Source organism: Rattus norvegicus, chromosome X, assembly GCF_021556685.1.
Source record: "Rattus norvegicus strain SHRSP/BbbUtx chromosome X, alternate assembly SHRSP_T2T, whole genome shotgun sequence".
Taxonomy (NCBI): Eukaryota; Metazoa; Chordata; class Mammalia; order Rodentia; family Muridae; genus Rattus; species Rattus norvegicus.
The window spans coordinates 49,942,579-50,086,757 of NC_141554.1; the positions used below are offsets into that span (position 1 = coordinate 49,942,579).

At 39.5% G+C, this 144,179-nt stretch overlaps 4 protein-coding genes across 9 annotated transcripts; 2 read left to right on the top strand and 2 right to left on the bottom strand.

Annotated features, from left to right (window-relative positions):
* Positions 1-2,062: 2,062 nt before the first annotated feature.
* Positions 2,063-86,416, bottom strand: LOC147998220 (LINE-1 retrotransposable element ORF1 protein-like). Of its 2 annotated transcripts, none has more exons than XR_015646549.1 (2): positions 86,244-86,416; positions 2,063-5,647 (listed from the first exon to the last, which is right to left on the bottom strand). XR_015646549.1 is itself a non-coding variant. In XM_087600972.1 (2 exons), the coding sequence occupies exons 1-2, from the start codon at positions 86,247-86,249 to the stop codon at positions 22,849-22,851; spliced, it is 420 nt and encodes a 139-aa protein (XP_087457098.1). In that variant the 5' UTR covers positions 86,250-86,416; the 3' UTR covers positions 19,900-22,848. The 2 variants fall into 2 exon arrangements, 1 of the variants encoding a protein (XP_087457098.1); XM_087600972.1 differs by lacking the exon at positions 2,063-5,647 and adding an exon at positions 19,900-23,262.
* On the top strand, positions 35,608-37,073 carry LOC147998221 (odorant-binding protein 1a-like). The gene is made up of 3 exons (XM_087601260.1): positions 35,608-35,658; positions 36,002-36,159; positions 37,001-37,073. Exons 1-3 carry the CDS (start codon positions 35,608-35,610, stop codon positions 37,071-37,073), a joined length of 282 nt encoding a protein of 93 aa, XP_087457386.1.
* Positions 76,655-85,932, bottom strand: Ptges3l1 (prostaglandin E synthase 3-like 1). The gene is given in 3 exon segments (NM_001014272.1): positions 76,655-77,657; positions 77,660-78,231; positions 85,904-85,932. Coding segments are annotated over 2 exon segments (447 nt in total). The 5' UTR covers positions 77,867-78,231; positions 85,904-85,932; the 3' UTR covers positions 76,655-77,417.
* Positions 86,417-86,754: 338 nt separating the features above from the next.
* Positions 86,755-94,862, top strand: Sts (steroid sulfatase). Of its 5 annotated transcripts, none has more exon segments than NM_012661.2 (10): positions 86,755-87,340; positions 87,652-87,817; positions 88,475-88,596; positions 88,963-89,085; positions 89,939-90,362; positions 90,701-90,837; positions 91,131-91,268; positions 92,251-92,410; positions 92,935-93,056; positions 94,305-94,862. In NM_012661.2, coding segments are annotated over 9 exon segments (1,734 nt in total). In that variant the 5' UTR covers positions 86,755-87,340; positions 87,652-87,668; the 3' UTR covers positions 94,664-94,862.
* The last annotated feature ends 49,317 nt before the right edge of the window (positions 94,863-144,179 follow it).

Sequence of the window (144,179 nt, forward strand, 5' to 3'; positions counted from 1 at the left end):
AGTAATTGTGCTGAATCTGTAATTGCTTTTGGTAAGATGGCCATTTTTTACTATTTTAATTCTCCTGACACATGAGCATGGGAGTTCTTTCCGTCTTCTGATATGTTTCTCAATTTCTTTCATCAGAGACTTGAAGTTCAGGTCTTTCACTTGCTTGGTTAGAGTTGCACCAAGATATTTTATATTATTTATTGCCATTTTAAAGTATTTTGTTCCTATAATTTTTCTCCTCCTATTTATCATTTCTATAAAAGATGTTTGCTTGTTTTTTTTTTTTAGTTAAATTTGCATTCAACCACCTGGCTGAAAGTGTTTATTTGATATAGGAGTTCTCTTGTAGGGATTGCTTCTGTATACTATCGTATCTTGAGCAAATAGAAGTATTTTGACTTCTTCCTTTCCAAATTGTATCTCCTTGATCTTCTTTATCTGTCTTATTACTCTAGCTATAGCTTCAAGCACTATGTTTAATAGAAAGAAGGTGGTTAGCCTCATCTTGTTCCTGATTTTATTTTATTTTTTCCAGTTTTTATTTCTTATAAATAAATAAATAAATAAATAAATAAATAAATAAATAAATAACATCCCGATCACTGTAATCCCTTCTGGTCTCCCTCTCACAGAGAACTTCTCTTCCCTTCTCCCCCCTCTCCTACTGAGGCCAGATAAGGCATCCCTGTTGGAAAATGAATACCATAGTAAGGCTACAGCTTTAGGGAGAGCCACTGCTCTAATTGCTGTGAGGTTCACATAGATATTGAGCTGTACATCTGTTACATATGTGGTGCTGTGGGCTTCATGCAGCCTGTGTGTTCTTTGGTTATTGGCTCAGTTTCTGAAGCTCCCAGAGTTCCAGGTTTGTTGATTCTATTGGTCATCCTGTGCAACTTGCATCAACTTTAGTGTCTTCAAACCCTTCCTCAAATCTTCCATAAGAGTCCCAGACCTCAGTCCAAAGTTTGGCTGTGGGTATCTGCATCTGTTTCAGTCAGATTTCATTAATAATTAATAATTCAATTAATAATTTCATTAATAATGTCATGAATTGGTGTTTGCTCATGGGATGGGTTTCAAGTTCTACCAGTTAGTATTTGGCCACTCCTTCAATCTTTGTTCCATCTTTGTCCTTGCATTACTTTTAGACAGAAAAAAATGGGGGCTAAAAGTTTTATGGGTATGTTTCTGTCTTTATCACTCCACTGGGGGGCCTACCTGACAACAGAATGTGGCCTTTTCATGATCCATGTCCCCACTCTTGTGCATCTCAGCTAAGGTCACCCACATTGACTCCTGGGAGAACCCCCATCTTAGGTATCTGGGACTGCTTAAAGATTCACTTTATCCCCACCATTCCTGGAAACTGAAGATTTCCATTCATTTTTCTGGCCTTCTCCATCACTACTGCCTTTCCCTAAACCTGCCCTCAAATTCCCCTCACTATGCCCTCTCCCACCCAACTCCCTCCCCCTGCTTCCTATGATTATTTTGTTCCCCCTATTAAGTATGACTCAACATCCTCCCTTGGGTCTTCCTTCTTTTTTTAATTTCCTTGCATATGTGGGATAAATCATGGATATTCTGTACTTTATAGCTAATATCCAACTTATCAGTGAGTACATACCATCCATGTATTTTGGAATCCATGTTACATCATTCAGTATGGTATTTTTTAGTTCCACCCATTTGCTTGAAAAATTCATGATGTCCTCATTTTAAATAACTGAATAATTCCATCGTGTACATATACCACATTTTCTCTATCCAGTTTTGGTTGAGAGACATCTGGATTGTTTCCATTTTTTCTATTATAAATAAAACTGCTATGAACATACTGAAACATGTGTCCTTGTAATATGGTAGAGCATCTTTGGGTATATGCTCAAGAGCAGTAGAGCTGGGTCTTTGGATAGAACTGTTTCCAAATACCTAAGAAGTCACCAGATTGATTTTCAGACAGTTTGAAAACCTACCAGCAATAGAAGAGTGTTGTTCTTTCTTAACATCCCTGCCAGAATGGGCAGTAACTGGAGTATTTTTTTTACCTTATAATTTATCTTTTATTCTGTATAAATGCTCTCCAATAAACACAATACCAAAAGAGGGGGTCAAATGGAACTTAGTCATTAAATTTTCTAGTAACCCTGTTTTTTAATTTTTAAGGACAAACTATAGAAGCACATGTATAGTCTTTAGGTAGTGGCTTAGTCCCTGGAAGCTCTGGTTGCTTGGCATTGTTGTACATATGGGGTCACGAGCCACTTCAAACTCTTCCAGTTCTTTCTCTGATTCCTTCAACGGGGCTCCTATTCTCAGTTCAGTGGTTTGCTGCTGGCATTCGCCTCTGTATTTTTTAAATTTAATTTAATTTTTTGACTTATTAATCCCACTCACTGCCTCCCAGTCACCACCTCTCACAATCCTTCCCTTACCCCCACCCTTCTCCTCTGAGTGGGCGAGGGAAGCCTGGGTATCCCATATACCTGGTAAAGCTAGGCATTTCCTCTCTCACTAAGAACAGACAAGGCAGTCTAGCTGTTAGAACATATCTCACATACAGGCAACAGCTTTTGTGATAGCCCCCACTCCAGTTGTTTAGGACCCACATGAAGGTCAAACTGTACATCTGCTATATATGAGCAGGGAGGCCTAGATCCAACTTGTGTTTGTTCTTTGGTTGGGGGTTCAGACTCTGAGAACCTAAAGGGTTGATTGACTATGTTGGTCTTCCTGTGGAGTTCCTATCCCCTTGAGGCCCACAGTCCTTCCTCCTGTTCTTCCATAACATTCCCCAAGCTCCATCCACTGCCTGTGGATGTCTGTACCTGTCTGAGTCAGCTTCTGGGTGGAGCCTCTCAGAGGACAACAACTCCTGTCTGCAAGCATAAGAGAGTATCATTAATAGTGATAGATGTTGGTGCTTGTGCATGGAATGGGTCTAAAATTGAGCTGGTTATTTGTTGGCTATTCTCTTAGTCACTGCTCCCTCCCCTGTGCCTGCATTATTTATAAATAGGATAAATTTTTGAATGGAAGTTTTATGGATTGGTTGTTGTCTCTATTTCTTCACTGGGGTTTCTGTCTGGCTATAGGACATAGCCTCTTCAGGTTCGATATCCCCAATGTAGTAAGTCAGTCACAAACTATCATGCATGGTATGTACTCAATGATAAGTGGATATTAGCCATAAAATACAGGTACCTTGTTATACTCCACAGACCCAAAGAAGTTAAAAACAAGAAGGAAGGCCCAAGTGTGAAAGCTCAAATCTCACTTTCGAAAGGGAAGTAAAATAGTCATAAGAGGCAGATGGAGGGAGGGAACTGTGAACGCAGGAAGATGGGAAGGGGAATGGAGGAATTTGGAATCAGGTATAGTAGAGGTTCAGGAGAGATGGCTAGATGGCCATGAAAATGAATGTAAATCTGCAACTGATTGTGTGAAGAGGTGGGGGATGTCTCCATGACAAGGCAGAGACCTGTGATAAAGGAGGCACCAAAGAATCAGTGGAGGTGACCTTCATAGTCACTTTAGTTTTTGATCATGGTCATTCATTCTGATTGATATAAGGTGGAATTACAGGGTGATACTGATTTGACTAGGACACGAATTCCATAAAAGAACAACATATTCAACGAACCTGGACCCTTTAGGCTCTCAGAGTCTGAACTACCAACCAATGAACATTTTCTTGCTGACTAAGGATGCTAAGCATATCTTTATGAGCTTCTCAGCCATTTCAGATTCTCTGTTGAGAATTATCTCTTTAGCTCTGTACATCATTTCTTAATTGGGTTATTGAATTATTTGGAGCTCACCTTACTGATTTCTTTATATATTTTGGATATTAGCCCTCTGTTGGATATAGGGTTAATGAAGACCTTTCCCCAACCTGTAGAGTGCCATTTTGTCCTATTGACAGTGTCCTTTGCCTTCCAGGAGCGTTTCAGTTACTTCAGTTCCACGAAGTCACATTTATCAATTGTTGATCTTAAAGCCTAAGCCATTAATGTTCTGTTCATAAAGTTGTCTCCTGTACCAATACTTTCAATGCTATTTTCTACTTTCTCTTCTATGAGATTTAATTTATCTGGTTTTATGCCTAAGGCCTTGACCATTTCGAACTTGTGTTTTATAAATGATAAATATTAATCTTTTTGCATTTTTCTACATGCGGATATCCAGTTAGTCTAGCACCATTTGTTGAAGGTGCTTTCTATTTTACATGGTATGGTTTTGTCCTCTTTGTCAAAAATCAACTGTCCATAGTTGTATATGTGTGTGTATTTCTAAGTCTACAATTTTCTTACATTCATCAATCTGTTTCTGTATGAGTACAATCCAGTTTTCATCACTATTGCTTTTTAATACAGCTTAAGGTCAGGCAGGCCTGATGATTCTTCCAGAGGTACTTTTACTATTCAGGTTTGTTTTGGATATCCTTAGTTTGTATTTCTATATGAAGTTGAGAATTGTTCTGTCTAAGACCCCAACCCTAGGTAAATGGTATTTACTTTGAGATGTCCCAAATGAGACATCAAGACGCAAACCAATGCAAAAGCAAGAGGCTTATTTTCCAGCACTCTCCCCTAGGTCTCTTGCCCTGTTTGCTCTTGGATGCATAAGCATGTATTTGCTGACATATCTTACACTGTTCTACTGTCTCTCTGGCTAAATTCTAAGGTCCATTACATATACCTTAGATCCCCTGACTGCTTGAATGAGCTTTCTATCCTCTCCATGAATCAATTTATTCATTTTGTTAGGCAAATCTTCAGCTTGTTTTTCCTTCTTTTGTGCACCACTGTCCTTCCTTCTCTAACTAGTAGTTAGTAGGCTAGCAAACTGAGTCCTCTCTTCTTCAGTATACTCTATGTGAGGCCAACTCTTAGTCCAGTCCCATTTCCCAGTTGGTGTTTCTTGTGGGCCCATAACTGGGATAGGCTCAAGCATAGCCATTTTTTGAGCCACTTGATCTGCCTGGTTATTACCCCAGGCCACTGAGTCTCTTCCCTTCTGATGTACTGGGCAATAAATAATACAGTTGCTGGCTTCATCAGGGCATCCAAGAGATCCAAGATTTCCTGTTTGTTTCTTATTTCTTTTTCCTCTGATGTGAGCAGTTCTCTTTCTTGGTATATAGCCCCATGGACATGGGCTGTGGCAAAGGCATACCTGCTAACCATGTAGATATTAATTTTCTTGCTGGCCCCAAGTTCCAAGGCTTTGGTGAGGGCAATTTGCTTTGCTTTCTGCACCGATATGCTGGGGAGTAGAAGTTCAGCCCAGATGACATCTGTGCCTTCTACCATGGCAGCACCCACTTGTCTCTTACCTTCATAGAGAAAACTGCTCCTCTCTGTAAACCAGGTAACCTTGGCTCCTGGGAAGGTTCAGTCAGAGAGGTCTTCTCTCCACCCATGGGCTTCTGCCAATATTTCTTAACACTTGTGCCGTGATGGCTCAAGTTTGGCATTGGGCAGTGAGGTTGCTGGATTGAGCCTAACCAGTTGAGAATATAGTTCTCATCAGCTGACCAGTGTTTCCATCTTCTGGGTCTTTCCATTCAAAGGTGAAGTATTCTTGACTTTGGAGTGCCAAGGGCAGGCAGAAGAAAGCATCTTTCAAGTCTAAAACCATAAACCACATTCTGGAAGGTGGCAAAGAACACAACAGAGTGTAAGGGTTAGGCACGGTAGGTTGGATATCAGTCACTTAACGGTTTACCTCTCATAATTAGTGATATGAGGTGAAATTAGGACTGGGTGATAATTAGTGCCTGGCTTCTTAACTGGTAGGAGGAATGTGGTCCAGGCTGAACAGTACTTATGCAATACCTCATGCTGGAGGATCCTGGAGATGTGTCACTTATTTCCTTCTTGTGCCTCCTGAGACATAGGGTGTTGTCTGAGAGACACTGAGGTAGCCTGCACCTTGAGTTCCACCACTGTGGGGGGGATGACATTTTGCTTTGCCTATCTCCACTGCTTCCACCAAGTCAAGTCCTGGTTCTGAGTAAAGGTGGTTTCAAATAATTTATATTCATCATCTAGTCTGACAGTCAGAACAGTATGGGCTCTACTTTTGGGCCAGTGAATTGCAACCCATCAAACAGAAAATATATCTGGGCCCCCATCTTGGAGAATAAGTCTTGCCCCAAGAGAGGGTAGGGAAAGTCTAGGATGACTATAAATGAATGGGGTACCCGGCCCATCCCTAGGTCCACTGTTCTTCAGGTAGTGCTTGAATATTTTTTAGTCCCAGTGGCCCCTTGGACCCAAGATTTTTTTGCTAGATACTGGCCCATCAGCTTGGAGGAGGACCAAGTGGTGGACCCTAGTATCCACCAAGAATTGGGTGGGTTTGCCTTCCACTTTCAAGGTTTCCCTAAGCTCAGGGAGGGGGTCGAAACCCCATCTTCCCTAGATGCTCTCTTCCCCCAGGGCTAACACCTTCGCCATTTGGGGCCACTTTCCCAAGACCTGGGATTTCCCGCTCCCTGGCCTCTGTTTGTTAGGGCACCCTTGGACTGAGTGGCCCTTCTCCTTGCAATATGTGCACTGGTTATTTTCAAGGGGCTTTCTGTCTGTTTGTTTAGAGTCTCTCTTCTCTGCTTTCCCTAACTACTATAGCCAAGATTCTCTGTAAATGCCTTTCCTGTCACTTTTCTTTTATCATCTCCCTTTCATCTTCTTCCTTTCTCTTTCTCTGCATCTTCTCCTCTGTCTTCCTGTTGTGGAAGACTTTCTCAGAAACCTTCTCTAAATCCTTTAACAACTTATCCTGTAGTCCCTCCAGCCTCTGATGCTTTTCCCTGATATCTCTGCTAGCCTGGTCTATAAAAGGCATAGTCACAGTAGCTTTGTGCTCCTTGCTGCTGGAATCATAGGGTGTACATTGGCAGAATGCCTCTATGAGCCACTCTAGAAAGACTGAGTGTGACTTGCCTAGTCCCTGCTTACATACCTTGGTCAAATTGGTGGGCCATTGTCATTGTGAGGCCGACTTGAGACCTGCTAACAGAGCCTGAGAATAGTCCTTCAAGTGCCCCATACCTTCTGCTCTATTAAAGTCCCAGACAGGTCTAGTCAGGGGAAATTTGCTGTCAATGAGAGCCTGGTCAATTGATGGTGCCCCCAGTCTGAGCGGACATTCTTTTTTATTGGATATTTTTTATTTACAAATGTTATTTTATTTCAAATGTTATTCCCGAGGGAGAGCTAAACCTTCAGAGAGGCAGACACTCCTGGGAAACAAGAAGAGACTGCATTCTGCACACACATCTCAGACGCCAGAGGAAAACACCAAACGCCATCTGGAACCCTGGTGCACTGAAGCTCCCGGAAATGGCGGCACAGATCTTCCTGGTTGCTGCCGCCGCAGAGAGCTTGTAGGCAGCACCCCGCGAGCGAACTTGAGCCTCGGGACCACAGGTAAGACCAACTTTTCTGCTGCAAGACACCTGCCTGGTGAACTCGGGACACACAGAGGCAGAATTCCTCTAGGACCGGGCACCTCCTTTGTTTACCGGTAGTCCCACACCCGAGGATCCCGGCCCACAGCAGCTCTCTGCTCCCAGACCCCGTGGGAGAGAGACCCGACCGCCTGGTCAGGTGGGCACTCCTGAGGCTGCAGAGCGGAAGAGACCACCAACACTCTCCACCCCTGCCCACATCCCTGGCCCAAGAGGAAACTGTATAAGGCCTCTGGGTTCCCGTGGGGGAGGGCCCAGGAGCCGCAGGACCTCTGCCTCTGAGACACCGCCAGAACCTGAAGGAAACAGACCGGATAAACAGTTCTCTGCACCCAAATCCCGTGGGAGGGAGAGCTAAACCTTCAGAGAGGCAGACACGCCTGTGAAACCAGAAGAGACTGCACTCTGCACACACATCTCAGACGCCAGAGGAAAACACCAAATGCCATCTGGAACCCTGGTGCACTGAAGCTCCCGGAAACGGCGGCGCAGATCTTCCTGGTTGCTGCCGCCGCAGAGAGCTCAAGAGCAGCAGCCCGCGAGAGAACTTGAGCCTTGGGACCACAGGTAAGACCAACTTTTCTGCTGCAAGTGACCTGCCTGGTGAACTCAAGACACAGGCCCACAGGAACAGCTGAAGACATGTAGAGAGGAAAAACTACACGCCCGAAAGCAGAACACTCTGTCCCCATAACTGGCTGAAAGAAAACAGGAAAACAGGTCTACAGCACTCCTGACACACAGGCTTATAGGGCAGTCTAGCCATGGTCAGAAATAGCAGAACAAAGTAACACTAGAGATAATCTGATGGCGAGAGGCAAGCGCAGGAACCCAAGCAACAGAAACCAAGACTACATGGCACCATCGGAGCCCAATTCTCCCATCAAAACAAATATGGAATATCCAAACACACCAGAAAAACAAGATCTAGTTTCAAATTCATATTTGATCATGATACTGGAGGACTTCAAGAAAGACGTGAAGAACTCCTTTAGAGAACAAGTAGAAGCCTACAGAGAGGAATCGCAAAAATGCATGAAAGAATTCCAGGAAAACATAAATGAACAAGGAGAAGCCCATAGAGAGGAGACACAAAAATCCCTGAAAGAATTCCAGGAAAACACAATCAAACAGTTGAAGGAATTAAAAATGGAAATAGAAGCAATCAAGAAAGAACACATGGAAACCACCCTGGATATAGAAAACCAAAAGAAGAGACAAGGAGCTGTAGATACAAGCTTCACCAACAGAATACAAGAGATGCAAGAGAGAATCTCAGGAGCAGAAGATTCCATAGAAATCATTGACTCAACTGTCAAAGACAATGTAAAGCGGAAAAAGCTACTGGTCCAAAACATACAGGAATCCAGGACTCTGTGAAAAGATCCAACCTAAGGATAATAGGTATAGAAGAGAGTGAAGACTCCCAGCTCAAAGGACCAGTAAATATCTTCAACAAAATCATAGAAGAAAACTTCCCTAACCTAAGAAAAGAGATACCCATAAGCATACAAGAAGCCTACAGAACTCCAAATAGATTGGACCAGAAAAGAAACTCCTCCCGTCACATAATAGTCAAAACACCAAACGTACAAAATAAAGAAAGAATATTAAAAAGCAGTAAGGGAAAAAGGTCAAGTAACATATAAATGCAGACCTATCAGAATCACACCAGACTCTTCACCAGAAACTATGAAAGCCAGAAGATCCTGGACAGATGTCATACAGACCCTAAGAGAACACAAATGCCAGCCCAGCTTACTGTATCCTGCAAAACTCTCAATTAACATAGATGGAGAAACCAAGATATTCCATGACAAAACCAAATTTATACAATATCTCTCTACAAATCCAGTACTACAAAGGATAATAAATGGTAAAGCCTAACATAAGGAGGCAAGCTATACCCTAGAAGAAGCAAGAAACTAATCGTCTTGGCAACAAAACAAAGAGAAGAAAAGCACACAAACATAACCTCACATCCAAATATGAATATAACAGGAAGCAATAATCACTATTCCTTAATATCTCTCAACATCAATGGTCTCAACTCCCCAATGAAAAGACAGAGATTAACAAACTGGATATGCAACGAGGACCCTGCATTCTGCTGCCTACAGGAAACACACCTCAGAGTCAAAGACAGACACTACCTCAGAGTGAAAGGCTGGAAAACAACTTTTCAAGCAAATGGTCGGAAGAAGCAAGCTGGAGTAGCCATTCTAATATCAAATAAAATCAATTTTCAACTAAAACTCATCAAAAGAGATAAGGAAGGACACTTCATATTCATCAAAAAAAAATCCACCAAGATGAACTCTCAATCCTAAATATCTATGCCCCAAATACAAGGACACCTACATACATAGAAGAAACCTTACTAAAGCTGAAAACACACATTGCACCTCACACAATAATAGTAGGAGATTTCAACACCCCACTCTCATCAATGGACAGATCATGGAAACAGAAATTAAACAGAAACAGAGATAGACTAAGAGAAGTCATGAGCCAAATGGATTAACAGATATTTATAGAACATTCTATCCTAAAGCAAAAGGATATAGCTTCTTCTCAGCTCCTCCTGGTACTTTCTCCAAAATTGACTATATAATTGGTCAAAAAACAGGCCTCAACAGGTACAGAAAGATAGAAATAATGCCATGCGTGCTATCAGACCACCACGGCCTAAAGCTGGTCTTCAATAACAATAAGGGAAGAATGCCCAAATATATGTGGAAATTGAACAATGCTCTACTCAATGATAACCTGGTCAAAAAAGAAATAAGGAAAGAAATTAAAGACTTTTTAGGATTTAATGAAAATAAAGGTACAACATACCCAAACTTATGGGACACAATGAAAGCTGTGCTAAGAGGAAATCATAGCGCTGAGTGCTTGCAGGAAGAAACAGGAAAGAGCATATGTCAGCAGCTTGACAGCCCACCTCAAAGCTCTATAACAAAAAGAAGCAAATACACACAGGAGGAGTAGAAGGCAGGAAATAATCAAACTCAGAGCTGAAATCATCCAAGTAGAAACAAAAAGGACCATACAAAGAATCAACAGAACCAAAAGTTGGTTCTTTGAGTAAATCAACAAGATAGATAAACCCTTAGCCAGACTAACGAGAGGACACAGAGAGTGTGTCCAAATTAACAAAATCAGAAATGAAAAGGGAGACATAAGTACAGATTCAGAGGAAATTCAAAAAAATCATCAGATCTTACTATAAAAGCCTATATTCAACAAAACTTGAAAATCTGCAGGAAATGGATAATTTCCTAGACAGATACCAGGTACCGAAGTTAAATCAGGAACAGATAAACCAGTTAAACAACCCCATAACTCCTAAGGAAATAGAAGCAGTCATTAAAGTTCTCCCAACCAAAAAGAGCCCAGGTCCAGACGGGTTTAGTGCAGAATTCTATCAGACCTTTATAGAAAACCTCATACCAATATTATCCAAACTATTCCACAAAATTGAAACAGATGGATCACTACCGAATTCCTTCTATGATGCCACAATTACTCTTATACCTAAACCACACAAAGACCCAACAAAGAAAGAGAACTTCAGACCAATTTCTCTTATGAATATCGACGCAAAAATACTCAATAAAATTCTGGCAAACCGAATCCAAGGGCACATCAAACAATCATCCACCATGATCAAGTAGGCTTCATCCCAGGCATGCAGGGATGGTTTAATATACGGAAAACCATCAATGTGATCCATTATATAAACAAACTGAAAGAACAGAACCACATGATCATTTCATTAGATGCTGAGAAAGCATTTGACAAAATTCAACACCCCTTCATGATAAAAGTCCTGGAAAGAATAGGAATTCAAGGCCCATACCTAAACATAGTAAAAGCCATATACAGCAAACCAGTTGCTAACATTAAACTAAATGGAGAGAAACTCGAAGCAATCCCACTAAAATCAGGGACTAGACAAGGCTGCCCACTCTCTCCCTACTTATTCAATATAGTTCTTGAAGTTCTAGCCAGAGCAATCAGACAACAAAAGGAGGTCAAGGGGATACAGATCGGAAAAGAAGAAGTCAAAATATCACTATTTGCAGATGATATGATAGTATATTTAAGTGATCCCAAGAGTTCCACCAGAGAACTACTAAAGCTGATAAACAACTTCAGCAAAGTGGCTGGGTATAAAATTCACTCAAATAAATCAGTAGCCTTCCTCTACACAAAAGAGAAACAAGCCGAGAAAGAAATTAGGGAAACAACACCCTTCATAATAGATCCAAATAATATAAAGTACCTCGGTGTGACTTTAACCAAGCAAGTAAAATATTTGTACAATAAGAACTTCAAGACTCTGAAGAAAGAAATTGAAGCAGATCTCAGAAGATGGAAAGATCTCCCATGCTCATGAATTGGCAGGATTAATATAGTAAAAATGGCCATTTTACCAAAAGCGGTCTACAGATTCAATGCAATCCCCATCAAAATACCAATCCAATTCTTCAAAGAGCTAGACAGAACAATTTACAAATTCATCTGGAATAACAAAAAACCCAGGATAGCTAAAACTATCCTCAACAATAAAAGGACTTCAGGGGGAATCACTATCCCTGAACTCAAGCAGTATTACAGAGCAATAGTGATAAAAACTGCATGGTATTGGTACAGAGACAGACAGATAGACCAATGGAACAGAACTGAAGACTCAGAAATGAACCCACACACCTATGGTCACTTGATTTTTGACAAAGGAGCCAAAACCATCAAATGGAAAAAAGATAGCATTTTCAGCAAATGGTGCTGGTTGAACTGGAGGTCAATATGTAGAAGAATGCAGATCGAGCCATGCTTATCACCCTGTACAAAGCTTAAGTCCAAGTGGATCAAGGACCTCCACATCAAACCAGACACACTCAAACTAATAGAAGAAAAACTAGGGAAACATCTGGAACACATGGGCACTGGAAAAAATTTCCTGAACAAAACACCAATGGCTTATGCTCTAAGATCAAGAATCGACAAATGGGATCTCATAAAACTGCAAAGCTTCTGTAAGGCAAAGGACACTGTGGTTAGGACAAAATGGCAACCAACAGATTGGGAAAAGATCTTTACCAATCCTACAACAGATAGAGGCCTTATATCCAAAATATGCAAAGAACTCAAGACGTTAGACCGCAGGGAGACAAATAACCCTATTAAAAATGGGGTTCAGAGCTAAACAAACAATTCACAGCTGAGGAATGCCGAATAGCTGAGAAACACCTAAAGAAATGTTCAACATCTTTAGTCATAAGGGAAATGCAAATCAAAACAACCCTGAGATTTCACCTCACCCCAGTGAGAATGGCTAAGATCAAAAACTCAGGTGACAGTAAATGCTGGTGGGGATGCGGAGAAAGAGGACCACTCCTCCATTGTTGGTGGGATTGCAGACTAGTACAACCATTCTGGAAATCAGTATGGAGATTCCTCAGAAAATTGGACATTGAACTGCCTGAGGATCCAGCTATACCTCTCTTGGGCATATACCCAAAAGATGCCCCAACATATAAAAAAGACACGTGTTCCACTATGTTCATCGCAGCCTTATTTATAATAGCCAGAAGCTGGAAAGAACCCAGACGCCCTTCAACAGAGGAATGGATACAGATAATGTGGTACATCTACACAATGGAATATTACTCAGTTATCAAAAACAACGACTTTATGAAATTCATAGGCAAATGTTTGCATCTGGCGGTGTCTCAGACGCAGCAGACCTGCTGCTCCTGGGCCCTCCTCTACGGGAACCCAGAGGCCGTATACATTTTCCTCTTGGGCCAGGGATGTGGGCAGGGGTGGGCAGTGTTGGTGGTCTCTTTTGATCTGCAGCCTCAGGAGTGCCCACCTGACCCAGCGGTGAGGTCTCTCTCCCTCGGGGTTTGGAGCAGAGAGCTGCTGCGGGCAGGGCTCTGCTGGTTTGGGACTCCCTGTCCTGTATTTCTTTAAGGGAGTTATTTATGCCCTTATCAAAGCCCTCTATCATCATCATGATATGTGATCCTAAATCCAAATATTGCTTTTCTGGTGTGATGGGATATCCAGGACATGCTGTAGTGGGTAAACTGGGCTCTGATGATGCCAAGAAGTCTTTGTTTTTGTTTCTTAGGTTCCTATGCTTACATCTCACAGTCAGGTTGTCTCTAGTGTTAGCTTGTTTTCCTCTCCCAGACTGTGGCTTGACCTTTGTTTAGGCCTCTGTGGCAGCACTCCTGTAGACCTGTTTCCTTTCAGCCAGATCTGGGACCAGAGAGCTGCTCCTGGGTTTGTGTGACCTGAAGCCTCAACCAGTGTTGCTTGGCACAGAATAATTTAACTCTGCTCTTAGGTGTGTAGATGCTTCTCGCAACTGGCTTTCAGCTCTTGGCACAGGCAGAAGCCTGGAGGGCCCTATGGCACATTGGGTACTAGGTGGATTCCTCTTGGGTCAGGAATGTGGGCAGAAGTTAATTGTCTCCTCTGAGGTCTCAGTATTGCTCCATATATGCATCTTCACTATTGAGTTATTATGACATACGTAGGTGCAAAGTTCATTTTTATGTGTGAATTAAGTCATCTTAACAAGTTATTTCAGAGATTTTTGTGTTTCTTCTTTAAGGGTTTCTACTTCTTTGACAAAGGAGCTAAAACCATACAATGGAAAAAAGTATTTTCAACAAATGGAGCTAGTTCAATTGGAGGTCAGCATGTAGAAGAATGCAAATCAATCCATTCTTATTCCCCTGTACAAAGCTTAATTCCAAGTGTATCGAGGACCTCCACATCAAAGCAGATACACTCAAACTAATAGGAGAAAAGTAAGGATGAGTCTCAAACACATGGTCCCCTGGGAAAATTTCGTGTACAAAATATGAATGGCTGATGCACTAAAATCAAGAATCAACAAATGCAACCTCATAAAACTGCAAAGCATCTGTAAGGCAAAGGATACTGTCATTATGACAAAATGGCTATGAACAGATTGGGAAAAGATCTTAACCAATCCCAGATCCAATACAGGACTAATATCCAAAATATACAAAGAAGTCAATAAGTTAGACTCCAGAGAGCCAAATAACCATATAAAAATGGGGTACAGAGAGAAACAAAGGATTTTCAGCTGAGGATTATCGAATGACCAAAAAGCACCTGAACAAATGTTCAACATCCTTAGTCATTAGGGAAATGCAAATCAAAATAACCCTGAGATTCCACCTCATACCAGTGAGAATGGCTAAGATCAAAAACTCAGGTGACAGTAGATGCTGGCAAGGATGTGGAGAAAGAGGACCACTCCTCCTTTGCTGGTGGGATTGCAAACCCGTACAACCACTCTGGAAATCAGTCTAGAGTTTCCTCAGAAAATTGGACATTCCACTACCTGAGGACCTCACTATACTTTTCCTGGACATATACCCTAAAGCTGCCCCAACATAAAACAAAGAGATGTGTTCCACTATGCTCATAGCAGCCTTTTTTATTATAGCCAGAAGCTGGAAAGAACCCAGATGCCCTTCAACAGAGGAATGGATACAGAAAATGTAGTACATCTACACAATGGAGTACTACTCAATAATAAAAAACAATGACCTCATGAAATTCATAGGCAAATGGACTGAACTAGAAAATATCATCCTGAGTGAGGTAACCCAATCACAGAAAAACACACATAGTATGCACTTACTGATAAGTGAATATTAGCCCAAAAGCTTGAATTACCCAAGATGCAATCCACATACCACATGAAGGTCAAGAAGAAGTATGACCAAAATGTGGATGCTTTACTTCTTCTTAAAAGTGGGAAGAAAAGTATCCATAGGAGGGGATATGGAGACAAATTTTGGGGCAGAGACTGAAGGAATGGCCATTCAGAGTCTGCTCCACATGTGTACACAGCCTGTATATATACAGCCACCAAAATTAGATAAGACTGATGAAGCTAAGGAGTACATGCTGACAGGAACTGGATATAGATCTCTCCTGAGAGACAGAACCAGAACATGTCAAACACAGAAGCGAATGTTAGCAGCAAACCACTGAACTGAGAATGGGACCTCCTTTGGGAGAATTAGAGAAAGGATTGAAAGAGCTGAATGGGCTTGCAACCCCATAAGAATAACAATGCTGAACAACCAGAGCTTCTAGGGAGTTACCACTATGCAAAGACTATACATGGACTGACCCAGGACTCCAACTGCATATGTGGCAGAGGAAAGCCTTGTTGGGTACCAGTGGAAGAGGAAGCACTTGGTCCTGCCAAAGGTGGACCCCCAGTGCAGGGAAATATCAGGGGAGTGTTAAGGGGTGTTGGATGGGCAGGACACCCTTATCAGGGAGGGGGAGGGGAATGGGTGCTTATGGACAGGAAACCAGGAAGCAGAATACCATTTCAAATGTAAATAAAGAACTATATCCAATTTAACAAAATAAAACAAAACAAAACATTCTTAGCATATACTATAAATTGTAATTCTAGGTTATTTGTTGCATGTTTTCATGTTTTTTTAAATTTTATTTAATCCCTTTTTTCCTTTTTTAAATTTTTTCTTCCATTTTTATTAAATTGGTTATTTCTTATTTAAATTTCAAATGCTATTCCTTTTCCTGGTTTCCAGTCCATCAGCTCCCTAGCTCCTCCCCCTCCCCTTCTATATGGGTGTTCCCCTTCCCATCTACTCCCCATTACAGCCCCCCAACAATTCATACACCGGGGTTCAGCCTTGGCAGGACCCCTCATGGTCCACTCTATGACTGTTCCATATCCCATTCCTACTCCCCACCATCTCCATGAGGATGTCCCCTGCCTCCAACCTCCCAAACCACCAGACCTACCCACTTCCTGGGGGCCCCAGGCTCTTGAGGCACATCTTCTCTGAGTGTATCCAGCAGTCCTCTGCTGTATATGGGTCTGGGCCTCATACCAGCTGGTGTATGCTCCCTGGTTGGTGACCCAGTGTCTGAGAGATCTGAGAAATGCAGGTTATTTGAGACTGCTGGTCCTCCTACAGGGTCACAATCCTCTTCAGCTTCTACCAGCTTTTCTCTAATTCAACCACAGGGGTCACCAGCATCTGTCCAATGGTGGGGTGTAAATATCTGCATCAGAATCTTTCAGGTACTTGTTGGGTCTTTTGGAGGGCAGTCATGATAGACCCCTTTTTGTGAGCATATCATAGCCTTAGTCACAGTGTGAGGCCTTGGGGGCCTCCCTTGAGCTGGATTCTAATTTGGGCCTGTTGTTGGTTCTCCTTTTCCTCAAGCTCTTCTTTACTTTTGTCCCTAAAGTTCTTTAAGACAGGAACAATTATGGGTCAGAGTTTTTTTTTTTATTGTGGAATGGCAACCCCATTTCTTTCTGTTTTTCTGCTGGAGGTGGGCTCTACAGGTTACCTCTCACCATTGTAGGGCCTTTCTTCCAAGGTCCCTCCTTTTGATTCCTGAGCGTATCCCATTTTTCTGGTCTCTGCTATGTTCTGGTGGCTTCTCCAACCTCCTATCTCCTGAGGTTTCCTATTTCCATTCTTTCTCTTCACCCTTAGGGCTTCAGTCCTATTCCCCTAACCCAATACCAATCATGTTCCCCCATTCTTCTCCCTGTCCCCTTTCCCAGACAGGTACCTCTCTCCCTCCCCCTTTGTGATTACTTTCTTTTCCCTCCCAAGTGTGATTGAGGCATCCTCATTTGCATTCTGTGGATTGTATCCTGTACTTGAACAAAGTTCAGTTCCAAGTGGATCAAGGACCTCAACATAAAATCAGATATACTGAATTTAATACAAGAGAAAGTGGGGAAGAGACTTGAACTCATTGGCACAGGGGAAAATTTCCTAAACAGAACTCCAGTGGCTCATGCTCTAAGATCAAGAATTGATAAATGGGACCTCATGAAACTAGAAAATTCTGTAAGGCAAAGGTCATAGTCAATATGACAAATTAGTAACTTACAGATTGGGAAAAAATTCTTCACTAACCCCACATCTCAAAGAAGGTAATACCCCAAATATATAAATAACTCAAGAAGTTAACCACCAAGAAACCAAACAACCCAATCCAATATGGGGTATAGAATTAAACAGAGAATTCACGACAGAGGAATCTCACATGGCTGAGAAGAAATGTTCAAAGTCCTTAGTGTTTAGGGAAATGCAAATCAAAATAACCCTGAGATTCCACCTTATAACTATCAGAATGGTTAAGATCAATACTCCAGGTGACAGCACATGTTGGCAAGGATGTGGAGAAAGAGAAATACCCCTCCATTTCTGGTAGGATGGAAAACGGGTACAACCACTCTGGAAACCAATTTGGAGATTCTTCAGAAAATTAGAAATAGATCTACATGAACATCCAGCTATACCATTTTTGGTCATACACCCAAAACATACCTCACCATGCCACAGGGGCACATGTTCCCATATGTTCATAGTGGCCTTGTTTGTGATAGCCAGAAGCTGGAAACAATCCAGATGTTGCACAACAGAAGAATGGATACAGAAAATGTGGTTCATTTACATAATGGAATACTACTCAGCTATTAAAAACAAGGACATCATGAGTTTTTGAGGCAAACTAGAAAATATCATCCTGAGTGAGGTATCTCAGACCCAAAAATACATGCATGGTATGAACTTACTAGTAAGTGGATATTTGCCAAAAAAATTACAGAATACCCAGCATATGTTTTAAAATAAGAGAATTCCTCATTTACTTTAATTTGCCGATAAAAGAAAACAAAACTACATGAAGATTAAAACTGATGAACCATTCTACTAAGATTTTTGCAATAGGCTAACATTTTAATAGAGATGTTATTATATAAATCTCATGAGTTACGTTTTTATATATATGAAGAAAGGTATGGATTTGGAAGTGACAACCTGATCTTTTAAACACTAAGCATAAATATTTCTACAAAACTTTCCAGAGGAATCATTATAAAATAAATATTGTGTTTATTTTTCTTGAAGTATTGTTTAACATTTTTATAATGAAGATTATACCTTATATTTAATATTGTCTATAGTATTTTCAAATATTAAGAATCTAAACATTATTAAAAGTGAAATTACATACAGAAAGATTGTGTTTCTTTTAGTAGATTTAAAATAAGTTCCTCATAATAATTATACTATATTCATGTGGTTAACTTTTCAAATCTTAGACCATGGTAAACCAGTTTAGGAAGAAGTGAAGTTCTTATGCACAAAAATACTTGCTAGCAAACCTGGAAAAGTAACCATACAGCCTCATTCCTCCAAAGGAAGTAATGTGTAATCTGTCATCAGCTGAGAAGGCTTAGTGTGGCATGGTGATCTTTGTTATATCAATGAGGCAGAGCATATACTAGAGCCATTTCCAGATCCTTATTGGAAGCTTGTTTTTCCTCAGTCAATCTGTGGGAACTAATGTAAAGGAAGGTGTCAAATGTAAATCTATAGAACTCATCTTTATGAAAGGTGTTACATTACTTTACAATGTGTATTGATGTATTCAAGTCTGATGTTTTATTTAGATGACTTTGTGGTATAGTGCACACATAATATTGAGTTAATTAATGCAAGGAATGTTTTCATTAAAAATGTGTGGTGCTCAGGGGAAGGGGAATCCCTTGGTTCTGCCAAGGTTGAACCCCCAGGGCAGAGGAATATGAGGGGGGCAATAAGAGGGATGTATAGGGTGAATAACTGTCCAGGGGAAGGGGGAGGGGAGGGAATGGGGGCTTATGAACAGAAAACCAGGAAGGGGAATAACATTTGAAATATAAATAAAGAAATATATCTAAAAAAATTAAAAAGAAAGAAAGTGATTTACATGAAAAAAATGTGTGGTGCTTAAATATATCTATAATAATCTACTTGGGACCAGATTCCTGAAGTTTGAAACAAAACTGTTTAGTCTTGTTTAAGAACTCCCTTGCAGCTTTCTGTGGATTGTTACTCTGCTGACTGTGGCAATTTCATAGACTGCCACAAACTATGTTACATATGGATATCCTATTTCAACATTTTTATCATTTTAGCTTCACAGGAGATGATACCACATTCAATAATATATTTTCAGGTAAGTTTTGTTGACCTGATTTCAATGCCATCTCCTATATAATATAATTGATGTAGGATAAATGCTTAATCCTTTGATGGTGTAATGGAAATGGACAGATTCTACAACGTCATTAAAATGTTAAATCAGCATATTTGAGAAGCTTTAGTATAATGAAAGTACATATTTGAAAAACAAGCTGTATAGCTTCTGAATATTAGCACAGGAGGATGAAGTTTGCCCCCAAGATGTATGCCAGCTAAACACAAAATTGACGATTATTAAAAATATGTGTAGGTCCTGAGAAATAAGACAGACAACACAGAAAGTTAACTTTCCTATCACTGTTTTTATTTATTTATTTTTTCCACAAAATGCTTTATTCTAATTACTAGTTCTTATAAATAACTTTGGCAACATTAAAATAATAACTTTTATTTGGTAAAACAAGCAACCAACTTCACAGAGTAACAAAATAGTAATCTTGACAAATATTTAATTCATGTGTAAACAAAACAAAGTGACATTGCTTTAAAAATAGATAGAGCTGTCAATATAAAACAGAAAGCTTCCAGAGACTCAGCTCACTCTACTTCTTTGTGTTAGAGGCACAAAAATGGACTTAAGCTAGCTCACTTCTAAGACGAACCAAAGCTCTTGCTAACGATTTCTTCCTCAAGTTCTGCGACTAGGAAACTTGGCTAGATTGCAGAGAGGAGAAGAAAGCTGCAGGGAGAGGTAATTGCCTTCCAAGAGAAGGGTACATAGGGCTTCAGAAGCAGGGGACATTTCGAGTCACTCTAAAAATCTTGATAAGCTTAATAACCACAAGTGAGGTAGCAGCCATGCAGGCTTAGGGAAAGCACTGTGACAAGGGAACAGCCCGCAGCCTCTGCACAGGAGGGATCGGGAATTTACTGAGGAATGGCCAGGTCAGTCACAACAGTGCAGTAGCGGAGGAGTCTGTTGGACAGCGGCAGGGGACAGGAGAAGCAGGTAGGCAGGAGCCAGAGCCCTGGGCCTCCCTTAGCAGTAAACAACAGTCTGTACTCCTTCGGAGCCTGCTTTAGTGAAACAGAAAACCACAGCTATTGGGCTGAAGACAACACAGGTCTAAGAGGGTTCTCACTTTTACCAGACAGTACATAAGTCTGCAGACTCATTTCATAGATGACGGGATTTTCCTCCAGAACAAGGGGAACAAATACACCTCCTACATCTAAAGGAAAGGTACTCGGTCCCCAGCTCCGAAAAAAAGAAAAGAAAAAAAAAAAAAAAAGGAAAGGTACAGGGAAAACAGAGCGTGACATGGCAAAAAAAAAAAAAAATCACTGAAAAGGCCCATCAATATAGTAAGGAGACAGATCACAGTCGATCAATGGCCATGACCTGGAGAAAACCTCTGCTCATTTTTTCATGGAATCTAGGGAAACTTCACTAAACCGAGGAAGGAAAAATGGGACAGGGACATCTAAGGAACCTGTCCCCACTGACTCTTTTGTTGTTAAGGGACAGGGTCTTGCTGGGTACCTTGGAACTCACTGAAGAGCTCAGGCTGAGTGTGAACTGCAGATCTTCCGGTCTCCCAAGAGCTCTAATTAATTACCAGTGTGTGCTACCACACCCAGCAAGATAAGGTACCTTTAAAGAAAGGATAGGGAAACTCAGAGAGTTTTTGAGACCAGTGTCTACAGCCAGCATGCACCCAGACTCCTTAAGGGATAAGCAGCAGCAGCTGGTCACCTGGGCTGGAGGTGGAGGGACAACAGGTGGCACTGGGCCAGGCTCAAGGACAGCTCTGGAGATTTACAGAAAGAGCTAATGCTACTGAAGGTGAAGACCAATCCTCAGAGGATGCTCTACAGTTCTACGAAAAGTTGTTCCTCCATAGACTAGTGACCAGCTGAGTCACTATATCACATGGGAAAAGGCAAGTCTTCATTTAGGACATAATCTCGCACACAAAAGTGCTTCAAGTAAGACCCAAGCAATATTAGTGTGATCAACTCGGGAGTTATACACCCAACAAAGGGAAATTACACAGACATTCTAGCCACCTATGAGACAAGACACAAATAGTGACTAGGGAGTTAGTTCAGTGGCAGAGCCCTTACGTGGTACATGTAAGGCCCTGGGTTTATTCCCTAGCACCAAGGGGGAAAAAAAGCACCAGGGCACCAAAAGGCAAGCTTCACCCACTCCGTCCCACACATGGACTGAAGAACAAAGACCCCACAGAGGGTTAAGTTCTAGTCACCCTGGTCTACTGTTTGTGCTATGTCCAATATCATTGGGCAAGTTCCTATTACAGCTTGAGTACAACTAAGTTCAGCCCAGGCCATAAACTGGACAGATGCCATTTTCCCAAACCTTTTCAGTTATACCTAAGGTTCAATCAACACACTTCAAACTACAAATGCCACGACTTCTTTCCTTGGGAAAGGACAACTTGCTTTACTGCTGTGGCCGTGAGGGCATGGCCAGTTCTTCAGTCACAGCTAGCCAAGGCCGAACACAGAGTGGATAACTCTAGCTACCCTAAGCATCAAGCAAAACGAGCCCGTGGTCATGGTGGTCGGCTCCCTCCCAGTCTTCTACCCGCCGCTGCTGCTTCCCGTGGCGCTGAGAACGCACAGCTGTGCTTTTAATGTTTGCGAGGGCCTTTCACAAACATGGGCCTTCTACAGAATGGCTCGGCCTCCTCGGACACTCTTTTAGGTAAAGACATTCAGGCAGGATTCCTTCTTTGGCTTCAAGACTGAAAGGGACGTGTGGCTGTCCACTTGCCCATGCTATACCACTTAAGATGGCTCTCAAAAAAGAAGAATTGGTCTCTCTCCCTCCTACAGCAAGCGCAGACTGCGTAAGGATCTTCAGGGAGAGGTGAGGCCTTGTGAGCCCCGCAAACTCCAAAAAGAGCTCTCAAACTGAGGGTTACATGAAATACTAATAAATAGGTTTAGCCTGCCTTCCACTCACGAGGACACAGACACAGACATCTTCCTGGTGTGAAGCCAGACACTTAAGGTGAAACCCAGATGTATTTTAAGTAGCACTCGCTGCTCACTCGGAAAATGCTGTAGCTGCGGAATGGGGTGGGAGAGCACTTGCTTGTTCTTTGTGAAGCCTTGGTCCAGCGCCAGCACTAAGTGAGAACAAGAGAAACCCTCAAACACTAAACAAGCAAACCCTGTGTTATGGCAAAATTAAAGATAAACAGATCTGTTCGTCAATGCATCGTCCTGGGGGCCAGCCAGCGACTAGCCGACGTGCGGGTCTGTAGTCTTCTCTCTCTGAAGGTCTGCGTTCTGACCCGGTTAGCGTTAATGGGGCTTCTGGGAAAGTCTGCCTTCAGATCTGGGGCAAGATGGCTCCCAGTCGGTTGTGCTCACAGTGATTGACGCAACTTCCACGGACTCCGCCTCCACAGGCTTCACTGACACCTGAATCACCACCTTCGTCTCGGGAGGCAGCCCTTCCAGCTGCTTGGGCTTCCTGAACATCTGGTGGCACTGGGTCTTGTGCTCCATTTTCCCCTTAAAGGTTAGAAACTGCAGCCGGCACTTGGAGCACTGGTGACCGTTGCGTTCCCAGTGGCCCCGGCAGTGGCACATGTACGGCATCCCCGTTCTGAAGATCTTCAGACAGAAGGGACACAGCAGGTTCTTCGTGTTCACGTGGCACTTGGTAAAATGTGTCTCCATGTCAGCAAAGACCGACGACCTGTACTTGCAGATCTGGCACACGTAGGGCATGATTTGATTCAATAAAGTAATTGTTGGACAAATTTATACACATAGAAGTTTTCTCTTTAATTTTGTTTCACAATACTATCTTCGTGACAAGGCAATCACAGTTTCTCCAACTAAGAATTCACTTTTATAGATTCATTTTTTATAAATTTTCTCATATGACTTAATAATTTTAACCTATTATCAGACTATAGTTTTGGAAATAACATTGAGATTTTAGGGGCCTTACCAATTGGTATAACAATGAAGACACTTAATGGCCCATAGCTAGAATGGAAAGATAAAAATCACACAAGACAGTTCTTCATGAAGAATTCATAACATATCACCAAAGTCTATTAAGGGCTGAGGGCATATAAATATGTAAGGTGTGGATTAAGTCCAAAAGTGTATATGTTGGCCTTCACACAAGAAAATTTTGGTATAAGTAAAATTTGGGTAAAGAGAAGGAACTCAGAATGGGCAGGAATCTTTTGTCAGCTTTATACCTGATATAGAATTAATATCCTGAAAACATAAATAGGCCTAAGAACTGAAGAGAGTATTTTTTAAAAAATAGAGTAAAAGGGAGAGAAAATGTCTCAGAAACATCTGAATTAATGAGTTGGGAAGTGCAAATATAAACATGACCGAGATTAACTCTTAATCCAGAGGACAGCAAAGATAAAAATCACAATAAGAATACGTGTCGGGGGTTATTGGGGACATCCTTTTGGAAACAGGGGGAAGGATGAATGGGATATGAGGAACTGTGGTAAGGCAGACCAGGAGGGGGTAACAACTGGACTATAAAAATATAATGGTCCAATTGTGGAAAAGCCGGATAATTTAATAAAATATTGAAGGGGGTAAGAATGATATAATATGTGAGAAATCTTAGAGAGGATGACAGAAAAGGAAACACTCATTCACTCATGGTGGAATTGCAAAATTGTACAACTCTGGAAAGCAGTATAGATAATATTCTAGAAGCTGGCTATAAAGCTACCATATGAAATAAATTACCACTTTCTGTGATATCCCCAAAGGACTTAACACTCTACCCCATGTATACTTTGTCAGCCATGTTTATTGTTTACTAAAATAACTAGGATATAGCATAAATTCAAATATTCTTCAACTAAGGAATGGATAATGAAAATATGTTTCACATGCACTATGCAATACTATTTAGCTATAAGTAAAAATGGAATTATTAACTTTGCAATTAAGTGAAAGGAATATTGCAATATTATATCAAGTGAGGTAAACCAGATCAAGAAACACAAATATCGTGTTTTTATAGGCAATTCCCAGTTATAAATCCATAGATATGAACATGAACCATTGAGTGAACAAAGTTAAGAGAAAAGAGAAAAGGGTGAGGCTGAGGATAAGGAGGTTAATGCAGAATAAATGTGCTCTAAAGATGAGCACATAATTATGTGGCCAATGGTCCAATTGTGGATGAAGTGGATAATTTAATACAATAGTGAAAAGGGGCAAGAGTGATAAAACAGTCATTTCATTAATCCTCAAGGGCTCATAGTTTCTTTTTTTTTGTATTTTCAATCTACATATCTATTTTTAAATTTTCATTTTGTGTTTATATATATATGTGAAATTATATATAATATATGAGTGTATATGTTTGCATAGTGCATACACATGCATATCTTAAAAGAAATTTAATGGAAAATTTCCTCACATGGGCAGTAGACTAACAAATATGCAGTATCGGAAATGAGGAAATTCACTTGGGATAATTTATCAGGTTTTCATTGTGAATGCAAAAAGAATTTGAATTATCTTTCCTGAGCTAGGTCCCATCTCATGGGTTGTGTGTGAACTGTGGTGGTTGAAGACAATACACAGTTGTCTTTAGGACACTGGACTCAGATAATTGTAACTGGATCTTTGAATCTAAGTCTTCTTTCCTTTCACTTCACCTCCCTAGTTCCAGAATATCCTATTTATGCTTCTGTGGAAGAGAAGCAAATGGTTTAGCAAAATGAAACACCTAAGAACAACGACAAGTAGAAACGTGACAAGATAAGCAAAAAGGCATAGGAAGTGACTCACAAAATGGTGGGAAACAAGAGTTTTCTGTTAAGATGCAAGGAGTATTTAATGGGAGAGCAATCAATCCTGGAACTGGCAACCTTGGCAAGTGCCTGATGTTATTGGTCATGAACTTTAGAAAAGAACCTACTATTGAAAAATTTGCTAAGCCATGAGAGTGCATTTCAAAATTTGAATTTTATTCTTCCTACTACAGATACATATAGGTAGAACCACCAATTAAAATAAAAAAGATTCCATTGTAACAAATGGAATCTATCATGGAAAACCAAGTTTGGACACAAGTGGATGCATCAATATCAAATTCTTCATCTAGAGACAAGGGGATATTTCTGAAGAGGGAGAAGAAAGAGACTAAAATCAAAATAATCATCCATCATGATCAAGTAGACTTCATTGCAGGGATGCTGGGATGGTTCAATATATGGAAATCCATCAATGAATTCCACTATATGAACAAACTCAAAGAAAAAAATGCATGATCATTTCATTAGATGCTGAGAAAGCATTTGACAAAATTCAACACCCCTTCATGATAAAAGTCCTAGAAAGACCATGAATTCAAGGTCCATATCTAAACATAATAAAAGCAATATACAGCAAACCAGTAGCCAACATTAAACTAAATGGAGAGAAACTTGAAGCAATCCCACTAAAATCAGGAGCTAGACAAGCCTGCCCATTCTCTCTCTACTTATTCAATATAGTACTTGAAGTCCTAGCCAGAGCAATCAGACAATGAAAGGAGGTCAAAGGGATACAAACTGGAAAGGAAGAAGTCAAAAATATCACTATTTGTAGATGATATAATAGTATACTTTGCTGACTCCAAAAGTTCACCAGAGTACTACTAAGCCAGATAAACAACTTCAGCAAAGTGTCTGGGTTTAAAATTAACTCAAACATATAAGTAGCCTTCCTCTACTCAAAGAATAAACAGGCTAAGAAAGAAATTAGGGAAATGACAGCCTTCACAATAGTCCCAAATAATATAAAATACTTTGGTGTGACTATAACCAAGGAAGTGAAAGATCTGCATGCCAAGAACTTCAATTCTCTGAAGAAAGAAATTGAAGATCTCATAAAATGGAAAGAACTCCCATGCTCATGTATTGACAAGATTAATATAGTAAAACTGGCCATTTTGCCAAAAGGAATCTACAGATTCAGTGCAATCCCCATCAAAATTCCCACTCAATTCTTCATAGAGTTAGAAAAAACAATTTGCAAATTTATTTGAAATAACAAAAAACCCAGGATAGCTAAAACTATACTCAACAATAAAAAACTTATGGGGGGGGGTATCACCATCCCTGACCTCAAGCAGTATCACAGAGCAATAGTGATAAAATCTGTATGATATTGGTACAGAGATAGGCAGGTAGAGCAGTGGAAAAGAATTGAAGACCCAAAAGGAACCTGCACACCTACAGTCACTTCATCTTTGATAAAGGAGCTAAAACCATCCAATTGAAAAAAGAGAGCATTTTCATCAAATGGTACTGGCTCACCTGGAGGTCAGCATGTAGAAGATTGCAAATTGACCCATTCTTATTGCCCTGTCCAAAGCTTAAGTCCAAGTGGATCAAGGACCTCCACATGAAATGAGATGCACTCAAACTAATAGAAGAAAGTGGGGAAGAACTTTGATCACATGGGCACTAGGGGAAATTTCCTGAATAGAACAACAAGGCTTATGCTTTAAGATCAATTATTGACAAACGGGGCCTCATAAAACTGCAAAGCTTCTGTAAGGCAAAGGACACTGTCATTTGGGCTAAATGGCATCTGATAGAGGGCTAATAGCCAAAATATACAAAGAACTCAAGAAGTTAGACTCCAGAGATCCAAATAACCCTATTAAAATGGGGTACAGAGCTAAACAAAGAATTCTCAGGTGAGGAATATTGAATGACTGAGAAGTACCTAAAGAAATTCTCAACATCCTTAGTCATGAGGATAATGCAAATCAATACAACCCTGACATTCCACCTCCCACCAGTCAGAATGGCTAAGAAAAAAAATAGGTGACAAGAGATGCTGGTGAAGATGTGGAGAAAGAGAAATGCTCTTCCATTATTGGTGTGATGGCAAACTGGAACAACCATTCTGGAAATCATTCTGGAGGTTCCTCAGAAAATTGGGACATTCCACTACCTGAGGATCCAGCTATACCACTCCTAGGCATATACCCAAAATATGCTCCAACATCAACAAAGACACATGCTCCACTATGTTCATAGCAGACTTATTTATAATACTCAGAAGCTGGAAAGAACCCAGATACCCTTCAACAGAGGAATGAATACAGAAAATGTGGTATATCTACATCAGCTATCAAAAACAATGACTTCATGAAATTCATAGGCAAATGGATTGAACTAGAAAATATCATCCTGAATGAGGTAACCCAAACCTAAAGAAGTACCTAAAGAAATTCTCAACATCCTTAGTCATGAGGATAATGCAAATCAATACAACCCTGACATTCCACCTCCCACCAGTCAGAATGGCTAAGATAAAAAAAATAGGTGACAAGAGATGCTGGTGAATATGTGGAGAAAGAGAAATTACTTCACAGAAAAACACACGTGGTATGCACTCACTGACAAGTGGATGTTAGCCCAAAAGCTCGAATTACCCAAGTTACAATCCACAGATCACATGAAGCTCAAGAAGAAGGATAACCAAAATACAGATGCTTCAATCCTTCTTAAAAGGTGAACAAAAACATTCATAGGAGGGAATATGGAAGCAAAGTTTGGAACAGAGACTAAAGGAATGGCCATTCAGAGCCTGCCCCACACGTGGTCCATATATATACAGCCACCAAAAGGAGATCCGATTGATGAAGCTGGGAAGTGCATGCTGACAGGTACTGGATATAAACATCTCCTGAGAGACACAGCCAGAGAATGACAAACAGAGATGAATGCCAGTAACAAACCACTGAACTGAGAACTGAACCCCCGTTGGAAAAATTAGAGAAAGGATTTAAAGAGCTGAAGGGGCTTGTTACCCCTTATGAACAACAATGCCAACTAACCAGACCTCCCAGGAGCTTAACCACTACCCAAAGACTATACATGGACTGACACATGGCTCCAGCTGCATATGTAGCAGTAGATGTCCTTGTTGGTCACCAGTGGAAGGAGAAGCCCTTGGTCCTGCCAATGTCAGACCCCCAGGTATATGGGAATGTCAGGGGGCAGAAACAGATGGGTGGATGGGGAGGGGGAACACCCTTATAGAAAGGGAGGGGGATGGGATAGGGGGCTTATGTCCGTGAACCTGGGAACGGTAATAACATATGAAATGTAAACAAAAATTCCAATAAAGGAAAAATGATACTAAAAATCAAAAAAAAAAAAAACCCAGGAATTCTGCTGTAAAATATTCTCTCCTAGAAGTCATTGAATTAACTAGATGGAAAAAATAGCAACATCTGTAGGCAATGTTAACATGGAAGGAAATGAGCTTTGTAAAGGCAAACCCCTGTATAATGACCACAGAAAAATAATAAGTGTTAGAAAAGGAAAAGTAACCTCATTCAGGGAAGAGTGACTCTGTAATTGATTATTGAACTAATACTGTCATATCTGAAACCATATATACACAAACAATAAATGTTATTCATCTGGTAGTATTTATGTGGGGGTAGGGGGAATTGAGTGGAGGAAATGAGAAAATGAGGAAATGTTGATATTGACTCTTAAGAACATTGGGGATTTAGCTCAGTGGTAGAGCGCTTGCCTAGCAAGCACAAGGCCCTGGGTTCGGTTCCCAGCTCCGAAAAAAAGAAAAAAAAAAGAAAAAATGTATTAAAGTAGGCCCTGTTATGTACAGAACAGAATTAATATCTGACTTTTGAGTTGCAATTTTCTTTCTAATATTGCAGAGCACTGAACTTTAAATATTTTACATTCATATATTGCTTGGCTCTAATCCATTTGAATCCTTCTCAACATTAATTATGTTGTTTTACTTTCTTGAAGAATATGTAATTTTATTCCTATTATATGTTTTGAGGATTGCTTAATATATTTCCCCACATAGTTTTGAGTAATTCCCAACTGTTACTTTTCCACATGAAATGGCTCATGAAGATCATGTCTGCCAAATTTATTCTCTGAAAAGAAAAAAAAAAACAAAGACAAGGTGAAACAAAAGAAAATATGGAGATTTAATTATTTTCCATGGAGGATACTTTAATCTAAGAATGATCATGCAAAATAAAGGACAAATAGTTTTACTTGTACAAAGTTGTACTTGACTTATAAAATGGTGCTGGAGTTTTCTCCTTCTAGACAAATGTTCTTGCAAGGTTACACATCATAGTGAGAGAAAGTTCTGACCATGCAATATATACTTAGATAAAGATTTCATGGTTCAATAACCTGGGTATTTTAATCAGTTAACATTGCATTCATGGTTAATACTCTTAAAGGAATCTTCAACACAAGATAAAAATAAGTCCTTAATGCTCATCAATTTTTACAGTGTCATAAATTATAAATCAAGAGAGTGTGAAAGAAATGGAAAAAATCCCAAGAGCTTCATTGTTTTCAAAATAAACAGATATAGATTGTATTAATAGTAGAATCTTCTTAAATTTCTTATTATACAATATTATAAATCACATTATTTACTCCTTAAATTGTATCTATCTGAACCATCCTGTATACCAGATCTTTCCCTGTCATAATTCATGTTTTCTCTATAGATTGATTTATTGCGTTTACATTCAAAATTGTGAAAATTTGATGGACTAATATAACTGACTTGTGATTATATATGCAATCAAGAAAATTGGGATGAATATATTTGTTTAATATTCAATAAAGCTTTTGAGAATATAAAAATATTTAACTAAATTTGTGCATGTTCATATACTAAGCTCATATTCAGGAGACACAGAATTTCATGGAACATTAATGTTAAAGAGAAGAATAAGTAGAAGGAAGAAGGAAATACTTAAAAACATATCCTGATTTGACCTCAGTATGAATGGGTGAGGCAAATAGACTAGGATTTGACAGGAATCCAAGGACATAGGGAAGTGTTGAGGTTGGGGATTATAGAGTTACTGGTCACTCAACTGAAAATAAAGATTGTTTACTTTTGTGACTCTCATGGTTGACTCAACTTGGTACAGTTTTAACTTCAGGGTTTTTAAAAACAATTTATTTCTCATTTGCAATGTAGAGGAGTTAAATATAAATATTAATGTGCAAATAATAAAAATACTTTGTCCAATGGCAAATGTAAAGGAGATTGCTAGTGGATACTCAGAAGGAAGTTTTTTGAAGCATGAGAGAAAAATGTTATTAATCACAAACTCATTTGTCGATGTACATGAATGTCTGCAATAAAAATTTATAGTAATTTTTTCAATACTGTAGAGCTATATTCCGATGAAGCATGGATCTCTGTATGTAAGATACAAAGTTGAAGAAACTTTAGAAGAATTGATCATATAAAAAGATGAAATTTTGGATATTGGACATATCGAAAGTCCTTTAGGGAACTGAGTAATGACAGAATGCTTTACTCTAGGATACACAATGAAGTAGATAGGAGAGGTCATTTTATTAACCTTTTGATATTTAGGACTCGGAGACATACTGGTGAAGCAGTAAATATAAAAATGCATATGCTTTTACTACAGCAAGGACACTGAGAATGTCTAGGGTTAAAGAGCAGATTTTTCCCAAGGACAAAACACAGATATTTGAGGTTATTCTATGAAGAAGGATTTTGATAAACATTTCAATTAAAAAAACACTCCTAACAATATATTAATCTTTTGGGAAAAATGTATATCTGTAACCAGAAACACCTGAATCATATTCCACAATTCTCAGGGTCACATCCAGGAACATCAGATGTCAATATATTGAAGAATTATAACTTGAAAACATATAGAATAACTGATCACTTGAATCTTTAAAATCTTGGGTATAAGAGAGAAGAAAAATTTTAAAGAAACTCATCATTAAAGATCTGCATTTTTAATAAGAGAGAGATAAAGAGAGCAAGAGGGGGAGGGAGGGAGAGAGAGGGGGGAGGGAGGGAGGGAGAGGGAGAAGCAGAGACAGAGAATTTATGAAAATTTAGATATTTGAGACTTGGAGTTACACTAAATAAATATTTGATAGAAAATTCATATACTTGAAAAGATACTTAAATAATTTTTGTATAATAGCACAGGTATTCGGACTATATATAGGAATTTCAATAACATTAATAAAAATTAACACAATATAAATGAGTAATGACATAAAGACTATAGAAAACAATGAAGTGGAGCAATCATTTAGTCATTTCATGTTTTCTGAAAATATAAAATACATGAGTTTGAAATCATTAAACATGTGTTACACAGTTTCTGTGCACAATGTGTGATTATTGGCAAAATAGTTGAAGCAATTAAATCTACACAGGTGTTTGGGTACTGTGAAAACTTATAGGTCCCTTCCCCTATTCATATATATCCTGAGCATCAAGTCAAGAAATAAAGCTGCTGACTTCTTGAGAAACAAAAGTCAGTGAATCATCCATTTGGTTTGAAAAGGTCAACAAACACAGAACCATATCATGAATCTGTAATTGGATTATAATGTAGATTATCCTTTCATTTTTACTGGCAGGGAAAAGAAAACAAATACACATGAAGAAAGAATGAAAACTAGTGTTACTTTAAATGTTATTTTTAGATTTCTAGAGTTTGGAAGAGCATATGCATTCAATAAGTATGACAGATAAATAGATTGATTTTGGGAGACAGGGTCTAGAGATTTCATAAGAGAGACTATATGGGAATTAGGGCCCGGGTCTATAAACAAAAATGCACAGAATGTCTCTGAATTTCAAATTGTATTCTGTATTCCAAAACTACCTTTTCAAACAAAATTCAAAGTTGTAAGTTTGACATGTATATCTCCACTAATGTGCTTTTATATTTTAAAATTTTGTTTGTTGAGGATTTCACAAATTTAAAGTATTCTGATCATTCTTCTCTCCCACAGCTCAAATTTTAATCTCAAGGTTGTCAAAATCCCTGGGTCCAACAGGTTCCATTCACAGCATCATTTTTTAGTTCTATCTGTGATCATATGAGTTTAATCATGGTTATGTGTGTTATCTTGGCTTTGGAACTAATTCTTGGTCCCTCTTAATCTCAAAAGTAGGAAAAATAGGAAAAGCCAAAGTTATACATGCACTCTGAAAAACAGTGAGGAGAATCTCTACTGCGTAGAAATTAATGTACCGTTTGACTCAGTTGTACACCTTCTTTGATTTTGCCCAAAATACTTTACATGGTTTTTTTCAGATACTTGCTTATCCATGTTCATTGATGCTCAGTTCACCTCAGCTAGGAAGTGCAAATAATCTAAAGCTCTAAAACTGTCTAATGGCTATTGAAGAAATTGTACACAGGTATTATGGAATACTATTCAATGATAAAGAATATCATAAATATGCCATTTGCAGATAAATGGTAAGTACTATATAAGATCCTATTGAGTAAGGTAACTTAGAAGTAGAAAGACATATGTGTCATGTTCTGTACCTTGTGTTCTTCTTAGCTCTATACTTCAGATAAAAGTTTAGGTTTCACTTGAGTCCTTGCAATAGTAAGCCTTAAGCTAGATATTTCCATCAAATCCCTTCCCTCAGTGCTCAGGAAACCCAGTGTAAATAGATGTTGGGGAATACTAACCTACAAGGCCCTTTAAGTAAATATGGATGCACTTATGAACTCAAAGAAACTGAAACAATATGTAGAGGACCTGGTATGCACTAGATGGAGTTAGAGCTAAAAGGAGATGTGGAGACACGTTTCATTCCTAATCCAAAAACAATCTCCAATTATTATTCAAACAATAGCTTACATTCATGTATGGGAGTCTCAATGGAGAAACAATCTACACTTAAGTGCAGCTGCAAGATCAGTATTTGATAACAAACAGAACGTGAACTCACCATCTTTTCAGGTTCTTTGTCTCACAATGTAGTAAGGGTTTCCTTTACTGATAAATAAAAACTTACTGTTTTAAATTTTCTTTCTTGATATATTGTTGTTTTATTTTTCTCTGTATGATTTTGCATGAACATACATATTTGTATACATACACACAAACATATAATACATGTATATCTACATATATGTATATATAGACTTTCAATTTAGTGGATTTTTAAATGGAATTCCTGAGTATGTATCTCTATCTTGTGCCTTTAATTGGTCTCTTTTCTTTCTTTCTTTTGTTTGTCTTGTCTAATTTGGATGTTTAATGTGTTTTTCTTATTATATTATGGTTTATTTATTTATGTTCCTTAGAAGCCTTTTCTTCTAATAGGAGACTGATTGCAAATGGATCTAGATTATAGGGGAGATCTAGAACAAACTGGGAAAAATAGAGGGGTCAAAACCATAAAGTGTATATATTGTGTGAAAAAAATATTTTCAATAAAAGGAAAAAAATTGTTTCAGATACACTCATTAACATAGGATTTTTCTCTTTATAGAAGATCTGATGAAGGCCATTACAGAAGATTACAACAAGCCAAAGTGCAAAGTTGATGAGCCCAGTCCCACCTATAATCCAGCCTCCATATGCAATGGTCAGGCTTATTTGCACAATAAGTAATCTAATAATTATCATGTACATAGGAAGAGAGTTGAGTGTAAGTTCATGCCTCCCAATAATGTGAAAAGCTACACCCAATAAAGTGTCACTATGACAAAAGATAATCCCAATTAGATAAATAGAAACTATAACTTGTAGATTAAAAAGAACAGGTTACTACATGACTAGAATTATACCAGAACTACAGGCAATTAATGGATGCTGAGAGTGGGAAGAAGAGAAAATTGACTATCTAATTCTAGCTGATCAGTCCAGATAACATATGTACAACTGAAATTATACAGACTAAGCAGTTAGTTATTAGTGAGTGGTTGTGCATGTTACTGTGTATACACATACACATATACACATATACATATTTAAATACAATAATTAAATAAATATAATGGCAATTAGTAAAGAAGGGTAACAAAATTGAGAGAGATCAAAAGGCTACTTATGGGAGTTTATAGGAATAAAAGGTGAAGTGGAAAATGGTGTAATTACATAATAATGTCAAAATAAAAGATATAGAGGTAAAAATAGAATATAATTTAAAGAAAGTAAAATGAAGGACAGACCTTTAATGCTTTATAATGCTGTAGTTAGGTGTCATGTGTTAGCAAACAAAAATACCACAGTGCTAATTATAGGTAATCCCATGTGTTACAAGTGAAGCACTAGAGGATAAACAAGTACTATAGAGTTCTGAAATTCTTCTTGATTGCTCCTAAAAATAGATGACAAGATCTTATTGATATAGACAACACATATCTTGGTTGTGGTGTGTAAGGAAGTCAAAATGTAAGTGGGCAGAAATGGTCTTTCCTTTAGGAAATGTAAAACACAATTTTTAGATTATATAGAATCCATTTGTACAAATGTACATTTTTTGGAAAGTCATTTTTAATAGAGTTTTTACACTTGCATAGGCTTCTTTTCATCAATGATACTTGTATTTATTACCAGTGGATATTTTACCACATTTTACTATTATTTATTCAATTAATTTTCAAAGATTTCTCTCGTAGATCTGTACTCATGATAGTAGAATACTATGTCCTGGATGAAGAAAAAATCCAACATATGGAAAGGCTTAAAGTAGTAGAAGACTTATGACTGTATGCTTATAGGAGACTCTCCTTATTATTTAACATCTTAACTTCTGCAAATGCAATTACAATGGCTCATGTTGCTCAGGATGCAGTTTTAAATTCACTTAATTGCACAGTATTAGGCTAAGACTGAGAATGTTATCTTAAAACATATGTCACTTATAGGGTATATGTGTATGCACTGTGACCTTTATCTACCATTATAATACTAGACCAAAATCATTACTTCTAAATGTTAATGTAGAGGTAGTCTTTTCACCCTGACAGGAATGCTCAATTAATCAACATAGCATATCCAGACCTTACATGTAAGTTTATTAGTTGAGGAATATGAAGTCTTATACTATTCCTCAGGGCCCAACGGGAAGTACTGGACAGATGTGTGTTGTTGTGATGGTGAATCATTGGTTGAGTTCACACTCCTCCTTCAAACTAACCATATAAAAGGCTTTGTAAGTTCAGTCCTTCACAACCATTGTCCTAATCTGAGCATCTTCAGAAGAGCAAACTTAGGAATCATCATGGTAAAATTTCTGCTGCTGGCTTTGGCATTTGGACTGGCTCATGCTAAGGTAAATGCATGTCTGTGCTTACATGTGAGCTTGCCCAATGGCATATTTCTATGGATGTGATATATTCACCTGCATGAAATAACCTTTCTGTGTTTCTCTCAGGTACATGAGGAGAAAAGATGAGCAGTTTCATGTCCCTGATTCTATGTTAATCAAGTCATCATATCTCTTAGGGTTGTGCTTCATTTCAAGAAACATAGTCTCCATCTAATAAATGAAATATTATGATTGATATATGTCATTTTAAGAATTTCAGGTATTGATATCAGAGATGAGTACACCAACACAAGTAGTAATGGTATATGTTGGGTTTTATTTTTTGCCATTGGTGTTGCTTTTTCAGCTTGAAGGAAAATGGAAAACCATTGCCATCATTGGTGATGATCTGAAAAAGATAGAGAATGGTGGTCCTCTGAATCTCTATATTCGTGAAATTACTTGTGAGGAGGAATGTAAGCAAATGAAAGTCACGTTTTGTCAAGTAAGCATATTATCAAGAATGTAAACTGAGCAAACTATTTACTTTTCTCTCCCTTTATGTAGTGAAATTCACAGGGGAATGTTCTATTACTGGTCATGAAATTGAAGGCTCTATTTTTACTAGGCAATTATGTCATTCTGGGATGGGACAGCTCTGCACACAAAACAGAAAGATAAACACTGTTTCTAATTCAATGAGTGATTCCTGAGGGAAGCTTGTGGTTTGAAGGCTGATATTGAATATTATAATTTGTTGTAGATAGAGAATATGCTAAAGAATTCTTATGTAGTGTGACCATTTAAGTCAAAGTCATACATGCTATGTTATTCAATTAGTGATGTCATAAAGATTTCCCACAAACAGGTCAGAAAAATATAGTTTTGAACCCCTTTTCCTGAAGCTCTATGTTCAAACATTTTTGTCTCTGATATATGGATGACTATGTTCAATTCAGGAGTCCATTATACCTAAAAACTGAAAATGCTTAGAACTACTTCAATCTTATAGCCAAAATATGAAGATTCAGATCACAAATGAAAGCACTTACAATATAGACAAATAAACATGCTCATACATTATAACTAGAGTTGAGAAGCAAATTAGCACATTGAAACATATGTAAGGAAGAGTGTGTGCAAAATTGGCACAATGAAAATATGAATATGACTATAACAAGATGATGTTTTCAAAATAGAAATTATCAAACTGTATGATGGAATAAGTAATTAGGTCCTATCTCTGTACACTGATAACTTCATTGATCATAGTACTTCCTTAAATGCATTATAATACTTGAATATATTTAATTTGAATTCAATAGTGACAAAGAATAAATTATGGTTTCTCTCTTTGAATTTTTAGTGAAAATGAACAGTGCTCATTGACCACAGTCACTGGGTATCTGCAACAAGATGGCGAAACTTACAGTAACTAGTGTAAGTACAGGATCTGGGAACACTCTCTATGACCAAAGCAATGTAATTGTGTATATTCATCCTGATGCCACAGCATCCCAAAGATACATGGATCTAGAGCAAGGTTTGCTCCTTGGTTAGCTGTTAATCTTCCCAACCAAGTGAGATATGCTGCCAAGTCTGAATACACCATAAGTTACCAAAGGTTTGCTTGGAGAAGAACACTATTACATAAAGATATGAATAGTTCTAACAACTTATTTTCCAAGTAGTTTTCCCACAGAAAAAGTTATTTCTAGATAATTTTTTTACTTTTTTCTTTCATACAGTATCTCACTATTTATTTGCCAATTCTGCTACTCCATACTCAGGTTTCATGTCTTCCAACATCTTTGCCAACTTCATGCCTTAGGATTCCATGTACTTACATTACAAATATGATCTGTCACAATTGAATGATAAGTATTTTACTTTATACTGTTATTTCAAAAATCATTTTTTCTTATTAAAGATTATATTATTCAGATCACTATCATTTAATTACCAACTTCAATTTTGAAAAGCAGTTAGGGGCAAATCCTGTTTAAGGATGTCAGACTGATTACTTCAATTTTGTAATAATTTTAAAGATAATAACAGCATTATTCAACTAAGTTTTACACAATTTAACTTTTGATCTTTAAAAAACAGAGGGCATAGACAACTGGTGAGTTTACCTATCTTTACATGGATGTTATTAAGTAGTCTCATCATAATAGAAGAGTTCGTAAAATCTTCTTCCTTTCCTTTGACCAACTTCCATAATTTAGTATGTGTTGGTAAGTGGAAATCATATACACACATATACACACACAAACATACACACACACACACATCTGCACACAGAGGTACACAATGCACATTAAACATGCATAAGCACACACAATCACAAGCATAGGTGGATATAAAAGTGTATGGACATAAGCATTAGCACACACATAAACACACACATAGAAGTACAAGCATACACAGTCACATGTACACATATAAGTACAGGAGCACACAAAAGACTGATTTTGTACACACACACAATGTTATTTTCTGGTATTCTCTAAAACTTTCATCTTTACAGCATTTTCTTCTATAATTGTACAAGGTGAAAACCTTGTGTATGTTAAGAAATAGTACTCTGTAATTTCTTTTTTTTCCGTTTTTTCTTTATTAACTTGAGTATTTCTTATTTACATTTCGATTGTTATTCCCTTTCCCGGTTTCCGGGCCAACATCCCCCAAACACCTACCCATCGCCTTCTATATGGGTGTTCCCCTCCCCATCCTCCCCTCATTACCAACCTCCCCCCAACAATCATGTTCACTGGGGATTCAGTCTTTGCAGGACCAAGGGCTTCCCCTTCCACTGGAGCTCTTACTAGGCTATTCATTGCTACCTATGAGGTTAGAGTACAGGGTCAGTCCATGTATAGTCTTTGGGTAGTGGCTTAGTCCCTGGAAGCTCTGGTTGGTTGGCATTGTTGTTCATATGGCCTCTCGAGCCCCTTCAAGCTCTTCCAGTCCTTTCTCTGATTCCTTAAACGGGGATCCCGTTCTCAGTTCAGTGGTTTGCTGCTGGAATTCGCCTATGTATTTGCTGTATTCTGGCTGTGTCTCTCAGGAGAGATCTAAATCTTGTTCCTGTCAGCCTGCACTTCTTTGCTTCATCCATCTTATCTAATTGGGTGGCTGTATATGTAGGGGCCACATCTGGGGCTGGCTCTGAATGGGTGTTCCTTCTGCCTCTGTTCTAAACTTTGCCTCCATATTCCCTGCCAAGGATACTCTTGTTCCCCTTTTAAAGAAGGAGTGAAGCATTCACATTTTGATCATCTGTCTTCAGTTTCATCTGTTCTGTGCATCTAGAGTGATTCAAGTAATTTATCAATGAGTGAATACCATGTGAGTTTTTCGGTGATTGGGTTACCTCACTCAGGATGATATTTTCCACTTCCATCCATTTGCCTATGAATTTCATAAAGTAATTGTTTTTGATAGCTGAGTAATATTCCATTGTGTAGATGTGCCACATTTTCTGTATCCATTCCTCTGTTGAAGGGCATCTGGGATCTTTCTAGCTTCTGGCTACTATAAATAAGGCTGCGATGAACATAGTGGAGCACGTGTCTTTTTTATATGTTGGGGCATCTTTTGGGTATATGCCCAAGAGTGGTATAGCTGGGTTCTCAGGTAGTTCAATGTCCAATTTTCTGAGGAACCTCCAGACTGATTTCCAGAGTGGTTGTACCAGTCTGCAATCCCACCAACAATGGAGGAGTGTTCCTCTTTCTCTACATCCTCGTCAGCATTTGCTGTCACCTGAGTTTTTGATCTTAGCCATTCTCACTGGTGTGAGGTGAAATCTCAGGGTTGTTTTGATTTGCATTTCCCTTTTGACTAAAGATGTTGAACATTTATTTAGGTGTTTTTCAGCCATTCGGCATTCCTCAGCTGTGAATTCTTTGTTTAGCTCTGAACCCCAATTTTTAATAAGGTTGTTTGTCTCCCTGTGGTCTAACTTCTTGAGTTCTTTGTATATTTTGGATATAAGCCCTCTATCTGTTGTAGGATTGGTAGAGATCTTTTCCTAATCTGTTGGTTGCCGTTTTGTCCTAACCACAGTGTCCTTAGCCTTACAGAAGCTTTGCAGTTTTATGAGATCCCATTTGTCAATTCTTGATCTTAGAGCATAAGCCATTTGTGTTTGGTTCAGAAAATTTTCTCCCGTGCCCATGTGTTCAAGATGCTTCCCCACTTTTTCTTCTATTAGTTTGAGTGTATCTGGTTTGATGGGGAGGTCCTTGATCCACTTGGACTTAAGCTTTGTACAGGGTGATAAGCATGGATCGATCTGCATTCTTCCACATGCTGACCTCCAGTTGAACCAGCACCATTTGCTGAAAATGTTATCTTTTTTCCATTGGATGGTTTGGGCTCCTTTGTCAAAAATCAAGTGATCATAGGTATGTGTGTTCATTTCTGCATCTTCAATTCTATTCCACTGCTCTATCTGTCTGTCTCTGTACCAAGACCATGCAGGTTTTTTTTTTTTTTATCACTATTGCTCTGTAATACTGCTTGAGTTCAGGGATAGTGATTCCCCCAGAAGTCCTTTTATTGTTGAGGATAGTTTTAGCTAACCTGGGTTATTGGTTATTCCAGATGAATTTGCAAACTGTTCTCTCTAACTCTCTGAAGAATTGGATTGGTATTTTGATGGGGATTGCGTTGAATCTGTAGATTGCTTTTGGTAAAATGGTATTTTTACTATATTAATCCTGCCAATCCATGAGCATGAGAGTTCTTTCCATCTTCTGAGGTCTTCTTCAATTTCGTTCTTCAGAAGCTTGAAGTTCTTATTGTACAGATCTTTTACTTGCTTGGTTAAAGTCACACCGAGGTACTTTATATAATTTGGGACTATTATGAAGGGTGTCGTTTCCCTAATTTCTTTCTTCGCTTGATTCTCTTTTGTGTAGAGGAAGGCTACTGATTTATTTGAGTTAATTTTATACCCAGTCACTTTGCTGAAGGTGGTTATCAGGTTTAATAGTTCTCTGGTGGAACTTTTGGGATCACTTAAACATACTATGATATCATCTGAAAATAGTGACATGTTGACACCTTGTTTTCCAATCTGTATCCCTTTGATCTACTTTTGTTGTCTGATTGCTCTGGCTACAATTTCAAGAACTGTATTGAATAAGTAGGGAGAGAGTGGGCAGCCTTGTATAGCCCCTGATTTTAGTGGGATTGCTTCAAGTTTCTCTCCATTAGCTTTAATGTTAGCTACTGGTCTGCTCTATATGGTTTTTATTATGTTTAGGTATGGGACTTGAATTCCTATTCTTTCCAGAACTTTTATCATGAAGGGGTTTTGAATTTTGTCAAATGGTTTCTCAGCATCTAATGAAATGATCATGTGGTTTTGTTCTTTCAGTTTGTTTATATAGTGGATCACGTTTATGGTTTTCCGTATAGTAAACCATTCCTGCATGCCTGGGTTGAAGCCTACTTGATCATGGTGGATGATTGTTTTGATGTGCTCTTGGATTCGGTTTGCCAGAATTTTATTGAGTATTTTTGCGTTGATATTCATGAGGAAAATTGGTCTGAAGTTCTCTTTCTTTGTTGGGTCTTTGTGTGGTTTAGGTATAAGAGTAATTGTGGCTTCATAGAAGGAATTCGGTAGCACTCTTTCTGTTTCAATATTGTGGAATAGTTTGGATAGTATTGGTACAAGGTCTTCTATGAAGGTGTGATAGAATTCTGCACTGAACCCATTTGGACCTAGGCTCTTTTTAGTTGGGAGAACTTTAATGACTGCTTCTATTTCTTTAGGAATTATGGGGTTGTTTGAATGGTTTATCTATTCCTGATTTAACTTTGCTACCAGGTATCTGTCGAGGAAATTGTCCATTTCCTGCAGATTTTCAAGTTTTGTTGAATAAAGGCTTTTGTAGTAGGATCTGATGATTTTTTGAATTTCTTCTGATTCTGTAGTTATGTCTCCCTTTTTATTTCTGATTTTGTTAATTTGGACACACTTTCTGTGTTCTCTTGTTAGTCTGGCTAAGAGTTTATCTATCTTGTTGATTTTCTCAAAGAACTAACTTTTGGTTCTCTTGACTCTTTCTATGATCCTTTTTGTTTCTACTTGGCTAATTTCAGCTCTGAGTTTGATTATTTCCTACGTTCTACTCCTCCTGGGTTTATTTGCTTCTTTTTGTTCTAGAGCATTTAGGTATGCTGTGAGGCTGCTTATATATGCTCTCTCCTGTTTCTTTCTGCAGGCACTCAGAGCTATGAGCACAGATTTCATTGTGTACCATAAGTTTGGGTATGTTGTACCTTAATTTTCACTAAATTCTAAGAAGGCTTTAATTTCTTTTTTTATTTCTTCCTTGACCAGGTTATCATTGAGTAGAGCCTTATTCAACTTCCATGTATATGTGGGCGTTCTTCCCTTATTGTTATTTAAGACCATCTTTAGCCCGTGGTTGTCTGATAGGCCTGGGATTATTTCTATCTGTCTGTACCTGTTGACGCCTGTTTTATGACCAATTATACGGTCAATTTTGGAGAAAGTACCATGAGGTGGTGAAAAGAAGGTATATCCTTTTGTTTTAGGATAGAATGCTCTATAAATATCTGTGAAGTCCATTTGGTTCATGACTACTCTTAATCTGTCTATGACTCTGTTTAATTTCTGTTTCAATGATCTGTCCATTGATGAGAGTGGGGTGTTGAAATCTCCTACTATTATTATGTGAGGTGCAATGTGTTCTTTGAGCTTTAGGAAGGTTTCTTTTATGTATGTAAGTGCCCTTGTATTTGGATCATAGATATTTAGGATTGAGAGTTCACCTTGGTGGATTTTTCCTTTGATGAATATGAAGTGTCCTTCCTTATCTTTTTTGATGACTTTTAGTTGAAAATCAATTTTATTTGATATTAGAATGGCTACTACAGCTTGCTTCTTCCAACCATTTGCTTGGAAAGTTGTTTTCCAGCCTTTCACTCTGACGTAGTGTCTGTCTTTGTCTCTGAGGTGTTTTTACTGTAGGCAGCAGAATGTAGGTTCTTCATAGCGTATCCAGTTTGTTAATCTATGTCTTTTTGGGGGGGGGGGATTTGAGACCATTGATGTTGAGTGATATTAAGGAATAGTGATTATTGCTTCCTGTTATATTCATATTTGGATGAGAGATTATGTTTGTGTGCTTTTCTTCTCTTTGTTTTGTTGCCAAGATGATTAGTTTCTTGCTTTTTCTAGGGTGTAGCCTGCCTCCTTATGTTGGGCTTTACCATTTATTATCCTGTGTAGTGCTGGATTTGTAGAGAGATATTGTATAAATTTGGCTTTGTCATGTAATATATTGGTTTCTCCATCTATGTTAATTGAGAGTTTTGCAGGATACAGTAACCTGGGCTGGCATTTGTGTTTTCTTAGGGTCTGTATGACATCTGTCCAGGATCTTCTGGCTTTCATAGTTTCTGGCGGGAAGTCTGGTGTGATTCTGATAGGTCTGCCTTTATATGTTACTTGACCTTTTTCCCTTACTGCTTTTAATATTCTTTCTTTATTTTGTGCGTTTGGTGTTTTTACTATTATGTGATGGGAGGAGTTTCTTTTCTGGTCCAATCTATTTGGAGTTCTGTAGGCTTCTTGTATGCTTATGGGTATCTCTTTCTTTAGGTTAGGGAAGTTTTCTTCTATGATTTTGTTGAAGATATTTACTGGTCCTTGGAGCTGGTAGTCTTCACTCTCTTCTATACCTATTATCCTTAGATTTGATCTTCTCATTGAGTCCTGGATATCCTGTATGTTTTGGACCAGTAGCCTTTTCCATTTTACATCATCTTTGACAGTTGCGTCAATGATTTGTATGGAATCTTCTGCTCCTGAGATTCTCTCTTCCATCTCTTGTATTCTGTTGGTGATGCTTGGATCTACGGCACCTTGTCTCTTCCTTTGGTTTTCTATATCCAGGGTTGTTTCCCTTTGTGCTTTCTTTATTGCTTCTATTTCCATTTTTAATTCCTTCACCTGTTTGATTGTGTTTTCCTGGAAGTCTTTCAGGGTTTTTTGTGATTCTTCTCTATAGGCTTCTACTTGTTTATGTATGTTTTCCTCCGTTTCTCTAAGGAAGTTCTTCATGTCTTTCTTGAAGTCCTCCAGCATCATGATCAAATGTGATTTTAAATGTAGATCTTGCTTTTCTGGCGTGTTTGGATATTCAGTGTTTGCTTTGGTGGGAGAATTGGGCTCCGATGATGCCATGTAGTCTTGGTTTCTGTTGCTTGGGTTCCTGCACTTGCCTCTCTCCATCAGGTTGTCTCTTGTTTTACCTTGTTCTGCTATTTCTGACAGTGGCTAGAGTGTCCTATAGGCCTGTGTGTCAGGAGTGCTGTAGACCTGTTTTCCTGTTTTCTTTCAGCCAATTATGGGAACAGAGTGTTCTGTTTTCAGGCGTGTAGTCTTTCCTGTCTACTGTTCTTGAGCTGTTCCTGTGGGCCTGTGTCCTGAGTCTACCAGGTAGGTCACTTGGAGCAGAAAAGTTGGTCTTACCTGTGGTGGAGCAGCTCAAGTTGCTTGTGGGGGGGCTGCTTTTGAGCTCTCTGTGAGGGCAGCAACCAGGAGGGCCTCCACTGCCTTTTCCCTGGGCCCCTGTGCACCAGGGTCCCAGATGGCATTAGGTGTTTTCCTCTGGAGTCAGAAATGTGGGCAGAGTGTAGTCTCTTCTCCCTTCCCATTCGTGTCTGCCCCTCTGAAGTTTTAGCTCTCCCTCCCATGGGATTTAGGTGCAGAGAACTGTTGACCGGATCCCTTCAGGTCTGGGCGGTTTCTGAAGCGCAGTGGATCCTGCTGCTCGAGTGCCCCTATCTTACTTTTTCCAGAGGCCCTATACAGTTTCCTCTTGGGCCAGGGATGCAGGCAGGGGTGGGCAGTATTTGTGTTCTCTCCAGCTCTGCAGTCTCCGGGGTGCCCACCTGTCCAGGCGGTGAGTTCTCTCTCCCAAGGGGTTTGGGAGCAGTAAGCTGTGGGCTGGGATCAGTGAGGTTGGGGCTCCAGTTAAAAAGTGGAAGTGTCAGGTCCCAGAGGAATTTTGCCTCTGTGTGTCCTGAGTCCAACAGGCAGGTCGCTTGGAGCAGAAAAGTTTGTCTTATCTGTGGTCCTGAGGCTCAAGTTACTTGTGGGAGTCTGCTTTTGAGCTCTCCATGAGAAAAATCTACTTTTAATAAAACTATATCCTCTTAAAATTTGCATGAAAACACGCATGAATATGTACATGAAAGTTTTACCCAATTTCAAGTTCATTACTTTTTGCTGCTGTGCTTGTGAATTGCTCTGTTCTTTTCATGTCTATCCTGCCTTAGATCTGTACATTTCAAAAAATTGTTAGTTTCATGCTGTATTTTAACTGTTCAATATTTATTTTCAGGTACACTTTACAGTAAGAAAATTTTTATGACATTCTTGTGGTTAAAGATTTTCTCTGCAAATATCTTTGAAAACACGAATTGCCCTGAAACAGTATATCTAAGTTTCTCCCTCAGAATATTATATCTCATGTGTACCTAAGATGACATGTTCCATTGTCCATTTTAGCTATTGACTAAATATGAAAGCTATATTATTACACACACACACACACACACACACACACACACATACACAAATTCTGCATATATCAAATCTGTCTTTCTCCTTATGTTTAGCTTTTGTACATGCGACTTAAATAAAATAACCAATTTCTATTTTCTTTCATTTTTCCATTTGTTATATGCCAGTGTAATGTTGTGTATTATACCTTTTTTGTTACACCCTTATAGTAGAAGGGGGAGGGGAAGGGGCTTATGGATGGGAAACTGGGAAAGGGAATAACACTTGAAATGTAAATAAAAAATCCAATAAAATTGGAAAAAATATCAGTAATTTTGTTTTTATTTATCAAAATAGATTTTGTTCCCTGATTTTACATACAATTGAATTCTTCAACAGAGTTCTACTGATGATGATGTCAAATTTTCCTTTGCATTAGATAGGACAGTTTTGAATTACTTTCATGTTCTATTGATTTGTCTACGTTTTTTTTTTTCAATTTTTATAGAGAATCCATTCATGGGCATTATTATACATTTTCTTGGATATAATTATTGACAAGATGCATTCAAATTTTTATCCCTCTTTAAATCTATATTACCATACAACTCTCAAATACCTAATTATTTAGCAAAGTCCCAGTAATATAATCAGTATCAACAGCAACAGTTGTTTTATTTCTCACATTGGCACAATGATATCAATTAAATCCTTATGTATAGCTACTGTGTATAAGATTCAATAATTGAGCTACCTTTTTGATAAAATACAATACTTACACCTAGTTTATTTTAAATGTTCACCAGGAAAAGTTACTGAGTACATAATTGTCTATTTTCTCACTGAGATGATCATATAACATTCTTTATACCTATTGAATGACAGATGTAGTCTGAAGTAGAATTAATACAATGTATAATAAACTAGTTATATTATGGTTAAAGAAATCTGATGGAAAAGACTCCATAGTTGATATTTATGATGACATCACTCAAACGATTCTAACCAAATGTTCTGTTTTTGTTTTTGTTGGAAAAAAATGAAGAATTCTTCTATATACCACTTGTTAAAAGTCTCATGGAATATCACAACACAGTATGAAACTGTGATCATTTTTTGGAGATCACCGTAAACCCATGGAGATGGTGCATATGTGTCAAGACAATCTAGCAACCTTACCCAAGTTATTTTGATATATTGAGATACATATGCTTATATTTTTTCCTATAGTACTTAAATTTCTACATACATGAAGACTTTTATCAAAAAATAAAAACACAGCAATGCATACCTCTATGTAAAATCACACTTATATGATTTGAGCCATTGCTATTCATGATGGTCCCTCATGAGTATAGTTGAAAGGAAATAATATGATTGTATTTGATCATAATGAATTGAAATAGAAAATGCAATTTCAAGTACAAAAGTGATTATTTCCTGCAAATTGTTTCAGCATAAATTCTATTACTTATTTTAAGTCATCTTATTTTTGTCATACCCTTTTCTTATGACTCAAGAGTTGATAATGCAAAAAAATTTTTAAAAAGTTGATAATGCCTTTGTTTGTATCAGTTCTCATATTACAATGCTATTTTGATAAATATATTTTGTTAAGACAACAATTCCATGTCCTCCAGAATTAAGAGTAAATGTAATTTAAAAGCAAAATTTGATTTACACAAATTATATATCTAGAAAATACATTACATAGTTAATTTGTGCCTATGCTCTGCAGGATTATTCTCTGAATTCCATTAATGTAATTTTATAATTATTTTTAGGTTTTCAGTTATGCATAAATCCCACAATAATTTTGCTGGATGCTGGTTGTTATGTTTTCTAGGCTAAGACGCTGTGGTGATTTAATCACATTATATTTTTCGCCCTGATCCTCATAAGGCACTTGCTATTCCCTGAAGTATAGTGAGTCCCAAACACCAATGAATGTATAGTTTTAACATCCCTCTCTGGCAGCCTTATTTATAGTAGCAAGAAGCTGGAAAGAACCCAGATGATCTTCAACAGAGGAATGGATTCAGAAAATGTGGCACAACTACACAATGGAGTACTACTCAGCTATCAAAAACGACTTCAGGAAATTCATAGGGAAATGGATTGCATTAGAAAATACTATCCAGGAAGCTGGTTGCTGCCACCGCAGAGAGCTCTTAGGCAGCACCCCACGAGCAAACTTGAGCCTCGGGACCACAGGTAAGACCAACTTTTCTGCTGCAAGAGACCTGCCTGGTGAACTCAGGACACACAGAGGCAAAATTCCTCTAGGACCGGGCACTTCCTATGTTTACTGGGAGTCCAAAAACCCTCGGATCCCGGCCCGAAGCACCTCTCTGCTCCCAAACCCCGTGGGAGAGAGACCTCACCACATGGTCAGGTGGGCACTACTGAGGCTGCAGAGCAGAAGAGACCACCAGCACTGCCCACCCCTGCCCACATCCCTGGCCCAAGAGGAAACTGTATAAGGCCTCTGGGTTCCAGTAGAGGATGGCCCAAGAGCAGCAGGACCTCTGCGTCTGAGACACCGCCAGAACCTGAAGGGATCTACCAGATAAACAGTTCTCTGCACCCAAATCCCCTGGGAGGGAGAGCTAAACCTTCAGAGAGGCAGACACGCCTGGGAAACCAGAAGAGACTGCACTCTGCACACATCTCTGTCGCCAGAGGAAAACACCAAATGCTATCTGGAACCCTGGTGCACGGAAGCTCCCTGAAAGTGCAGCGCAGATCTTCCTGGTTACTGCTGCCTCGGAGAGCTCTTAGGCAACACCCCACAAGCAAACTTGAGCCTCAGGACCACAGGTAAGACCAACTTTTCTGCTGCAAGTGACCTGCCTGGTGAACTCAAGACACAGGCCCACAGGAACAGCTGAAGACCTGTAGATAGGAAAAACTACACGCCCGAAAGCAGAACACTCTGTCCCCATAATTGGCTGAAAGAAAACAGGAAAAGAGGTCTACAGCACTCCTGACACACAGGCATATAGGACAGTCTAGCCACTGTCAGAAATAGCAGAACAAAGTAACACTAGAGATAATCTGATGGCAAGAGGCAAGCGCAGGAACCAAGCAACAGAAACCAAGACTACATGGCATCATCGGAGCCCAATTCTCCCACCAAACCAAACACTGAATATCCAAACGCACCAGAAAAGCAAGACCTAGATTTAAAATCATATTTGATCATGATGCTGGAGGACTTCAAGAAAGACGTGAAGAACTCCCTTAGAGAAACACAGGAAAACATTAATAAACAAGTAGAAGCCTACAGAGAGGAATCACAAAAATCCCTGTAAGAATTCCAGGAAAACAAAAGTAAACAAATAAAAGCCCATAGAGAGGAGTCACAAAAATCCCTGAAAGAATTCTAGGAAACATAAATAAACAAGTAGAAGCCCAAAGAGAGGAGTCACAAAAATCCCTGAAAGAATTCCAGGAAAACACAATCAAACAGTTGAAGGAATTAAAAATGGAAATAGAAGCAATCAAGAAAGAACACATGGAAACAACCCTGGATATAGAAAAACAAAAGAAGATACAAGGAGCTGTAGATACGAGCTTCACCAACAGAATACAATAGATGGAAGAGAGAATCTCAGGAGCAGAAGATTCCATAGAAATCATTGACTCAACTGCCAAAGATAATGTAAAGCAGAAAAAGCTACTGGTCCAAAACATACAGGAAATCCAGGACTCAATGAGAAGATCAAATCTAAGGATAATAGGTATAGAAGAGAGTGAAGACTCCCAGCTCAAAGGACCAGTAAATATCTTCAACAAAATCATAGAAGAAAACTTCCCTAACCTAAAGAAAGAGATACTCATAAGCATACAAGAAGCCTACAGAACTCCAAATAGATTGGACCAGAAAAGAAATTCCTCCCGTCACATAATAGTCAAAACACCAAACGCACAAAATAAAGAAAGAATATTAAAAGCAGTAAGGGAAAAAGGTCAAGTACCATATAAAGGTAGACCTATCAGAATCACACCAGACTTTTTGCCAGAAACTATGAAAGCCAGAAGATCCTGGACAGATGTCATACAGACCCTAAGAGAACACAAATGCCAGCCCAGGTTACTGTATCCTGCAAAACTCTCAATTAACATAGATGGAGAAACCAAGATATTCCATGACAAAACCAAATTTACACAATATCTTTCTACAAATCCAGCACTACAAAGGATAATAAATGGTAAAGCCCAACATAAGGAGTCAAGCTATACCCTAGAAGAAGCAAGAAGCTAATCGTCTTGGCAACAAAACAAAGAGAAGAAAAGCACACAAACATAACTTCACATCCAAATATGAATATAACAGGAAGCAATAATCACTATTCCTTAATATCTCTCAACATCAATGGCCTCAACTCCCCGATAAAAAGACAAGCAAATGGTCAGAAGAAGCAAGCTGCAGTAGCCATTCTAATATCAAATAAAATCAATTTTCAACTAAAAGTCATCAAAAAAGATAAGGAAGGACACTTCATATTCATCAAAGGAAATATCCACCAAGATGAACTCTCAATCCTAAATATCTATGCCCCAAATATAAGGGCACCTACATACGTAAAAGAAACCTTACTAAAGCTCAAAACACACATTGCACTTCACACCCTCACACAATAATAGTAGGAGATTTCAACACCCCACTCTCATCAATGGACAGATCATGGAAACAGAAATTAAACAGAGACGTAGACAGACTAAGAGAAGTCATGAGCCAAATGGACTTAACAGATATTTATAGAACATTCTATCCTAAAGCAAAAGGATATACCTTCTTCTCAGCTCCTCATGGTACTTTCTCCAAAATTGACCATATAATTGGTCAAAAAACGGGCCTCAACAGGTACAGAAAGATAGACATAATCCCATGCATGCTAACGGACCAACACGTTCTAAAACTGGTCTTCAATAACAATAAGGAAAGAATGCCCACATATACGTGGAAATTGAATAACGCTCTACTCAATGATAACCTGGTCAAGGATGAAATAAAGAAAGAAATTAAAGACTTTTTAGAATTTAATGAAAATGAAGGTACAACATACCCAAACTTATGGGACACAATGAAAGCTGTGCTAAGAGGAAAACTCATAGCGCTGAGTGCCTGCAGAAAGAAACAGGAAAGAGCACATGTCAGCAGCTTGACAGCACACCTAAAATCTCTAGAACAAAAAGAAACAAATACACCCAGGAGGAGTAGAAGGCAGGAAATAATCAAACTCAGAGCTGAAATCAACCAAGTAGAAACAAAAAGGACCATAGAAAGAATCAACAGAACCAAAAGTTGGTTCTTTGAGAAAGTCAACAAGATAGATAAACCCTTAGCCAGACTAACGAGAGGACCCAGAGAGTTTGTCCAAGTTAACAAAATCAGAAATGAAAAGGGAGACATAACTACAGATTCAGAGGAAATTCAAAAAATCATCAGATCTTACTATAAAAGCCTATATTCAACAAAACTTGAAAATCTGCAGGAAATGGACAATTTCCTAGACAGATACCAGGTACTGAAGTTAAATCAGGAACAGATAAACCAGTTAAACAACCCCATAAATCCTAAGGAAATAGAAGCAGTCATTAAAGGTCTCCCAACCAAAAAGAGCCCAGGTCCAGACGGGTTTAGTGCAGAATTCTATCAAACCTTCATAGAAGACCTCATACCAATATTATCCAAACTATTCCACAAAATTGAAACAGATGGATCACTCCCGAATTCCTTCTATGAAGCCACAATTACTCTTATACCTAAACCACACAAGACCCAACAAAGAAAGAGAACTTCAGACCAATTTCCCTTATGAATATCGACGCAAAAATACTCAATAAAATTCTGGCAAAACGAATCCAAGAGCACATCAAAACAATCATCCACCATGATCAAGTAGGCTCCATCCCAGGCATGCAGGGATGGTTTACTATATGGAAAACCATCAACGTGATCCATTATATAAACAAATTTAAAGAACATAACCACACGATCATTTCATTAGATGCTGAGAAAGCATTTGACAAAATTCAACACCCCTTCATGATAAAAGTCCTGGAAAGAACAGGAATTCAAGGCCCATACCTAAACATAGTAAAAGCCATATACAGTAAACCAGTTGCTAACATTAAACTAAATGGAGAGAAACTTGAAGCAATCTTACTAAAATCAGGGACTAGACAAGGCTGCCCACTCTCTCCCTACTCATTCAATATAGTTCTTGAAGTTCTAGCCAGAGCAATCAGACAACAAAAGGAGGTCAAGGGGATACAGATTGGAAAAGAAGAAGTCAAAATATCACTATTTGCAGATGATATGATAGTATATTTAAGTGATCCCAAGAGTTCCACCAGAGAACTACTAAAGCTGATAAACAACTTCAGCAAAGTGGCTGGGTATAAAATTCACTCAAATAAATCCGTAGCTTTCCTCTACACAAAAGAGAAAGAAGCCGGGAAAGAAATTAGGGAAACGACACCCTTCATAATAGACCCAAATAATATAAAGTACTTCGGTGTGACTTTAACCAAGCAAGTAAAAGATCTGTACAATAAGAACTTCAAGACACTGAAGAAAGAAAGTGAAGAAGACCTCAGAAGATGGAAAGATCTCCCATGCTCATGGATTGGCAGGATTAATATAGAAAAATGGCCATTTTACCAAAAGCGATCTACAGATTCAATGCAATCCCCATCAAAATACCAATCCAATTCTTCAAAGAGTTAGACAGAACAATTTGCAAATTCATCTGGAATAACAAAAAACCCAGGATAGCTAAAACTATCCTCAACAATAAAAGGACTTCAGGGGGAATCACTATCCCTGAACTCAAGCAGTATTACAGAGCAATAGTGATAAAAACTGCATGGTATTGGTACAGAGACAGACAGATAGACCAATGGAATAGAATTGAAGACCCAGAAATGAACCCACACACCTATGGGCACTTGATTTTTGACAAAGGAGCTAAAACCATCCAATGGAAAAAAGATAGCATTTTCAGCAAATGGTGCTGGGTCAACTGGAGTCAACATGTAGAAGAATGCAGATCGATCCATGCTTATCACCCTGTACAAAGCTTAAGTCCAAGTGGATCAAGGACCTCCCCATCAAACCAGATACACTCAAACTAATAGAAGAAAAACTAGGGAAGCATCTGGAACACATGGGCACTGGAAAAAGTTTCCTGAAGAAAGCACCAATGGCTTATGCTCTAAGATCAAGAATCGACAAACGGGATCTCATAAAACTGCAAAGCTTCTGTAAGGCAAAGGACACTGTGGTTAGGACAAAACGGCAACCAACAGATTGGGAAAAGATCTTTACCAATCCTACAACAGATAGAGGACTTATGTCCAAAATATACAAAGAACACAAGAAATTAGACCGCAGGGATACATATAACCCTATTAAAAATGGGGTTCAGAGCTAAACAAAGAATTCACAGCTGAGGAATGCCGAATGACTGAGAAATACCTAAAGAAATGTTCAATATCTTTAGTCATAAGGGAAATGCAAATCAAAACAACCCTGAAATTTCACCTCACACCAGTGAGAATGGCTAAGATCAAAAACTCAGGTGACAGCAGATTCTGGCGAGGATGGGGAGAAAGAGGAACACTCCTCCATTGTTGGTGGGATTGCAGACTGGTACAACCATTCTGGAAATCAGTATGGAGTTTCCTCAGAAAATTGGACATTGAACTGCCTGAGGATCCAGCTATATGTCCCTTGGGTATGTACCCAAAAGATGCCCCAACATATAAAAAAAGACACGTGCTCCACTATGTTCATAGCAGCCTTATTTATAATAGCCAGAAGCTGGAAAGAACCCAGATGCCCTTCAACAGAGGAATGGATACAGAAAATGTGGTACATCTACACAATGGAATATTACTCAGCTATCAAAAACAATGACTTTATGAAATTCGTGGGCAAATGGTTGGAACTGGAAAATATCATCCTGAGTGAGGTAACCCAATCACAGAAACACACACATGGTATGCACTCATTGATAAGTGGCTATTAGCCCAAATGCTTGAATTATCCTAGGTGCCTAGAACAAATGAAACTCAAGACAGATGATCAAAATGTGAATGCTTCACTCCTTCTTTAAAAGGGGAACAAGAGGGGCTGGGGATTTAGCTCAGTGGTAGAGCGCTTACCTAGGAAGCGCAAGGCCCTGGGTTCGGTCCCCAGCCCCGAAAAAAAGAACCAAAAAAAAAAAAAACGGGGGGGGGGGAACAAGAATACCCTTGGCAGGGAATAGAGAGGCAAAGATTAAAACAGACACAGAAGGAACATCCATTCAGAGCTTGCACTACATGTGGCCCATACATATATAGCCATCCAATTAGACAAGATGGATGAAGCAAAGAAGTGCAGACCAACAGGAGCCGGATGTAGATTGCTCCTGAGAGACACAGCCAGAATACAGCAAACACAGAGGCGAATGCCAGCAGCAAACCACTGAACTGAGAATAGGACCCCCGTTGAAGGAATCAGAGAAAGAACTGGAAGAGCTTGAAGGGGCTCGAGACCCCATATGCACAACAATACTAAGCAACCAGAGCTTCCAGGGACTAAGCCACTACCTAAAGACTATACATGGACTGACCCTGGACTCTGACCTCATAGGTAGCAATGAATATCCTAGTAAGAGCACCAGTGGAAGGGGAAGCCCTGGGTCATGCTAAGACTGAACCCCCAGTGAACTAGATTGTTGGGGGGAGGGCAGCAATGGGGGGAGTATGGGGAGGGGAACACCGATAAGAAAGAGGAGGGGGGAGGGGGGAGGGGGATGTTTTCCCGGAAACTGGGAAAGGGAATAACACTCGAAATGTATATAAGAAATACTCAAGTTAATAAATAAAAAAAAAAAAAAGTAAAAAAAAAAAAAAGAAAATACTACCCTGAGCGAGGTAACCCAATCACAGAAAAACACATGGTTTGCACTCACCGATAAGTGAATATTACCTCAAAAGCTAGAATCATACAAAATGCAATCCACAGACCACATGAAGCTCAAGAAGAAGGATGACCAAGTACGTATGCTTCAGTCCTTCTTAAAGGGGGGAACAAAAATATTCATAGGAAGGGATATGGAGACAGAGTTTGGAGCAGCTACTGAAGAAACAGCCATTCAGAGCCTGTCCACATGTGTCCCACATATGTACAACAAGCAAAACTAGATAAGATTGATGAAACTAAGTAGACACAGCCAGAGCATGTCAAACACAGAGGGCGAATGAAAGCAGCAGACCATTGAACTGAGAACAGGATCCCAGTTGGAGGAATTAGAGAAAGAATTGAAAGAGCTGAAGGGGCTTGTAACCCCATAAGAACAACAATGCCAACCAACCAGAGCTCCCAGGGACTAAACCACTACCCAAAGACTATACATGGACTGACCCATGGCTGCAGCTGCATATGTAGCAGAGGAAAGCCTTATTGGGCATCAATGGAATGAGAAGCCCTTGGTTCTGCCAAGATTGGACCCCCAGTGTAGGGGAATGTCCGGAGGGGTAGCAAGGGAGGGGTGGATTGGGAGTGAAACACCCTTATGGAAGAAGGGGAAGGGGATGGGATAGGGGCCTTATATCCAGGAAACTAGGGAAGGGAATAACATTTGAAATGTAAATTTAAAAAACGTCAAAAAACCCCACCCCATGCTCCTGTAAATAAACATAAGTCACAGACATAGAGGGCTAGGCTGGTAGCCCATGAACTGAGTCCCCCAGGACCCAGGAACAGACACAAGAGCAGGAACACAGCATCTACCACTAAGTAGGCATTTGCTCCCATGACTCAATGATGTCACTTGTCTTTTATATTCAGTTGTCCCTTTTTCTGTAGTACATAATCATAATAATGAATGGAAAGAGAAAATTATTTTTGTGTATAATGGTGTTTTACATATCCAGAGAATTTAAGCATGTAATTAAATGTACAAACTAGCCCATGCATCAGGAATGGGTTGTAACGGCATTGTCACTCTAAAGAAAGACCAGCACAAAGCAAGCAGAGACTCTGCAGGCAACCTGCTATGGCTTATGGTGGAATTTAGATAGTAGATTCTCTGATTGATACAATTGAGTAGTTGTTAAATTGTACAAATATCAATAGCATGTCAAATCATTCCAAAAGCATTTCTAGAGACAAAATGAATCATTTCATCATCATAAAAATGTCTAATTATCCTAAAATATTAATTTCACTAGAACACAGGGAAATGACCTTAAAAAATTGTAGGTATTCAAAACTGATGGAAATGAAGCTGATGGGAGATTTTGACATATCCGTCAGCAAGTTATACCACAATTATAGAAAAAAAAATCCCCGAAGAGATCAAAATGTTTGAACAGAAAGACTAACAAAAACTTTAAAGAGACATTGTGGTCAGTGCACCTGGAAGCTACAAACACATATGCCCTCAACTATGCAGACACTACAATCACCACACCAGAGTCCTACAGGTGCAAAATTCTAAACTAATTAATCTTCAGCTTTAAAATCATACAAGAGAGAATCACTGGCTGCAGGGAGATCCAAAGAGACAGGAAGAACAGAAAGGTCAGAGGTGTTCCTGTTTGGGAACCCATGACATTAGACAGTGCAGAACAGGGGAATGCAGCTGAATATACAGTGGGGATAACATTGTCCTTTTTATAAAGACAAGAGTACATGAGGTATAGGAGGGTCTGACTGTCTGGACCAGTATGCAATGTCCATATCCTTTCCGACCTTCACAGACGGTCTTTATCAGAAGCATGGGGCATGTGGTGGAGAGACATGATGTTCTTTCTTCCTAGCTGACTTTAGGTTGTATTATGTTGACAATAAAAACTAATCAGCAAAAAAAAACCCATTGTCCTTTTTTAAAAAAAATTATTTTTTATAATAAAGGATAATAATATACACAATTAATAAAAATGTTCAAGCTCTCAAAATAATGATGGCATAATAATTTAAAAGATCTATAAAGATTTATTTATTTTATGTATATGGGTATACTGTAGCTATCTTTAGACATACCAGAGGAGGGCATCAGATCTCATTACTGATGGTTGTGAGCCACCATGCTGGGAATTGAACTCAGGACCTCTGGAAGAACAGGCAGTGCTCTTAACCTCTGAGCCATCTCTCCAGCCCAATTTATTTAAAGTTCATTTCTTTTTAATATTTTTTAAATTATTTTTAAATTTACACTCCAAATGTTGACCCATTTCTGGTGCCTCCTCCAATATCCTCTTTTTTTCTGAAATACAAGATTTCAATTTTAATTAGTTAGTTGGACATTATTATGGTTTTAACATGCTTTTGTTTTGTAGAAATAATTTTTTAGCCTATGGTATCTTTAAATACACTACTGTGTGATGATCTAGTAACTATCATTCTTTTCACATAATCATGTCCAAAGTGAGGTGACAAAGGCCAGGAAAGCTGCCTATGCTGCTACACTAAGGTGCACTATAAGTCATTTCACCTATAGCACTTGATAGTTCCAACCAGAAATCCTGTTTAAGAATAGAAATATTCATGGTATCATAGACAAATAAAAATATTGACATTCAGCTTAATGAAGATATACCATTTGAAAAAAATTCAGTGGTATGACCTCAGGTATGCACTCTCATGAATTTGAGAACAAATAGTCTCTTACCAAGAAAAGAAAAATCAGAAGAATGTAGATAATGAATGTATTCTCAAAATTTTAAACATATTACATGCCTACATTGTTTTACTTTCCCAACTTTATAAGATAATGAATTACCTAAAAGACAGGTTACTTTTTCTTCTCTGAAATATTTGTCTAACATATATTATATCATCCATAGAAAGTCTTATAATAAATAACTCACTACAATTTGGGAAGTGTGGAGTCACCAAAAAATCATGTGATGATAGCTCAATCTCTATTATGTGAAATTCATAGAACAGTGTAAAATCTAACTAAAGGACCACATTTAATATTTGGGGACATGAAAAAATGCTCTTGGAAATGACATGTTCTTTCCCTTTTTATTGTTATCTAATCATTACGAAGTGAGCAATATTCATCATTCAGGACAACCAAATTATTTATTGCTATATCAAAGACTGGCATCAAATGTTCTTTTAAGCAGCATCCGAATTCTCTAAAATAGTAGATAAAATATACCTTCAATATACAGTTGTACACTGACTGTTTTTCCTGGATTTTACACAAGACTATTAGTACACTGAATTTCCCTGGGTTTTACAGAAGATCTTGTATATTACATAATAGTACATTCAAAATGGTGATTTAATACTAGAATGTTAAAGTACAAAAATGTAGGAATGTAGGAAGAAGAGTAGTGGCAGCTTTGATCCAGAGGCAGACTAGCCATAATTGATCCACTGGGTTCAGCTTTTTAGATAAATAAGCCATATCAATTTTCTATGGTTCCAAAGTTTGGCTGAACACCCCCTTTGTTATCCCCTTTCTTTGATCCATATACAAGTGGAGGAAATGCTTGTGAATGACTAGGAGAACCAAGGCTGGCACCTCCAATAAGGCTCTTAGAACCTTAAAAGCCATGTCCATCTCAGGGGTCTATTCTATTTTGTCTTCTTGGCCCTGGTGGCTTCATATAAAGGTTTTACTATCTTAGTGAACCTTTTTTGGTACTCAAAGTCTACAAAACCCTGCAGAAATTCTGCAGACATTCCTGTACTTGCGTTTGGGTTGAAGGGACTGAGAATCAAAGGATGGTTTGCTTCCAGGGCATCCTACAGCATGCATTGACTGCCCTCTTGAATATGTACCCCAGAAATGTTACCTCGAGTTGGGCCTTCTTTGCTGACTCTAGGTAGCCAAGTTGACTCAGCTCCTCTAGGTGGTCTTGTGTGGCCTCCTGGAATATCTCTAGTTGGGCACTTCCAATACATACTGGAGCACAGTTATTTTTAGGTGGGCCCACCTGTACTCACCCATGTCCTCATGTAGTGCCTCCACAAGATAATGGATGAGTTCTTGAATCCTTAAGGCAGGCATGTCCAAGTAAGTCAGTTGTCCTTTAAAGCCTCTTTCCAAATCTTGCCATTCAAAGGCAAATAGAGGCTTGCTTTTGGGTGACAGAGGCAGGCTGGGAAGCCATTTAGTGGCAAAAGCTTGCAACAGATATCAGAGGCAGTTGAACAAAAGTCATGTTAACAGCTGACTCATGTTCTCTGTGTTTTGAATCAAAGACAGTGTAGACCCTATAGGTTTTAAAAAGTCTTTCTCCAGAAATCAACAGAGGGTGACCTTAGCTGAGACTCACAAAAATAGGGATATGGGACTGAAAGGCTGCCTTCTGAAATCATGTAGGAGCCCCATTGGGACAATAGGGTCATCAACCTACCCACAATACTTTCTACCACAAATTAATCCTGTCTAAAAAAAATTCAGGGGCAAGAGATGTAGCAGAGATTGGAGGAACAGCCACCCACTGCCTTCCATGAGAAAGCAATAGTTACTGACACTATTCATGATACTTTGTTATACATGCAGACAGAAATCTACCATAATTGTCCTCTCAAAGGCTTCATCCACCAGCTGACTAAAACAGATGCAGAGACCCACAGTCAAACATTGAAAGGAGATCAGAGACTTAGCTGAAGGGGTTTGCAGTCCCATAGGAAGAACTACAATATCTACCAACCAGAATCCCTTCCTCCCAGGTCCTGCAGACTAAACTACCATCCCAAGAGTACACATGGAGGAACCCATGGCTCCAGCCACATATATAGCAGAGGATGGCCTTGTCTGGCATCATAGGAGGAGAAGCACTTGGTTCTGTGAAGGTTCTTTTCTCTAGGGTAGGGAAATGCCAGGGAGCTGAGTTGGAATTGGGTGGGTGGGAGTGGGAGCATTTTCACAGAAGCAGGGGGAGGAGGAGGAAGATAGGAGGGGGAAAGGGGATAACCTTTGAAATGTAAATACATAAAATATCCAATAAAAGTAAAGAAAAAAAGAAACAAAGTCTTTCTAGATGTTCCCTGGGGCTCTCATTTTATCCTACATCATCTGGCTCACCTTGGATAAATTTTGAGCCATCTGGCAGCCTCTGAGAGCCTCCCCCATCAGAATCTGGTGGTAGATCCTAGCCTCTCCTTACCTTTAATGGCACTATTAAAATCCCAGTTTGGTTGAATCAAAGAAAAGGCGGCACTGATATCGGCCTGAACTTGAGTAGTCAGCAAATTTGTTCCCAGAACCAATTTCCAGGCAGCTCCCAGGATCTAATCTTTCTCCTTTGTCTTGAAGAAGACCTGAAGCAACTGCTGACAGTCATCCCAGTTGGGTAGAGGAGTCAGCATGACTGAATCTAGAAGACCTGTGACAACTGATGGTCCTTCTAAAAATGGGGAGTTCTGAAACTTCCAACTCTAAAGACCATTACTGGAAAATGATGGATGTGTAATGAACTCTTTTCCCTGAGCATCTGGGCGTCCTATAGCCTGGAGGGGTAAGGCCTTAGTAGAATCAGCTCTCTAGGCAGTATGGGCCCAACTTTGAGGTCGACTCCAAGTGGAATTGTAGTGCCAGGGAAATGTTAGTCCCCCCCACCCCCGCTCCAAATAGATAGACAGGAGCCAATCTGATACAACTTACATCAGAGTCTTCATTTTATTCGAGCTAGCTTGCCTCCTCCACCGAACATACAACCATCACACAGGATGGTTTTGGTGGTAGGTCTTAAAGCCAGAAAACTAGTCTAGGTGTTTGTGGTTTTATGCTTGTAACACTGAGATAAACTTCCTGCTACTTGCCTGTCTCAGTGCTGAATTTATCTGAATTTCGTGTGAGATCTGCAGAGTGGGAAAGAAGCAAGCTTATGTAGAAGTAAATGTGGTAACTCTTCCAGATGTGCTGAGATGATTGATTTGTGTGGTACCTGGTAGCCTGTATTGCATGGTAATTCCTCTAGGTGTGAGCCATGCTGAAGAATCTGAGTGTCTGAAGTTTTCTATGTGGTCTGAGCAGGTAAGTACTTAGGCAGTGGCCCAAAAGTTTATGATTTGTGTGACAGCTAATTTGTCTGAATGTTTAGAAACATTCTGTGAGATCTACAGAGGGGAAAAAAAAACTTGTATAAAGATAAATTACTTATGTTGCCATGCTAATTTCTGAGTAAACATTTGCACAGAACTAAAGGCTATTATGTGTATAAGAGTGCCACCTTCCTGTTTGTTCTTGTTACTGCGGGATGTATCTTTTTACTGGTTTTGGTTGAGTTTTGTTTTTGGCTGTGCCTTTTTCTGTTCAGTGATTCTAAATGGTGCCACATATTTCTGGGGACAAGGCCTTGAATTTGTTCTGTGGTTGGATTTGTGGTTAGGACAGATGTGTCAAGGAGCCATAGCTATGGAGGGACCAGGAGACATCCTGAGTCTTGGTCTGGAGTGGGTGGGCCTGGGCTCAGGGGAGTTGAGAGACACCCACCAATCTGGTTCTTTTCTTGTGTGTGCACGCACCACTTTCTGGTTGCTTTTTGTTTCTGCCTGATAGAAAAGTTTGGATTTGTGTTTTGGGTGGCATAAAGAAGTCTTTTTTCATGAGTGTCACTTTGTGGCTATTTATTGTTTCTGTCCAATAGAGAAGAAAGGTGATATTTGTATTTCTGTATGTTGTGTTTGTGTTTCTCATTACAATATGACTCTCAGGAGGTGACTTTGATGAAATAACTTTGACAAAGTGACTTTGACTTTGATGGATTTATTAACATGAGACAATCTACCTCTACTACATTCTACAGGTTTCCTTCACCACAGAAGAGGCCAGAAAGCTGGATCCTTGCCCCATAGTGGAGTATCCCACCCAATATGGATGCTTTCCCGTGAGTAGCCCAGATTGGGTTTTTAACACTGTTGAACGTAATCAGTTTCTGCTGGTAGGTCTCAAGGTGGCCACAAGATGTTGCACAAATTCAGCCATAGTGTATGACATTAAATAGAGAGAAAATAAAAGCCCTGAAACTCTTTTAGAGAGGGTCATGGAGACATTTCAACAATACATAGTCATGGACCAGAAACAAAGGCAGCAGTCACTCTAGCTTTTATTAATCAGGCAGCACCAGATATCAACCAGGGGGTTGAGAGAACAGAAGCAACAAATTCAAGACCTGGCAAAGATCCTGTTGGCAGCTGTAGCCAAACCAAAAAACCACTATAGAAGCCTAACGTACATAGCTTCAGGAAAAGGAGGTAAGGGGGTTCCTAAAGACAAAAAGAGTCCAGGGTAACACTAAAAGTAAAAGGGAAACCCACCAGCTTTTTGTTGATAATTAATAAAGTTCAACATTCTATATTGCTAACCTCTGAAGATAATGTTTCTTCATCAGTTGGTAAATGACTTCACAGTGGCAATAGAAACAAAGCAAAACCCAGGACCTCTTAGAAGCCCTGAAAAATTCAGACTATTGAGCCTCTTCCTCTAAGAAGTCCTCACTCTGCCAAGTACAAGTGTCCTCCCTAAACCCAGGGGATACATACTCAGACTTGGGGCCCTGGCATTAGCCTGGGACCAATGTGTTACCAATTGGCAGAAACTGTCCCTGCCTCATTTACACATCAGTTCAGCAATGACTTTCTGGTTAAAGATGATGCCAGAGTGACTCATTACCAGACTCTCTTCTTGAATGCCCCCAGGAGAACTCTTTAGCTGCCCTGCTGTCTGATCCTCATCTCAATTGATGAGCCTCTCCATGACTGCTCAGACATTTTTACCACATCAATGGGACCAAAATACCCCCTTAATGGATGCAGAGTTAACGTGGTTCACCAATGGCAACAGCTTCATTCAAGATAGAAAGAGGTATTCTGGGACAGTAATGGTCTCAATCACCAAGATCATATGAGCAGTGCCACTCTTGGTAGGAATGTCAGCCCAGAAACCAGAACTGGCAGCTTTGACCCAGGCATTAGAGTTGAGAAAAGACAAGAGACACAGATAGCTGGTGTGTCTTTGCTACTGTTCACATCTGTGGCAATATTTATAGGGAGAGAGGCCTTCTGATGGCAGAATAAAGAACTAAACACAAACCTAAAGGGCAACAAAACAACCCAGTGGGTGACCCTAGACATTGGGCTGCTAATATCATTAATTTCCCTAGGCTCAAGAGAATTCACAGTCTCTGACAAGACAGAAGATATGATCTGGACCAAAAACCTGACCATGTCTCAGTGTCATAAGAGATGATGGAGGACAGCTGACTACAAACTAATTGTACCAGAGAAAATGGGTATAAGCTTACTGAAAAATCCATTTTTCTTCACACATGGGACCCTGGAGAATGTAGGACTTAGTCCATCAGTCCCACATCAGAATTAGAGAAACCAATTTGAAAATAGCTAAAATTGTTAAAAACTATAAGGCCTGTCAACTGACTAATGCAGTTGACAATGAGAAAAACCCTGGTACTCAGTGCCAGAGCAACAAGCCAGGAGTCTATCAGGAAATGGACTTTACAGAGGAAAAAACATAAAACTTCCAATAGAAATATTTGATAATATTCATACATACCTTTTCAGGATGAACTGAAACTTTCCCAACTAAGCATGAGACTATGCAAATGGTAACAAAAAATTACTGAAAAAAAATACTCCAAGGTATACTTTTTCTAGGTTTATAGGGTCAGAAAATGGACCTACATTTGTGTCCCAAGTAAGTTAGAGATTAGCTAATATTTTGGGGATTGATTAGAAACTTCATTGTGCTTACAGACCTCACAGTTCAGGACAGGAAGAAAAGATAAATAAAACCCTAAAGATAGCTTAATTAAATTGATCTTAGAGATTGATGGTCGATGGGTGACTGTTGTCCCCTTCATCCTTTATAGAGACAGAATTCCCTATACCAGATGGAACTCACTCCTTTTGACGTTCCATTTTAGAGAACCTGACCTAAGTATGAACTGAGGTAAAGTAACAGGCTGGTACCTAGCATTAGTTTCCAAGTTGCCCCCACTAAAACATGAGCCTAGCTCCAGTCTCTAGGCTAGTCCCCAACAAGACCTGGGTCTCCAGGTTATGCCCTCAACAAGACCAGCTTCTCCAGGTTATTCTCCCAATAAACCTGCACCCCAAATTTACAAGCGTACCTCCTACCTAATGAGCACCAATGCAGAGTGGAGGAGAAATTAAATCTATTGTATGCCCCCCAGCATCAGCTAATTATGTTAAAGGCCACAGTAGTTTTCCAATTACACGCTTGCACATTTACTTCCACACCCCCCCCAATTGGTGCTTACTATAAAGCCTTGCCTCAATAGATATTAGGGGCTCCTCCACTACTAAAATCATCCTGTGTGATGGTGGTGCATTAAGGGAGCCCGAGCTAGCTCAAACAAAATAAAGACCCTGCTGGGGGTTGATCAGATTGGCTGCTGTCTGTTTGGTTTTTTTGGGGGGAGGGGGTGTCACTAACATTTCTCTGGCACTACAGAGTCAGAAAAGTATGGGGAGTCAGGGGCTTCTCCTCTTTCTGCCTTTACTGGCTGGGCAAGGGCAGTGGCAGCAATGGCAGAAACATAAGGAGGGGGAAAGAGATCCTCCTCAGGACTATAAAGGTGGAGCAAGACAACGGACCAATGCTGACATTCCTTTAGAGGAAGAAGGGTGGGGGGCAGCAAGGCTAATAACAAAAAAAAGTCTCATTCAAACAGGGGGCTTATCAACCAGGTATTGCTACAAAGTGATGTGTGGCACTTGCCTCAGGTGGGCCCAAGCCTCATAACTAAGCCATCACCATGCAAATCATAGAGAGATAGAAGTCTTCTCAGGCCATAGGTGACCCATTCATTCCTGCAAAAGATAGTTACTTTGCAGGGACAAACAACCAGACCCGAGTCTTCTGTGACGGCAAAAGTTCTTAAAATGGTTCAGGCTCAGGCCCAGTGAGGTGCTTTGTGCCCACCAAAGAAAAAGTTGGAGGAGAGGACAAAAAGCACAAAAAGAATACATACAGACAGACACAGAGGGATATTCCTGGGAAAACAAAACCAAAACCAAAAGTCTTTCTCAGAAGGTCTTTCGCCCTGCACTTGGGCCCACAGACCTATAGGCTATGACTAAAATGATAACGTGCCATCTTTCTGGAGAGAAGCTTTGGGGATCAAGCAGGTTAGGTATTATGTCAGTTTCTTCAGTATCTGCTGGCTATAGCATTCTGCAGTGATTACATGTTACCTGTATTTTGTAATTAGTGGATTATCCTATCCCTAAAGATTCACAGGCAATTCAGCATATGTCTTCTCTTCCTGGACCTTTCCTTATTAGGAACACTCAGTTTCTCACACAGACTGATTCACAAGCAAAATTCATCATTAGATTTCATTTATGAAGATCCCAGCTTTGACTTCTTCTAGCCCTACTCTGGCATATCTGCCAAGAATGGTATCCTTAAAGTGAAAGAGAATAATCCCAAAAGTGTGCCTTTATTAACATCATACTCTGGAATATATTTCCATAATGACCTACCACTTGCTAAAGATGGGAATGGGGCTTATTGCATTTATTCTCTGCTCAAGAGGAGCCAGGCCTGCTCAATTTGCATAGTACCAGAAAGTGGTGATCTTAAAACAAGTGGTCAATTAATGGTAAAGGTGTTGGAGGTAGGTGAGAATGTGTGAAGATTACAGTAGATGGTTTCAGAGTTCACCCTATCTGCTATGCTGAGAAAGGTAAGTGGGAGTCATGGGCCTACCAGTTAACTCCTAGAGCTTCTAACCTATGACCAGTTGTACAAGTTATCAAAAGCACAACCACACAGATGCTCACAAAACCACATATTTAACACGCACACACACACACACATACACACACACACACACACACACACACACACACACACACACAACTTCATTTTCCATGCTGAGAAAACTTAAGGAGATCCTGATTGTGGAACTCACCCCTGAAGCAGTATCTAAATACCTGTGCCTTGTCCTGATTTTTGTTCCTCTTCCCTTATATTCTGAAACCCATCAGCAAGCCTTGCAAACTTGGGAACTGAGATTTAAGACAGAAACCATAGTTGTCATCAACTACATTAAAACAAATACATATTAGTCCTAAAAACATAACTTGAACAGCCAGATTCGGCTGGGATCTTTAAGGAAAGAAAGCTCCTTTTAAACTTCCCTATAGTATTAAAACTCACATTTAGCAGGATTTAGTATGCCCCCTGAAACTGCATTTGGGAACATGTAGAGGGGGCAGTTGAGATCATATGCAGGAGAAGGACTAGGTGACTACAACTCAGAGAATTCTGGAGCACCTTGGGGTCTGTGGGACAAGGATCTATAGGAGCTTCATGTTTTGGAGAAGTTAATAAACTGCAAGCTTACCCTCTGAATAATGAAAACTGCAAGTTCCTCCAAGGATAACACCTTTCCCTTTTAGCATATAACATGGGAGCTAGTAAAAGATACAGATGACTAGGCCAACAAGGAGGCTGAAAATGAGAGTTACCTCATTTATAAAACTAGGGACAAGAGGCAGCCTTGCTTTGCCCACAGGTCTTTGAGAGAAATTTGCTCAAGAAGTCCTTGAGGTGTGCCTCCCCCAGCATTTTCAGGAACCACATAGCCATTAGCTTCAAGAAGACACTAGCAGCACATGTACCTAGAAGTGCTAGAAGATGCCTGTGATCCTTAAATGGAGGCTCAGTTCATGCACTGGATGCTCTAGGTATACAGTTACTGATCCAGTCTCTGGGGACTTCTTCTATCACCAAAGATAGGCACAAACCTAAGGAAGCTACCCATAGGCAGAGGGTCAAGGCCAAGCCAATGGAGCCCCACATACCAAGAGCCTTAATCCACAAAGCTTAGGACCTAGAGCAGAGGACCACATTGCCCAGGTACTCTCTGTAGTCCCAACTGCAAATTAAATCTTTCAGCTCCATGCCATCTTCCAAACTCTGCCTCCCAGGGTAGGGTGATAGTTGCAGATAGCCACTCCATTGGTTGTCCTACCCAGCACCAGATTTCCAGGGTTGTTATCAGTGTGTTCCAAGGGAGAGCTAAATAGTTCAGAGATTGTTTGGGTTCTGCATGCCAAAGGCATAATGCACTCATTCCTCTCTTGCCACCTCCACACCCTCTAGACAAAGCTCATGTGTGAACAGGTCACAGTCTGCAAGACCTAGGGTCTCTGGGTTCTAAAGACCTTCAGACTTGATTGTGGAATCACAGATCAATACTAACTTGTGTGCTTTTTCATGTTTCCTAAACTGAATCCAGGATGGTTTCATGGCTTAGTCTATTGTAAATGCCTGTTTCTTGAGTACTGAGAAAAAAATTGAAGCAGATGTAAGTCTCTCATGAGATAAGGGTGGCATCCCCCTAACAAGATTTTGTAAACTATACATAATATTCTCTGAATACAAATAGTTTGACCATGGCCACACCACACATCCATGTCCTATACACACAGACACACACACAGACACACACACACACACGCACACAGACACAGACACAGACACACACACACACACACACACACACACTACAAAAAGATTTGTTTCAACGGAAGGAAATTGATATAAAAATGCAGGGAAATTGTTCTGAAAGTTTTCACTTGCATGTGCAATGTATTAAAAGCTATTCTGAAAAGATTTTTGTATGTATTTGGAGATTTAAAGTGAACCCAATACATGGTCTTTGTGAAAACATGAAAAGGACACAGATCAGAATCATCATGGTAAATCTAATTTACCAATTTTTTAGGTTGTACTATGAAATTGATATTGTGAAATTATAGCTGTGCAAATCAGGTAGACTCCTAAGCATAGCTTATAAAACCAGAGAATGTAGCTCAGTTGGCCAAGTGCTTGCCTAGAATGCAAGAAGTCCTGGATTCAATCTTTTTAAAAAGGTTTATTTATTTTATGTGTACACTGTAGCTGTCTTCATGCACACCAGCTCCCTGGGTTCAATCTTTAGCACTTAGTTAGCTGGACTTAATGGATGAAGCCTGTATCCTCACACATAGATTAGAGGGCACAAATATTTGAAGGGCATGCTTAGGTATAAACTAAGTTCTAAATCAATATAGAATATGTGAGATCCTGTTTACCAAACATAACATGATTTCAGAATAATTAAACTACCTTATTTATTAACTTAAGATTTCATTGAGAGATGATATGAGGTTCAGGTTTGCCTTTAACTCCTGATCACCATTCATTCCTTAACTACTGCAGTGATAACATTATGGGCTTCTGTCACCTTCCATGATAAATATTCATAGGGAATACAGAGACAAATTTTAGAGCACAGAACAATGGAAAGGGCATCCAGAGCCTGCCCCACCTGGGGATCCAGCCCATATACATACAGCCACCACCCCAGACAATATTATTGATGCCAAGAGGTGCATGCTGACAGGAGCCTGACATAGCTGTCTCCTGAGCAGTTCTTCCAGAGCCTGACAAATACAGAGGTGAATGGTAGCAGCCAACCATTGGACTGATAAAGGGGTCCCCATTGGAGGAGTTAAGGGAAAGGATTGAAGGAGCTGAAAGGGGTGCAGCCCCATAAGAACAACAATACAAACTAACCAGAGCTCCCAGGGACTAAATCACTACCCAAGGAGTACACATGGACAGACCCATGATTCCAGCTGCATATGTAGCAGAGGATGGCCTTGTTGGGCATCAATGGGAGAAGAAGCTCTTTGTCCTGCCAAGGCTTGATCCCCCAGTGTAGTGGAATGTCAGGGCAGGGAGGTGGGAAGGGGTAGATGAGTGGGTGGGGGAACACCCTCATAGAAGAAGGGGTGGGGAATGGGATGGAAGTTTATGGATGGGAAACTGGGAAAGTGGATAATATTTGAAATGTAAATAAAAATATCCAATAAAAAAGAAATGAGAAAATGAAAATACACATTACTTAAGAATTGCCCAAGCCGGGTTGGGGATTTAGCTCAGTGGTAGAACGCTTGCCTAGCAAGTGCAAGGCCCTGGGTTCGGTCATCAGTTCCGGAAAAAAAAACAAAAACAAAAACAAAAACAAAAAACAAGATATGAAGAATTGCCCAAGCCAATGCTTTATAACTATACTAGCACTTTGTAGGAAATTGTCTCTTTTACTTTCAACTGAGATTCTTTTTATGTGCCCTCTCCCTGATCTTCTGTCATGAAATAATCATTAAATTCATAGTCATTATTACATATTTTACTAATATTCAAATCATGTCTAGAAATAAGCAGATTCATGTGTTTTCTGAGACCCATCTGCCAGTGATTATTATCCTACACAAAAGCCTTCCCTGGGAATTTGTGTGTTTAGAGCAAAAATGTGCTGGAGGAGCATACTTATCTGAATAGACATCAATATCCCACTAGGGACATTTGGTGATTGAAGCCCCATGACTTCAAAGAGCCTTTGGGCTGCTTGTAAAACCAAACTGACCTGGTGGTAACCAGCCTGATACTGTCACCCTCATCTTTCTGGGATCAGTACTCCAAGAAGCTACCAAATTGATTCAGAAATTAAGTGTACCAGATTTCAAACTCTAGACAAATGAGGTGCCTATTTAACATATTTTGACATATTAAAGCAGATGCTGACCACTACTCTTTCTCTATATATCAAATACTTACTACACTGTAACAGATATAGTCCTGGCTTTTTGTCCCCTTCCAGAAGCCTCTGAATATTTTCTTCCACAAATCCAGCAAACCTATAAGTGTCATTGTTAAAATTTAGCATGGTTTATTTAAAACATATGTTGTACATTCTGAAGGAAACACACAAACATCCATGAATGAAATAATCTTTGATGATCAGAAATGCATGAAGCAACTTTTTTTTAAATTTATTTAATACGTAATAATAATTCTTTGGTTTCCGGGTAAACATCCCCCTCCCCGCTCCCCTTCCTTATGGGTGTTCCCCTCCCAACCATCCCCCCATTGCCGCCCTCCCCCCAACAGTCTAGTTCACTGGGGGTTCAGTCTTAGCAGGACCCAGGGCTTCCCCTTCCACTGGTGCTCTTACTAGGATATTCATTGCTACCTATGAGGTCAGAATCCAGGATCAGTCCATGCATAGTCTTTAGGTAGTGGCTTAGTCCCTGGAAGCTCTGGATGCTTGGCATTGTTGTACATATGGGGTCTCGAGCCCCTTCAAGCTCTTCCAGTTCTTTCTCTGATTCCTTCAACGGGGGTCCTATTCTCAGTTTAGTGGTTGGCTGCTGGCATTCGCCTCTGTATTTGCTGTATTCTGGCTGTGTCTCTCAGGAGAGATCTACATCCGGCCCTGTCGGTCTCCACTTCTTTGCTTCATCCATCTTGTCTAATTGGGTGGCTGTATATGTATGGGCCACATGTGGGGCAGGCTCTGAATGGGAGTTCCTTCAGTCTCTCTTTTAATCTTTGCCTCTCTCTTCCCTGCCAAGGGTATTCTTGTTCCCCTTTTAGAGAAGGAGTGAAGCATTCACATTTTGATCATCCGTCTCGAGTTTCATTTGTTCTAGGCATCTAGGGTAATTCAAGCATTTGGGCTAATAGCCACTTATCAGTGAGTGCATACCACGTATGTCTTTCTGTGTTTGGGTTAGCTCACTCAGGATGATATTTTCCAGTTCCAACCATTTGCCTACGAATTTCATAAAGCCATTGTTTTTGATAGCTGACTAATATTCCATTGTGTAGATGTACCATATTTTCTGTATCCATTCCTCTGTTGAAGGGCATCTGGGTTCTTTCCAGCTTCTGGCTATTATAAATAAGGCTGCGATGAACATAGTGGAGCACGTGCCTTTTGTATATGTTGGGGCATCTTTTGGGTATATGCCCAAGAGAGGTATAGCTGGATCCTCGGGCAGTTCAATGTCCAATTTTCTGAGGAACCTCCAGACTGATTTCCAGAATGGTTGTACCAGTCTGCAATCCCACCAACAATGGAGGAGTGTTCCTCTTTCTCCGCATCCTCGCCAGCATCTGCTGTCACCTGAGTTTTTGATCTTAGCCATTCTCACTGGTGTGAGGTGAAATCTCAGGGTTGTTTTGATTTGCATTTCCCTTATGACTAAAGATGTTGAACATTTCTTTAGGTGTTTCTCAGCCATTCGGCATTCCTCAGCTGTGAATTCTTTGTTTAGCTCTGAACCCCATTTTTTAATAGGGTTATTTGTCTCCCTGCGGTCTAACTTCTTGAGTTCTTTGTATACTTTCGATATAAGGCCTCTATCTGTTGTAGGATTGGTAAAGATCTTTTCCCAATCTGTTGGTTGCCGATTTGTCCTAATCACGGTGTCCTTTGCCTTACAGAAGCTTTGCAGTTTTATGAGATCCCATTTGTCGATTCTTGATCTTAGAGCATATGCCATTGGTGTTTTGTTCAGGAAATTTTTTCCAGTGCCCATGTGTTCCAGATGCTTCCCTAGTTTTTCTTCTATAAGTTTGAGTGTATCAGGTTTGATGTGGAGGTCCTTGATCCACTTGGACTTAAGATTTGTACAGGGTGATAAGCATGGATCGATCTGCATTCTCCTACATGTTGACCTCCAGTTGAACCAGCACCATTTGCTGAAAATGCTATCTTTTTTCCATTGGATGGTTTTGGCTCCTTTGTCAAAAATCAAGTGACCATAGGTGTGTGGGTTCATTTCTGGGTCTTCAATTCTATTCCATTGGTCTATCTGTCTGTCTCTGTACCAATACCATGCAGTTTTTATCACTATTGCTCTGTAATACTGCTTGAGTTCAGGGATAGTGATTCCCCCTGAAGTCCTTTTATTGTTGAGGATAGTTTTAGCTATCCTGGGTTTTTTGTTATTCCAGATGAATTTGCAAATTGTTCTGTCTAACTCTTTGAAGAATTGGATTGGTATTTTGATGGAGATTGCATTGAATCTGTAGATCGCTTTTGGTAAAATGGCCATTTTTACTATATTAATCCTGCCAATCCATGAGCATGGGAGATCTTTCCATCTTCTGAGGTCTTCTTCAATTTCTTTCTTCAGAGTCTTGAAGTTCTTATTGTACAGATCTTTTACTTGCTTGGTTAAAGTCACACCGAGGTACTTTATATTATTTGGGTCTGTTATGAAGGGTCTCGTTTCCCTAATTTCTTTCTCGGCTTGTTTCTCTTTTGTGTAGAGGAAGGCTACTGATTTATTTGAGTTAATTTTATACCCAGCCACTTTGCTGAAGTCGTTTATCAGCTTTAGTAGTTCTCTGGTGGAACTTTTGGGATCACTTAAATAAACTATCATATCATCTGCAAGTAGTGATATTTTGACTTCTTCTTTTCCGATCTGTATCCCCTTGACCTCCTTTTGTTGTCTGATTGCTCTGGCTAGAACTTCAAGAACTATATTGAATAAGTAGGGAGAGAGTGGGCAGCCTTGTCTAGTCCCTGATTTTAGTGGGATTGCTTCGAGTTTCTCTCCATTTAGTTTAATGTTAGCAACTGGTTTGCTGTATATGGCTTTTACTATGTTTAGGTATGGGCCTTGAATTCCTATTCTTTCCAGGACTTTTATCATGAAGGGGTGTTGAATTTTCTCAAATGCTTTCTCAGCATCTAGTGAAATGATCATGTGGTTTTGTTCTTTCAGTTTGTTTATATAATGGATCACGTTGATGGTTTTCTGTATATTAAACCATCCCTGCATGCCTGGGATGAAGCCTACTTGATCATGGTGGATGATTGTTTTGATGTGCTCTTGGATTCGGTTTGCCAGAATTTTATTGAGTATTTTTGCGTCGATATTCATAAGGGAAATTGGTCTGAAGTTCTCTTTCTTTGTTGGGTCTTTGTGTGGTTTAGGTATAAGAGTAATTGTGGCTTCATAGAAGGAATTCGGGAGTGATCCATCTGTTTCAATTTTGTGGAATAGTTTGGATAATATTGGTATGAGGTCTTCTATGAAGGTTTGATAGAATTCTGCACTAAACCCGTCTGGACCTGGGCTCTTTTTGGTTGGGAGACCTTTAATGACTGCTTCTATTTCCTTAGGAGTTATGGGGTTGTTTAACTGGTTTATCGGTTCCTGATTTAACTTTGGTACCTGATATTTTCTAGGAAATTGTCCATTTCCTGTAGATTTTCAAGTTTTGTTGAATATAGGCTTTTATAGTAAGATCTGATGATTTCTTGAATTTCCTCTGAATCTGTAGTTATGTCTCCCTTTTCATTTCTGATTTTGTTAATTTGGACACACCCTCTGGGTCCTCTCGTTAGTCTGGCTAAGGGTTGATCTATCTTGTTGATTTTCTCAAAGAACCAACTTTTGGTTCTGTTGATTCTTTCTATGGTCCTTTTTGTTTCTACTTGGTTGATTTCAGCTCTGAGTTTGATTATTTCCTGCCTTCTACTCCTCCTGGGTGTATTTGCTTCTTTTTGTTCTAGAGCTTTTAGGTGTGCTGTCAAGCTGCTGACATATGCTCTTTCCTGTTTCTTTCTGCAGGCACTCAGCGCTATGAGTTTTCCTCTTAGCACAGCTTTCATTGTGTTCCATAAGTTTGGGTATGTTGTACCTTCATTTTCATTAAATTCTAAAAAGTTTTTAATTTCTTTCTTTATTTGTTCCTTGACTAGGTTATCATTGAGTAGAGCATTGTTCAATTTCCACGTATATGTGGGCATTCTTCCCTTATTGTTATTGAAGACCAGTTTTAGGCCGTGGTGGTCTGATAGCACGCATGGGATTATTTCTATCTTTCTGTACCTGTTGAGGCCCCTTTTTTGACCAACTATATGGTCAATTTTGGAGAAAGTACCATGAGGAGCTGAGAAGAAGGTATATCCTTTTGCTTTAGGATAGAATGTTCTATAAATATCTGTTAAGTCCATTTGGCTCATGACTTAGTCTGTCCACGTCTCTGTGTAATTTCTGTTTCCATGATCTGTCCATTGATGAGAGTGGGGTGTTGAAAAATCCCACTATTATTGTGTGAGGTGCAATGTGTGTTTTGAGCTTTAGTAAGGTTTCTTTTACGTATGTAGGTGCCCTTGTATTTGGGGCATAGATATTTAGGATTGAGAGTTCATCTTGGTTGATTTTTCCTTTGATGAATATGAAGTGTCCTTCCTTATCTTTTTTGATGACTTTTAATTGAAAATTGATTTTATTTGATATTAGAATGGCTACTCCAGCTTGCTTCTTCTGACCATTTGCTTGGAAAGTTGTTTTCCAGCCTTTCTCCCTGAGGTAGTGTCTGTGTTTGTCTCTGAGGTGTGTTTCCTGTAGGCAGCAGAATGCAGGGTCCTCGTTGCGTATCCAGTTTGTTAATCTATGTCTTTTTATTGGGGAGTTGAGGCCATTGATGTTGAGAGATATTAAGGAATAGTGATTATTGCTTCCTGTTATATTCATATTTGGATGTGAGGTTATGTTTGTGTGCTTTTCTTCTCTTTGTTTTGTTGCCAAGACGATTAGTTTCTTGCTTCTTCTAGGGTATAGCTTGCCTCCTTATGTTGGGCTTTACCATTTATTATCCTTTGTAGTGCTGGATTTGTAGAAAGATATTGTGTAAATTTGGTTTTGTCATGGAATATCTTGGTTTCTCCATCTATGTTAATTGAGAGTTTTGCAGGATACAGTAACGTGGGCTGGCATTTGTGTTCTCTTAGGGTCTGTATGAAATCTGTCCAGGATCTTCTGGCCTTCATAGTTTCTGGCGAAAGGTCTGGTGTGATTCTGATAGGTCTGCCTTTATATGTTACTTGACCTTTTTCCCTTACTGCTTTTAATATTCTTTCTTTATTTTGTGCGTTTGGTGTTTTGACTATTATGTGACGGGAGGTGTTTCTTTTCTGGTCCAATCTATTTGGAGTTCTGTAGGCTTCTTGTATGCCTATGGGTATCTCTTTTTTTAGGTTAGGGAAGTTTTCTTCTATGATTTTGTTGAAGATATTTACTGGTCCTTTGAGCTGGGAGTCTTCACTCTCTTCTATACCTATTATCCTTAGGTTTGATCTTCTCATTGAGTCCTGGATTTCCTGTATGTTTTGGACCAGTAGCTTTTTCCGCTTTACATTATCTTTGACAGTTGAGTCAATGATTTCTAGGGAATCTTCTGCTCCCGAGATTCTCTCTTCCATCTCTTGTATTCTGTTGGTGAGGCTTCTATCTACAGCTCCTTGTCTCTTCTTTTGATTTTCTATATCCAGGGTTGTTTCCATGTGTTCTTTCTTGATTGCTTCTATTTCCATTTTTAATTCCTTCAACTGTTTGTTTGTGTTTTCCTGGAATTCTTTCAGGCATTTTTGCGATTCTTCTCTGTAGGCTTCTACTTGTTCTCTAAGGGAATTCTTCACGTCTTTCTTGAAGGCCTCTAGCATCATGATCAAATATGATTTTGAAACTAGATCTTGCTTTTCTGGTGTGTTTGGATATTCCATGTTTATTTTGGTGGGAGAATTGGGCTCCGATGATGCCATGTAGTCTTGGTTTCTGTTGCTTGGGTTCCTGCGCTTGCCTCCTGCCATCAGATTATCTCTAGTGTTCTTTGTTCTGCTATTTCTGACTGTAGCTAGACTGTCCTATAAGCCTGTGTGTCAGGAGTGCTGTAGACCTGTTTTCCTGTTTTCTTTCAGCCAGTTATGGGGACAGAGTGTTCTGCTTTCGGGCTTGTAGTTTTTCCTCTCTACAGGTCTTTAGCTGTTCCTGTGGGCCTGTGTCTTGAGTTCACCAGGCAGGTCACTTGCAGGGGAAAAGTTGGTCCTACCTGAGGTTCCGAGGCTCAAGTGTGCTCGTGGGGTACTGCCTAAGTCCTCTTCGCGGCGGCAGCAACCGAGGAGATCTGCGCCGCTCTTTCCAGGAGCCTCTGTGCACCAGGGTTCCAGATGGCGTTTGGTGTTTTCCTCTGGCGTCTGGATGTGCACAGAGTGCAGTCTCTTCTGGTTTCCCAGGCGTGTCTGCCTCTCTGTAGGTTTAGCTCTCCCTCCCACGGGATTTGGGTGCAGAGAACTGTTTATCCGGTCTGTTTCCTTCTGGTTCCGGTGGTGTCTCAGGCGCAGGGGTCCTGCCGCTCCTGGCCCTCCCCTACGGGAACCCAGAGGCCTTATACAGTTTCCTCTTGTGCCAGGGATGTGGGCAGTGTTGGGTAGTGTTGATGGCCTCCTCCGCTCTGCAGCCTCAGGAGTGCCCACCTGACCAGGCAGTGAGGTCTCTCTCCCACGGGGTCTGGGAGCAGAGAGCTGCTGCGGGCCGGGATCCGCGGGTGTGGGACTTCCGGTAAACACAGGAAGTGCCCGGTCTCAGAGGAATTCTGCCTCTGTGTGTCCTGAGTTCACCAGGCAGGTCACTTGCAGGGGAAAAGTTAGTCCTACCTGAGGTTCCGAGGCTCAAGTGTGCTCGTGGGGTACTGCCCAAGACCTCTCCGCGGCGGCAGCAACCGAGGAGATCTGTGCCGCTCCTTCCGGGAGCCTCCGTGCACCAGGGTTCCAGATGGCGTCCGGTGTTTTCCTCTGGCGTCTGGATGTGCGCAGAGTGCAGTCTCTTCTGGTTTCCGAGGCGTGTCTGCCTCTCTGTAGGTCCAGCTCTCCCTCCCACGGGACCTGAGGTTCCGAGGCTCAAGTGTGCTCGTGGGGTACTGCCTAAGTCCTCTCCGCGGCGGCAGCAACCGAGGAGTTCTGCGCCGCTCTTTCCGGGAGCCTCCGTGCACCAGGGTTCTAGATGGCGTTTGGTGTTTTCCTCTGGCGTCTGGATGTGCACAGAGTGCAGTCTCTTCTGGTTTCCCAGGCGTGTCTGCCTCTGTGTAGGTTTAGCTCTCCCTCCCACGGGATTTGGGTGCAGAGAACTCTTTATCCGGTCTGTTTCCTTCATGAAGCAACTTTTTTTTTAATTTTTTTTTTATTTTTTTAAAATTTTTTTATCTTTATTAACTTGAGTATTTCTCATTTACATTTCGATTGTTATTCCCCTTCCCGGTTTCCGGGCCAACATCCCCCTAACCCCTCCACCTCCCCTTCTATATCGGTGTTCCCCTCCCCATCCTCCCCCCATTACTGTCCTCCCCCCAACAATCACGTTCACTGGGGGTTCAGTCTTGGCAGGATGAAGCAACTTTTATAATTCTACCACTTGCCCCAAAAAATTTAATATATTTGAATATTTTTATGTTTACATGTTTGCCTACATTTATATCTGTAATACTGCATATAACCATTGTGACAGTGGTTTCCAGATAAGTATATTGAATCCCCTTTAACTAAAGTAACAGGTGATTGAAAGCCATAATGTAGGTGCTTGGAACTGAACCTAAGTCATCAGGAAAAGTAGCCAGTGCTCTAACTACTGAATTGTCTCTCAAGCTCCTCAAGAACCTTAAACAAACTTGCCTTCAAATAAACATTTGGTGCAGCACATATAATTTTAAACACACGCACATTCAGATGAAATACAAAAGAATAAAAGTTTAAGCTAGTTTAAGTTCTAATAGTTTCATGGACCAATATCAAGACCAACAGACTTGGAAAAGTTGCTAACAGTCCAAAGTCACTTTTATTTTTTTATTTATTTTTTTAAAATCATCCAACAGTTTATTAGAAAGAATGTAGACATTTAAAAAAATCCCCACTGTCATGAACATAAATTGAGGTTTTCCAGCCAGGGCATAAGCTGAAATCAAAACAGGAAAAAAAAATCCAATAGTGTATTAACATTTTCTACTCATTTGCCATACTGACAGTGCAAGTACAAATCTGGTCTAAAATGTACATATTCTCAAGCAACAATGTACAGCTTTCTTTGTCCTCCATGCTAAGAGATGTAAAAGCTTAAGGGCCAAACAATACCAAATGTATAGGCTTCAAAAACCATCTAAGTTAGGGCATTCACTAGTCTTAGCTAAAATACACCTGAACACTGACACGTGATCACATACAATGATGTAAAATACATTTTTTGAAAAATAAACTTTAGTGGAATAATTCTGAAAGGTATCCTGGAAGAATGGCAGGGTATCAGCTTAAGATATTAGCCAATTTGTCTCCACCTTCTTCAAGTCCATGGTCTAGGATCTAAAACCTTTATCTTTCCCTAAGCTGAGAACTTTCTTAATGGAGAAGTTAAGTGTATTATGACGAAAGAAGACTTAGATGAGATGCAGTTATTCATCAGAGCTGCTGTAGCAGTTGCCTAGGATCTCAACTGCTTCATGGAATCCTAGGAAATGTTCATGCATATGGATATTGGCTTACCAGAAGTTATTTTTTTCCCTCAAAATCCAGGTGGTGACACCACTCTTTACTCCAGATCTGGCATTTTTTCATCATCACTGTCTTGTGAATCATCATCTGCTCCATCTACTTCTGGTAAATCTGCATCCTCATCACCACCCATGTGATCCATCATCTCAGAGAAACGGTCAAAATTAGACATGTCTTTTTCTGCGTCATCCTCCCAGTCTTTCCAATTATTGAAGTCCACACTAAGCCAATTAAGCTTTGCCCTTTCCTTTGTTAACCTAGGCCAGGACTGGTCAGATCTGCTTTTCGCAAACAACATAAAATTGATCTGTCCATTCTTTTATGCTTGGAATCATTTGGATCAATAGAGTGAAAAAGATCAATTTCATTTAAATGTTTAAAATTATCACTTCCTCCAATACAAATGAAAGTAAGTTTGAATTTTTCAAAGTTTACATTAACATCTTTACTGTCTAAACCACAAAATTCAATACATACATAGCCCATTCAGTCTTCCACTTTGCAGAAGCAGGTTGCATGGTGAACTGGACAAAGTGCCAGGCAAACTGGTGGGCAGGCCTCGCTGGGGACAGCTGGTGAGTCCACTCCTCTCGAGAAGCAACTTCAGCAGGTCTCTACTTGGTCGCAACCTCTCCTCGCTCCCCTTAGGCAGCTGCAGCAGCAGCGGCTGCCTCCATGCCCAGAATTCAACTTGCACAGAAAGCAGCTCCCTCAGCCCAGGAGAGGAGGAAAGTATAGGAAAGGGGCGCAAGGACTGAGAAGGAGCTTGCAAGCACGCGATGTGTGGTGAGGCCGGGACCCAAAGTCACTTTTAGAAGCACACAGTGCCACACACTGACCATTTGAAGTTGCTTTAAAAGAGAAAATAAAAAGTAATCAAGCTGAAGGGACCTGATTAACAGTTCTCTGCACCCAAATCCCGTGGGAGGGAGAGCTAAACCTTCAGAGAGGCAGACACGCCTGGGAAGAGAGAAGAGACTACACTCTGCCCACATTTCTGACTCCAGAGTAAAACACCTATTGGCATCTGGGACCCAGGTGCACGGGGGCTCTCGGAAAAGGCAGCGCAGGCCCTCCTGGTTGCTGCCCCCCACGGAGAGCTCATAAGCAATACCCCACGAGCAAACTTGAGCTGCGGGACCACAGGTAGGACAAATTTTTCTGCTCCAAGCGACCTGCCTGGTAAACTCAGGACACAGGCCCACAGGAACAGCTCAAGAACAGTAGCCATGAAAAACTACACGCCAGAAAGCAGAACACTCTGTCCCCATAACTGGCTGAAAGAAAACAGGAAAACAGGTCTACAGCACTCCTGACACACAGGCTTATAGGACAGTCTAGCCACTGTCAGAAATAGCAGAACAAAGTAACACCAGAGATAATCTGATGGCAGGAGGCAAGCGCAGGAACCCAAGCAACAGAAACCAAGACTACATGGCATCATCGGAGCCCAATTCTCCCACCAAAATAAACATGGAATATCCAAACACACCAGAAAAGCAAGATCTAGTTTCAAAATCATATTTGATCATGATGCTGGAAGACTTCAAGAAAGACATAAAGAACGCCCTTAGAGAAACACAGGAAAACATAAATAAACAAGTAGAAGCACAAGTAGAGGAATGACAAAAATCCCTGAAAGAATTCCAGTTAAACACAATCAAACAGTTGAAGGAACTAAAAATGGAAATAGAAGCAATCAAGAAAGAACACAGGGAAAAAACCCTGGATATAGAAAACCAAATGAACAGACAAGGAGCCATAGATACAAGCATTACCAACAGAATACAAGAGATAAAAGAGAGAATCCCAGGAGCAGAAGATTCCATAGAAATCATTGACTCAACTGTCAAGGATAATGTAAAACAGAAAAAGCTACTGGTCCAAAGCATACAGGAAATCTAGGACTCAATGAGAAGATCAAACCTAAGGTTAAAGGTATAGAAGAGAGTAGACTCCCAGCTCAAAGGACCAATAAATATCTTCAACAAAATCATAGGAGAAAACTTCCTTAACCTAAACAAAGAGATCCCCATAAACATTCAAGAAGCCTACAGAATTCCAAATATATTGGACCAGAACAGAAATTCCTCGCGTCACATAATACTTAAAACACCAATGAACAAAATAAAGAAAGAATATTAAAAGCAGTAAGGGGAAAAGGTCAAGTAACATATAAAGGCAGACCTATCAGAATCACACCAGACTTCTCAGCAGAAAATATGGAAGCCAGAAGATCCTGGATAGATGTCATACAGACCCTAAGAGAACACAAATGCCAGACAGGTTACTGAATCCTGCAGAACTCTCAATTAACATAGATGGAGAAACCAAGATATTCCATGACAAAACCAAATTTACACAATATCTTTCTACAAATCCAGCACTACAAAGGATAATAAATGGTAAAGCCCAACATAAGGAGGCAAGCTATACCCTAGAAGAAGCAAGAAACTAATCGTCTTGGCAACAAAACAAAGAGAAGAAAAGCACACAAACATAACCTCATATCCAAATATGAATATAACAGGAAGCAATAATCACTATTCCTTAAATTCTCTCAACATCAATGGCCTCAACTCCCCAATAAAAAGACATAGATTAACAAACTGGATACGCAACAAGGACCCTGCATTCTGCTGCCTACAGGAAACACACCTCATAGACAAAGACAGACACTACCTCAGAGTGAAAGGCTGGAAAACAACTTTCCAAGCAAATGGTCAGAAGAAGCAAGCTGGAGTAGCCATTCTAATATCAAATAAAATCAATTTTCAACTAAAAGTCATCAAAAAAGATAAGGAAGGACACTTCATATTCAACAAAGGAAAAATCCACCAAGATGAACTCTCAATCATAAATATCTATGCTACAAATACAAGGGCACCTCCATACATAAAAGAAACCTTACTAAAGCTCAAAACACACATTGCACCTCACGCAATAATAGTAGGAGATTTCAACACCCCACTCTCATCAATAGACAGGTCATGGAAACAGAAATTAAACAGAATCATAGATAAAGAGAAATCATGAACCAAATGGTCTAAATATCTTATAGATATTTACAGAACATTCTATCCTAAAGCAAAAGGATATACATTCTTCTCAGCACATGGTACTTTCCCCAAAATTGACCATATAATTGGTCATAAAACAGGCCTCAACAGATCCAGAAAGATAGAAAAAATCCCATGCGGGATAAAGCTGGTCTTCAATAACAATAAGGGAAGAATCAAGAGAACCAAAAGTTGGTTCCTTGAGAAAATCAACAAGATAGATAAACCCTTAGCCAGACTAATGAGAGGACACAGAGAGTGTGTCCATATTAACAAAATTAGAAATGAAAAGGGGACATAACTACAGATTCAGAGGAAATTCAAAAAATCATCAGATCCTACTACAAGAGCCTATATTGAACAAAACTTGAAAATCTGCAGAAAATGGACAATTTCCTCGACAGATACCAGGTACCGAAGTTAAATCAGGAACAGATAGACCATTTAAAGAACCCTATAACTCCTAACGAAATAGAAGCAGTCATTAAAGTTCTCCCAACCAAAAAGAGCCCAGGTCCAGATGGGTTTAGTGCAGAATTCTATCAGACCTTCATAGAAGACCTCATGCCAATACTATCCAAAGTATTCCACAAAATCAAAACAGATGGAGCACTACCGAATTCCTTCTATGAAGCCACAATTACTCTTATACCTAAACTACATGAGGACCCAACAAAGAAAGAGAACTTCAGACCAATTTCCCTTATGAATATCGACGCAAAAATACTCAATTAAATTCTGGCAAACCGAATCCAAGAGCACATCAAAACAATCATCCACAATGATCAAGTAGGCATCAACCCAGGCATGCAGGGATGGTTTAATATACGGAAAACCATTAATGTGATCCATTATATAAACAAAATGAAAGAACAAAACCACATGATCATTTCATTAGATGCTGAGAAAGCATTTGACAAACTTCAACACCCCTTCATGATAAAAGTCCTGGAAAGAGTAGGAATTCAAGGCCCATACCTAAATATAGTAAAAGCGATACACAGCAAAGCAGTAGCTAACATTAATCTAAATGGAGATAAACTTGAAGCAATCCCACTAAAATCAGGGACTAGACAAGGCTGTCCACTCTCTCCCTATTTTTTCAATATAGTTCTTTAAGTTCTAGGCAGAGCAATCCGACAACAAAAGGAGATCAAGGGGATACAGATCGGAAAAGAAGAAGTCAAAATATCAGTATTTGCAGATGATATGATAGTATATTTAAGTGATCCCAAAAGTTCCACCAGAGCACTACTAAAGCTGATAAACAACTTCAGCAAAGTGGCTGGGTATAAAATTAACTCAAATAAATCAGTAGCCTTCCTCTACACAAAAGAGAAACAAGCTGAGAAAGAAATTAGGGAAATGACACCCTACATAATAGTCCCAAATAGTATAAAATCCCTCGGTGTGACTTTAACCAAGCAATTAAAATATCTGTACAATAAGAACTTCAAGCCTCTGAAGAAAGAAATTGAAGAAGACGTCAGAAGATGGAAAGATCTCCCATGCTCATGGATTGGCAGGATTCATATAGTAATAATGTCCATTTTACCAAAAGTGATCTACAGATTCAATGCAATCTCCATCAAAATACCAATCCAATTCTTCAGAGAGTTAGAAAGAAAAATTTGCAAGTTCATCTGGAATAACAAAAAACCCAGGATAGCTAAAACTATTCTCAACAATAAAAGGACTTCAGGGGGAATCACCATCCCTGAACTCAAGCAGTATTACAAAGCAACAGTGAAAAAAAACAGCATGCTATTTGTACAGACACAGGCACATAGAGCAATGGAAGAGAACTGAAGATCCAGAAATGAACGCACACACTGATGGTCACTTCATTTTTGACACAGGAGCCAAAACCATCCAGTGGAAAAAAGATAGCATTTTCAGCAAATGGTGCTGATTCAACTGGAGGTCAACATATAAAAGAATGCAAATCTATCAATACTTATCACCCTTTACAAAGCTTAAGTCTAAGTGGATCAAGGACCTCCACATCAAACCAGATATACTCAAACTAATAGAATAAAAAGTGGGGAAGCATGTTGAACACATGGGCACTAGAGAAAATTTCCTGAACAAAACACCAACGGCTTATGCTCTAAGATCAAGAATCGACAAACGGGATCTCATAAAACTGCAAAGATTCTGTAAGGCAAAGGACAATGTGGTTAGGACAAAATGGCAACCAACAGATTGGGAAAAGATCTTTACCAATCCTACAACAGATAGAGGCCTTATATCCAAAATATACAAAGAACTCAAGAAGTTAGACCACAGGGAGGCAAATAACCCTATTAAAAAATGGGGTTCAGAGCTAAACAAAGAATTCACAGCTGAGGAATGTCGAATGGCTGAGAAACACCTAAAGAAATGTTCAACATCTTTAGTCATAAGGGAAATCCAAATCAAAACAACCCTGAGATTTCACCTCACACCAGTGAGAATGGCTAAGATCAAAAACTCAGGTGACAGCAAATGCTGGCGAGGATGTGGAGAAAGATGAACGCTCATCTATTTTTGTTGGGATTGCAGACTGGTACAACCATTTGGAAATCAGTCTGGTGGTTCCTCAGAAAATTGGACATTGATCTACCTGAGGACCCAGCTATACCTCTCTTGGGCATATACCCAAAAGATGCCCCAACATATAACAAAGACACATGCTCCACTATGTTCATAGCAGCCTTATTTATACTAGCCAGAAGCTGGAAAGAACACAGATGCCCTTCAACAGAGGAATGGATACAGGAAATGTGATACATCTACACAATGGAATATTACTCAGCTATCAAAAACAATGTCTTTATGAAATTCATAGGCACATGGAGGGAACTGGAAAATTTCATCCTGAGTGAGGTAACCCAATCATGGAAAAACACACATGATATGCACTCATTGATAAGTGGATATTAGCCCAAATGCTTGAATTGCCCTAGATGCACAGAACACATTAAACTCAAGACAGAGGATCAAAATGTGAATGCTTCACTCCTTCTTTAAAAGGGGAAAAATAATACCCTTGGCTGGGAATAGGGAGGCAAAGATTAAAACAGAGGGAGTAGGAACACCCATTCAGAGCCTGCCCCACATGTGGCCCATACATATACAGCCACCACACTAGATAAGATGGATGAAGCAAAGAAGTGCAGGCCGACAGGAACCGGATGTAGATTTCTCCTGAGAGACTCAGCCAGAATACAGCAAATACATAGCCAAATTCCAGCAGCAAATCACTGAACTGGAAAAGGTACCCCCGTTGAAGGAATCAGAGAAAGGACTGGAAGAGCTTAAAGCGGCTGGAGACCCCATATGAACAACAATGACAACCAACCAGAGCTTCCAGGGACTAAGCCACTACCCAAAGAATATACATGGACTGACCCTGGGCTCCAACCTCATAGGTAGCAATGAATAGCCTAGTAAGAGCACCAGTGGAAAGGGAAGCCCTTGGTCCTGCTAAGACTGAACCCCCAGTGAACATGATTGTTGGGGGGGAGGGCAGTAATGGGGGGAGGATGGGGAGGGAAACACCCATACAGAAGGGGAGGTAGAAGGGTTAGGGGGATGTTGACCTGGAATCCGGGAAGGGAAATAGCAATCGAAATGTAAATACGAAATACTCAAGTTAATAAAGAAAAAATAAATTAAAAAAAGCAATCAATGAACTTTGAGACAAAACTATCAAGACTTCTGTCTTTATCTGAGGAGGGTTATCAAGGCATGCTGTATTTTTTTCATCTTTATTACAACCTAGAAAAGGCAAGAAAGTAATCTTCTTGCAACAAACCCAAAAGAAGAGACACACAAAAGCATAATTCCACCTCTATCAAGAAAAATAACAGGAAACAACAATTACTATTTTGTAATACCTCTTAATATCAATGGATTCAATAACAAGACATAGACTAACAGACTGGGTATGTCAAGAGGACCCAGCATTTTGTTGCAAACAGGAAGCACACCTCAGCGACAAATACAGACAATATCTGAGAGTAAAAGGCTGGCAAACAACTTTCCAAGCAAATGGTTTGAAAAAAACAAGCTGGAGTAGTCAGTCTAATACCGAACAAAATCGATTTTCAACCAAAAGTTATCACAAAAAAAAATAATAATAAGGACAGTTTATATACATCAAAGGAAAAATCCATCAAGACAAACTTTCAATCCTGAACATCTATGCTTCAAATGCAAGGGCACCTACATTCATAAAAGAAACCTTATTAAGTTCAAAGTACACATTGCACATCACAAAATAATAGTAGGAGATTTCAACACCCCACCCTCATCAATGCACAGATCATAGAAACAGAAACTAAACAGAGACAAGTTATGAACCAAATGGATTTAGCAGATATCTATAGAATATTTTATCCTAAAACAAAAGAATCTCAGGGTACTTCGATAAGGGCATAAATAACTCCCTTAAAGAAATACAGGCAACACAGGGAAAAATGTAGAAGCCCTTAAAGAGGAAACACAAAAATTCCTTAAAGAAGTATAGGAAAATACAACTAAATAGGTGAAGCAATTGAACAAAACCATCCAGGATTTTTAAATGTACATAGAAACAATAAAGAAACCACAAAGGGAGACCACACTGGGATAGAAAGCCTAGGAACGAGATTAGGAGTCATAAGTGCAAGCATCACCAACAAACTACAAGAGATAGAAGAGAGAATCTCAGGGGCAGAAGATACCATAGAAAACAGTGACACAATAGTCAAAGTAAATGCAAAACACAAAAAGGTCCTAACCCAAAACATGAATCATGGGTTGACTGGACTGCAGCAGGAAATACCAGAAATATAAGTAGAGGTAACTAGTTGTCTCAGACACTGCTGAGAGACACATTGCAGGATGCCCAGATCTCACAAGTCTTCAGTGGGAAGGCAGAGGTATAGAATAACTTCTAGCCAGAACTCTCAGCATGAGCCACCAGCAAGGTGCCATCCACCAGGTTGAGAGTTGGTTGGGATACACACTCACAGGGAGCTTCAGAATGTGAAGTTAATTGTGATAGAAGCCAGCAGGGATACTGATCAGGACACTCCCACCTCCCGCCTCTGAATGAGTTGAGACACACCCACTCCCAGACAGAGTCAGACAGACTTTGCCCAACTGAGTCATTTGCTGGGCTGGCTGCCTTATCTGCATAGGCAATGAGACCCGCCCACCCACGCAGACATCACGAAGGTTCTCGAATGCATACTCACTAAGTCCTCCCCACCTCCTGTCTCTTATTAAAGACTGGGACCCGCCCACTCCCCAACAAACCAGCACTCTAACCGGAAGTACCACCCCAAAATTTGTCAATCTCCTCCTGGCTTCTGGATTTCTCTTCCACGAACTAGAAACTCCGCCCCACTACCCGCGCCACATCCTGGTTTCCGCCTGACAGCAAAAGGGGTGTCTCCAGGATCAGCGCACTCCAGAAGTCCCACCCACTACTTGCCAATCTCCGCGTGCCACATCCTGGTTTCTGATGGACAACAAAATGAGCATCGCCAGGAACATCGCACTCAGGAAGTCCTGCCCCACCACCTGTCAATCTCTCACGCCACTTCCTGGTTCCAGATTGACAGCAAAAGGAGTGTCCCCAGGAACGTCACACTTCTGCCCCAAGGCCTGTCAATCTCTCACGCCACTTCCTGGATTCCGATCGACAGCAAAAGGAGCATAGCCTGGAACAGCGCACGGAGGAAGTCCCGCCCCACAGCCTGTCAATTTCCCCACGACACTTCCGGGTTTCTCGGGCGCACAGAAAGGCCCACCTAGCAGCCTGTTGATCTCACCGCCATTTCCTGATTTTTGCTTTGCAGCCTCCTGTCAATCTCTTCGCAGTTCCTGGTTTCTCCACGGATCACAGGAAGTTACGCCCTGCCACCGCCTGTCAGTCTCATCACTCTTCCCACGTTGACCCCGAAGCCTCCCTCACACCCCGCCCCGGAGCCATGGCCGGGAAACCACTTCCGCATCCCCGGCACTTCCTTAACCGACTCCCGACGTCAATCACAGCCCTGGTGGCTTGGCCACGCCCAATGACGTCACCCGGAATGCCAGGCACTCAGACCCCGCCCCTGACGTCAATTATAGTGTCAGGCAAGGATTCCCAGTCACTCGACGTCACCCAGAGGCCCGGCACCGCCCCGTGCTCGGCAGTCAAAACTCCCAGAGTGGCCATTGGGTACCGGCGCCCTGGCCCTGCCCCCTGACGTCACCGAGGCCCGGCCATGCACCTCAGTGTAAACATCCGCTGTCCCGCCCCCGCCCTGCGCGTGACCCGTGACCCGTGACCTGTGACCCCGTGACCCGCGGGTATAAACAGCCCCGGGCAGGGAAGGTGCTGGGAGAGAACCTGACAGAGCCGGTCTAACCGAGGCGGCAACACCGCGACCTCTGAACCCGTGCCTCAGAGACAACACCGCGACCCTCTGGCGACCTCTGACCCTGTGACCCTGTGGGTGTGACCTCACGACCCTGGCGCCCTCAGCGGTGACCTTTGACCCCGCAGCGACCCCGAGACCCCAGGACCCCTGCACTTATCCACAACTCTGGGACCTCTAACCCCGCGACCCCAGCAGCGACCTCTGACCCTGGTGAAAGCAGGAGACCCCGGGACACCAGTGACCCTGCAACTTCTGACCCCACTAAGGGCAACAACTCTGAGACTGTGCGGTGACCTCTGACCTCTGACCCTGGGCTGTTCCCCCGAGATAACAGTGACCCCAGGAACTCCAACTCAGCTACAACCTGGTGACAACCAAGGTAACCCAGGGACAACCTCTGACCCCTTGAATCCACGACTTTTCACCCAGTGCTGACCACTGCAGTGTGGGGCAGTCTGAGAGAGTGCGTGACCTTTGATCTCTGACCTCTGACCCCGACCCAGGTGAGCAAGCATGGAAGGGGAATGCAGGGCCCAGGGGTAAGGGGATGACAAGGAGTGAAGATTTTGAGGCAGGGGGATGACCTGGAGTATGAGGCCTGAGGGGAGGTGTTGATGGGGAGTGAGAGCAGGGCCTCTGGTTCCAGAACTGTGGGCGGGGCCTCAGATGATTTTTCAGGAAGCCTGGGCGGGGCTTACCCTGACGGACAGGATTGTGGGAGGGACTTCACTGTGACAGAGAGGATGTGTGGGCAGGGCTTAGCCTAACTGACAGGGACTTTGTGAGTGGCTTCCTGTGACTGACCCTGCCCTAGGCCTTGCCCACAGGACGATGCTCTGGCCCTGTCTCCTTGCCCTGCTCCTCTCCCAGCTCAACTTTCTCTGTGCTGCCCGTCCTGGCCCTGGACCTAACTTCCTGCTCATCATGGCTGATGACCTTGGCATTGGGGACCTAGGCTGCTATGGCAACCGCACACTCAGGTGACCCTCAACACCCGACCCCTGATCCCCGTACCTGACACGATGACCCCCACCCTGTGGTGACCCCTGCGACACCTACTCTGTGACCCCATGACCCTGTCCCAGACCCATCGATTCTAACCCTAGCCTTGACTCTTGTGAATCTGAGGCCATGACCTTGGACCCGGACATGTGACCCCCGTACCCCAGGGACCCTGAATCAGACCCCAACCTTTGACCTAGAACCTGACCCTGTGACCCCCAACCCTGACCTGTGACCCCAGCCCTGTGACCTCAGGACCTCAGAACCCTGACCTTGTGACCCTGTGACTCCAACCCCAAGACCCAGATCCAGAATTGGTCCCGACATGACCCCTGATCCTGTGACCCCAACCGTGTGTCGGTGACCCCAACCTCATGACCAGGACCCCCAACCCCATGACCCTGACCTGTGACCCCGACCCTGGCCCCCTGACTCTAACCCCACAACCCTAACCTTGTGACACTGATCCCGACCCTGTGACCCTGACACATGACCCCAGACCTATGACCTTGATGGCTACCCCATTCCATGATTCCAACTCCATTGTCCTACACCAACCCTGACCCTGCGATCTGGACCCTGTGACCCAAACCTGTGACCCTTGTGACCCCTTGACACCCGATCCCTCCTTACAGGACGCCACACATCGACCGCCTGGCCCTTGAGGGGGTGAAGTTGACTCAGCACCTGGCGGCTGCGCCCCTGTGCACCCCGAGCCGCGCTGCCTTCCTTACCGGGCGCTACCCTGTGCGGTCAGGTGGGTGGGGAGGTGACTTTGTGACCCCTGTGATCTCCTACCCTACAACCCCCCACTAACCCCTAGTGACCACAGTGACCCCATTGAGGTCCCTGAACAACCCCCAAAACCCCTCAGTTACCCCCAATGATCCCCGTTGACCTCCATGATCCTGTTGACCCCCCCATCCCTGCTCTAGCCCTGTGACCTCATGACTCTGATGACCCACGTTCAAGCCCTATGACCCCTCAGTGATTCTGGTGACCCCTAGTGACTCCTGTGACCCTGATGACCCCAGTGACTCCCCCTGACCTCGGTAACCGTGTTATGAATCCCTGACTCCCCATTGACCCTCCGACCCCCTCCCCCATGCTACTCCCCTCTCAGGGATGGCATCACATGGCCGCCTGGGTGTATTCCTGTTCTCGGCATCATCTGGGGGGCTCCCGCCCAATGAAGTCACCTTTGCAAAGTTGCTCAAGGGTCAAGGCTACACCACCGGGCTTGTAGGTGAGGACTGGGCCCAGAGTGGGTGGGTCCCAGGGTGGGCCGTGACCTGGTGAATTTGGGATGACCTCCATGACCCTGTGTGACCCTTTGCATCCCACAAGACCCTTGACCCTTATATTACGACTATGACCCTGATGTTACCCCATGAGCCCCTCTGATACCTGTGTGACCTTTTTTGACCTTGTGTGACCCCTTGACTACTGTGTGATGTTCATGATGTCATGTGACACCGAGTGACTCCTCTGACCCAGAATAACCCTATGTGACCTCCCTAAACATGTGACTCTGTTTGACCCCTGTTCGACTTTTGTGTGAGCCGCATGACCATGAGTGGCCCTGAGGGAGTCCTGTGGTTCTTTGTTCCTTCATGTGACCCTGTGACTCCTGTATGATCTCCACAACCCCATGTAACGTCTCTGACCTCTCTGTGACACCCCATGTGTCTCCCCAACTTCACCTGACCCCTCTGTGTGGCTTGTCTGACCCCTGTTTGACTCCCATGATCTTGTTTGACACACGTGACACTACCTGATCTTTCTGTGACTCCACTGAGCCGGTGTCACTCCCATGACCCAGTGTGACCCTTGTTTGACCCCCAGACCCTGTGTGACTGCAAATGACCTCATATAGCTCTGTGACACCATGTGACATGTGTGACCCTGTGTGACTTGTCTGACCCTGTAGGACCCCGTGATCCCCTCTAATCCCAGATTACCCTGTGTGACCCCATGTAATGGGTCTGAGCCCTGTAAGCCCCCTCCATGACCCTGATAATTCCATGACTCCAATTACCCCTTTTTGACCCCTGAGCTCTATCTGATCCCATCTGACTCTGCCCCCACCTTCCCCGTAGGGAAGTGGCATCTGGGGCTGAGCTGCCAAGCAGCCTCTGACTTCTGCCACCACCCTGGGCGCCATGGCTTTGACCGCTTCCTGGGCACGCCCACCACCAACCTGAGGGACTGTAAGCCAGGGGGCGGGACCGTGTTTGGCTCTGCCCAACAAGTATTCGTGGTCCTGCCCATGAATATTCTGGGGGCAGTGCTGCTGGCCATGGCACTTGCGCGGTGGGCAGGGCTGGCCCGGCCCCCAGGGTGGGCGTTCGGGGTGACAGTGGCTGCCATGGCGGCGGTGGGCGGGGCCTATGTGGCCTTCCTCTACCACTTCCGCCCAGCCAACTGCTTCCTCATGGCCGACTTCACCATCACCCAACAGCCCACGGACTACAAGGGGCTCACACAGCGCCTGGCAAGCGAGGCTGGGGACTTCCTGCGCAGGTGTGGATAGGGGCTTCGGACAGAAAGGTTCCCCTGGTAGGGCTGGGATCCCCTTACCTATCACTTCCGGTGACATGCACCTTCCTGTTTGAGGATGGGGGGGTATTCCTGGGCAGGGCTTCGAATGTCTTGTTACTGGGGGTGGGATTTGGACTTTCTGGGCGTGGCTTTGAGAGGTGGCGCTTCTGAGCTTTGGGATCCTTGGGGTTGGGCGTGGCTCTCAGGCATAACAGGAAGTGGGTACAATGAACACATGACCCATGACATAATCAGTGATGTCACATGTGTTGAGTGTAATCTGGTTCATGACATCATGTGTGAGTGCCCCACCCCCACAGGAACAGGGACACGCCCTTCCTGCTATTCCTGTCTTTCATGCATGTGCACACGGCACACTTCGCCAACCCTGAGTTTGCCGGGCAGAGCCTGCATGGGGCCTATGGAGATGCTGTGGAGGAGATGGACTGGGCCGTAGGTGAGTGGGGCATGGGCTAACGGATGCACAGCAGTGTGTGGGCATGGGTGTCACATGTTGCATGTTCTCTACTCACAGGTCAGGTGTGATCCTGAGGGTGGTGCTCTGTGAGGTGTACATCACAAGGAATGATGCTCGTGTGCGCAGGCTATAGCCCGAGCAATGTCTTGTATGAATGGGGTCACCTGTGTGTGAACCTCGGTCATGCCCTGCATTATGCGTGTAGGCATTCACATTTGCACTATCGGGTATGTTGGACGTCACATGTGACCGTACCCTCCATCCCTTCACAGGCCAGGTCCTTGCCACACTGGACAAGCTGGGCCTCGCCAACAACACACTCGTGTACTTCACGTCCGACCATGGCGCACACGTGGAGGAGCTTGGCCCCAACGGTGAACGGCATGGCGGGAGCAACGGAATTTACAGGGGTGAGCATGGACAGACAGGGGCATACATGTGGTCTGTGAGCATGTTTGGGGTATCCATATGGTCATGTACCATATTCATTGCACAGATATGCGTGCAAAAGTGTGTGTACACCAGACACACGTCAGAGTGTAGACTTTACATGGACACGCATGTGACTTAGCATGTCATCATAGTCATCAGTGCACACATGGGTGCACACATATGACTTAGCGTGTCTACACATGTATACAGATACCCATCACCATGCACACCCATTCTGTGTTATACAGGGTGAACATGCACACATGATCCATGTCACCACCACGCTCAACGAAGTAGGCATGCCCACCACGAAGCATATGTGCACACAGACACACTGTCTTCTCCCGTGGCTAAGACATGCATACACATGTCATCATGTGTATACATACAGTCACACGATACCCCACATGTGATATACAGACACACACACACACACACACACACATTCACTGCACTCTTGATCACCTGTGATGCACCCAGAACTTTGCTCACACGCATTACCATAGACACACATGTACATCATGAGTGCTGCTGTGTGGGTGCTCACAGGGCCACACCCAACTTAGCATGTGTGCCACATATGTGCACACACCTGTAACAGTGCACACATGTGACATTGCATATAAGCACACGTGTACATCCAATCCCAAGTCACCACATGTAAGTCACAGAGCTTGCACACATGAACACAGCATCTGCTCACGCATCACGGACATGTGTACATGTGTACATGTGACTTACCATTGTCCACACCACTCATCACCCCATATGAGACACACTACATATGGCGGCTCCAGGCACGCAAACGGGAGCTGTACATGCATGTGAACACATGTGACACTGGGACAGCCTCAGACAGGCTTGTCAGCAACCCCACACCAAAGTGGTGACCTCACCACCCACCTGTGTCTGAGTATACACGTAAGGGTGCCATGACAACCTATGTATGTATCCCCACAGGCGGGAAGGCCAACACGTGGGAGGGTGGCATCCGTGTGCCTGGACTTGTGCGCTGGCCCGGCGTGATTGTGCCCGGCCAGGAGGTCGAGGAGCCCACGAGCAACATGGACGTCTTCCCCACTGTGGCCAGGCTTGCAGGGGCAGAGCTGCCGACTGACAGGTGCGTGGGGCATTTGCTAAAGAGCAGCCCAGGTGGGAGGACCCAGGCACACACCCACAGTGAGCCACGCACCCTCAAGTGAAAGCCCCTCCTTTGACAGCCCACCCATGTTGAACCTAAGCCACACATAGTCAATGCCAAGCCACTCCCACTGTGTTGTATCCATGCCCACTTAACCTATGAGTCAAAGCCCCACCCACTATAAGATGAGGCCTCACCCAATTTGATTCTAAGCCATACCCACTTTGAGATAAAGCCATGCTCACTCCACAGCTGAGACCAGGCCCCTCCAAGTTATAGTTTTACCTGCCCACTCTAAGGCTGAACCCTGCCCACTTTGAGTCTTTGTCTAGGCCACACCCACTGAGCCAAGCCACACTCCATCCCAGGCTCTGCCCCATGGCTAATCTTTGCCCACGCTGACCACACCTCCCCTGATCCTGCCCTACCTACCTCCTGTCCCATCCCATCTGACCTTGCCCTCTTTGTATTCAACCCTCCACAACTGACCACCCAACCTCCAGGGTGATTGACGGGCGTGACTTGATGCCCCTGCTGCTGGGCCATGTACAACACTCTGAGCATGAATTCCTGTTCCACTACTGCAATGCCTACCTCAGCGCTGTGCGATGGCGGCCCCACAACAGTGAGTGGGGAGAGGCTGGAGGTGTGACCGGGAGACAGGCGTGTGCAGGGCAGGCAGATCGGTGGGGCTCCAGTGTGGAGATCACACACATGTGTGTAGCACACATGTAACATGCATGCAACATGTGTAGAGACGTGTTGGGGTCTGTAGGGGCAGGGCAGGGTCATCAGGAGGTGGGGGACAGGCAAGTGAGTGGGGATGATGGACAGGCAGGGTTGCCATGCAGAAGAGATTACATACATGCGTGTGTAAGTCCGAGACGAGTGCATGGGTTGCAGGTCTGTACAGGTGTGTGCATGTTAAAACGTGGTGTGTCACATGTGTTCGTGTATAGGGTCATAATGTTAACACAGGTCGGATCACATGTGTGCATGATATCACGTATGAGTTTATGGCACAGATGTGGCCATGTTTGACTTCATGTATGTTGTTGAATGATTTGCTGCACATCACGTGTGATGTCACACATGAGTTGTCTTGTGGCTCATGCATCATTGTGAATGTCACACTTGACCCATTGTAGTAGTCATTGTCATGTAGGACGTCATGCATGTTGCCATTCATGTCATGTCGCAGGTCACATGTCTTGGTATGGGTCACAATAATGTGTCATAATGTGTGTTCTCATGTATGTTGTCATGCATGTGGTCATATGTGTCATCAAGATGCCACTCGTGTCGAATGTCATGTGTCACATGGTTTGTGGATTGTGCATTGTCATGTTTGCCACCATAAGACATTATGGATATCACACGTGATGTCACGAATGTCACCTTTTCCCGTGTGGGTTACATTGTGGGTCATCACATGTGTCACCTCATGCATCACATGTTTTGTACATTGTGTATTGTTATTCTTGTCATCATGCATCACATCACATGTATCCAGTCATGCGTCACATGTCTGTGTGGGTCACGATGCGTATCATAACATGTCATCAACCGTGTCATCATATATGTCAACAGACTCCACTCATGTGATATGTGTTACTGTATGTGCTGTCTATTCTCATGTATGTTGTCACACAGCATCACAGACCTCATATGTGATGTCACATGTGTCATCTCATGTTTCACATGTATGTTCAGGTCATGATGTGTAACATATGTTGTCCATATGTCATGTCAAGTGTCATGGGTTGTGTGGATTGTGATGTGTGTCATAACATATGTTGTCACATGAAGTCACGCATATTACCACGGACATCACACATGATGTTATGTGTGTCTCTACCCACCCTGCCCACAGGCTCGTCCGTGTGGAAGGCGTTTTACTTCACACCGAACTTCGACCCCCCAGGCTCTAATGGCTGCTTCTCCACACACGTGTGCATGTGCCACGGCCACCATGTCACGCACCATGATCCGCCCCTGCTCTTCGACATTGCCCGTGACCCCAGGGAGCGCCACCCGCTCACGCCTGAAACAGAGCCGCGCCATGGTGAGATCCTGCGCAACATGGATGCTGCGGCCCGTGCACACGTTGCTACCCTAGAGGAGGCGCCCAATCAGCTTTCCATGTCAAATGTCGCATGGAAGCCATGGCTGCAGCTCTGCTGCGCTTCCAAGCCCCACCCACTCGCATGCCGCTGTGCTGGCGACGGGTGAGTTGGGCATGCCAAACACACAGGTATGCAAGCATGGGACACTGTGGCCTGGTGATTTCACCTCCTGAACTGATACCTGACACAATCTTGCTGACATGTATGAAAACATATGAACATGTATGAACATGTGTATGCTGAGTACAAAACACAGGAAGAGCCCCTCAGCATGACCCTGTATGAATAAATGATGTGGACACGGACGGTTTCTATCTGTTCAATCTGACCATGCCCACTCAAGAACATTAAGTTAGGCCATGCCTATTCATATTCAGACAGAATTGATCAGGCCATGCCCACTCATTCACAACGTTCAATTACATGAAAGTCACAAATGCACACACACACCTCACACATATGCTCAAACCATACCCCATCCTAAATACACACACATGTGTAATTAAACCATACCCGCTCATGTTTATCCAATCTGGCCACGTCCACACATAAATGTTCATAATGCTCAATGAGGTGAAACCAACACATGCACACATACTATCTGTCCACTCCTGCATACTCACACATGTTTAATCAGGCTACGTTCACACTCCATATTCCACCTGGCCACCCCCTTCATAAATAAGTAACGAGACCATGCCCACTCATGAGTATTCACAGGGCTTTAAGCTAGACTTTAAGCTAGACTCATACAAAGGAGCCAGCCACACCCACTCATGCATATGCACACAAATTCACCTAGGTCATGCCTCTCATTAATATTAATTAAAGCCACTCCCAGTCACACCTTCATCTGGGCCATGCCCCTTGAGCGTGTTAATGAAGCCACACCAACACATGCATATTAAATCAGGCTATGCCCACAGCCCTGGGTATTCAATAAGGCCACGCCCATGCAGAAGAGTTACATGCAGTTAGACCCTGCCCACTCAGCCTCTGTGACTGCTCCATCTGGCCATGCCCATACATGCATGCTCAGAAAAGCCACACCTGCTTGTGCATATTTAATCAGGCTACTGCCAGTCATGCATATTCAGCAGATGCTTAATTAACCATGACCATTCATGATTATTCATGTGTGAAACTAGGTTCCACCCACTCACAGCCTCTGACTAATCCAACTGGCCATGACACAACCATAAACATCCCAGAAGGCCATGCCCACTCATGAATACACAATGAGCCAACGCCCACCAGCCCACACTCCTTCATGATGAATTTGGCCATGCCAACTCATGGTTATTCACCCTTCAAACCAGGACAAACCCACTCACAGATCCACCACCAATCCATCTGGCCACACATACTTGTGCATATACACTTAGGCCACTCGAACACACTGAGTCAAGCCACACGCACCAACCCACATGAGTTGGAAAAAAAATCCTGAAAATATAAAAGATACAGAAAATACTACAGAAAAAATTGAAGATTTGTTGAAAATAATCCTAAAATTATGAAAGTCAGAAACACTGAAAATAAAGTTGAATATTGGCAGACATCCTGAGACTGCAGGAGAGACTGCCACTTCTGCCCACCTCTGCCCACATCCCTGGTCCAAGGGGAAACTGCACAGTGCCTCTGGACACAGGAATATAGGAACATTCAGTTGTACCTGTGGTTCTGTTCTGTGCCCAGGACTGAACAGAACCTGCCAAACAGCTAGCTGCACCCAAATCCCATGGGGAAGAAAACTGGACTCTCCGAAGTGTGGACATTACTAAGAAATCAGAGGAGATTACCCTATGCCCACATTCCAGACCCAAGTGTGCCGGCTGGGTGCAAGGAGATACACGAGCAATCAGGGACAGGACAATTTAATTCCTGCCCTCGCCTAGAGCTGGAAGACAGTCTCTGGGAGGGCCAACACAACTGAAATCAGAGCACCTGTTCTCAGGAAAGGCTGAAAGAAAAGAGGAAAACAGTTCTACAGGAGTGCTGATACAGAGGCCTACAGCAGGTCAAGTCACTCTCAGAAACAGCAAGAGAAGCAAACACGGGAGACAACCCAATGGCTAGAAGCAAGGGCAGGAGTCAAATCAACAGAAACCAAGACTACTTGGCATCCTCAGAGCCCAGTTCTCTCACCAAAGAAAATACTGGATATCCAAACACACCAGAAAAGCAATATTTAGAGTTAAAATCACATTTTTTTTATAATGATGGAGGACTTTAAGGAAGACATAAAGAACTCCCTTAGAGAAATGCAGGAAAACAGAAGTAAACAAGTAGAAGCCCTTAGAGAGGAAACACAAATATCTCTGAAAGAATAACAGAAAAACACAATCTAACAGGTAAAGGAATTGAATAAAACCATCCAGGAGTTAAAACTGGAAATAGAAACAATAGAGAAAGCAAAAAGGTAGACAAACCTGGAGATAGAAAATCTAACGAAGTGACAAGGAGTCAGAGATACAAGCATGACCAACAGAATACAAGAGATAGAAGAGAGAATCTCACAGGCATCAAATACCATAGAAAGCACCAACACAACCATCAAAGGTAAAGTAAAATGCAAAGGGCTCCTAGCCCAAAACATCCAGGAGATCCAGGACACAATGAGAAGATCAAACCTAAGGATAATAGGTATAGAAGAGAGTGAAGACTCCCAACGTAAAGGGCCAGTAAATGCATTCAACAAAAATTATAGAAGAAAACTTCCCTAACCTAAAGAAAGAGATGTCAATAAACATGCAAGAATCCTCCATAACTCAAATAGATTGGATCAGAAGAGAAATTATTTCTGTCCTGTGAATACTCATGAGTGGGCATGGTCTCGTTACTTATTTATGAAGGGGGTGGCCAGGTGGAATATGGAGTGTGAACGTAGCCTGATTAAACATGTGTGAGTATGCAGGAGTGGACAGATAGTATGTGTGCATGTGTTGGTTTCACCTCATTGAGCATTATGAACATTTGAGCATTATGAGCATTCACACAAACACAATTCCACCACTAACACCAAAAACAACAGGAATCAACAATCACTATTCCTTAATATCTGTCAACATTGACAGACTCAATTTCCCAATAAAAAGACAAAGACTAACAGGCTGGATACATAAAGAGGACCCAGCATTTTACTGCGTGCAGAAAACACACCACAGAGACAAAGACACTACCTCAGAGTAAATGGCTGGAAAACAACTTTCCGAGCAAATGACCCAAAGAAACATGCTAGAGTTGCCATTCTAATATCAAATGAATTTGACTTTCAACCAAAAGTCATTAAAAAAGATAAGGAAGGACACTTCATATTCATCAAAGGAAAAATCCATCAAGATGAACTCTCAATCCTAATTATCTATGCTCCAAATGCAAGGGCACCTACATTCACAAAAGAAACCTTACTAAAGCTCAAAGCACATTGCACTGCACACGATAATAGTACGAGATTTCAACACCCCACTCTTGTCAAAGGACAGACCACGGAAACAGAAATTAAACAGAGACATAGAGAAACTAACAGAAGTTATGAACCAAATGGATTTAACAAGTATTTATAGAATGTTCCATCCTGAAATAAAAGGATATACCTTCTACTCAGCTCCTCATGGTACCTTCTCCAAAATTTACCATATACTCTGTCACTAAACAGGCCTCAACAGATAAAGGAAGATAGAAATAATCCCATGCATACTATCAGATCACCACAGACTAAGACTAGTATTCAATAACAAAAGTAACGACAGAAAGCCAAAATATACATGGAAGTTGAGCAATGCTCTACTCAATGACAACTTGGTCAAGGAAGCCATAAAGAAAGACATTAAAGACTTCTTAGAATTTAATTAAAATGAGAGAACAACATACCCAAACTTATGGGACACAATGAGAACTATGCTAAGAAGAAAACCCATAGCTCTGAGTGCCTGCAAAAAGAAACAGGAGAGAAAATATGTCAGCAGCTTGACAGCACACATAAAAGCTCTAGAACAAAAAGAAATAAATAAACCCAAGAGGAGTAGAAGGCAGGAAATAATCAAATTCAGGGGAGAAATCAACTAAGAAGAAACCAAAAGGACTATACAAAGAATCAATAAAACCAGAAGCTGGTTCTTTGAGAAAATCAACAATATAGGTAAACCTTTAACCATACTAACCAGAGGTCACAGAGAATGTATCCAAATTAACAAAATCAGAAATGAAAAGGGAGACATAACTACAGAATCTGAGCAAATTTTAAAAAATCATCAGATCGTACTGCAAAAGCTTATATTAAAAAAAAAACTGAAAAATCTGGAGGGAATGGACAATTTTCTAGACAGATACTAGGTACCAAAGTAAAATCAGGACCAGATAAATCATCTAAACAATCCCATAACTCCGAAAGAAATAGAAGCAGTCATTAAAAGTCTCCCAACTATAAGAGCCCAGGACCAGATGGCTTTAGTGCAGAATTCTATCAGACCTTCACTGAAGACCTCATACCAATACTGTCCAAACTGTTCCATAAAATAGAAACAGACAGAGCACTACCAAATCCCTTCTATGAAGCAACCATTACTCTTATACTGAAACCACACAAAGAACCAATAAAGAGAACTTCAGACCAATTTTCCTTATAAATATTGACGCAAAAAATAGTCACTATATTTCTTGGAAACCAAATCCAAGTACACATCAAGATGATCATCCATCATGATCAAGTAGGCTTCATCCCAGGGATGCAGGGGTGGTTTGATATACAGAAATCCATCAATGTAATCCACTATATAAACAAACTCAAAGATAAGAACCACATGATCATATTAAATGCCGAGAAAGCAGTTGACAAAATTCAGCAGCCCTTCATGATAAAAGTCCTGGAAAGATCAGGAATTCAAGGCCCATCCGTATCTAATCATAGTAAAAGCAATATACAGCAAACCAGTAGCTAGCATCAAACTACATGGAGAGAAACTTGAATCAATCCTACTAAAGTCAGGAAATAGACAAGGCTGCCCACTCACTCCCTACTTATTCAATATAGTACTCGAAGTCATAACCAGAGCAATCAGACAATGAAAGGAGGTCAAAGGGATACAAATTGGAAGGGAAGAAGTCAAAATATCACTATTTGCAGATGATATGATGGTATACTTAAGTGACCCCAAAAGTTCCACCAGAGAACTACTTAATCTGATAAACAACTTCAGCAAAGTGTCAGGGTATAAAATTAACTCAAACAAATCAGTAGCCTTCCTCTACTGAAAGGATAAACAGGCTGAGAAAGAAATTAGGGAAATGACACCCTTCACAATATTCCCAAATAATATACACTATCTTGGTGTTACTTACCCAAGCAAGTGAAAGATCTGTATGACAAGAACTTCAAGTTTCTGAAGAAAGAGATTGAGGAAGGTCTCAGAAGATGGAAAGATCTCCCATGTTCATGGATTGGCAGGATTAATATAGTAAAGATGGCCATTTTGCCAAAAGCAATCTACAGAATCAATGCAATCCCAATCAAAATTCCTACTCAATTCTTTATAAAGATGGAAAGAGCAATTTGCAAATTCATTTGGAATAACAAGAAGCCCAGGATAGTAAAAACTATACTTAACAATAAAAGAACTTCTGGGCGAATCACCATCCCTGACTTCAAGCAGTACTACAGAGCAATAGTCATAAAGACTGTATGGTATTGGTACAGAGACAGGCAGATAGATCAGTGGAACAGAATTGAAGAACCAGAAATGAACCCACACACCTATATGGTCACTTGATCTTTGACAAAGGAGCTAAAACCATCCAATGGAAAAAAAGATAGCATTTTCAACAAATGGTGCTGGTTGAACTGGAGGGCAGCATGTAGACGAATGCAAATAGATACTTTCTTATCACCCTGTACCAAGCTTAAGACCAAGGGGATCAAGGACGTCAACATCATATCAGATACAGTCAAACTAATAGAAGAAAAAGTGGGGAGGAGTTTTGAACAAATGGTCACTGGGAAAAATTTCTGGAACAAAACAACAGTGGCTTATGCTCTAAGATCAAGACTCGACAAATGGGACCTCATAAAACTGCAAAACTTTTGTAAGGCAAAAGCCACTGCCATTAGGACAAAACAGCAACCAACAGATTGGGAAAAGAGCTTTACCAATCCTACATATGATAGAGGGCTAATATCCAAAATATACAAAGAACTCAAGAAGTTAGACCCAGAGAGCCAAATAACCCTATTAAAAATGGGGTACAGAGCTAAACAAAACATTCTCAGCTGAGGAATATCGAATGGCCAAAAGTACCTAAAGAAATGTTCAACATCCGTAGTGTAGTCATCAGGGAAATGCAAATCAAAACAGCCCTGAGATTCCACCTTACAACAGTCAGAATATCTAAGATAAAAATCTCAGGTGACAGCAGACGCTGGCGAGAATGTGGGAAAAGGGTAAAACTCCTCCATTGTTGGTGGGATTGCATGCTGGTGCAACCCGTCTGGAAATCAGTCTGGAGGTTCCTCAGAAAATTGAACATTCTACTACCTGAGGACCCAGCTATACCTTTCCTGGGCATATACCCTAAAGATACTCCAACATAAAACAAAGACGTATGCTCCACTACGTTCATAGCAACCTTATTTTTAATAGCCAGAAGCTGGAAAGAACCAGACGCCCTTCAACAGAGGAATGGATTCAAAAAATGTGGTACATGTACACAATGGAGTCCTACTCAGCTGCCAAAAAAATGACTTCACGAAATTCAAAGGCAAATGGAAAGAACTAGAAAATATCATCCTGATATTTCCCAGAACTTCCAGGGACTAATCCACTACTGAAAGACTATACACGGACTGACCCAGGGCTCCAGCTGCAAATGTAGCAGAGAATAGCCTTGTTGGGGCACTAGTGGAAGGGGAAGCCCTTGGTCCTGCCAAGGGTGGACCCCCAATACAGGGGAATATGGGAGGGGGCAGTAAGGGGGATGCATGCGGGGAATACCCTTATGGGGGAGGGGGAGGGGATGGCGGCTTATTGACAGGAAACCAGGAAAGAGAATAACATTTGAAATGTAAGTAAAGAAATATATCTAAAAAAAGGACACTGAAAAGAATTGAGAAAAATTGAAGATTTGTGAGAAAATAATCTAGAAAATAAAAAGACACAGAAAATACCCCAGAAAAATTTGTACATTTGTGGAAAATCATCCTGATCATACAAAAGACAGAAAACATTGGTAGCAAAACTGAAATTTTTTTGGGAAAAATCCCTGAAAATATAAAGGACACTAAAAATATTCCAGAAAAAAATTTGAAGGTTTGTTGAAACCCCTCCTCATAATACGAATGTCAGAAACTAGGTAATATAATTGAAGATTTTTGGGAAAAAAAATCTCTGAAAATTTAATGACCCAGAAAATACTTCAGAAAAAATTGAAGATTTGTGGAAAATCATCCTGAACATAGGAAGGACAGAAACATTGACAATAATATTGAAGATTGTTGGGGAAAATATTCTGAAATTATAAAAGACACAGAAAATAATTCAGAAAAAATGGAAGATTTGTGAGAAAATAATCCAGTACTTAGAAAGACACAGAAAATAATTCAGAATAATAATTGAAGATTTGTTGAAAATCATCCTGAAAATATGTAAGTTAGAAACATTGGTAATAAAATGGAATATTTTTCAATTCTGAAAATATAAAAGACATTGAACATAATTCAGAAAAAATTTGAAGATTTGTGAGAAAATAATGCAGTAAAAATGAAAGACACAGCAAATTCTACAGTAAAAAATGAAGATTTGTGGAAAATCATACTTATCATATGGAAGATGGAAAACATTGTTAAAAAATTGAAGATTTTGGTGGAAAAACTCCTGAAAATATAAAAGTAGAGAAAATATTTCAGAATAAAAATTAAAGATTTGTAAGAAAATAATCCAGAAGCTAAAAAGACACAAAACCCCACAGAAAAAAATTGGAGATTTGTGGAAAATCATCCTGAACATAGCTAACACATAAACTTTGGTAATAAAATTGAATATTTTGGGGAAAAATTCTGAAAAGTTAAAAGACAGAGAAAATATTTCAGAAAAATTGAAGATTTGTGGAAAATCACCCTGAACTTAGAAAGGGCAGAAAAGATTGGAAATAATAATGAAAATTTTTGGAAAACATACTCTGAAATTAAAAAGACACCAAAAATAATTCCGTAAAAATTGAACATTTGTGAGAAAATTATCAAGAAAGTAAAAAGACACAAAACACCTCAGAAAAAACTGTAGATTTGTGGAAAATCATTCTGATCATATGAGAGTTGGAAAATATTGATAATAAAATGGAAGAATTTGGTGAGAAAAGTCCTGAAAATATAAAAGACACAGAAAATACTGAAGATCTGTGAGAAAATAATCAAGAAAATAAAAGGCCACAAAGAACACCTCAGAAAAATATATCTTTTGGAAACTCTTGCTGATCATACGAAAGATTAAAAACATCGGTAATAAAATGGAATGTTATTAGGAAAATATCCTGAAAATATAAAAAAACACAGAAAATACTTCAGAAAAAATTGAAGATTTGTGAGAAAATAATCAAGAAACTAAAAAGACACAGAAAACACCTCAGAAAAAATGTAGATTGGTGGAAACTCATGCTGATCATAAAAAAGATAAAAAACATTGAATGGAAGATTTTTGGGAAAAAAATCCTGAAAATGTAAAAATCACAGAAAATTCTTCAGAAAAATTGAATATCTGTGTGAAAATAATCCAGTAAAAATGAAAGACACAGAAAACACCTCAGAAAAAAATGTTGATTTGCGGAAACTGCTCCTGATCAATCGAAAGGATGAAAACATTAGCAATGAAATGGAAGATTTTTGTGGAAAAAAACCCTGAAAATGTAAAAACACGGAAAATGTTACAGAAAAATTGAAGTTTTGTGAGAAAATAATCCAGAAACTAAAAATATGCAGCAATCAGCTCAGAAAAAAATTGTAGATTTCTGAAAATCATCCTGATTACACATAATACAGAAAACATTGATAGTAAAATTGAATTTTTTTTGGGGGGGGAATCCCTGAAAATGTTAAAACAGAGAAAATACTTGAAGATTTGTGGAAAATCATCCTGAACATAGGAAAGACAGAAAACATTGGCAATAACATTAAAGATTTTAGGAAAAAAATATTCTGAAATTATAAAAGAAAAAGAAAATAATGCAGAAAATTGAGTATTTGTGAGAAAACAATCAAGAAAATAAAAAGAGACAGAATACCTGAGGACCCAGCTATACCTCTCTTGGGCATATACCCAAACGATGCCCCAACATATAAAAAAGACACCTGCTCCACTATATTCATAGCAGCCTTATTTATAATAGCCAGAAGCTGGAGAGAACCCAGATGCCCTTCAACAGAGGAATGGATACAGAAAATGTGGTACATCTACACAATGGAATAGTACTCAGCTCTCAAAAACAATGACTTTATGAAATTCATAGGCATGGATGGAATTGGAAAACATCATCCTGAGTGAGGTAACCCAATCACAGAAAAACACACATGGTATGCACTCATTGATAAGTGGATATTAGCCAAAATGCTTGAATTACTCTAAATTCACAGAACACATGAAACTCAAGAAGGATGACCAAAATGCACATGCTTGACTCCTTTTTTAAAAGGGGAACAAGAATACCCTTGGGAGGAGATAGGGAGGCAAAGTTTAGAACAGAGAGTGAAGGAACACCCATTCAGAGCCTGCCCCACATGTGGCCCGTACATATACATCCACCAAAGTAGATAAGATGGATGAACCAAAGAATTGCAGGCTGACAGGAACCGGATATAGATTTCTTCTGAGAGACACACCCAGAATATGGCAAATACGTAGGTGAACTCCAGCAGCAAACCACTGAACTGAGAATGGGACCCCCGTTGAAGGAATCAGAGAAAGGACTGAAAGAGTTTGAAGGGGCTTGAGACCCCATATGAACAACAATGCCAACCAACCAGAGCTTCCAGGGACTAAGCCACTACCCAAAAACTATACATGGACTGACCCTGGGCTCCAACTGCATAGGTAGCAATGAATAGCCTAGTAAGGGCACCAGTGGAAGGGGAAGCCCTTGGTCCTGCCAAGACTGTACCCCCAGTGAACGGGATTGATGGGGGAGGGCGGTAATGGAGGGGAGGATGGGGAGGGGAACACTCATAGAGAAGGGGAGGGGGAGGGGTTAGGCGGATGTTGGCCTGGAAACCTGGAAATGTAAATAGGAAATGCCCAATTTAATAAAGATGAAAAAAGAAACAGAAAGAAAAAAAGGAGACAGAAAACACCTCAGAAAAAAATTGTAGACTTGTGACAAATGGTCCTGATCATACAAAAGGTGGAAAACAATGGTAATAAAATGGATGATTTTTGTGAAAAATTTCTTGAAATTATAAAAATATAGAAAATACTTCAGAAAAAATTATGTTTTTGAGAAATTAATCCAGAAAATAAAAAGACACAGAAAACACCTCAGAAAAAATTGTAGATTAGTGAAAGATCCTTCTGATCATAAGAAATATGGAAAACAATGTTAATAAAATGGAAGATTTTTGTGTAAAAAAATCCTGAAAATATAAAGGACACAAAGCAATTCAGAAAAATTTGCAGATTTGTGATACAATAAACCATCGAATGTAAAAGACACAGAAAAACTTCTGAAAAAAATTGAAGATATGTGGAAAATATTTCTGAACATAGGAAACACATAAACTGTGGTAATGAAATCAAAGATTTGGGGGGGTGAAATTTGGAAAATTTAAAGACAGACAGAATACTTTGGAAAAATTGAAGATTTATGGAAAATCACCCTGGACATAGGAAAGACAGAAAACATTTGCAACAACATTGAAGATTTTGGGGAAAAAGAGTCTGAAATTATAAGAGAAAATGAAAATAATTCAGAAAAAATGAATACTTGTGAAAAAACTAGAAAATAAAAAGACACAGAAAACACCTTCGAAAAAAATTGCAGATTTCTGGAAAATCCTCCTGATCATAAGAAAGACGGATAACAATGAAAATGAAATGGAAGATTTTTGTGAAAAAAATTCTGAATATAAAAAAGATGCAGAAAATCATTCAGAAAAAAAATGAATATTTGTGAGCAAACAATCCACCAAATGTAAAACACACTGAAAAACTTTAGAATAAACTGAAGATTTGTGGAAAATCATGCTGAACATAGGTAACACATAAACTTTGGTAATAAAATTGAAGAGTATGAGAAAAATTCTGAAAATTTAAAAGACAGAGAAAACACTTCAGAAAAGTTGAAGATTTGTGGAAAAACAATGGGCTAATAACAATGAAGTTTTTTGAAAAAAATATTCTGAAATTATAAAGACACCAAAAATAATTCTGTAAAAATAGAACATTTGTGAGAAAAAAATCAAGAAAATAAAAAGACACAGAGAACACCACAGGAAAAAAAAATTGTAGATTTGTGGAAAATCATGCTGATCATACAAAAGATGGAAAACATCAGTAATAAACGGGAAGATTTTTGAGAAAAAATCATGAAAATATCAAAGACGCAGAAAGTATTTCAGAACAATTGAAGAGTTGTGAGAAAATAATCCAACAACTAAAACAACACAGAAAACACCCAGAAAAAAATGGAGATTTGTTGATAAACATCCTGATCTTATGAAAGATAGAAAACATTGGTAGTAAAATTGAAATTGTTTAGGAAAATCCTTGAAAATATAAAAGACATAGAAAGTAGTTCAGAAAAATTGAAGACTTGTGGAAAATCATCCTAAACATAGGAAAGACACAAAACATTGGCAATAACATTGAAGATTTTTGGGAAAAATATTTATAAAAGACACAGAAAATATTTCAGAGAAAATGAAGATTTGTGAGAAAATAAAGAATAAAATGAAAAGACACAGAAAACACCTCCGGAAAAAAAATGTAGATTTATAGTAAATCATGCTGATCATGTGAAAGATGGAAAATATTAGTAATAAAATGAAAGATTATGGTGAAAAAAATCCTAAAAATATAAAAGACACAGGGGGCTGAAGAGGTGGCTCACTGGTTAAGAGCACTGGCTGCACTTCCAGAGGTCCTGAGTTCAAATCCCAGCAACCACATGATGGCTCACAACCATCTGTAATCAAATCTGATGCCCTCTTCTGTTGTATGTCTGAAGACAGCCAAAGTGTACTCATATAAATAAGAATTAAAAAAATTTTTAAAAAAGATAAAAGGTAGAAAATACAGAAAAATTGAAGATCTTTGAGAAAATAATCAAGAAAATAAAAGGACATAGAGAATAACTCGGAAAAAAAATTGTACATTTGTGAAAAATACTCCCAATCATACAAAATATGGAAAGCAGTGGTAATAAAATGGAAGAATTTTTGTGAAAAATTCTTGAAAATATTAAGAACACAGAAAATCATTAAGAAAATATTGAAGATTTGTGAGAAAATAATTCACATAATGTAAAAGACACAGAAAAAACTTCAGAAAAAAATAAGATTCATTGACAATCATCCTGAACATAGCTAACACATAAACATTGGTAATACAATTGAAGATTAGGGAAAAAATTCTGAAAATTCAAAAGACAGAGAAAATACAGAAAAAAATGTGTATTTGTGGAAACTTAGGCTGATCATATGAAAGATGCAAAACATCGGTAATAAGATGGAAGATTTTTGGGCAAAAATCCTGAAAATGTATAAAACAAAGAAAATATTTCTGAAAAAATTGAAGATTTCTGAGAATTTCATCCAGAAAATAAAAAGACACAGGAAACACATGAGAAAAAATTGTAGATTTGTGGAAAATCCTCCTGATCATAGAAAAGATAGAAAATATCTGATATAAAATGGAAAATTTTGGTGAAAAAATCTTGAATATATACAAGACACAGGAAATACTAAAGAAAAATTGAAGATTTTTGAGAAAATAATCAATAAAATAAAAAGAACAACTCAGAAAAAAGAGTAGATTTGTGGATAATACGCCTGATCGTATGAAAGATGGAAATCAATGGTAATAAAAGGAAAGAGTTTTGTGAAATAATACTTGAAAATATAAATACTACAGAAAATAAGTAAGAAAAAATTGAAGAATTTTAAAAATAAATCACCATATAAAGACACAGGAAAAACTTCAGAAAAAAAATGAAGATTTGTGGATAATCATCCCGAACTTGGGTCACACATAAACTTTGGTAATAAAATTGAAGAATATTGGGAAAACTTCTGAAAATTTAAAAGACAGAGAAAATACTTCAGAAAAACTGAAGATTTGTGGAAAATCATCCTCAACAATGGAAAAGAGACAACATTGGCAATGACAATGAAGATTTTTTGGAAAAATATTATGAAATTATAAAGACACCGAAAATAATTCAGTAAAAATTGAACATTTGTGAGAAAATAATGAAGAAAATAAAGAGACACAGAGAACACCTCAGAAAAAATAGTAGCTTTGTAGGAAATCTTCCTGATCTTATGAAAGAAAGAAAACATTGGTAGTAAAATTGAAATTGTTTGGGAAAAATTCCTGAAAATATAAAAGACACAATAAATACTCAGAAAGATTGAATATTTGTGGAAAATCATGCTGAACAGAGGAAAAATAGAAAATATTGGCAATACCATATAAGATTTTGGGGAAAATATTTATAGTAGACACAGAAAAAAATTGTAGATTTGTAGAAAATCATTCGGATCATATGAGAGTTGGAAAATATTGGTAATAAAATGGAAGATTTTGGGGAAAAAATCCTGAAAATATAAAAGGCACAGAAAATGCTACAGAAAAATGGAAGAATTTTGAGAAAATAATCAAGAAAATATAAAAACAGAGAACAACTCAGGAAAAAAATTACAGATTTGTGGAAACTAAGGCTGATCATATGAAAGATGGAAAACATCGGTAATAAGATGGAAGTTTTTTGGGTAAAAATCCTGAAAATATAAAAAGAGAAATTATTTCAGAAAAAAATGAAAATTTGTAAGAATGTCATCCGGAAAATAAAAAGACACAGAAAAACACATTAGAAAAAATTGTGGATTTGGGCAAACTCTCTGATCATATGAAAGATGGAAAGTATCATTTGTAAAATGGAAGATTTTGGTAAAAAAACTGAATATATAAAAGACAAAGAAAATACAAAAAAGTTGAAGAATTTTGAGTAAATAATCAAGAAAACAAAGAGACACAGAGAATCACTCAGTAAAAAACTGGAGATTTGTGGAAAATCGTCCTGATCATATTAAAGATGCAAAACATTGGTAACAAAATGGAAAGATTTTTGGGAAAAAAACTGAAAATATCAAAGACACAGAAAATACTTCAGAAAAATTGAAGATTTGTGAGAAAATAACCTAGAAACTAAAGAGACAGAGAAAACACTCAGAAAATAATGAAGGTTTGTGAAAAATCATCCTGATCTTAAGAAGGAAAGAAAACATTGGTACTAAAATTGAAATTGTATGGGAAAGCTTTATGACAATATGAAGACACAATAAATACTTAGAAAGATTGAAGATTTCTGGAAAATCATCCTGAACATAGGAGAGACAGAGAATATTGACAATGACATTGAAGATTTTGGGGAAAAATATTTATAAAAATCACTGAAAATATTTCAGAAAAAATTGATGATTTCTGAGAAAATAGTGAAGAAAATGAAAAGACACAGAAAACACCTTAGAAGAAAATTGTAGATTTGTGGAAAGTCATGCTAATCATAAAGAAGCTGGAAAATTGTGGTAATATAATCGAAGATTTTGGTAAAAAACAAAAATCCTGAAAATGTAAAAGACACAGAAAACACTAAAAAAAATTGAAAGCTTTTGAGAAAATAATAAAAAAATAAAAAGACACAGAAAACAACTTGGAAAAAATATAGATTAGTGGAAAATACACAGGGATTTAGGAAAGATGGAATACACTGGTAAGAAAATGGAAGATTATTGTGAAAAAAATCCTGAAAATATAAAGAGCCCAGAAAAATTGAAAATTTGTGAGAAAATAATCCACCAAATGTAGAAGACACAGAAAAAAACTTCAGAAAAAATTGACGAATTTTGGAAAATAATCCTGAAGATAGGTAACACATAAACTTTGGTAATAAAATTGAAGATTTTCGGGAAAAATTCTGAAAATTTAAGGGACAGAGAAAATATTTGAGAAATATTGTAGATTTGTGAGAAAATAATCCAACAAATGTTAAAGAAACAGAAAAACTTCAGAAAACTGCAGATTTGTGGAAACTTATGTTGATCATATGAATGATGGAAATCATCGGTAATAAGATGTAAGATTTCTGGGTAAAAATCCTGAAAATGTAAAAAATAGAGAAAATATTTTAGAAAAATTGAAGATTTGTAAGATTTTCATCCAGAAAATAAAAAGACACAGAAAACACATCAGAAAAAAATTGTAGATTTGTGGAAAATCCTGGTGATTATATGAAAGATGGAAAATATGATATACAAAATGGAAGGCTTTGATGAAAATATCCTGAAAAGATAAAAGACAGAGAAAATACTACAGAAAATTTGAAGACATTTGAGAAAATAATCAAGAAAATAAAAAGACAGAGAAAAACTTGAAAAATTATACATTTGTAGGAAGTTCTTCTGATCATATGAAAATGGAAAATAATTGTGATAAACTGGAAGATTTTTAGGACAAGCCATGAAAATATGAAAGACACAGAAAATCATTCAGAAAAATTGAAGGCTTGTGAGCAAATAATCCAGAAACTAAAAAGACACAGAGAAAATACTTGAGAAATATGGTAAAATTGTGAGAAAATAAGCCAACAAATATTAAAAAACAGAAAAACTTCAAAAAAATTGCAGATATGTGGAAATTCATGCTAATCACATGAAAGATGGAAAACATCAGTAATAACATGGAAGATTTGTGGGTAAAAAATTCTGAAAATGTACAAAAGAAAATATTTCAGATAAATAGAAGATTTGTAAGAATTTCATCCAGGAGACCCAGTGAGAGAGAGAGACCCAACCGCCTGGTCAGGTGGGCACTCCTGAGGCTGCAGAGCGGAAGAGACCACCAACACTGCTCACCCCTGCCCACATCCCTGGCCCAAGAGGAAACTGTATAAGGCCTCTGGGCTCCCGTGGGTGAGGGCCCAGGAGCGGCAGGACCCCTGCCTGAGACACCGCAGGAACCTGAAGGAAACAGACCGGATAAACAGTTCTCTGCACCCAAATCCCGTGGGAGGGAGAGCTAGACCTTCAGAGAGGCAGACAAGCCTGGGAAACCAGAAGAGACTGCTCTCTGCACACACATCTCAGACGCCAGAGGAAAAAGCCAAAGACCATCTGGAACCCTGGTGCACTGAAGCTCCCGGAAGGGGCGGCACAGGTCTTCCTGGTTGCTGCCGCCGCAGAGAGCCCGTGGGCAGCACCCCACGAGCGAACTTGAGCCTCGGGACCACAGGTAAGACCAAATTTTCTGCTGCAAGAAAGCTGCCTGGTGAACTCAAGACACAGGCCCACAGGAACAGCTGAAGACCTTTAGAGAGGAACAACTACACGCCTGAAAGCAGAACACTCTGTCCCCATAACTGACTGAAAGAGAGGAAAACAGGTCTACAGCACTCCTGACACACAGGCTTATAGGACAGTCTAGCCACTGTCAGAAATAGCAGAACAAAGTAACACTAGAGATAATCTGATGGCGAGAGGCAAGCGCAGGAACCCAAGCAACAGAAACCAAGACTACATGGCACCATCGGAGCCCAATTCTCCCATCAAAACAAACATGGAATATCCAAACACACCAGAAAAGCAAGATCTAGTTTCAAAATCATTTTTGATCATGATGCTGGAGGACTTCAAGAAAGACGTGAAGAACTCCCTTAGAGAACAAGTAGAAGCCTACAGAGAGGAATCGCAAAAATGTCTGAAAGAATTCCAGCAAAACATAAATAAACAAGTAGAAGCCCATAGAGAGGAGACACAAAAATCCCTGAAAGAATTCCAGGAAAACATAAATAAATAAGTAGAAGCCCATAGAGAGGAGACACAAAAATCCCTGAAAGAATTCCAGGAAAACACAATCAAAAGGTTGAAGGAATTAAAAATGGAAATAGAAGCAATAAAGAAAGAACACATGGAAACAACCCTGGATATAGAAAACCAAAAGAAGAGACAAGGAGCTGTAGATACAAGCTTCACCAACAGAATACAAGAGATGGAAGAGAGAATCTCAGGAGCAGAAGATTCCATAGAAATCATTGACTCAACTGTCAAAGATAATGTAAAGCGGAAAAAGCTACTGGTCCAAAACATACAGGAAATCCAGGACTCAATGAGAAGATCAAACCTAAGGATAATAGGAATAGAATAGAGTGAAGACTCCCAGCTCAAAGGACCAGTAAATATCTTCAACAAAATCATAGAAGAAAACTTCCCTAACCTAAAAAAAGAGATACCCATAGACATACAAGAAGCCTACAGAACTCCAAATAGATTGGACCAGAAAAGAAACACCTCCTGTCACATAATTGTCAAAACACCAAACGCACAAAATAAAGAAAGAATATTAAAAGCAGTAAGGGAAAAAGGTCAAGTAACATATAAAGGCAGACCTATCAGAATCACACCAGACTTCTCGCCAGAAACTATGAAGGCCAGAAGATCCTGGACTGATGTCATACAGACCCTAAGAGAACACAAATGCCAGCCCAGGTTACTGTATCCAGCAAAACTCTCAATTAACATTGATGGAGAAACCAAGATATTCCATGACAAAACCAAATTTATACAATATCTTTCTACAAATCCAGCACTACAAAGGATAATAAATGGTAAAGCCCAACATAAGGAGGCAAGCTATACCCTAGAAGAAGCAAGAAACTAATAGTCTTGGCAACAAAACAAAGAGAATGAAAGCACACAAACATAACCTCACATCCAAATATGAATATAACGGGAAGCAATAATCACTATTCCTTAATATCTCTCAATATCAATGGCCTCAACTCCCCAATAAAAAGACATAGATTAACAAACTGGATACGCAACGAGGACCCTGCATTCTGCTGCCTACAGGAAACACACCTCAGAGACAAAGACAGACACTACCTCAGAGTGAAAGGCTGGAAAACAAATTTCCAAGCAAATGGTCAGAAGAAGCAAGCTGGAGTAGCCATTCTAATATCAAATAAAATCAATTTTCAACTAAAAGTCATCAAAAAAGATAAGGAAGGACACTTCATATTCATCAAAGGGAAAATCCACCAAGATGATGTCTCAATCCTAAATATCTATGCCCCAAATACAAGGACACCTACATACATAGAAGAAACCTTACTAAAGCTCAAAACACACATTGCATCTCACACAATAATAGTGGGAGATTTCAACACCCCACTCTCATCAATGGACAGATCATGGAAACAGAAATTAAACAGAGATGTAGACAGACTAAGAGAAGTCATGAGCCAAATGGACCTAACGGATATTTATAGAACATTCTATCCTAAAGCAAAAGGATATACCTTCTTCTTAGCTCCTCATGGTACTTTTTCCAAAATTGACCATATAATTGGTCAAAAAACGGGCCTCAACAGGTACAGAAAGATAGAAATAATCCCATGCGTGCTATCAGACCACCACGGCCTAAAGCTGGTCTTCAAAAACAATAAGGGAAGAACTCCCACATATACATGGAAGTTCAACAATGCTCTACTCAACGATAACCTGGTCAAGGAACAAATAAAGAAAGAAATTAAAGACTTCTTAGAATTTAATGAAAATGAAGTTACAACATACCCAAACTTATGGGACACAATGAAAGCTGTGCTAAGAGGAAAACTCATAGCTCTGAGTGCCTGCAGAAAGAAACAGGAAAGAGCATATGTCAGCAGCTTGACAGCACACCTAAAAGCTCTAGAACAAAAAGAAGCAAATACACCCAGGAGGAGTAGAAGGCAGGAAATAATCAAACTCAGAGCTGAAATCAACCAAGTAGAAACAAAAAGGACCATAGAAAGAACCAAAAGTTGGTTCTTTGAGAAAATCAACAAGATAGATAAACCCTTAACCAGACTAACGAGAGGACACAGAGAGTGTGTCCAAATTAACAAAGTCAGAAATGAAAAGGGAGACATAACTACAGAATCAGAGGAAATTCAAAAAATCATTAGGTCCTACTACAAAAGCCTATATTCCACAAAACTTGAAAATCTGCAGGAAATGGACAATTTCCTAGACTGATACCAGGTACCGAAGTTAAATCAGGAACAGATAAACCAGTTAAATAACCCCATAAATCTTAAGGAAATAGAAGCAGTCATTAAAGGTCTCCCAACGAAAAAGAGCCCAGGTCCAGACAGGTTTAGTGCCGAATTCTATCAGACCTTCATAGAAGACCTCATACCAATACTATCCAAACTATTCCACAAAATTGAAACAGATGGAGCACTACTGAATTCCTTCGATGAAGCCACAATTATTCTTATACCTAAAGCACACAAAGACCCAACAAAGAAAGAGAACTTCAGACCAATTTCCCTCATGAATATCAACGCAAAAATACTCAATAAAATTCTGGTAAACTGAATCCAAGAGCACATCAAAACAATCATCCACCATGATCAAGTAGGCTTCATCTCAGGCATGCAGGAATGGCTTACTATATGGAAAACCATCAACGTGATCCACTACAGAAACAAACTGAAGGAACAAAACCACATGATCATTTCATTAGATGCTGAGAAACCGTTGGACAAAATTCAAAACCCCATCATGATAAAAGTTCTGGAAAGAATAGGAATTCAAGGCCCATACCTAAACATAATAAAAGCCATATAGAGCAAACCAGTAGCTAACATTAAAGCAAATGGAGAGAAACTTGAAGCAATCCCACTAAAATCAGGGACTAGTAAAGGCTGCCCACTCTCTCCGTACTTATTCAATATAATTCTTAAATTCTAGCCAGAGCAATGAGACAACAAAAGCAGATCATGTGGACTCAGATTGGAAAAGAAGAAGTCAAAATATCACTATTTGCAGATGATATGATAGTATAATGAACTGATCCCAAAAGTTCCATCAGAGAAATACTAAACCTGAAAAACACCTTCAGCAAAGTGGCTGGGTATAAAATTCACTCAAATAAATCAGTAGCCTTCCTCTACAAAAAAGAGAAAGTAGCCAAGAAAGAAATTACGGAAATGACACACTTCATAATAGTCCCAAATAATATAAAATATCTCGGTGTGACTTTAACCAAGCAAGTAAAAGATCTGTACAATAAGAACTTCAAGCCTCTGAAGAAAGAAAGTGAAGAACTCAGAAGATGGAAAGATCTCCCATGCTCGTGGATTGGCAGGATTAATATAGTAAAAATGGCCATTTTACCAAAAGCGATTCAGATTCAATGAAATCCCCATCAAAATACCAATCCAATTCTTCAGAGAGTTAGACATAACAATTTGCAAATTCATCTGGAATAACAAAAAACCCAGGATAGCTAAAACTATCCTCATCAATAAAAGGACTTCTGAGGGAATCACTATCCCTGAACTCAAGCAGTATTTCAGAGCAATAGTGATAAAAACTGCATGGTATTGGTACAGAGACAGACAAATAGACCAGTGGAACAGAATTGAAGACCCAGAAATGAACTCACACATCTATGGTCACTTGATTTTTGACAAAGGAGCCAAAACAATCCAATAGAAAAAAGATAGCATTTTTAGCAAATGGTGTTGGTTCAACTGGAGGTCAACATGTAGAAGAATGCAGATCGATCCATGCTTATCACTCTGTACAAAGCTTAAGTCCAAGTGGATCAAGTACTGCCACATCAAACCAGATACACTCAAACTAATGAAGAAAAAGTGGGGAAGAGTCTTAAACACATGGGCACTTGGTAAAATTTTCTGAACAAAACACCAATGGCTCATGCTCTAAGATCAAGGATCGACAAATGGGATCTCAGAAAACTACAAAGCTTCTCTAAGGCAAAGGACACTGTTGTTAGGACAAAACGGAATCCAACAGTTTGGGAAAAGACCTTTAACAATCCTACAACAGATAGAGATTTTATATCCAAAATTTACAAAGAACTCAATTAGTTAGACTGCAGGGAGACAAATAACCCTATTAACAATGGGGTTCAGTGCTAAACAAAGAATTCACAGCTGAGGAATGCCGAATGGCTGAGAAGCACCTAAAGAAATGTTCACTATCTTTAGTCATAAGGGAAATGCAAATCAAAACAACCCTGAGATTTCACCTCACCCCAGTGAGAATGGCTAAGATCAAAAACTCAGGTGACAGCAAATGCTGGTGAGGATGTGGAGAAAGAGGAACACTCCTTCATTGTTGGTGGGATTGAAAACTGGTACAACCACTCTGGAAATCTGTCTGGAGGTTCCTCTGAAAACTGGATATTGAACTACCTGAGGACCCAGCTATACCTCTCTTGGGCAAATACCAGAAAGATGCCCCAACATAAAACAAAGACACATGCTCCACCATGTTCATAGCATCCTTTATTTTTAATAGCCAGAACCTGGAAAGAATCCAGATGCCCTTCAACAGAGGAATGGATACAGAAAATATGGTACATCTACACAATGGAATCAGCTATCAAAAACAACGAGTTTATGAAATTCGTAGGCAAATGGTTGGAACTGGAAAATATCATCCTGAGTGAGCCTACCCAATCACAGAAAGACATACATGGTATGCACTCATTGATAAGTGGCTATTAGCCCAAATGCTTGAATTACCCTAGATCCCTAGAACAAACGAAACTCAAAACGGATGATCAAAATGTGAATGCTTCACTCCTTCTTTAAATGAGGAAAAAGAATACCCTTGGCAGGGAAGGGAGAGGCAAAGATTAAAACAGAGACTGAAGGAACACCCATTCAGAGCCTGCCCCACATGTGGCCCATACATATACAGCAACCCAATTAGACAAGATGGATGAAACAAAGAAGTGCAGGCCGACAGGAGCCGGATGTAGATCTCTCCTGAGAGACACAGCCAGAATACAGCAAATACAGAGGCGAATGCCAGCAGCAAACCACTGAACTGAGAACAGGACCTGCATTGAAGGAATCAGAGAAAGGACTGGAAGAGCTTGAAGGGGCTTGAGACCCCATATGAACAACACTGCCAACCAACCAGAGCTTCCAGGGACTAAGCTACTACCCAAAGACTATACATGGACTGACCCTGGGCTCCAACCTCATAGGTAGCAATGAATATCCTAGTAAGAGCACCAGTGGAAGTGGAAGCCCTTGGTCCTGCCAAGACTGAACCCCCAGTGAACGTGATTGTTGGGGGTCGATGGTAATGTGGGGAGGATGGAGAGGGGAAGCCCATATAGAAGGGAGTGGGAGGGTTTAGGGGGATGATGGCCTGAAAACCGGGAAGGGGAATAACAGTCGAAATATAAATAAGAAATACTAAAGTTAATAAAGATAAAAAAAATACTTGAGAAAGATGCAAGCACTCAGGATAACCATCCTCAACATATGAAAGACAGAAAACAATGGCAACAAAATTTAAGATTTTGGGGAATGTGTTTGTAAAAGACACAGTAAATATTCCAGAAAAAAAATTGAAGATTCGTGAGAAAATAATGAACAAAATGAAAAGAAACAGGAAAGACCTCAGAAAAAATTGTAGATTTGTGGAAATTCATGCTAATAATACCGAAGATGAAAAATATTGGTAATAAAATTGAGGGTTTTGGGGGAAAATAATGAAAATATCAAATACACAGAAAATACTATAGTAAAAATGGAAGATTTATGAGAAAATAATCAAAAAATAGAGACACAGAAAACAACCCAGAAGAAAATATAGATTAGTGAAAAATTCTCATGAACTTATGAAAGATGGACTACAACGGAAATAAAATGAAAGATTTAGGTGAAAAAAGTCCTAAAAGTACAAAAGACAAAGAAAATACCACAGAAAAACTGAAGATTTTTGGGAAAATAATCAAGAAAATAAAAAAACAAAGAACAACACAGAAAAAATTGATGTTTTGTGGAAAAAGGTTCCTAAACATTCGATAGATAGAATACAATAGTAATAATGTGGAAGATTATTGTGAAAAAATCTTGAAAACATATAGAACATGGAAAATCATTACGAAAATATTGAAGATTTGTGAGAAAATAATCCACCAAATATAAAAGACACAGAAAACCTTCAGAACAAATTGACATATTGTAGAAAATCATCCTGAAGATAGGTAACAGAGAAACTTTGGAAATAAAATAGAAGATTTTGGGGAAAAATTCTGAAAATTTAAAAGACAGAGAAATACTTCAGTAATATTGTAGATTTGTAGGAAAACAATCTAACAAATGTTAAAGACACAGAAAAACTTCAGAAAAAATTGCAGATTTGTGGAAACTTATGCTAACCATATGAAAGCTGGAAAATATCGGTAATCTAATTGAAGATTTTGGTGGAAAGAATACTGAAAACATAAAAGACACAGAAAATATTACAAAAAAGTGAAGATTTTTGAGAAAATAAAAAGACACAGAGAACAATACAGAAAAAATACAGATTTGTGGAAAATTCTTCTGATCATATGAAAGATGGAAAACAATGGTAAGAAAATGGAAGATTTTTGGGGAAAAGCCTGAAAATATGAAAGACACAGAAAACCGTTCAGAAAAAATAAAGACTTTCGAAAAAAAATCCAGAACATAAAAAGGCACAGATAACACTAAGAAAATAATTGTAGATTTGTGAGAAAATAATGAAAGAAATAAAAAGAAACAAAAAACCCCTCAGAAAAAATGACAAGTTTGTGGAAAATCATGCTAATCATATGAATGGTAGAAAATATTGGTAATAAAATGGAAGATTTTGGTGAAAAAATCCTGAAAGTAAAAAAGACACAGAAAACACTACAGAAAAAATGAAGATTTTTGGGAAAATAATCAAAAAATAAAAGGACACAGAAAACAACTGGGAAAATATAGATTAGTGGTAATTACACAGGAACTTACAAAAGATGGAATACAATGGTAAAAAAGCAGAAGATTATTGTGAAAAAAAATCCTGAAAATATAAATGACCCAGAAAAATCTTTCAGAAAATTTGAAGATTTTTGAGAAAATAATCCATCTATTGTAAAGGACACAGAAAAAAACTTCAGAAAAATGACGAACTTTGGAAAATCATCCTGAAGATAGGTAACACATAAACTTTGGTAATAAAATTGAAGAGTTTGGGGGAAAATTCTGAAAATTTGAAAGACATATAAAATACTTGAGAAATATTGTAGAATTGTGAGAAAGTATTCCAAAAATGTTAAAGAAAGAATAAAACTTCAGAAAATTGCAGATTTATGGAAATTCATGCTGATTGTATGAGAGATAGAAAACATCGGTAATGAGATGGAAGAATTTTGGGTAAAAATCCTGAAAATGTAAAAAAAAAAAAAAACAAAAAAAAACCAAGAAAATATTTCAGAAAAAGTGAAGATTTGTCAGAATTTCATCCAGAAAATAAAGACACAGAAAACACATGATAAAAATAATTGTAGATTTGTGGAGAACCTTCCTGCTCATACGAAAGATGGAAAATATGGTTTATAAAGCAGAAGATTTTGGTGAAAGTGGCTGAATATATAAAAGACAAAGAATATACTACCAAAAATTCAAGATTTTTGAGTAAAAATGAAGAAAATGAAGATACAGACAGAATCACTCGGTAAAAAATTGTAGATTTGTGGAAAATGGTCCTGATCATACGAAAGATGCAAAGCATTGATAATAAAATGGAAGACTTTTGGGAATAAAAACTAAAAATATCAAAGACACAGAAAATTCTTCAGAGAAATCAAAGACTTGTGAGAAAATAACCTAGAAACTAAAAGGACAGAGAAAATACTCAGAAAATAATGACGATTTGTGCAAAATCATTCTTATCTCATGAAGGAAAAAAAACTTTGGTATTAAAATTGAAATTGTTTGGGAAAAATTTATGACAATATAAAAGACACAATAAATACTTAGAAAGATTGAAGATTTCTGGAAAGTCATCCTGAACATAGGATAGATAGAAAACATTGGCAATGACATTGAAGATTTTTGGGAAAAATATTCATAAAAATCACCAAAAATACTTCAGAAAAAAGTGAAGATTTGTGAGAAAATAGTGACGAAAATGAAAAGACACAGAAAACATCTGAGGAAAAAATTGTCGATTTGTGGAAAGTCATGTTAATCATAGGAAAGTTGGAAAATATTGGTAATATAATCGATGATTTTGGTAAAAAAAAAAATCCTGAAAATATAAGAGACAGAAAACACTTCAAAAAATTGAAGATTTTTGAGAAAATAATCAAAAAATAAAAGGACACAGAGAACAACTAGGAAAAATATAGATTAGTGGTAAATACAGAGAAAATTACAAAAGATGGAATACAATGTTAATAAAACGGGAGATTATTGTGAAAAAAAACCCTTACAGAAGCTTTGCAGTTTTATGAGATCCCATTTGTCGATTCTTGATCTTAGAGCATAAGCCATTGGTGTTTTGTTCAGGAAATTTTTTCCAGTGCCCATGTGTTTGAGATGCTTCTCCACTTTTTCTTCTATTAGTTTGAGTGTGTCTGGTTTGATGTGGAGGTCCTTGATCCACTTGGACTTAAGCTTTGTACAGGGTGATAAGCATGGATCGATCTGCATTCTTCTACATGTTGCCCTCCAGTTGAACCAGCACCATTTGCTGAAAATGCTATCTTTTTTCCAATGGATGGTTTTGGCTCCTTTGTCAAAAATCAAGTGACCATAGGTGTGTGGGTTCATTTCTGGGTCTTCAATTCTATTCCATTGGTCTATCTGTCTGTCTCTGTACCAATACCATGCAGTTTTTATCACTATTGCTCTGTAATACTGCTTGAGTTCAGGGATAGTGATTCCCCCTGAAGTCCTTTTATTGTTGAGGATAGTTTTAGCTATCCTGGGTTTTTTGTTATTCCAGATGAATTTGCAAATTGTTCTGTCTAACTCTTTGAAGAATTGGATTGGTATTTTGATGGGGATTGCATTGAATCTGTAGATCGCTTTTGGTAAAATGGCCATTTTTACTATATTAATCCTGCCAATCCATGTGCATGGGAGATCTTTCCATCTTCTGAGGTCTTCTTCATTTTCTTTCTTCAGAGTCTTGAAGTTCTTATTGTACAAATATTTTACCTGCTTGGTTAAAGTCACACCGAGGTACTTTATATTATTTGGGTCTATTATGAAGGGTGTTGTTTCCCTAATTTCTTTCTCAGCTCGTTTCTCTTTTGTGTAGAGGAAGGCTACTGATTTATTTGAGTTAATTTTATACCCAGCCACTTTGCTGAAGTTGTTTATCAGCTTTAGTAGTTCTCTGGTGGAACTTTTGGGATCACTTAAATATACTATCATATCATCTGCAAATAGTGATATTTTGACTTCTTCTTTTTCGATCTGTATCCCCTTGACCTCCTTTTGTTGTCTGATTGCTCTGGCTAGAACTTCAAGAACTATATTGAATAAGTAGGGAGAGAGTGGGCAGCCTTCTCTAGTTCCTGATTTTAGTGGGATTGCTTCAAGTTTCTCTCCATTTAGTTTAATGTTAGCAACTGGTTTGCTGTATATGGCTTTTACTATGTTTAGGTATGGGCCTTGAATTCCTATTCTTTCTAGGACTTTTATCATGAAGGGGTGTTGAATTTTGTCAAATGCTTTCTCAGCATCTAATGAAATGATCATGTGGTTCTGTTCTTTCAGTTTGTTTATATAATGGATCACGTTGATGGTTTTTCGTATATTAAACCATCCCTGCATGCCTGGGATGACGCCTACTTGATCATGGTGGATGATTGTTTTGATGTGCTCTTGGATTCGGTTTGCCAGAATTTTATTGAGTATTTTTGCGTCGATATTCATAAGGGAAATTGGTCTGAAGTTCTCTTTCTTTGTTGGCTGTTTGTGTGGTTTAGGTATAAGAGTAATTTTGGCTTCATAGAAAGAATTCGGTAGTGCTCCACCTGTTTCAATTTTGTGGAATAGTTTGGATAATGTTGGTATGAGGTATTCTATGAAGGTCTGATAGAATTCTGCACTAAACCCGTCTGGACATGGGCTCGTTTTGGTTGGGAGACCTTTAATGACTGCTTCTATTTCCTTAGGAATTATGGGGTTGTTTAACTGGTTTATCTGTTCCTGATTTAACTTCGGTACCTGTTATCTTTTTAGGTAATTGTCCATTTCCTGCAGATTTTCAAGTTTTGTTGACTATAGGCTTTTATAGTAAGATCTGATGATTTTTTGAATTTCCTCTGAATCTGTAGTTATGTCTCCCTTTTCATTTCTGATTTTGTTAATTTGCATACACTCTCTGTGTCCTCTCGTTAGTCTGGCTAAGGGTTTATCTATCTTGTTGATTTTCTCAAAGAACCAACTTCTGGTTCTGTTGATTCTTTCTATGGTCCTTTTTGTTTCTACTTGGCTGATTTCAGCTCTGAGTTTGATTATTTCCTGCCTTCTACTCCTCCTGAGTGTATTTGCTTCTTTTTGTTCTAGAGCTTTTAGGTGTGCTGTCAAGCTGCTGACATGTGCTCTTTCCTGTTTCTTTCTGTAGGAACTCATCGCTATGAGTTTTCCTCTTAGCAGAGCTTTCATTGTGTCCCATAAGTTTGGGTATGTTGTACCTTCATTTTCATTAAATTCTAAAAAGTCTTTAATTTCTGTCTTTATTTCTTCCTTGACCAGGTTATCATTGAGTAGAGCATTGTTCAATTTCCATGTAAATGTCGGCATTCTTCCCTGATTGTTATTGAAGACCAGTTTTAGGCCGTGCTGGTCCGATAGCACACGTGGGATTATTTTTATCTTTCTGTACCGGTTGAGGCCCGTTTTTTGACCAATTATATGGTCAATTTTGGAGAAAGTAACATGAGGAGCTGAGTAGAAGGTATATCCTTTTGTTTTAGTATAGAATGTTCTATAAATATCTGTTAAGTCCATTTGGCTCATGACTTCTCTTAGTCTGTCTACGTCTCTGTTTAACTTCTGTTTCCATGATCTGTCCATTGATGAGAGTGGGGTGTTGAAATCTCCTACTATTATTGTGTGAGGTGCAATGTGTGTTTTGAGCTTTAGTAAGGTTTCTTTTACGTATGTAGGTGCCCTTTTATTTGGGGCATAGATATTTAGTATTGAGAGTTCATCTTGGTGGATTTTTCCTTTGATGAATATGAAGTGTCCTTTCTTATCTTTTTTGATGAGTTTTAGTTGAAAATTGATTTTATTTGATATTAGAATGGCTACTCCAGCTTGCTTCTTCTGACCATTTGCTTGGAAAGTTGTTTTCCAGCCTTTCACTCTGAGGTAGTGTCTGCCTTTGTCTCTGAGGTGTGTTTCCTGTAGGCAGCAGAATGCAGGGTCCTCATTGTGTATCCAGTTTGTTAATCTATGTCTTTTTATTGGGGGGAGTTGAGATAATTTATGTTGAGAGATATTAAGGAATAGTGATTATTGCTTCCTGTTATATTTATATTTGGATGTGAGGTTATGTTTTTGTGCTTTTCTTCTCTTTGTTTTGTTGCCAAGACGATTATTTTCTTGCTTTTTCTAGTGTGTATCTTGCCTCCTTATGTTGGGCTTTACCATTTATTATCCTTTGTAGTGCTTGATTTGTAGAAAGATATTGTGTAAATTTGGTTTTGTCATGGAATATCTTGGTTTCTCCATCTATGTTAATTGAGAGTTTTGCAGGATACAGTAACCTGGGCTGGTATTTGTGTTCTCTTAGGGTCTGTATGACATCTGTCCAGGATCTTCTGGCCTTCATAGTCTCTGGCGAAAAGTCTGGTGTGATTCTGATAGGTCTGCCATTATATGTTACTTGACCTTTCTCCCTTACTGCTTTTAATATTCGTTCTTTATTTTGTGCATTTGGTGTTTTGACTATTATGTGACTGGAGGTGTTTCTTTTCTGGTCCAATCTATTTGGAGTTCTGTAGGCTTCGTGTATGCTTATGGGTATCTCTTTCTTTAGGTTAGGGAAGTTTTCTTCTAAGATTTTGTTGAAGATATTTACTGGTCCTTTGAGCTGGGAGTCTTCACTCTCTTCTATATCTATTTTCCTTAGGTTTGATCTTCTCATTAAGTCCTGGATTTCCTGTATGTTTTGGACCAGTAGCTTTTTCCGCTTTACATTATCTTTGACAGTTGATTCAATGATTTCTATGGAATCTTCTGCTCCTGAGACTCTCTCTTCCATCTCTTGTATTCTGTTGGTGAAGCTTGTATGTACAGCTCCTTGTGTCTTCTTTTGGTTTTCTATATCCAGGGTTGTCTCCATATATTCTTTCTGGATTGTGTCTATTTCCATTTTTAATTCCTTCAACTGTTTGACTGTGTTTTCCTTGAATTCTTTCAATGATTTTTGCGATTCCTCTCTGTAGGCTTCTACTTGTTTATTAATGTTTTCCTGTGTTTCTCTAAGGGAGTTCTTCACGTCTTTCTTCAAGTCCTCCAGCATCATGATCAAATATGATTTTGAAACTACATCTTGCTTTTCTGGTGTATTTGGATATTCCGTGTTTGTTTTGGTGGGAGAATTGGACTCAGATGATGTCATGTAGTCTTGGTTTCTGTTGCTTGGGTTCCTGTGCTTGCCTCTCGCCATCAGATTATCTCTAATGTTACTTTGTTTTGCTATTTCTGACAGTGGCTAGACTGTCCTATAGCCTGTGTGTCAGGAGTGCTGTAGACCTGTTTTCCTGTTTTCTTTCAGCCAGTTATGGAGACAGAGTGTTCTGCTTTCGGGCGTGTAGTTTTTCCTCTCTACAGGTCTTCAGCTGTTCCTGTAGGCCTGTGTCTTGAGTTCACCAGGCAGGTCACTTGCAGCTGAAAATGTTGGTCTTACCTGTGGTCCTGAGGCTCAGGTTTGTCGTGGGGTGTTGCTTATGAGCTTTCTGAGGCGGCAGGAACCAGAAAGATCTGTGCCGCCCTTTCCAGGAGCTTCTGTGCACCAGGGTTCCAGATGGTGTTTGGTGTTTTCCTCTGGCGTCAGAGATGTGTTCAGAGTGCAGTCTCTTCTGGTTTCCCAGGCGTGTCTGCTTCTCTGAAAGTTTAGCTCTCCCTCCCATGGGATTTGGGTGCAGAGAACTGTTTATCTGGTAGATCCCTTCTGGTTCTGGCGGTGTCTCAGACACAGCAGTCCTGCTGCTCTTGGGCCCTCCTCCACAGGAACCCAGAGGCCTTATACAGTTTCTTCTTGGGCCAGGGATGTGGGCAGGGGTGGGCAGTGTTGGTGGTCTCTTCCGCTCTGCAGCCTCAGGAGTGCCAACCTGACCAGGCAGTGAGGTCTCACCCACGGGGTTTGGGAGCAGAGAGCTGCTGCGGGCCGGGATCCGCGGGTTTCGGACTCCTGGTAAATACAGGAAGTGCCCGGTCCTAGAGGAATTTTGCCTCTGTATGTCCTGAGTTCACCAGGCAGGTCTCTTGCAGCAGAAAAGTTGGTCTTACCTGTGGTCCCGAGGCTCAAGTTCGCTCGTGGGGTGGTGCTTACGAGCTCTCCGCGGCGGCGGCAGCAACCAGGAAGATCTGCCTCTGAAGTATTTTCTATGTCTTTTATATTTTCACAATTTTTTCCAAAAAATCTTCAATTTTATTACCAATGTTTTCTATCTTTCCTATGTTGAGGGTGATTTTACCCAAATCTTCATTTTTTTCTGAAGTTTTTTCTGTATCCTTTACATTTTCAGGAGTTTTTTCAATTTTATTACCAATGTTTCCCTCTTTCATATTTTCAGGAAGATTTCCTAATAAACTTTCAGTTTTTATCTGAAGCATTTTCGGTGTCTTCTATATTTTCAGAATTTTTCCCCCCAAAAATCATCGATTTTATTGCCAATGTTTTCCATCTTTCAAGATGATTTTCCACAAATACTCAATTTTTTCTGAACTGTTTTCTATGTCTTTTATATTTGATAGATCATTTTTCACAAATCTTCTATTCTTTCTGAAGTATTTTCTCGGTTTTTTATATTTTCAGGATTCTTTCCCAAAAATCTTCAATTTTATTACCAGTCGTTCCATCTTTTTGATTTTCAAGATGATTTTCCCAAATCTTCATTTTTTTCTGAAGTAATTTTTGTGTCTATTATATTTGCTGGATTATTTTCCCATAAATCTACATTTTTTCTGAAGTATTTTCTGTCTTTAATATTTTCAAGATTTTTCCCCAAAATCTTCAATCTCATGACCAATGTTTCCATCTCCATTTTTTCCAGATGATTTTCCACTAATCTTCAATTCTCTGGGTCTTTTAAATTTGCTGGATTATTTTCTCACAAATCTTCAATTTTTTTCTGAAGTTTTTCTGTATCTTTTACATTTTCAGGATTTTTTCCCCAAATCTTCAATTTTATTACCAGTGTTTTCCTCTTTCATATTTTCAGGAAGATTTCCTAACAAATCTTCAATTTTTTTCTGAAGTAATTTCGGTTTCTTCTATATTTTCAGGATTTTTTTCTCTAAAAAATTCAACTTTATTACCAATATTTCCCTCTTTCATAATTTCAGGATTATCTTCCACAAATCTTCAACTATTTCTGATGTGCTTTCTGGGTCTCTTATATTTTCAGAAATTTATCCAAAAAATCTTCAAGTTTATTGCCAATGTTTCCATAATTCATATTTTCAGGGTGCTTCCCCACAAATTTTCATTTTTTATGAAGTGTTTTATGTTTCTTTTATATTTGCTGAAATATTTTTCACAAATATTCAATTTCTTTAATTAGTTGTAGTGTCTTTTGAAATTTCAGGATTTTATTCCCCAAAATTTTATTTTATTACCAATGTTTTCCATTTTTCCTAAGTTTGGGATGATTTTCCACAAATCTTCAATTTTTTTCTGGAGTATTTTCTCTTTTATATTTTCAGGATGTTTTTCCAAAAATTTTCAATATTATTACCAATGTTTTCCTTCTTTAGTAACTTCAGCATGATTTTCCACATATCTTCATTATTTCTTCTGAAGAATTTTCTGCATCTTTTATGTTTGGTGGATTGTGTTCTCCCAAATCTTCAGTTTTTTTCTGAATTATTTTCAGTGTCTTTTATAAATGAGGGTTATTTCCCAAAAATCATCAATTTTATTACCGATTTTTTCCATCTTTCATATTTTCAGGATGATTTTCTAACATATCTTCATTTTTTCTTATGTATTTTTTTTTTGGTTCTTTTTTTCGGAGCTGGGGACCGAACCCAGGGCCTTGCGCTTCCTAGGTAAGCGCTCTACCACTGAGCTAAATCCCCAGCCCCTCTTATGTATTTTCTGTGTCTTTTATATTTTCATGCTTTTGGTTGACAAAAATCTTCTATTTTATTACCAGAGTTTTCCATCTTTTTGATATTCAGGATGATTTTAAAAAACCTTCATTATTTTCTGTGTCTTATACATTTTCAGATTCCCCCCTCACAAAAAAAACCCTTCAATTTTATTACCAATGTTTCTCTCTTTCATAATTTCAGGATGATTTTAAAACAAATATTCAGGTTTTTCTGAAGTATTTTCTGTGTCTTTTATATTTTCTGGGTTGTTTTCTAATACAGCTCCAATATTTTCTGAAGTATGTTCTTTCTATTTTATATTTTCAGGATTTTTCTCAAAAATATTCAATATTATTACCAATATTTTCTTTCATATTTCCAGCATGATTTGCCACAAATCTTCATTTTTTTCTGAAGTGTTTTCTGTGTCTTTTATATTCTCAGAATTTTTTTCCAAAAAATCTTCAATTTTATTACCAGTGTTTTCCATCTTTCTGATATTCAATATTATTTCCACAAATCTACATTTTTTCTGAAGTATTTTCTGTTTCTTAAATATTTTCAGAATTTTTTCAATTTTATTACCAATGTTTTCATCATTCATAATTTCAGGCTGATTTTCCACAAATATTCATTTTTTGAAATATTTTCTATGTCTTTTATATTTGCTGGATTATTTTCTAATAAATCTTTAATTTTATCTGAAGTATTTTCCATTTCTTTCATATTTTCATTATTTTTCCCAAAAATCTTCAATTTTTGATACCAATGTTTATGTCTCTCATAATTTCAGGAATATTTTCCACAAATCTTCAATTTTTTCTGAAGTATTTTCAGTGTCTTTTATATGTGCTGGGTGATTTTCTCACAAATCTTAAGGTTTTTTCTGAATTATTTTCTTTCTTTTATAATTTGAGGATTATTTTCCAAAAAATCCTCAATTTCTCTGAATTATTTTTTCACTAATCTTCAATTTTTTCTGAAGTATTCTCTGTGTATTTATATTATCAGGAAAAAAATCTTCAATTTTATTACCAATCTTTTCTGTCTTTCAATTGTTAAGGATGATTTCCCAACAAATCTTCAATTTGTCTTAAGGTAATTTCAGTGTCTTTTGTATTTTGAGGATTTTTTCCCAAAAATCTTCAATTTTATTAACAATGTTTACTGTCTTTTCTATGTTCAGGATGATTTTCCAAAAAATCTTCAATTGTCTTTGATTAAATTTCTGTATATTTAATATTTTCAGATTTTTTCCCAAAACATCCTCAAACATATTACCAATGTTTTCATCTTTCATAGCTTCAGGATTATTTTCAACAGATATTCCATTTTTCATGGAGTGTTTTCTGTGTCTTTTATATTTAATGGATTATTTTCTCACAAATCTTCAATGTTTTCTGAAGTATTTTCTGTGTCTTTTATAGTTTTCAGGAATTTTTTGAAAAAACATTTCAGCTTTACTACCAATGTTTTTTGTCTTTCGTATGATCAGGATGATTTTCCACAAATCTACATTTTTTTCTGAAGTGTTTTCTGTGCCTTCTCAGTTTCTGGATTATTTTCTCACAAATCTTCAATTTTTCTGAAGTATTTTCTCTGTCTTTCAAATTTTCAGAATGTTTTCCCCCAAAATCTTCAATTTTATTACCAAAGTTTATGTTTCCTATGTTCAGGATGATTTTCCACAAATCTCTAATTTTTTTCTAAAGTTTTTATGTTTCTTTTACATATGATGGATTATTTTCTCACAAATCTTCGATTTTTTTCTGAATGATTTTCTGTGTCCTTTATATTTCCAGGATTTTTTTTCAAAAAAAAAGCTTCTATTTTAATACAACTGTTTGACATCTTTCATATGACCAGGCAAATTTTCCACAAATCTACAATTTTTTTCTGACGTGTTTTCTGTGTCTTCTTATTTTCTGGATTATTTTCTCAAAAAAGGTTCATTTTTTTCTGAAGTATTTTCTCTACTTTTATATTTTCAGGATTTTTTTCACAAAAATCTTTAATTTTTTACCAATGTTTTCCATCTTTCCCATGATAAGCATGAATTTCCACAATTCTTCAATTTTATTTCTTTATTTATTTTTATTTTTTAATATTTTAAAGTTTAAGAGTTTTATTTATTTATTTATTTGGTATTGGATATTTTATGTATTTGCATTTGGTTTTTTTTTTGCTTTCTTTTTAAAATTCTTTATTAGATATATTTCTTTACTTACATTTCAAAGGATATTCCCCTTCCCGGCTTACTGTCCATAAGCCCACATTCCTTCCCCGTCCCCCTTCCCCATATGGGTATTCCCCCGATATATCCCCCTTATTGCCCTCCCCCATATTCCCCTGCACTGGGTGGTCCAACCTTGGCAAGACCAAGGGCTTTCCCTTTGAATGGTGCCCCAACAAGACTATTTTCTGCTACATATGCAGTTACAGCCTTGTGACAGTCCACATATAGTCTTTCGGTAGCGGTTTAGTCCCTGGAAGCTCTGGTTGATTGGCATTGTTGTTCTTATGGGGTTGCAAGCTCCTACAACTCTTTCAATACTTCCTCTAATTCCCCCCAAGAGGGTCCTATTTTCAGTTAGCTGGTTTGCTGCTATCATTGACCTCTGTATTGGACATGCTCTGGATGTGTCTCTCAGGAGAGATCTATATTCAGTCCCTTTCCGCATGCATTTTTTAGCTTCATCAATCTTATATAGTTTTGGTGGCTGTATATATATGGGCCACAGGGGTGTCAGGCTCTGAGTGGCAATTCTTTGAGTTGCTACTCTAAACTTTGCTTCCATATCCCCTCCTATAAATGTGTCCCCCTGGGTTGGGGATTTAGCTCAGTGGTAGAGCGCTTGCCTAGGAAGTGCAAGGCCCTGGGTTCGGTCCCCAGATCCAGAAAAAAAGAAAAGAAAAAAAATAAATGTGTCCCCCTTTTAAGAAGAAGTGGGAGCATCTACATTTTGGTCATCCCTCTTCTTGAGCTTCCTCTGGTCTGTGGATTGCATCTTGGGTAACTTGAGTTTTTTGGCTAATATCCACTTATTGATGAGTGCACACCAAGTGTGTTTTTCTGTGATTGAGTAAGCTCATTCAGGATGATAATTTCTAGTTCATTCCATTTGCCTATGAATTTCATGAAGTCATTGTTTTTGATAGCTGAGTAGTACTCCATTGTGTAGATGTATCACATTTTTTGACTCCATTCCACTGTTGAAGGGCATCTGGGTTCTTTCTAGCTTCTGACTATTATAAATAAGGCTGCTATGAACATAGTGGAGCACGTGTCTTTGTTTTATGTTGGAGCATCTTTTGGGTATATGCCCAAGTGAGGTATATCTGGGTCCTCAGGTAATTCAATGTCTAATTTTCTGAGGAACCTCCAGACTGATTTCCAGAATGGTTGTGCCAGTCTGCAATCCCACCAACAATGGAGGAGTGTTCCTCTTTTTTTTTTTATTAACTTGAGTATTTCTTATATACATTTCGAGTGTTATTCCCTTTCCCGGTTTCCGGGCAAACATCCCCCTCCCCCCTCCCCTCCCTTATGGGTGTTCCCCTCCCAACCCTCCCCCCATTGCCGCCCTCCCCCCATAGACTAGTTCACTGGGGGTTCAGTCTTAGCAGGACCCAGGGCTTCCCCTTCCACTGGTGCTCTTACTAGGATATTCATTGCTACCTATGGGGTCAGAGTCCAGGGTCAGTCCATGTATAGTCTTTAGGTAGTGGCTTAGTCCCTGGAAGCTCTGATTGCTTGGCATTGTTGTACTTTTGGGGTCTCGAGCCCCTTCAAGCTCTTCCAGTTCTTTCTCTGATTCCTTCAATAGGGGACCTATTCTCAGTTCAGTGGTTTGCTGCTGGCATTCGCCTCTGTATTTGCTGTATTCTGGCTGTGTCTCTCAGGAGAGATCTACATCCGGCTCCTGTCGGTCTGCACTTCTTTGCTTCATCTATCTTGTCTAATTGGGTGGCTGTATATGTATGGGCCACATGTGGGGCAGGCTCTGAATGGGTGTTCCTTCAGTCTCTGTTTTAATCTTTGCCTCTCCCTTCCCTGCCAAGGGTATTCTTTTTCCTCATTTAAAGAAGGAGTGAAGCATTCACATTTTGATCATCCGTTTTGAGTTTCGTTTGTTCTAGGGATCTAGGGTAATTCAAGCATTTGGGCTAATAGCCACTTATCAATGAGTGCATACCATGTATGTCTTTCTGTGATTGGGTTAGCTCACTCAGGATGATATTTTCCAGTTCCAACCATTTGCCTACGAATTTCATAAACTCGTTGTTTTTGATAGCTGAGTAATATTCCATTGTGTAGATGTACCACATTTTCTGTATCCATTCCTCTGTTGAAGGGCATCTGGGTTCTTTCCATTTTCTGGCTATTATAAATAAGGCTGCGATGAACATAGTGGAGCACGTGTCTCTTTTATATGTTGAGGCATCTTTTGGGTATATGCCCAAGAGAGGTATAGCTGGATCCTCAGGCAGTTCAATGTCCAATTTTCTGAGGAACCTCCAGACTGATTTCCAGAATGGTTTTACCAGTCTGCAATCCCACCAACAATGGAGGAGTGTTCCTCTTTCTCCACATCCTCGCCAGCATCTGCTGTCACCTGAGTTTTTGATCTTAGCCATTCTCACTGGTGTGAGGTGAAATCTCAGGGTTGTTTTGATTTGCATTTCCCTTATGACTAAAGATGTTGAACATTTCTTTAGGTGTTTCTCGGCCATTCGGCATTCCTCAGCTGTGAATTCTTTGTTTAGCTCTGAACCCCATTTTTTAATAGGGTTATTTGTTTCCCTGCGGTCTAACTTCTTGAGTTCTTTGTATATTTTGGCTATAAGGCCTCTATCTGTTGTAGGATTGGTAAAGATCTTTTCCCAATCTGTTGGTTGCCGTTTTGTCCTAACCACAGTGTCCTTTGCCTTACAGAAGCTTTGCAGTTTTATGAGATCCCATTTGTCGATTCTTGATCTTAGAGCATAAGCCATTGGTGTTTTGTTCAGGAAATTTTTTCCAGTGCCCATGTGTTCCAGATGCTTCCCTAGTTTTTCTTCTATTAGTTTGAGTGTGTCTGGTTTGATGTGGAGGTCCTTGATCCACTTGGACTTAAGCTTTGTACAGGGTGATAAGCATGGATCGATCTGCATTCTTCTACATGTTGCCCTCCAGTTGAACCAGCACCATTTGCTGAAAATGCTATCCTTTTTCCATTGGATGGTTTTGGCTCCTTTGTCAAAAATCAAGTGACCATAGGTGTGTGGGTTCATTTCTGGGTCTTCAATTCTATTCCATTGGTCTATCTGTCTGTCTCTGTACCAATACCATGCAGTTTTTATCACTATTGCTCTGTAATACTGCTTGAGTTCAGGGATAGTGATTCCCCCTGAAGTCCTTTTATTGTTGAGGATAGCTTTAGCTATCCTGGGTTTTTTGTTATTCCAGATGAATTTGCAAATTGTTCTGTCTAACTCTTTGAAGAATTGGATTGGTATTTTGATGGGGATTGCATTGAATCTGTAGATTGCTTTTGGTAAAATGGCCATTTTTACTATATTAATCCTGCCAATCCATGAGCATGGGAGATCTTTCCATCTTCTGAGGTCTTCTTCAATTTCCTTCTTCAGTGTCTTGAAGTTCTTATTGAACAGATCTTTTACTTGCTTGGTTAAAGTCACACCGAGGTACTTTATATTATTTGGGTCTATTATGAAGGGTGTCGTTTCCCTAATTTCTTTCTCGGCTTGTTTCTCTTTTGTATAGAGGAAGGCAACTGATTTATTTGAGTTAATTTTATACCCAGCCACTTTGCTGAAGTTGTTTATCAGCTTTAGTAGTTCTCTGGTGGAACTTTTGGGATCACTTAAATATACTATCATGTCATCTGCAAATAGTGATATTTTGCCCTCTTCTTTTCCGATCTGTATCCCCTTGATCTCCTTTTGTTGTCTGATTGCTCTGGCTAGAACTTCAAGAACTATATTGAATAAGTAGGGAGAGAGTGGGCAGCCTTGTCTAGTCCCTGATTTTATTGGGATTGCTTCAAGTTTCTCTCCATTTAGTTTAATGTTAGCAACTGGTTTGCTGTATATGGCTTTTACTATGTTTAGGTATGGGCCTTGAATTCCTATTCTTTCCAGGACTTTTATCATGAAGGGGTGTTGAATTTTGTCAAATGCTTTCTCAGCATCTAATGAAATGATCATGTGGTTCTGTTCTTTCAGTTTGTTTATATAATGGATCACGTTGATGGTTTTCCGTATATTAAACCATCCCTGCATGCCTGGGATGAAGCCTACTTGATCATGGTGGATGATTGTTTTGATGTGCTCTTGAATTCGGTTTGCCAGAATTTTATTGAGTATTTTTGCGTCGATATTCATAACGGAAATTGGTCTGAAGTTCTCTTTCTTTGTTGTGTCTTTGTGTGGTTTAGGTATAAGAGTAATTGGGGCTTCGTAGAAGGAATTCGGTAGGGCTCCATCTGTTTCAATTTTGTGGAATAGTTTGGATAATATTGGTATGAGGTCTTCTATGAAGGTTTGATAGAATTCTGCACTAAACCCGTCTGGACCTGGGCTCTTTTTGGTTGGGAGACCTTTAATGACTGCTTCTATTTCCTTAGGAGTTATGGGGTTGTTTAACTGGTTTATCTGTTCCTGATTTAACTTCGATACCTGGTATCTGTCTAGGAAATTGTCCATTTCCTGAAGATTTTCAAATTTTGTTGAATATAAGTTTTTATAGTAAGATCTGATGATTTTTTGAATTTCCTCTGAATCTGTAGTTATGTCTCCCTTTTCATTTCTGATTTTGTTAATTTGGACGCACTCTCTGTGTCCTCTCGTTAGTCTGGCTAAGGGTTTATCTATCTTGTTGATTTTCTCAAAGAACCAACTTTTGGTTCTGTTGATTCTTTCTATGGTCCTTTTTGTTTCTACTTGGTTGATTTCAGCTCTGAGTTTGATTATTTCCTGCCTTCTACTCCTCCTGGGTGTATTTGCTTCTTTTTGTTCTAGAGCTTTTAGGTGTGCTGTCAAGCTGCTGACATATGCTCTTTCCTGTTTCTTTCTGCAGGCACTCAGCGCTATGAGTTTTCCTCTTAGCACAGCTTTCATTGTGTCCCATAAGTTTGAGTATGTTGTATCTTCATTTTCATTAAATTCTAAAAAGTTTTTAATTTCTTTCTTTATTTCTTCCTTGACCAGGTTATCATTGAGTAGAGAATTGTTCAATTTCCACGTATATGTGGGCATTCTTCCCTTATTGTTATTGAAGACCAGTTTTAGGCCGTGGTGGTCCGATAGCACGCATGGGATTATTTCTATCTTTTTTTTTTTTTTTTTTTTTTTTTATTAACTTGAGTATTTCTTATATACATTTCAAGTGTTATTCCCTTTCCCGGTTTCCGGGCAAACATCCCCCTCCCACCTCCCCTTCCTTATGGGTGTTCCCCTCCCAACCCTCCCACCATTGCCGCCCTCCCCCCATAGACTAGTTCACTGGGGGTTCAGTCTTAGCAGGACCCAGGGCTTCCCCTTCCATTGGTGCTCTTACTAGGATATTCATTGCTACCTATGGGGTCAGAGTCCAGGGTCAGTCCATGTATAGTCTTTAGGTAGTGGCTTAGTCCCTGGAAGCTCTGGTTGCTTGGCATTGTTGTACTTTTGGGGTCTCGAGCCCCTTCAAGCTCTTCCAGTTCTTTCTCTGATTCCTTCAATAGGGGACCTATTCTCAGTTCAGTGGTTTGCTGCTGGCATTCGCCTCTGTATTTGCTGTATTCTGGCTGTGTCTCTCAGGAGCGATCTACATCCGGCTCCTGTCGGTCTGCACTTCTTTGCTTCATCCATCTAGTCCAATTGGGTGGCTGTATATGTATGGGCCAAATGTGGGACAGGCTCTGAATGGGTGTTCCTTCAGTCTCTGTTTTAATCTTTGCCTCTCCCTTCCCTGCCAAGGGTATTCTTTTTCCTCATTTAAAGAAGGAGTGAAGCATTCACATTTTGATCATCCGTCTTGAGTTTCGTTTGTTCTAGGGATCTAGGGTAATTCAAGCATTTGGGCTAATAGCCACTTATCAATGAGTGCATACCATGTATGTCTTTCTGTGATTGGGTTAGTTCACTCAGGATGATATTTTCCAGTTCCAACCATTTGCCTACGAATTTCATAAACTCGTTGTTTTTGATAGCTGAGTAGTATTCCATTGTGTAGATGTACCACATTTTCTGTATCCATTCCTCTGTTGAAGGGCATCTGGGTTCTTTCCATTTTCTGGCTATTATAAATAAGGCTGCGATGAACATAGTGGAGCACGTGTCTCTTTTATATGTTGAGGCATCTTTTGGGTATATGCCCAAGAGAGGTATAGCTGGATCCTCAGGCAGTTCAATGTCCAATTTTCTGAGGAACCTCCAGACTGATTTCCAGAATGGTTTTACCAGTCTGCAATCCCACCAACAATGGAGGAGTGTTCCTCTTTCTCCACAACCTCGCCAGCATCTGCTGTCACCTGAGTTTTTGATCTTAGCCATTCTCACTGGTGTGAGGTGAAATCTCAGGGTTGTTTTGATTTGCATTTCCCTTATGACTAAAGATGTTGAACATTTCTTTAGGTGTTTCTCAGCCATTCGGCATTCCTCAGCTGTGAATTCTTTGTTTAGCTCTGAACCCCATTTTTTAATAGGGTTATTTGTTTCCCTGCGGTCTAACTTCTTGAGTTCTTTGTATATTTTGGATATAAGGCCTCTATCTGTTGTAGGGTTGGTAAAGATCTTTTCCCAATCTGTTGGTTGCCGTTTTGTCCTAACCACAGTGTCCTTTGCCTTACAGAAGCTTTGCAGTTTTATGAGATCCCATTTGTCAATTCTTGATCTTAGAGCATAAGCCATTGGTGTTTTGTTCAGGAAATTTTTTCCAGTGCCCATGTGTTCCAGATGCTTCCCTAGTTTTTCTTCTATTAGTTTGAGTGTGTCTGGTTTGATGTGGAGGTCCTTGATCCACTTGGACTTAAGCTTTGTACAGGGTGATAAGCATGGATCGATCTGCATTCTTCTACATGTTGCCCTCCAGTTGAACCAGCACCATTTGCTGAAAATGCTATCTTTTTTCCATTGGATGGTTTTGGCTCCTTTGTCAAAAATCAAGTGACCATAGGTGTGTGGGTTCATTTCTGGGTCTTCAATTCTATTCCATTGGTCTATCTGTCTGTCTCTGTACCAATACCATGCAGTTTTTATCACTATTGCTCTGTAATACTGCTTGAGTTCAGGGATAGTGATTCCCCCTGAAGTCCTTTTATTGTTGAGGATAGCTTTAGCTATCCTGGGTTTTTTGTTATTCCAGATGAATTTGCAAATTGTTCTGTCTAACTCTTTGAAGAATTGGATTGGTATTTTGATGGGGATTGCATTGAATCTGTAGATTGCTTTTGGTAAAATGGCCATTTTTACTATATTAATCCTGCCAATCCATGAGCATGGGAGATCTTTCCATCTTCTGAGGTCTTCTTCAATTTCTTTCTTCAGTGTCTTGAAGTTCTTATTGTACAGATCTTTTACTTGCTTGGTTAAAGTCACACCGAGGTACTTTATATTATTTGGGTCTATTATGAAGGGTGTCGTTTCCCTAATTTCTTTCTCGGCTTGTTTCTCTTTTGTATAGAGGAAGGCAACTGATTTATTTGAGTTAATTTTATACCCAGCCACTTTGCTGAAGTTGTTTATCAGCTTTAGTAGTTCTCTGGTGGAACTTTTGGGATCACTTAAATATACTATCATATCATCTGCAAATAGTGATATTTTGACCTCTTCTTTTCCGATCTGTATCCCTTTGATCTCCTTTTGTTGTCTGATTGCTCTGGCTAGAACTTCAAGAACTATATTGAATAAGTAGGGAGAGAGTGGGCAGCCTTGTCTAGTCCCTGATTTTAGTGGGATTGCTTCAAGTTTCTCTCCATTTAGTTTAATGTTAGCAACTGGTTTGCTGTATATGGCTTTTACTATGTTTAGGTATGGGCCTTGAATTCCTATTCTTTCCAGGACTTTTATCATGAAGGGGTGTTGAATTTTGTCAAATGCTTTCTCAGCATCTAATGAAATGATCATGTGGTTCTGTTCTTTCAGTTTGTTTATATAATGGATCACGTTGATGGTTTTCCGTATATTAAACCATCCCTGCATGCCTGGGATGAAGCCTACTTGATCATGGTGGATGATTGTTTTGATGTGCTCTTGAATTCGGTTTGCCAGAATTTTATTGAGTATTTTTGCGTCGATATTCATAAGGGAAATTGGTCTGAAGTTCTCTTTCTTTGTTGTGTCTTTGTGTGGTTTAGGTATAAGAGTAATTGTAGATTCGTAGAAGGAATTCGGTAGGGCTCCATCTGTTTCAATTTTGTGGAATAGTTTGGATAATATTGGTATGAGGTCTTCTATGAAGGTTTGATAGAATTCTGCACTAAACCCATCTGGACCTGGGCTCTTTTTGGTTGGGAGACCTTTAATGACTGCTTCTATTTCCTTAGGAGTTATGGGGTTGTTTAACTGGTTTATCTGTTCCTGATTTAACTTTGATACCTGGTATCTGTCTAGGAAATTGTCCATTTCCTGAAGATTTTCAAATTTTGTTGAATATAGGTTTTTATAGTAAGATCTGATGATTTTTTGAATTTCCTCTGAATCTGTAGTTATGTCTCCCTTTTCATTTCTGATTTTGTTAATTTGGACGCACTCTCTGTGTCCTCTCGTTAGTCTGGCTAAGGGTTTATCTATCTTGTTGATTTTCTCAAAGAACCAACTTTTGGTCCTGTTGATTCTTTCTATGGTCCTTTTTGTTTCTACTTGGTTGATTTCAGCTCTGAGTTTGATTATTTCCTGCCTTCTATTCCTCCTGGGTGTATTTGCTTCTTTTTGTTCTAGAGCTTTTAGGTGTGCTGTCAAGCTGCTGACATATGCTCTTTCCTGTTTCTTTCTGCAGGCACTCAGCGCTATGAGTTTTCCTCTTAGCACAGCTTTCATTGTGTCCCATAAGTTTGAGTATGTTGTATCTTCATTTTCATTAAATTCTAAAAAGTTTTTAATTTCTTTCTTTATTTCTTCCTTGACCAGGTTATCATTGAGTAGAGCATTGTTCAATTTCCACGTATATGTGGGCGTTCTTCCCTTATTGTTATTGAAGACCAGTTTTAGGCCGTGGTGGTCCGATAGCACGCATGGGATTATTTCTATCTTTCTGTACCTGTTGAGGCCCGTTTTTTGACCAATTATATGGTCAATTTTGGAGAAAGTACCATGAGGAGCTGAGAAGAAGGTATATCCTTTTGCTTTAGGATAGAATGTTCTATAAATATCCGTTAAGTCCATTTGGCTCATGACTTCTCTTAGTCTGTCGACATCACTGTTTAATTTCTGTTTCCATGATCTGTCCATTGATGAGAGTGGGGTGTTGAAATCTCCCACTATTATTGTGTGAGGTGCAATGTGTGTTTTGAGCTTTAGTAAGGTTTCTTTTACGTATGTAGGTGCCCTTGTATTTGGGGCATAGATATTTAGGATTGAGAGTTCATCTTGGTGGATTTTTCCTTTGATGAATATGAAGTGTCCTTCCTTATCTTTTTTGATGACTTTTAGTTGGAAATTGATTTTATTTGATATTAGAATGGCTACTCCAGCTTGCTTCTTCTGACCATTTGCTTGGAAAGTTGTTTTCCAGCCTTTCACTCTGAGGTAGTGTCTGTCTTTGTCTCTGAGGTGTGTTTCCTGTAGGCAGCAGAATGCAGGGTCCTCGTTGCGTATCCAGTTTGTTAATCTATGTCTTTTTATTGGGGAGTTGAGGCCATTGATATTGAGAGATATTAAGGAATAGTGATTATTGTTTCCCTTTATATTCATATTTGGATGTGAGGTTATGTTTGTGTGCTTTCATTCTCTTTGTTTTGTTGCCAAGACGATTAGTTTCTTGCTTCTTCTAGGGTATAGCTTGCCTCCTTATGTTGGGCTTTACCATTTATTATCCTTTGTAGTGCTGGATTTGTAGAAAGATATTGTGTAAATTTGGTTTTGTCATGGAATATCTTGGTTTCTCCATCAATGTTAATTGAGAGTTTTGCTGGATACAGTAACCTGGGCTGGCATTTGTGTTCTCTTAGGGTCTGTATGACATCAGTCCAGGATCTTCTGGCCTTCATAGTTTCTGGCGAGAAGTCTGGTGTGATTCTGATAGGTCTCCCTTTATATGTTACTTGACCTTTTTCCCTTACTGCTTTTAATATTCTTTCTTTATTTTGTGCGTTTGGTGTTTTGACAATTATGTGACGGGAGGTGTTTCTTTTCTGGTCCAATCTATTTGGAGTTCTGTAGGCTTCTTGTATGTCTATGGGTATCTCTTTTTTTAGGTTAGGGAAGTTTTCTTCTATGATTTTGTTGAAGATATTTACTGGTCCTTTGAGCTGGGAGTCTTCACTCTCTTCTATACCTATTATCCTTAGGTTTGATCTTCTCATTGAGTCCTGGATTTCCTGTATGTTTTGGACCAGTAGCTTTTTCTGCTTTACATTATCTTTGACAGTTGAGTCAATGATTTCTATGGAATCTTCTGCTCCTGAGATTCTCTCTTCCGTCTCTTGTATTCTGTTGGTGAAGCTTGTATGTACAGCTCCTTGTGTCTTCTTTTGGTTTTCTATATCCAGGGTTGTTTCCATGTGTTCTTTCTTGATTGCTTCTATTTCCATTTTTAATTCCTTCAACTGTTTGTTTGTGTTTTCCTGGAATTCTTTCAGGGATTTTTGCGATTCCTCTCTGTAGGCTTTTACTTGTTTATTAATGTTTTCCTGTGCTTCCCTAAGTGTGTTCATGTCTTTCTTGAAGTCCTCCAGCATCATGATCAAATATGATTTTGAAACTAGATCTTGCTTTTCTGGTGTGTTTGGATATTCCGTGTTTGCTTTGGTGGGAGAATTGGGCTCCGATGATGCCATGTAGTCTTGGTTTCTGTTGCTTGGGTTCCTGCGCTTGCCTCTCGCCATCAGATTATCTCTAGTGTTACTTTGTTCTGCTATTTCTGACAGTGGCTAGACTGTCCTATAAGCCTGTGTGTCAGGAGTGCTGTAGACCTGTTTTCCTCTCTTTCAGTCAGTTATGGGGACAGAGTGTTCTGCTTTCGGGCGTGTAGTTTTTCCTCTCTACAGGTCTTCAGCTGTTCCTGTGGGCCTGTGTCTTGAGTTCACCAGGCAGCTTTCTTGCAGCAGAAAATTTGGTCTTACCTGTGGTCCTGAGGCTCAAGTTCGCTCATGGGGTGCTGCCCACGGGCTCTCTGCAGCGGCAGCAATCAGGAAGACCTGTGCCGCCCCTTCCGGGAGCTTCAGTGCACCAGGGTTCCAGATGGTCTTTGGCTTTTTCCTCTGGCGTCCGAGATGTGTGTGCAGGGAGCAGTCTCTTCTGGTTTCCCAGGCTTGTCTGCCTCTCTGAAGGTTTAGCTCTCCCTCCCACGGGATTTGGGTGCAGAGAACTGTTTATCCGGTCTGTTTCTTTCAGGTTCCGGCGGTGTCTCAGGCGCAGGGGTCCTGCCGCTCCTGGGCCCTCCCCCACGGGAGCCCAGAGGCCTTATACAGTTTCCTCTTGGGCCAGGGATGTGGGCAGGGGTGAGCAGTGTTGGTGGTCTCCTCCGCTCTGCAGCCTCAGGAGTGCCCACCTGACCAGGCAGTTGGGTCTCTCTCTCACCTGGTCTGGGAGCAGAGAGCTGCTGCGGGCCGGGATCCGCGGGTGTGGGACTTCCGCTAAACACAGAACGTGTCCGGTCCTAGAGAAATTCTGCTTCCGTGTGTCCCAAGCTCACCAGGCAGCTTTCGTGCAGCAGAAATTTTGGTCTTACCTGTGGTCCCGAGGCTCAGGTTTGCTCGTGGGGTGCTGCCCAGGGGCTCTCTGCAGCCGCAGCAACCAGGAAGACCTGTGCCGCCCCTTCCGGGAGCTTCAGTGCACCAGGGTTCCAGATGGTCTTTGGCTTTTTCCTCTGGCGTCCGAGATGTGTGTGCAGGGAGCAGTCTCTTCTGGTTTCCCAGGCTTGTCTGCCTCTCTGAAGGTTTAGCTCTCCCTCCCACGGAATTTGGGTGCAGAGAACTGTTTATCCGGTCTGTTTCTTTCAGGTTCCGGCGGTGTCTCCAGGAGTGTTCCTCTTTCTCCGCATCCTCGCCAGCATCTGCTGTTACCTGAGTTTTTGATCTTAGCCATTCTGACTGGTATGAGGTAGAATCTCAGGGTTGTTTTGATTTGCATTTCCCTGATGACTAAGGATGGTTCTTTAGGTTCTTTTTGGCCATTCGATATTCCTCAGCTGAGAATATTTTGTTTAGCTCTGTACCCCACTTTTAATAGGGTGATTTGGCTCTCTGGAGTCTAACTTCTTGAGTTCTTTGTATACTTTGAATAGTAGCCCTCTATCAGATGTACGGTTGGTAAAGATCTTTTCCCAATCTCTTGGTTGCCGTTTTGTCCTAATGACAGTTTCTTTTGTTTTACAAAAGTTTTGTAGTTTTATGAGGTTCCATTTGTTGATTCTTGATCTTAGAGCATAAGCCATTGGTGTTTTATTCAGAAAATTTTACCCAGTGCCCATGTGTTCGAGACACTTCCCCACTTCTTTTTCTATTAGTTTGAGTATATCTGGTTTGATGTGGAGGTCCCTGATCCACTTGGACTTAAGCTTTGTACAGGGTGATAAGCATGGATCGATCTGCATTCTTCTACATGCTGACCTCCAGTTGAACCAGCACCATTTGCTGAAAATGCTATCATTTTTCCACTGGATGGTTTTGGCTCCTTTGTCAAAAATCAAGTGACCATAGGTGTGTGGGTTCATTTCTGGGTCTTCAATTCTCTTCCACTGGTCTATGTGTCTGTCTCTGTACCGATACCATACAGTTTTTATCACTATTGCTCTGAAATACTGCTTGAGTTCAGGGATAGTGATTCCCCCCGAAGTCCTTTTATTGTTGAGGATAGTTTTAGCTATCCTGGGTTTTTTGTTATTCCAGATGAATTTGCAAATTGTTCTGTCTAACTCTCTGAAGAATTGGATTGGTATTTTGGGACTATTGTGAAGTGTGTCATTTCCTTAATTTCTTTCTCAGCCTGTTTATCCTTTTAGTAGAGGAAGACTACAAATCTTCAATTTTTTTATAGTGTTTTCTGTGTCTTTTAGTTTTACTGGATTCTTTTCTCACAAATCTTCAATTTTTCCTGAATTTTTCATTGTCTTTTATATTTTCAGAATTTTTCCCAAAGTATTCAATTTTATTTACCAATGTTTCTGACTTTCATATTTTCAGTAGGATTTTCAACGAATCTTCCTTTTTCTTCTGAATTACTTTGTGTCTTTCTAAGTGTTGGAATATGTTCTCACAAATTTTCTATTTTTTCTGAATTATTTTCTGTGTCTTTCTAAGTGCTGGATTATTTTCTCACAAATCTATTTTTCCTGAATTATTTTTAGTGTCTTTTATAATTTCAGAATTTTTTCCATAAAATCTTCAATTTTATTGCCAATATTTTCTGTCTATCATATGTTCTGGATGAATTTCCACAAATCTTCAATTTCTCTGAAGTATTTTCTTTGTCTTTTAAATTTTCGTAATTTTTCCCCAAAATCTTCTATTTTATTACCAAAGTTATGTGTTTCCTGTGATCAGAATGATTTTCTACAAATCTTCAATTTTTTTTCTGAATTTTTTTCTCTATCTTTTACATTTGATAGATTATTTTCTCACAAGTATTCTTTTTTCTGAAGTATTTTCTGTGACTTTTATATATTCTGGATTTTTTTCCAAAAAATCTTCCATTTTCATACCAATGTTTTCCATCATTTGTGTGATCAGAATGAGTTTCCACAAATCTACAACTTTTTTCTGAGATGTTCTCTGTGTCTTTTTATTTTCTGGATTATTATCTCACAAATCTTATAGTTTTTCAAAAATTATTTTCGGTGTACCTTATATTTTCAGAATTTTTTCCAACAATCTTTAATTTACTACCAATATTTTCCATCTCTCTTATGTTCAGAATGATTTTCCACAAATCTTCAATTTTTTTCTGGAGTTATTTCTGTATTTTTTATATATGATAAATTATTTTATCACAAATATTAAATTTCTCTAAATTATTTGCTGTGTCTTTTGGATTTTCAGTGATTTTTCCCCCAAAATTTTCAATTACCAATGTTTTCTGTATTTCCTATGATGAGAATTTTTTTCCACAATTCTACAATTTTTTCTAAGGTGTTTTTGTGCCTTTTTATTTTCTAGATTATTTTCTCACAAATCTTCAATTTTTCTGAAGTATTTTCTCTGTGTTGTAAATTTTCAGATTTTTCCCCTAAAATCTTCAATTTTATTACTAAAGTTTCTGTGTTTCCTATGGTCAGGATGATTTTCCACAAATGCTCATTTTTCTCTGAAATTTTTCTGTGTCTTTTACATTTGTTGGATTATTTTCTCACAAATCTGCAATTTTTCTGAATGATTTTTGTATTTTCACAAAAATCTAACATTTTATTACCATTGTTTTCCCTCTTTGATATAATCAGGAGGATTTTTCACAACTATACCTTTTTTTCGAGTTGTTGTCTGTGCCTTTTTACTTTCTTCTATATTTTCTCAGAAATTTTCAATTTTTCTGTAATATTTTCTGTGTCTTTTATATTTTCAGGATTTTTTTCACCAACATCTTCCATTTTACTAAGAATGTTTTCCATCTTTCATATGACCAGCAGGATTTCCCACAAATCTACATTTTTTTTCCCTGAGGTATTTTCTGTGTCTTTTTATTTTCTTCATTATTTTTTCACAAATCTTCAATTTTTTTTCTGAGTGGTTTCATTGTCTTTTGTGATTTCAGAATATTTTCCTAAAAATCGTCAAGGTTGTTGCCAATGTTTTCTATCTTTCCTGTGTTCAGGATGATTTTCCACAAACCTTCAATTTTTCTTGAAGTATTTTCTGTGTCTTTTATATTTTCAGGGATTTTTCCAAAAAAGTTAGAATTTTACTACAAATGTTTTCTGTCTTTTGAATGATCAGGATGATTTTCTGCAAGTCTACAAATTTTTCTAAGGTGTTTTCTGTGTCTTTTTAGGTTCTTGATTATTTTCTCACATATCTTCTATTTTCATGAATATTTCTGTGTCTTTTATATATTCAGAATTTTTCCCAAAAATCTTCCATTTTGTTACCAATGTTATCCATCTTTCATATGATCAGCATGAGTTG

Excerpts from the sequence above, each read along its gene's own strand:
- Sts (XM_087599104.1), top strand. The coding sequence starts at position 87,669 with ATGCTCTGGCCCTGTCTCCTTGCCCTGCTCCTCTCCCAGCTCAACTTT. Across the intron at positions 88,597-88,962 it reads GCGCTACCCTGTGCGGTCAG|GGATGGCATCACATGGCCGC; the intron begins GTGGGTGGGGAG and ends CTCCCCTCTCAG. Across the intron at positions 89,086-89,938 it reads CTACACCACCGGGCTTGTAG|GGAAGTGGCATCTGGGGCTG; the intron begins GTGAGGACTGGG and ends CCTTCCCCGTAG.
- LOC147998221 (XM_087601260.1), top strand. The coding sequence starts at position 35,608 with ATGGTAAAATTTCTGCTGCTGGCTTTGGCATTTGGACTGGCTCATGCT. Across the intron at positions 35,659-36,001 it reads TTGGACTGGCTCATGCTAAG|CTTGAAGGAAAATGGAAAAC; the intron begins GTAAATGCATGT and ends TTGCTTTTTCAG. Across the intron at positions 36,160-37,000 it reads GTAAGCATATTATCAAGAAT|TGAAAATGAACAGTGCTCAT; the intron begins GTAAACTGAGCA and ends TTGAATTTTTAG.